This window comes from Rousettus aegyptiacus, unplaced genomic scaffold, assembly GCF_014176215.1.
Source record: "Rousettus aegyptiacus isolate mRouAeg1 unplaced genomic scaffold, mRouAeg1.p scaffold_m13_p_2, whole genome shotgun sequence".
NCBI lineage: Eukaryota > Metazoa > Chordata > Mammalia > Chiroptera > Pteropodidae > Rousettus > Rousettus aegyptiacus.
In genome coordinates, this window is record NW_023416295.1 from 37,475,001 (window position 1) to 37,619,179 (window position 144,179).

General features: G+C 33.0%; 1 protein-coding gene across 1 annotated transcript; it reads right to left on the bottom strand.

The window, feature by feature from the left end:
- Nucleotides 1-42,892: 42,892 nt before the first annotated feature.
- On the bottom strand, nt 42,893-119,980 carry FSIP2 (fibrous sheath interacting protein 2). Its single transcript, XM_036235845.1, has 20 exons — nt 119,882-119,980; nt 119,423-119,548; nt 115,931-116,092; nt 115,153-115,242; nt 113,918-114,057; nt 112,672-112,813; nt 111,828-111,938; nt 107,858-107,984; nt 97,466-97,575; nt 95,359-95,553; nt 92,941-93,004; nt 90,873-90,930; nt 87,259-87,295; nt 78,663-85,037; nt 76,142-78,602; nt 64,861-74,321; nt 61,872-62,354; nt 56,063-56,163; nt 54,804-54,963; nt 42,893-43,090 (listed from the first exon to the last, which is right to left on the bottom strand). The coding sequence occupies exons 1-20, from the start codon at nt 119,978-119,980 to the stop codon at nt 42,893-42,895; spliced, it is 20,700 nt and encodes a 6,899-aa protein (XP_036091738.1).
- Between the last annotated feature and the right edge of the window lie 24,199 nt (nt 119,981-144,179).

The window sequence follows — 144,179 nt, forward strand, 5'->3', positions numbered from 1 at the left end:
CTTTTGGATAACACTTCCTGTTGTTTTTATTTTATTCATTCTCTAAGGCTATGCTTTCTGATAAGGTAGCCACTTACACACATGTGGCCATTAAGAATGTGAAACATGGCAAGTCCAAACTGAGATGTGTTATAAGTTTAAATATGCACTAAATTTTGAAGTTCATACAAAATGAAATATCTAGGGATTTTTAAAACATTAAGATATAAAAAGTATGTTAAATAATAATCTGATAAGAAAATTACTATAAAATAACAATTTTATATATTTATTATATGTTGAAATGGTAATATTTTGTATACAATGGGTTAAATGAAATATGACATTTTACCTTTTGCTTTTCAGTTTTTTAAATGAGGCTACTAGAACATGTAAAATTATATGTGGCTCACATTCCTAGGTGACAGAGTTGCCCTAAGGCAGGAGTCAGCAAACCACAGCCTGCTGACCAAATGTAGCCCGGTTATTTAACAGTCACAAGGATGCCTTTCCACATTATCTCTGGCTCCATTCAGTCTCCAGTTGCAGAGTTAAGAAGTTGCTATAGACTTACCTGCGGCCTGTGAGGCCCAAAATATTTACTCTCTGACTCTACAAAAAAGACTTGCCAACCTCTGCTCTAGAGTATAAGGAGTAATAGGGCAGATTTACTTAACATTAACCTTCAGCTTTTTTTCCCATCCCACAAGAGGAATCTGTGGGTGCAAATAGAAGCCGGCAAGTGGAAAGGTAGCATATTCTAATAAAGGGAACTAACTACTCATCATTTAAGAAAATGAACACACTCCAGTGTCTGAAATTACAGTTACTTTACTTAAAGAAAAAGATAACAAAATAATAAAAATATCAACCAAAAAACTTTAGTAATCTATACTTGATTAATTCCTATTTCTAGGCTAGGATAATTATGTACCAACTTCCTGCTCTAACATGCTGTCTCTATATTTTCTTGCAGCTAAATTCATTGCCGCCACTTTTAAGATAGGTAGATTATAAACTTTTATTGGCTACAGGGTAAGCAAGTGAGCTAGTGCTTTCAGTGGTGGTTGTAGTTATTATATAGAGTAGAAAAATTTAAGACAGAAAGTAAAAGTAAGTTGAGAGTTTGGAGAGAAAGGAGTAAATTTGAGATGGAAGATAGCAATATGTTTCTGTTTTCCGAGTGGTCTCTTATTCAGTTATTTTTTGATTGTATACAATGTGTTACATTAACAGGGACCATTTTCTTGTAGATATCTTATCCCCAAAAAAGAAAAAAACTAATTTTAAAACCTTTAAAATGATAATGCTCTATTTCAGTCCATTTCATTGGCTCCTGCTTAATCTGCATTTCATGGGCTATGAACCTGAAGCCATGCTCAGTGAGGCTTTGGGGGTCTTTAGAGAAGGGGATGAGTTTACTTTCCATGTATTAGGGATGTGAATTACCGAGACCTGAGAGCAGAGTTTGGAGGATTGCTTTTTTTCTTTTCTATTTTGTTTTATTTTATTTTATTTTATTTAAAATAATTAATTAATTAGTTTTTATGGTGATATTGGTTAATGAAATCCAGTAAGTTTCAGCAGTACCTTTTTTCAAATTAATTTATTTTTTTACGGTGACATTGGTTAATGAAATCTGATAAGCCGCAGTTGTACATTTTAACAATCAGGTATTTACATTGTGTGTTCACCTCTCATTGTTAGATTTCTTTCTGTCACCACATATTTGACTCCCTTTACCCTGCCTACCTCCCCCCTCCTTCCCCACCCTCAGGTAACCACTAGTCTGTTGTCCATGTCCATGAGTCTCTGTTTGTTTGTTATGTTCATTTGTTGCTTTTAGGTTTATATCCCACATATAAGTGATATCATGTGATTTTCAACTTTTTCTGTCTGGCTTATTTCGCTTAGCATGATTATCTTGAGGTCCATCCATGTTGTCGCAAATGGCAGTATTTCATCAATTCTTATGGCTGAGTAATATTCCATTGTATATATGGACCACAGCTTCTTTAGCCAGTCATCTATGTCAGCTGTACATTTTAACAGTAAGGCATATATATTTACATTGTGTGTTCACCTCCCATAGTTAGATTTCTTTGGATTGTTTTAGAAAGTTGTGTGAAACAGTTCCTATTATTGTCCTCTGTATTGTGATTTTCTGCTCCTCCCATCAAGACTTGGAGTTTATTACCTCACTCTTTGAATACCAAGTTACTTTCTGACTTGCTTTCACCTATGGATGTGATCTAGTGATGTTATTTGGCTTCAGAGGCTATACCTAAGAGACCTTGTAGCTTCCACTTTTATTCCCTTGGATTGCTTCCTTGAGGCTACTCTGAGAAAAGCAATGTGTTAGTTATCTATTGCTGCAAAACAACATTACCACAAATTTGGCTTAAAACCATAAACATTTATTTTATCACAATTTCTTTTGTTCAGGAGTCTAGGCACAGCTTAGCTCAGTGTTCCAATGAGGGTCTCACAAAGCTGCATTCAAAGTGTTGGCTGGGGCCGCAGTCTCTTGTGAAGTTTGACTGAGTAAAGATGCACGTCTAGCTCATTAGGTTGTTGAAAGAATTTGGTCCTTTGCTTCTAGAGGCTTACTGTATTCCTTGCCATGTGGGGCTCCTTTGTATGACTGTTTGCTACCTTAAAGTGGAATGCAGTTCCTCATTTCCTAGTTCCTCATTTTCACTGAGACTTTATGAGAATGACCTTTACCATCCACATTTTTTATTCTGTTCTCAACCATTTAGGTATTCTCTAAGAAGGCAGAATGTCTGTGTAGGTCTCTTCTTCTGAGTCCTCACTCAGAGAATCCTCACCCAAATCACTTTTATGGTCTGTTCATACCAATAGAGGCTTTTCCTAACATGCACCACAAAACTTACCCAGCCTCTGTCCACTGCCCAGTTTTCAAAGCTGTTTTCACACTTTTAGGTATTTATTATAGCAGCACCCCCACTTCTAGCTACTAAGTTTTGTTTTAGTCTATTCAGGCTATTCTAACAAGATGTCACAGACTGGATAGCTTATAAATAGCCGAAATTTATCATTCACAGTTCTGGAGGCTGGAAGTCTGAGATCAGGCAGTGATGAACCTTGCTAGGTGTATGCCTAGGTTCCCTTGCAGTTAGCCATATGACAGTTCCTGCCAATTAGACTAAGCAGAAATGTTTGGCATTCGGGGAAATCTTCACTTTCCTCAGATAGGTTATACAAATGTTTTTATTGTTTTTACCTAAAATAGGAACCCAGGGCATAAAATTATCTCCTGATTTGTTATGAAAAAGAAATAAATCTCTAAATTCCTCATTTTTTAAAATTTAACTATACTGGGAATTCTATTATATGCTGTCAAATTCAAATCTCTAATATGCATACATTAAGAAAGAGATGTAGTGAAGTTCAACTGAAATACTTAAAGACCTGGAAAATAAAGAGAAAGTAATTTTCACCTCTTTTAATTTTGGAAAACTTTTTTAAAAAGCTAAAAATATTGATTGTTTATAGGCATATAAAAAAAAGCATTGTCATAAATCTCAAATATTTTAGTAAGTAATATAAATTGGCCAAAACAATTTAAAAACATTTAAGATGAAATAAATTAGATCCATAATTATAAGAATACTCAAGCAATATTTACATGGGTATGTTTATCTATTATATATTGGTAACAACACATGTCATGTAATAACAAAATTTTACAATAGAAATGGAAGAAAATATTTCATGTATATAAAATACAAAATATCATAAACTATTAATAAATAATACCAACAACACTGAAAGACAACTGAACATATTTAACATTCATCTGTAAGGTATTGTTCTAAGAGCTTTACATATATTATCTTGCTGAATATAATTAGCATCCTATGAGTCAGAAAACATTATCTGCATTTTATGTATTAGGAAATTGGGCTTTGAAAGATTTATATAATTTGATCCTAAATGACACAGTCAATATGTAGTAGAATTTGAATGGAGTGTTTATGATTACAAAGACTGTGCTATTGGATATGTTAACAAAATTTTAGATAGATTTAGTTATACAGATATTGTATATATATTTAATTAAAAAGTCATTTCATAGTTTCTAAAGCATAATCTAGTAATATAAACTGAGAGAGAGAGAGAAAGAGAGAGAGGGAGAGAGAAAGGCAGACAGGCATAGATACATAGAATGACATTTAGAGGAAAACCATGAACTGTTAACAACAACAGTTATCTTTTACAGGTGATTTTAAGGGGGACTTTCACTTAGAGCAATATAGTGAGTCGAAATTGTTGGAATTTGTAATTCTATTAGTTTATATACAAAGAAAATAGCCAATAATATTAAAATTCAGTGAAACAGAAGCATTACTGTAGGGATTAAGAAATAATACACATAATAATTTAGAACTTCAATACATTTACTCAATCATAGTCTCTTAGTATTTATATTATGATGTTATGTGGGAGATACAGGTTCCTACTTTGCTGCTGAGGGTGAAGTTGACATTCAAAGTGACAGGTGATTCCTAGCACACATATCTGGTGACACGAGAGATTTCTTTAAGCCTGATTGTACTTTAAAATCAACATGGCAAATACCAAGCTCATCTTTGTTCAGCAAATATTTTATTTCCTCAATCAGATTGTAAGTTCATTATAGGCATGCTGCTAAGCATAAAATAAATAACAACAAATAAAGATTAAGTTTTTATTTATTATTTAGAATACTTGTAGTTTCTTCCATTCACTATGTAATTAAAGTATTATTGGTGAAAATTTGGGAAATATCTTTATAAATTTTGAAAGTATCATCTTAAAAAATTTTAATTTTCTTACCCAGAGATAAAATTAACATTATGCTTTATTTGCCAGATTTAAAATTTTTAAAAATTTGGTTGCAGTCATACTATATCCTATTTTTTTGTCATTTAACATTATTTTGGTATGCCATTAGAAGTCTTTCATAAATGTAATTTTAATATTTGCATAATGTTCTCTTAAAATAGTGTGATATAATTGGAGTACTCGTTGCTTTTTCAGTTATTTACTCTTTTAAAGAAGACTAATTGTTTGTTTGTTTATTTCTTGGGTGTGCATGTCTGATTATTTTCCTAGATAAGCTCTTTTAAAGTTAAATTATATCTAAGGTTGTAATTGCTCTAAACTTAAGAAACTACTCATTTACCAGGATACTATTCAACACCATTTATTGTTATTTGAAAAGAAAAGAAAATACTTTGATAACCTGATAGGTTAAATTGTGCTTCATTATTGTTTTTATTTGAATAATTTCTCTTTTAATGATGAAGAACACATTTTTTCTTTGACTTTTCAAAATATTGTCTACCTCACAGCTAGATTCAAATCTTGGTAGCTTTGTGTTAAGGGAAATGATGACTTTAATGGTTGTTATGATTTTCATAACCATGGCCATCATCATCATCATCATCATCATCATCATCATCATCATCTTATCATCATCATGATATCAAAAGTCTGAGAACCCAATTCCTGAATGATAATATTTTACTTTTCTTTTTCATTCTATACTAATTTAATCACATTCTCTGCAGACCGTCTTTGACCATTATCGAACTAGTTCACGGCCTAATAAAATCAACACAGAAAATTAACCATGACAATATCTTTTTATTGAGTGATTACATTTTATAAATTGATTTTCTCAGGATCCCCCTGCCTTTTTTAAAAAACTACAGGTGGAAAAGTTGAAGAATACATCTTCATTCTCTAGCACACACAATTGGTCATTAAGCAATTTTGTCATAGCCTATTTAATACTTGTACTAGTCAGGGTTCTCCAGAGAAATAGAACTAATAGGATGTTTGTTCATTTGTTTGTTTGTTTATTATGAGGAATTGGCTCATGTAGTTATGGAGGCTGACGAGTCCCAAGATCTGCAGGGCGAGCTGGCAAGGTGGAGTCCTAGGATACCTGATGATGTAGGTTTAGTCTGAGGATCTGTAGCCTCAAGGCTTAGGAAATTCTAATTTTTTCAGTTTAATTTTAAAGTAAGAAAAAAGTCAATGTCACATTTTGAAGGTAGTCAGTCAGGAGGAATTCTCCATTACTAAAGGGAGCGTCAGCCTTTTTATTCTAGTCAAGCCTCATTGACTGGATGAGGCCCATCCATATGAGGGAGGGCAATTTGCCCTACCCAGTTTACCAATGCCAGTGTTAACATCATCCAAATAAGAAACATCCTGACCATGTTTGACCAGGTATCTGAGTAGGTCATGGCCTAGTCAAATTAACACAGAAAATTAACCATGACAATACTCTTTTATTGAGTGATTACTATGTAACGGTTACAGGCATATCTTGTTTTATTGTGCTTCGCTTTATTGTGCTTCATGGGTGTTGCATTTTTCACAAATTGAAGGCATGACTCTCCAGCGGCAAAAGGATTACGACTTGCTTTACTGTGATTCTCACTTTATTGTGGTGGTCTAGAACTGGACCAGCAATACACCTGTACTTTTCTCAGTATTTTACATGTATTTACTTATTGAATATTCATAACAACTTGTGAGTTCCTATTACTTTTTTTCCCCTCCAATTTTGGAGATGAGAGCAAGTAAAAAATTTGCTTGAGAGCAAAAAGCTGAAAAAGGGTGGAATTAAGATTTCAATTTTCTGGTGATAAAACTGGCACTCCTAATCACAATTCAATACTGCCTCCTTAGATTGGACAATTTGGATTATAAATGCAGTTGTCAAAAATTATCATTTATATCTGGACACTTTTGAGAGTGAAAGGATGTGCTAACAATTATGCTTCAACAATAGGAATAATTGAGACTAAAACCTGGCTGTACGATCTTTGCAAAATAAAATTTTAGTAAAAGAGCTATTGAATAACTATATAAGATTGTGGGCATATTTTTCCTCCCCTTTCCTGCTTCTTGTAATGAGAGTAGGAATAAAAACTCTCATTTGTCCCTGCATGCAGGCATGACACAGCTGACTAAAAAAATATGATTAGTCTGCAGAAGGACCTGCAGGGCAGAGCAAACAGATAACAGCCATTCCCAAGGTTAACAAGTATAGCAGATAGCTGGTATTTTGTAGAACACATTAGAAATAGACTCTGCTTTGAAAATGAACTGCTAAAGATCCAGTGCTTAAGATGTACTTGCAGCATTGAAGGCAGTCAGCCAAGAGGCTAAAACTTAATAGTTAAGGGCATTGAAACTAATAAGTGGAATTTTTAAATTCCACTGATGATATGGAGAAATTAAAAAAATATTAATTTCACAAGAGAAAACCAGTGAAAATGAGCAATGTATATCATAGAAACCAGAGCAGAAAAATATCCTCTCGAAAAGGCTGCTAGGTTTACTTTTCAGTTGCTTCGTGGAATACCTAAGATACTGGTAGCGGAACCATAGCCTATATGTCTTATAATTCTTTTATTCACTCTAGATGTACTATATTTGTTATACATTGTGCCACAAATTAGTCCAAAATTTAGCAGCTTAAAACTTCAAACATTATCTCACAATTCTTGTAGATCATGAGTTTAGGAGCAGCTTGAAGGGATAATTTTGATTCAAGGTCTCTCATGACTGTGATCAAACTTTGAGCGGGACCTGTATTCTCATCTGAAGGTTTGACTAGAGTAGAAATTTGCTTCCAAAGGCACGCACAGATTTTTGTCAAATCTCAGTGCCTTGTGGTCTATTGGACTGAGGGTCTGAATTCATCCCTGGATCTTGGCATCTCTGTGTGGATCTTGCTATAGGAAACTTTGCAACATGGCATCATGGCTTCACTCAGAGCAAGTGCTCTAAGAGGGAGTAAGAATGCAACTCAGATGTTTATAACCTAATCTCAGAAGCGATATATTATTACTTATATTGTATTTATTAGAAGTGAGTCACTAAATCCAGCTTGGGAGGAAGAGAGTATATTTTGTGTATGGGAGGGATGTGAATCATCAGGGGGCCAGTGGGCAGTCCGTGGAAGCCAGCATCCGATATGGCCTGCAATTTGCCCAAAAAGTCTCATTCCATTATTATATAAGCTCAAAATCCGTAATCTTGTCTTTTAAATCAGGTCCAGGCATGGGTGAGGTGCCTCAGGTGTAGTTTCTTAAGTATAGTTCTTTGAACACAGTTCATTTTGATCTGTGACACTGAGCAGATGAGTTGTGTGCTCCCCACACACCTAACATACAATGATGTACAGGATATCAGACAACCGCTATAGACACTTCTGTTGGAACTGTGGGAAATGGGAGGCTCAAGTGAATATCACTGGTTCATAGAACTTCTGAAATTCATACAGAATAATATTGGAAGTTTCTCAAATGGTCTGAAGGCTTGGGAATAATTCTCCAAGGCTCTGAGCTCTTCCTTCTGGGCTCTTTTTAGTCATATTTCCTTTTTCAGGAAGTTCGCAGCTGAGCGGGTCGGTCATCCTGCTTCGAGTTTTTCATATTCATTGGAATCTGTCCTCTAACCCTACTGTTAGACTCTCATTCCTTTGCCGTCAATGCCCTAACTTTAACAAGAGATCCACAAGTTTAGGAGTTCAATTTGTTTGTTTTGGTTTTCAGAAATATTGGCCCCGTGACTGAAGGAAGGAGATGTTCTTGCAGGGAAGTCACAGAGGCTTTCATCCCTCTTATTCAAAGAATTTAAAGCTCTGAATTCATAATTTTTTTTCCTTCAAGACTTCCAGTGCAGTTATAAGCAACCAACCAACCATCTGCATTATTCTATTTATGGTCACTAAAATATTCTATGGGAGCAAATATATGATCACCCAGAAACTTGCCTTTTATAGACACTCAATTACAAGCATCTTAGCATGATAATTTGAGTAACCGCTTTCCAGGGGATGTCATAGAGTATCAGCACCTTTTTTACTATTAGAAACAGAGTCATTAATGCTTTTATACCTAATTAGATTATAGCTCTCATTCAAGAAATCCTAGAACCAATTCAGAGAACTTATCCTTAGCAGTCTCTTTCTCTGGAGTCACTCTCAGTGCCAAATTCCATCAGAGTTCACTCAGAGAAGTGGAACCAATAGTAGATAACAGAGGACCCTCCTTGGACCACTATAATTTGCCAACACATCATTTTTCTTCAAGGTCTACACAAAATTTTTCCCAAGTCATTAAGCTGTGTGAAGAGCTTTATGTCCTTTTGGTAAAGCTGCATCATAATTCTGACTCTCTTCTCTCATGGTCAGTCAATTAATGTCAGTTATGATGGTAAATTATAGTAAATGATTCCTTGATCAAGGATACCCAAATCCATCTGGCAGATTTTGAGAACCATGAACCTTTGCAAGAGGGAGATTGTGTTCGATCAGCTTCCTTGCTCACTCTCACCACCAGGAAGACTTCTGATTTTCTTATATAAATAGGTCCATTCCCTTTCAATCTCTGAATTACGAGACATACTTCGGTCATGCTAAGTTGAGGATTTTTTCTTTTTGTTTTTGCAGAAAGTGTATATTTTATTTAAATTTGTGTAAATTTATAGCTTCTCAAAGGTCTCTAAATAATAAAGATCTGCCTCCCCCGCAACTGCCAACCTGGTTCTTATTCTTTTTCCTATTCTTTTCTACTCACGTTCCTCACCCACCCCCAATCCATGAAATCTGTCCAACATAGTAAATATTATTCTGTTTTCCTCTATACACATGCGACAAGCATATATATGTAAATATACCTAACCTTATACCTATATACACATATACATATGAAGGAGGTTTTTTATTAATTCATAGAAATGATTCTTACTCTACACACATTTCTTTATTTTATTTTTCTCACTATTAAATCACAAAAATACTCTTCAATCAGATAAATTATTCCTTTAGTGGTCGCATAGTAGTTCACTATACAAATGGACTATTTTTACATAAGCATTTTCCTAGTGATAGTTATTTATTTATTTTACTGTTTTGTCTCTAAGAACAAGACAAATAAAACAGTAACCTTTTGAAAATAATTTAATTGATAAGCTATGTTAATTAAGTTGCTTTAAAAAAAAAAAAAAGATCTGTTTCTAGGTGATTTTTTCTTTCTACTTATATAGGGAAGTTGCAAGAAGTTCCTCCAAATTGAGAAAGAGGAAAGGACTTCATTATGTTTAGTGCAGCAGAGGAGGAAAATATTCCTGCTTTCCTGGTCTTAATATTATTAAAACTTTGCCTAGTTTTTATAGTTCCTCCATAGTTTTTATACGATAGCTTTCCTGTCATTGTTAATACACTAGAAACTGATATTAGAACCACTATATCATTTATTATTCCAGATATTTATTCTAAAGCTTTTTATTATTAATAAACCCTGCCACATTCATAAAATTTGAGTAAAAGTCTACTTCAGATAATGCTATACAGAGAAATTTGAACCTGCCAAAACAATAGCGCCCAGAGTAGATAAAACCAATATGAAGGCCTGCTTAAGAAAGATTTCTCAATCTAGTTACTAGAAAAACCTACAGGATACATGGAGGGTTCTAATACTTGTTAATAATAAATATATTTTGATAATAAGGTATATAATTTTATAATTTACATATATGCATATATGTAATATATGTGTCTATATATAAATATGTGCATATGTGTGTGTATTCCCTTGAAAGAGTGAATTCATACTTTTATCACATTCTATAAAGCATCTGTGAGCCCAAAAATGATTAAAACCTACCGATGTAGAGAATTCTGTCTTGGCTGAGCTTATTTTACAACTTCAAATATATTTCATTATATATTGTATATAATATTGTATATAATATATAATATTGTATATTTCTGGCTATTAATTATATGACATGAAGTCTGAATTATAAATGGGTGATGGCAACAAATGACAGTATTTCAAAGAGACCTGGCAACAATAGAGTCTGAAATTGTGAAACACATTTGATGAATGATGTGAAGGAAACACAGGACCTATAGATATTTGGTGTGGTGCACACTCCTCTGGGAAGCAAGCTAGAGTTTTTCAACTTTTATTTGAATTGATTTCTGTCTTTCTCCCTAAAATATAAATACAATCTAAAATTTAAAAAAAAAAAACAGAAAAATATTAGATTAGATCAAAGAAGAATTATTGGTTTGTAAGCATGTTTTTAAAACTACAAAATAAAATGGAAAAGAGTAATCTTATAGAGACTTACCTAGTAATTTTTAAGTCATCATAAGTGAAAAAAAGTTTAAACAGATGATGCATTGACTTAAGCTCCAGTTTAGCCTTTAGTTATAGTTATGGGCAAAAATCATTCTCAAGCAGTAAAGTCATAGATGCAGACCACTGAGCTGCATGATTAGACCTTGATAGATGACAGTAAGTTGCCTTTTTGAAACTGACTTTAAAACATCAAGAAAATACTGTGCATTGATATTTTGTTTTATTTTAGTTTCAGTGAGATGGCAAACCAGCATATTCATTTAAGAAAGAGAAACATTTTTATCTTTTTATTATTTATGTATTGCTATCTAAGATCTCAAATCATACATGTTTTCTTTGAGTTTTTTCCTTTTAATCTCAATTTTAAATTTATTTTAGAGGACTTATATTTCATATTGAAATTTCAGTTACCAGAAATGTAGTTTGAACTTTTAATATTCTTATTGTATTTATTTATTAGGCATTTAATACTGTCTAAAATATCAAATATATTTAGAAAGTGAAATAATACCCAAAAGCCTAATTTTTCAGATATATGCCCATAGATGTATATGCTCTTATTAATTATTGAAGTATAATTTACATGTAAGAAAACCAACAAATGTAATTATATATTTGACAAGCTTTGTCAAATCAAGATATAAAGCATTCTAATCATCTCAGAAGTTTATGTTTTTTTCCTATTTCACCCCTGAAAACTACCCCAAAGCAGTCACTGTTTGAACTTTTAGCATCTTGCTGATTTTAGAAATGCGTGTAAATGCAGTTATATACAATGTGCTCCATTTTATCTAGATTCTTATGCAGAACACAATGTTTTCCAGATTTATCTATGCTGTTTCATGCATAGGTAATTTACTCAGTTTTATATCCAAGAAATATTCCATTATATGAATATACTTTAAATGTTTTATCCATTAACCTGTTGATGGACATTTGGGATTGTTCAGATGCTAAAAAATCAATTTTACTGAGATATAGTTTACATAAATTTTAAAAAATCAGATTTTAAGAATACAATTTAATGAGTTTTGACAAATTTATACACTGTGGAACCACAATCTCAATCAAGATAAACATTACTTCTACAATCATTGAAAACTTCTCTTGATCCTTTGCCTTCAACACCCTTCCATCTGGGTACCCACTAATCTGATTTTTATCACCATAGCTTTAATTTTCCTATTCTGGAATTGCATATAAATTGAATCATAAAATTTTTTTCATCTGGCTTCTTTTACAAAACAGTGTTTTGGTTTTTTGAAAAGTTCATCCATGTTAATTTTTAATATTCTATGGTGGTGTACAAATCAGTTATGTCATTTATTACTAGTTTCACAATATAAAGATATACCAAAATTTTCATATTCATTATCCTGTCAATGGGCGTTTGTGTTGTTTCCAATTTTTAGCTATTGTGAATAAAAATGCTATGAATATCATTTTATAAATCTTTTTATGCTCATATATATTCTGCACACTTGGGTATACACCTATTAGTTTCCATTGCTGGGTCATAGTATAAATGTATATTTAATCATATAATAGTTTCCCAAAGGAGTCATATCTTTTTACACTCTCACCTGAAGTAAAAGAATTATAGTTGTTCCAGGTCTGCCTGCACTGAGTATAGTCAGTCTTTTGTATTTCAGACATTTTAGTGTGTATGAAGTGCTATGTTAGTGCGGTTTTTATTTGTATTTCCTTTATAACTAACAATTGGTGAACACTTATAAAGTGCCAGGCATTTTAAACAGTGATTTGCTCGTATTTTATAATCAAAATAACCGATAATCATAGAGAGTTACTTCATTTTTAAGAATCTCCATAAGCTGTGTATCATCTTCAACTCTTCCCACAAAGGTAAATTTTGGGCGTTTTTCAGGGAATTTATTGAAGTACTTATGTATTTCTTAATCATTAACATGTAAAACTGTATTATTACTTTTACTAGGTTCCTATCTTGTTGTTTTTTAAATGTGTCGCTGACAATTTTTGAATATGTGCCTATAAGCCTACTTACCAATAATTCTTGTGAATGTTGTCATGTTGCACAGCACAATTATTTATAGTTACATCCATGTCTCATTATAGCAGAACTTACTATATCTTTTTACTTTGCTGATTTAAAAAAAAAATTATTTTCCAACAATTTTACTATGATAACATAAGTAGTTTTTATCATATTTTTTCAGTTTGGTGTTCACAGTTCTTATAGAATGCATAGATTGTGTTATTTCATTAGTATTATAAATTCTTAACCATAAATTCTTCAAATATTTCTTCTGCTTCACTCTCTCTCCTCTTTTTAACACTTCATTTATACTTTATGTTGCACTTTCCCACCATATCATGTGTACTTACATTTTTTTTTCTGTATTTCTCTTTCTTCTCTGTGCTTCCATTAGGATACTCATTTGTGACCTCTATGCTTGTTCAATAATTCTCTTTTTAGCTATGCCTATTTTACTTTTAAATCATGAATTTTTTTCTTGATATTTCTTAATTCTAGAATTTTTCTATGCAGTCAATCCTATGGCCTCCATCTCACATACAAATGTCCATCCCAAAGTATATATATCCAAGGATATATACCCCTGTCTTAGTATATTTTGAATATTGTTGTAGAAAAATTTGATATAAGCCGGATGTCTTTTTTCTGAAATACATGAGTTGATCTTTTGGCTTAATAACTAAAAATTATTATTTTACTTTTAAAATCCATATATTTCTCTATTTTGAGACATTGGGTAGGGAGAAGCAGCCATGGCTCTTGGAATACCTGTGAACTCTATATCTTATCCCCAGTGAAAGAATGGCTTCCCTAATACTGAGTATCGCATGCCCTTAAATGAAAGCAATAAATTTGTATATTCTCCCAAACTTCCACCCTCTACTGGGATGGAAACTTGAATGAGTAAAGACCTAAAGCCAGTAATATCTGACTTTTTCAAATCTGGTTGGACACTATTGGGCTTAAGCAGCATTACTACTAGCAGCCTTGCATCTCTTAGGTAACAAAGGCCAGGAGAAAGCCCCATCAATCCCTTCCTGTGTTGCTCTTAATTCTTCTTCAATATTTTTGAATCTTTAACTATGAAGGTAAGAAGTTGGCATGCTCATGGTCTCCTATTAATCCCATTCATTACTCATACAAAGCAGTGCAGTCCATGTGGCATATTTGGGACACAGCACTGCAGAAAATTGTGTGAGCAAAAAGGCAGTTTCTGAGCCTGGTCCTTCACTTGAATAATCCTCACATTTTTTCCTTCCTGGATTAGTTATGATGATCCCCTAAATAATTTATTTCCTTACTACTGTCTCCTTTTCTCCATGTGGCTCAATTACAGATGGAGATAGAACTTATGGCTCCTAACTCATGTCTTATTTACCTTTAAATGAACACAAAGTGCTTATAGCTTTTGAGTTTTTGTTTTATATTATTTCATTTTGTTTTTAAGTCGTTTTTATATTCAAGATATGTCAGAATGCAGAGAGTAAATCCCAAGACACAATGTTTCTCTTCAGATGTTTAAAAAAATAGTTTCAACTGTTTAATATGATTTATTCTCGCATCATACCTTACGCCCCTAGAATCTTTAATTCTTAGTCCCTCAAATTATTTTTAAGGATTTTAGTTTTATTTTTTGGTTAAGAATACAGATAATAAATAAATACATATATTAATGATGACAAATGTTAAATACTGTCTTCCCCAAAATACCATAGGAACAACTTTTTAATGAGACAAAAGCAAGATTATATATTTCTGTGATACGAGAGTAGTACATAGAGTCTTAGCAAGCCAGAGCAGAGAAGCCAGACTTGTGAAATTTATGAAGTTTTCAATATGATAGTTTGATTAAGATTGGGTAAAGGTCATGAGATAATAGTTCAGCCTGGTGGATACAGACAACAAAGTGAGAGTTTTGAGGAAAGATTTTAGAAGAGTCTAAGAGAGAAAACAATAATATGAAATCATTGATTGAAGAGCTTAATAGAGCTTCCTGAGGTTTTTTTAATGAAATTTTAAAATGAATAATAAAGTTATTTGTAACTTTACTTGGGCAAGAATTTCCTGGAAAACACAAGAAAAAACTCAAAAGCCATAACCACTTTAGGTCTACTTAGTTGTGTTGATGAAGATAGTGGCAAACTAAAAGTCATATTAATGTAGACTGTAAGCTGTGTGGGTTTATCGTAAATGGTTTCAATTTTCACATGTCTTATGAAGAAAAATAAGGAGAGAGTGCCAGAGGTGGGGCATGTGTGCTGCAGTTTTAAACAGGGAAATTCATGGAAGGCTTTGCTGAAAATACAAGTGAAACATGAAGGAGAGAAAGTGATTGCTTCTCTATGGTGAATTATCTTCACAAAACTGCTAAGACAATCTATTGATTGCTTTGGTGTTGTCAGATAACAATAAAGCCACAGATGCTTCAATCTGAGCAATATAAACTCTTTATCTTTGCTAGATAGTCTTTACGTTTTGAGACAGAAATTCAAAACCTGATATTTTCAATGTCAGGCAGTAAACAGCTGTCCATAAAATCTGATAAGTGTCTCCATTTACTCTTAGTTTGGCTATTATTTCAACATTACATTCTATTTTCTTTAAAAAGAAAAAAAGAAAGCATTTAATACTTTTGTGGAAAGCCCATTTCTTTTAAAGTGCAAATAAAATTGTGGTGTTATTAAGCTCACTTTTTGTCATTCCAATTTCTTTTCTCTTCATCAAGTTTGAAATACATTTTCTTCCTTCTGTTCTTGGACTAGTATAGGAATATGTTTTTCTTGTGTAGGAAAAATGTTTCTTACTTGGAAGTAGGAAAATGCTAAATGTTTGCTTTTAATTTTCTGATTCAATGGAAAGGAAACATGAAAGACCTTTTTTATAATAACTCATAGAAATTTTATGAATGAAAACTTGTAGAATATGTTTCTTTAACTCATTTTAATACAGTAAAATTTCTCTTATTTTTCATAGCTGATCTGTTGCACAGTCCAGAAATGTGACTCTCATATGCTCAGGGTCTAGGATTTAGGCTTGTGGGCTTGAGATTAATACACAAAGTTCAAGAAATTCAATTTTTTTTATACCCCAGTTTGAACTAGGGACTGATAATTCACCCTAATAACACACACACTAGTTAGAAATATATGAACCAGTAGGTTAACTTAATTTACATTAATAAATGGCATAGCAATTAGATTAACATCAAATGGGTTTGGTCAACATGTGTTCTTTATTAAAAATTATATATTTATAATATCTATAATAATAACTCGATTCTTATCTTAGGTTTTCAAATCTCCTGACAACTTTTGATATTTATCTTTCTAAAATAAAATTCTAAATATAAAATGATATAAAAATTTTAGAATATGTTTTGCACTGAAAATTATCTCTGAGATATTTCAGAGAGACTCTGGAAATTCACAAAAACTTGTTCTTACACTTTATAAAAAGAGAGGTGCTAGAAATAATTATGTTTACCTGCCATGTTACTATTGATGAATTGCGTGGTAAGAGTGTCAAATCAGAAAAGATGATTAGAGTTTCTCTAGGTTAAATTTGTAAGGGTAAAACATTATTAATGTAAATATTTTAGAAGTTATATGCTATATGGGAAGTTCCTAAAGATTTGTCAATGCCTAGCTTCCATAATATGTTTCTATTTGTCAGAATCCTGGTGGCTGCATTGCCTTATAGCAGACATCAACAACCTATTATCAGACATAATTTCAGCTATTTTAAAAATGTTAATTTGATTGCTACTTTATTTCTTTAGTATGAATTTTGCATTTTCTAGGCTGGTGGTTTACATTTTTAGATTCATATCATTTACTTACTGAGCTTTGTTAATATATATAAGATTATATGGACAAGGTTATAAAAGACATTAAGTAAGATAATGAATGTAGGCATTTTTTCCTATAGGCAGTGGAGAATTGATGACTCTTTAGATAAATCACATGAAGCTGCTTTTAAAAGAATAAGTAAGCAGCATTATGCTGGGATAATTCAAAGGAGAGAAGCCGGTGGTGGAGAGTATAGTTAGAGAATTATTACAATATTTCATAAATAACTACATGTTAATTTTGTTGTGAGAAAGGACAAAAAAATGGATATTTATGGAACATTTACAGTATGTAACATATTATGTTATGTCTTTTTTGGAAAATTGTGGTCATTTAACACACCGCTTGGCAGCTTATATTTGAATATAATGAGCAGAGGCACAGTGTTACCTGGTTAGACCTTTGTGTCACAGATAAGCTGTATTAAAAGCACCTAGAGGTTATTATGCAGAGTGAAATAAGTTAGAGAAAGATAAATACCATATGATTTCACTTATATGCAGAATCTAAGGAATAAAAAGAACAAACTAATCAAAAACAGACTCACAAATATAGAAGACAATCTGGTGATGGGTAGAGGGGACGGGTGTTAGAAGGCTGGGAGAAAGGGCCGAAGTATTAGAAAAGTACAAATTAGTAGTTCATAGATGGTCACGAGGATGGGGAGCACAATATAGGGAATGCAGTTAGCATTAATGTAATGGCTGGATATAGAGCCAGAGGAGAGAAAGAACAATCAGGGGTATCGTTTCATAAACTATATAAATGTCTAAACAATGTACACTTGAAACTAATAATAAAATAAAATTTTAAAAAAATTAAATAAAATAAATAAAATTAAATAAATAAATTAAATGAAAATAAAATAAATAAAAAGTAAAAGTTAACCTAAAAAAAATCTAATATTTCTGGATATAAAAATTATAAACCTAACTTTATCAACAATTCACTATTTTATTTATATAACTAGATATGTAAAAAGAGTGTATGTCTTTGCTAGGTTAAAAGGGTTTACAAAATGTTTAATTAAGCTTAAGCAATGCAGTTAATAATTTTGTGGTTAACTCAGAATGCAGTGGTTAACATGATTTAATTTGTTAAAGTCCTATTAAAGAGAGAAGTACAGCCTTTCGTAGTATACTAAATGAATTTTCTCCAGTATGGTCCTTATGGTATAAGGCTTATATAAAAATCTGCACAATACAGTTGGTGGGAGGGAAAGCCTATACATTTTTAGCAACAATAATCAAAACATACTGGTTTGTTGGCAAAAGAAAAAAAATTATTGTAAACATTTATGCATTTTCCTATTTAGGTTAATTTAAAGTTAAATGGAAATTAATAGATACTTTGAAGCAGCCTTGCAAACATATTAGTAAGTTTGACTGATTGGTAGGATCAAATGAAAATTCATGTAAAAATTATTGAATGTATCTTTGATGCTGAATTCTCTGGAATAGGAAGAAGAGAACATTTTTGTAGCAAATCGTGCTTTAAAATAATGAAATGGTGATATGAAAAAATATGTAACACTACATAAAGAATCATGTATGTCAGTATTTTCAACTGTACAGAATATAGATTCTTTGTGCAAGTAGCGGTAACTAAATTTAAATAGTCAAGAAAGTCGTAATGGTACAGATGGGGTCTGTTCTGGGACATTAAAGACTTTTAATAAGTGGAATCACCAGAAGATGTCATGTTATATACACGAGTTGAACAAAGATGCTAAAGTGGTACCTTAAATACATAGAAAGTACTCAATGATTAGTAATTTGAGTTATCTTTAAATATCTTTAATTATTAAAGCATATAATCTATTATTAAAGCACATGTCAACTTCTTAAGAATAAGAATTTTCTGTTTTACTTACCCTTTGTATTCCAGTAGTATTTTTTATACTTTAACTTATTAATTACTTAATAATTTTTTGATGAATTTATATTGGATGTGGAGATTGTTTCGATCAAAGTTATAGTAGCTAAATAAACTTGTGTTTATTGTATCTTTTAGTAAAATTCATTAAAATTTTACTTAAATATATTTCTTCAGGTTCTACTCTATGATTCCTTATCCAGCTAATGAAGTTGCAAGTGTCCAATGATACCTCTGTATTAAGTTTTTGTATTATAAATGTGGACCAAAAGAGATGACGAGTACATTTTGACTGTTTATAAATGCATTTACTTAAATCTAAAAAAAATTTAATATGTATTATAAAATTGAGATTCTAGAATTTAAAGAGTATGACTATTTATAAGAACTCTATGCTCTTTTGAATCTGTTACAGAGATAAACTATTAAAGGAAACTTTGCTTTTAGCCATGTAGAACTATATATTGCTCTCTCTTGAGAATTGTATCATCAAACACATTAAGTGGTGTATCTGAGAAGAATAAGAGTTCTAATTATGTTTATAATGAAAAATAATATATAAATAAAATGTGTTGCTATCATAGTAATGAATATTAAGAACATTAAGAATGATCTGTGCTATGCTTATTATAGCAAGTCTTATTAATTTGCATCAAAATTTTAATTTTCACCTGTAGTCTAGTGAGGAATACATTTTAATAATGTAAAATAGATACAGAAAGGAAGTTAGATGACATTGTATTTCTTATATTTAAGAATTATTGCTGAATTTTTGTCTTTTAATGAAAAAATTACTATCTGATAAAAAACCAATTGGCCAAGATATTTCTCCACATTACTAATTAATAATTTATATTTTCCTAGAGAAAGTAGTTTTGAAAGCTTATTTTCTTCTGCATACTACTAATCTTTAACAAACGACCGTACATAAAACATTGCAAATTCTAGATTCCATCAAAGCCCTATAGAGAGTTTTTCTCAGAAATTGGCAAGCTGATTCTAGAATTGATACAAAAATATGAAGGGTCTAGAGAAGCCAAAAGACTTTTAAAAATGAAGAGCAAAGTTGAAGGATTTTTTAAAATCTTTTAAAGTTGTAGGATTTAAACTGCCTGATTTCAAGATTTACCATAAAGCTATACTATTTAAGATAGTGTAGTATTACATTGGTATAGGCATATATATTGGTGGCATTAAATAGAGAGTTTAGAAATAAACCTACATAAATATGTTGATTCAGTTTTGGTAAAGGTACCAAAGAAATTTGGCAGGGGAAGTGATAGTCTTCTAAAGAAACGGTGATGGGAAAGTTGAATATCCACAGTGGAAAATATCAATCCTAAAAACTTAATTTATACTGTTTATAATACTTAATTCAGACCTGATCACTGACTTAAATGTAAAAAGTAAAACTGTAAAACTTCTAGAAGAAAACAAAGGAAAAAATCTTGACAAAAATCATAAATTATAAAATCCAAAAATGTTAAATGGGACTTCATCAAAATTAAAATTATGGTTATCTTCAATAGTCGCTGTAAGAAAATAAAAAAAAGAATATCATAGAATAGAAAGATTTTCAAAAAATATATCTGATAATGGACTTGTACACAGATATATAATGAACACTTAAAACTCAATAATAACATAATCTAATAAAAAATGAGAAAATGATTATTTCTTGTTAATATTGAATTTTAAAAATACTTTCTTCCAATCTATGGCTTGACTTATGATTTATCTACTGCTGAGCACAGAGTTACCTGAAGTTTAGCAACTAAAAACAAGAAACATTTATTACTTCACAGTGCCTGTAGGCCAAGATTCTGGGGGAAGTTAGCTAAATTTTTCTACTTCAGAGTCTCTCATAAGATTGCAGTCAACCTGATATTAGAATGACATTTCATTGCTTCTGTCTTATTCTATTCATTAAAAGTGAGTCAGTAAGTTCAGCACATATACAAGGTGAAGCTATTACACAAGAGTGTGATTACCAGGAGGCAAAAAAATGTTGAGGGCCTTCATAGAGTCACCAATGTTAGCACACCCTCTGGTCCCCTATGATTCATGTCCTTCCTGCATGCAAAATATCCAGAGTCTCCCAAAGTTGGGTTTTATTTATTTGTTTCTTTGGCAGACAGGTTTTTTTTTTTTAATTGAGGTTTAATTGACATATAAGATTAGTTTCAGATGTACAACATAATGATTCACTATATGTATGTATTGCAAATGATCACTGCAATAAGGCTAATAAACATTCATCACGATGCATAGTTACAAAAACGCTTTCCAGTCTATGGCCATGCTACCCTGAGCAAGCCCTATCTGCTCTGATCTCAGAACCTAAGCAGGGTCAGGCCTGGTTAGTACTTGGATGGGAGATCACCTAGGAAGATCCACTTCTGTAGGCATAAAAAATAAAAAATCATAAGCTGACAAGGTCCTTGCAGTCTGTGAGATCAACCAAGTATTGCCTCACCTAAAGAACCAAAAAACAAAAACAACAACTCTTTCTTTGTATCAGGAACTGTTAAGATCTATTACTCTCTTAGCAACTTTCAGATATAATAAAGTCTTATTAACTATAGTAGCAATGCTGTGCATTACACCCCTATGAGTTACTCATTTTATAACTGGAAGTTTGTATCTTTTGGCCCCCTTCATCCATTTTGCCCACATCAACCCCCCCACCTATGGAAAACATCAATAATTATCTGTATCTATGAACTTTTTTGTTTGTTTTTGATTTCACATATACGTAAGGTCATACTGTATTTGTCTTTCTCTGTGTGACTTATTTCACCTAGCATAATGCTCCTAAGTTCCATCTGCATTGTCACCGATGATAAGAATCATTCTTTATTATGGCTGAATAATATTCCAGTGTGAACATTTGTGTGTGTGTGTGTGTATCACATCTTCTTCATCTATTTATCTATTCATCAATGGACACATATGATATCTTTGCTATTGTAAATAATGTTGCAGTAAACATGGGGTATCTATATATTTGTTTAAGTGTTTTTGTTTTCTTCAGATAAATACCCAGAAGTGGAATTGTTGGATCATAGAGTAATTCTATTTTTAATTTTTGAAAATCCTCCATACTGTTTTCCATAGTGACTGTACCAATTTACAGTCCAACCAACATAGCACAAGGATTGCCTTTCCTCCATATCTTCACCAATGCTTATTGCTTGTCTTTTTTATAATAGCCATTATAACAGGTATGAAGCGATACCTAATTGTGGTTCTGATTTATATTTACCTGATATTGACAATCTTTTCATGTACCTGTTAGCCATCTGTATGTCTTCTTTGGAAAAATGTCTATTCAGATCCTCTGCCCATTTTTAACCAGATTGTGGTGTTTGTGGTGTTTTTGCTACTGAGTTGTGTGTTAACCCATTATTAGATATATCATTTGCAAATATTTTCTCCCATTCGGTAGGTTACCTTTCCATTCTGTTGGTATTTTCCTTGGCTATGCAGAAAGTTTTTTAGCTCAATGTACTCGCACTTGTTTATTTTGCTTTTGTTGTATTTGCTTTTGGTGTCATATGATGATTATATGATTTTTTCTTCATTTTGTTAATCAGTGTATCACACTGATTGTTTTTCAGATACAGAACCATCCTTATATCCCTAGATTAAATCTCACTTGATCGTGGAATATGATCCCTTTATGTATTGTTGAATTTGATTTACTAATATTTTGTTGAGAATTTTTGTGTCTATTTCATCAGGAATATTGGCCTACTGGTTTGTTCTTTTTTTTTTTTATTTAAATAAAGTGCATTATGATGGTGTGTTATATCTACTATAGTCCCATTTATAAATTTACTTTAAAGAAAGCTTCAAAGCTCAGTCAAAATTGGCTCGAATAGGAAGTTCTTTTTGTCTCTTTATTCTTAAAAATATCTCTATAATAACACATTATACAAACATATACTTTTAAGGAGAAATGCCCTTTCACTTTGCTATCTATCTTTTATTTCCCTTTTATTTCTAAATAAAACACTAAAGTTTTTTAATGTACGGTCATAATTTCTAAGTAACCCTTCTTTAAAATTGCTCCACATAATCTTTATTTAGATTTTCCATTAAATCTACTCTGAATCAGATTGCCACTTCTAACATTTGAGAAATTTGGAATTGATATCATTTTGCGGTATAACATTAAAACTACTATTTTTCAAACTTCGGAAGAAATTATGTTTAAGAATACCAGTGGACGTTCATTTATGTATCATTTGATTTTTTCTGACTTGAATTAAAAATGATCTTTTTTATATTTTAAAGAGTTATAAGAAATTTACATTTCTTTCCATATGCTTTTTGCAAACTTTTTTCCATCTCAAAACAATTTTATTCTCTGATATACATCATATCTCTTTTCTTAGCTCTTTATATCATTACTGAATCAGCTGAAAGTCTAGAATCTCATCATCTAAATCAAATCCCTATAGGGATGAAGCCCTTTAAATGTGTTTTTTAAGAACCACTTTTTAATTATAGTTCCTCTCAGACTGTAGAACCTGGTCACCAAAAAGACTTGCTATCTGAATAGAGTAACTGCCATAGACATTTTAGTTTAAAAAAACTGTGCATGAGACAGGAAGTCACTTATCCTTGAGAATTCTAAAATCTATCCAAATGTTGGAAGCTCCTTGATTATAGATCAAGGCCCAAGAATAATTTTCCGTGGCACTTACATCTGCTCTCTGGGCACTTGTTTCACCTTATTTATCATTTTCACCCTCAGTGTCATTTTTCCTTTTGCATGAAAGGCAGCAGTTTTTTTTGCAGCTAACTAGATATAGTAGTCTGCTTCCTGCAAATAGAATTCAGGAGGTCCAACGGCCTTTTCTCATTTGGTAGTTTCTTAATTTTAGCATTAGTTGCTGCATGGATAGGCTGAAGATTTTTTTAAAACATCAAGTTCTCACTCTTTTTAAGTCTTTTAATTTATCTATTTTCTCTTGCATTTCACTGTTGACAACAGGAAGAAACCAGGCCACAGTTTCAAAACTTTCCTTAGACATTTCTTTAGGGAGATAACCCAGTTAGTCAGGCACATTTTCTACTTTATGCAAAATCCAGTTTAGTGTTGTTAATCTTTTTGCCACTAAGTAACAAGGATTCCTTTTGTTCCAATTTTCAAAGAGATGTTCCTCACTTTCCTGAAAATCCTCACCCACAGCACACTCCAAGCCCAAATTTTTACAAACAGCATATTCAAGGCACTTTAAGTTTTAACCAACACTTGCTTCAAAGTCTAGTGCTCAATTTCAAATTATTCCCACAATTTTGTTTTTGTAATGGCAATCTCCATATTCAGGCACCAAAATCTGTGTCAGTAATCTTAATTTATTGCTGCTTAATAAATTAATCCAAGACTTAGTGGTTGAAAACAGCAAACATTTATTATTTCAATTTCTATTGGTTAGGAAGCCAGGCACAGAGTTTCAGGGTGTTTCTGCCTAAGGTCTCTCAAGAGACAGCAATTAAGGTGTCAGCTTGGACTACAGTTGTCTCGTATTTCAGGTAGTGTAGGATTCACTTCCAAGCTTACTCTTATGATTCTTGGTATGCTTCAGAAGCTCTGCTTCTAGGCATAGTGATGGACTCTCTAAAGGGCTGCCTTATGACATGTGAGCTGGTGTCCTTCTGAGTGGCCAGTCCGAGACAGAGGAAGAGAGAGTGCTCAAGACAAAGGCTACAATCTTTAATGGCCTAACATCAGAAGCAACATCTCTTCATGTCTGCTATATTCTATTCAACAGAAAATTCAAGGATAGGCTATTACACAAGGGCTTGAATACCAGCAAGCAGGGATTACTGGGGTTATGGACTATAGGGGATTGGGGTAGGGAGCATCTTCAAGTCTTCATACTGCAATAACTTTGTATAAATACATACCATTAGTGATTTGGAATTGTCCATAATATTGAGTTAAATATTGCCCCTAATCTCAAGATTTTAACAAAAAATCATGTACTTGATGTCTTGAGAGGAGAATCACAAACCTTGAATGGATGGAAAATGTCCTCAGTGTATCTTTTAAGTTATAATTTAGCAGACTCTCATTATATATAGGGAAATTACCTTTTTTTGTACTTCCTAGTTCTTGTTTTGTGTATATATGCACTGTGAAAAAGAGAACCATTACTTAACACATCATGACTTTGATAAACATGTTTTTTATTGCCTCCAATATAAAAATTTCAATAAAGCTTGACTTATGCTCTCACACTGCTACATCTTTCACATAATGTCTTCACAATGTTTATATTTATACATTAAAGGTTCTTGATGCATGAAAACTTAGACCACTCCACCCCTAGTTCAGAGACAACATCCTGTATCAGTCAGGGTCCAGCAAAACAAAAAAACCCCAAAGATTTAATACAGGCAGCTGTTTTGATAAGTGAAGTCTAAAAGAGGATAAAAGTGATGCTAATAGAAGCCAGAGAAACAAAGCTAAATAAAGCACCCACCAGCCTTTGAGCAAGGAAACTAAAGGAAAGAGGTGACATTACCTGAACCTAGGGGAGGAGACATCTGCAGCTGGTGCTCAGACCTCTGAGGAGGGGCTGTAGTTTGATGATACTCTGACTGTAGAGGAAAGGTGGATGCAACTTGGTGATTTTGAAACTCTAACTCTTGAGTGTGTGTTTCTAGGCTGTTTTATTCACATCCCAGAGAGCTGCTGCGTGTGTCAAAAAAGCCAGATTCTAAATTTAGCTGTCCTAACCAGAGAGAGATCAACCAGACCAGGAAGCTAGAAGCTCTTTTCCTCATTCCCGGCCTTCTGATCTTCCACCAGTGATTACCACCAGGAGTGATTAACTCTCAGCTGGTAAGGGAGTTGGCTAAATGTAGTTTGCAAATTTCCAACGCCAGCATCACTGAGAGGAATATAGATGGGTAAGCTTGAATCTAAGAGACTCAAGGTAAGTGCTCCCTAAGAGAATGTTGTAATGTTTTTAGGTTACTAAAGAGCTGATGATATATTAAGTTCTGTGAGTTCTTAAAAATGTCATCCATATGTATTTTCAGATTGATATTAAAAGCCTTGATTCACATAGTACTGGTTTAACCAAGTTGTCACAGGCCAGGTTCCCAATCAGCAAGTGCCGAGAAAGAATTGGGCAGCGAGATATTTATTGGAATTAAAATGGTTTCAGATGAGAAGGGAGAGGACGAAAAATTGAGGAGAGTGGTCTCAAATGTCAGCGTCCATCAGAATCACCCAGAAGTTACTGATACGCACTCCCAGAATATCTGATTCAGTAGTTATGAGATGGGCTGAGAGGTTTGCATTTATAAAAATATCCCAGTTGCTGCTGCTGTTTGTAGTATGGGCTTTCAGTAGAAGAATACTCAAACTGTAATGCAGGCTCAAGAAAAGCCTTGGTTAGCTTGGCAGAGAGCTGTCAACAGAGTGCTGCTCATTATATGATACCCTGCTGGGTCAAAAGAATCAGGCCCTTGTCCCCTCATCTCTCTCAGTCACTAGATAAGGTTGCCCTGGGATGGGCATGAAGCTGGGGGAGGTCAGCTCTCTGCCACTGAGGCAGACTCTGAAGAAGTTACAAGCTAGATGCTAGGCAGTAAGCCTTCCTGATAGGAGATTGGGTGGTATATCTCTACATCTTCCAAAAATTTTGAAATAAAGCTTCTTCACTTAGGGACTACTGTAAGTTATTTTTAAAAAAAAATCAAATAATTTAATGTAGTATCCACTATTCAAATAAAATACAAAATACAGAACTACAGTTAGTTCCCTACACAACCATGAAACACAATGAAAACAAAAATATGCTTATAAAATGAATATGATATCTGTGTCTTCATATTGTTTTGAAATAATTATGTAATACATCTATAAAACAAAGCTATTTTACAAAAATAATGCAGGATGCAATTAAGGATGTTAGAGCTCATCCGAAAGACATAAAGTCCAGGTATAATGGGTAAAATTTATGATTTAATTACGCAAAATACTCACTTTCTTGGTTGCAAACATAAACTATGTTCAAACTATGCTTGGTCTAATTATGAATTCATACTGAAACCAAAAATAAACTCGTTGATGAGTTATAACATATTTCAACATTAATATTAAAGAACATTTAAATACACTACCTTCAGATTAATTTCTGAAATCTCCATATATTTTAAAGCATTAAAGCTTTATGATTATATATATCCAGAACCACAAAAATGTATTTTTTATTTAGAAGGTAACTAGCAGGAGGTTTTTATTCTGAGAAATGACTCAACTATGTACTACATAAAATTGTGTCTTGTATTTTAAAATCTAATCTTAACAGAATGAGTTAGATTTTTGTTTGTTTCATTTTGCAAATCCCGTTGTTGCTCTCAGTTGCTATTTCATAATGGTCATTCAGAGCTATTTGTTTCCAACTCTATGACTTAGTAATAAGTTTGTTTAGACTTTACAACAAAATCTCTGATGGCCAGATTAAAACATGCAAAGTCTAAAATAATCATAAAAATGGCTGAAATAGGCAACGAGAGCTAAGGAAACGTATTATACAAAAATCTTCCATTCTCTATGACATTCACTTAAGGACTAAAGGTGACTCCTTAAAGATCTGGAGAAAACTTCACCCAAGAAATGATGTATTTTAAACAAAACAGAACAGATATGCTATATAGTTGCCAATCCCTCAAGAATTCATGTGAATATTTCATACTGTAACACTTAATGTAGCAATTCAATTGTTATGTTTCAATATTATTTATATATGTCACATATATATTTAAAGCATCAGAATACATTAATATGGCAAGATTATTTTAGAATATAACTGCTCTCCAGTTATATTTATATATGTATATGTAAATGTGAGTCTATGCACACTTTTGGATATATGAGTCTTTGTATGGGTATGTATGAATAGTTTAAATATAATATAAGAGTGACTGGATGTGAGATGAAAGAAAGTGGGAGGTGTCTATGAATGGCTCGGTAGTTGATATATTTATTTTTAATGCTATCTTCATACCTATAATTATTCATATTTATGCATGTGTATACAGGCAAGTGCTTAAATGGGTGCATTTTTTTAAACCAAAATATGTAACATTAATACTTTGGTTTAGATTCTATTTAACAGATTTAATGGCAAATTTTAAAATCACTGTGCTTATCTATCTGTTTGTCTGAAACACTTAAAGGGATTTTTAAAATTAGGGTGATTTGTTAGATGTAAAAGCGTTTTTTAAACATTAGAAAGCTGGCTACATTTGGACATAGCTGTTTCAAATGGTTGAGAAAACAGGTTAAATTTTTAGATGTAGTCTGAAATGTCTTGGGAGCTGATAAAATCATGTTCGCAAACACTGTTAAATGTTTGGGAAAATTTAGTCATCAAAATGAAAATTAATTGAGCATTAAATGTGATTCCACTTATATAAGGGATCTAAAATAATTAAACTCATAGAAACAAAATATAGACTATTGGATACCAGCAGCTGGGTGTGGGGAAAATAGGGAGTTGTTGTTCAGTGGATACAACATTCCAGGTATGCTAGGTGAATAAATTCTAGAGTGCTGCTGTATAACGTGGCATCTATGATTAACAATAAGGTATGGTACGCTTCAAAATTTGTTAAGAAGGCTGATCTCCTATAAGTGTTCTTACTAAATATTAAGAAACAATAACAAAGGAACACAAGGAGACTTGGGAAAGTATTGGATATGTCTGTTACCTTGGTTGAGATAATAGTGTCACGATGTTCAGGTTCATCAAATAATATACATTAAGTGTATGTAGTGCTTTGAATATAAACCATATCTCAATAAAGTTTTTAATAAATATTCCAAATAAAGGTATTTAATGATAACCCACATTACTATATTTATAATTGCATCTACCAGATTATGAACTGTTTCCGTGAATTTAAAAGCGATTACTAAATTTGTAAACTGAATAAATTGAACACTAAAGAAAATGCAAGCAGTCGTAAAGGTTCTTGCCAACCACAGAAGCTGTACTTTCCCCCATACCCAAATCTCCAGTAACAAACCTGTAGAGGTCCTAGAAAATTCTCAACCACATACATATGCAGATGGAAGGTGATTTTCTTTCTTTCTTTTTTTTTTTTTTGCCTATAAATGGTTTCTTTTTTCTCTTAGGCCCTCCTCACCCCTTATCCTGAAAAGAAAATGAAATCAACAGAAAAGCTAGATTTAATATAGAAAATAAACGACTTCAAGAATCTTTCAAGGAAATATTCAATCTCTAGGTAAAAACGCTTAGTCTCTTAGGCTTCTCAGATTTCATCTACAAATGGCAAGAGGTATTTGGAAATATAGCTTATGGGATCTCTTATTAAGGTGTGGAGGCAGGATGTTTCAGGCCCTCTGCCCATTCTTTGACCAGGTAGACTTTGTAGCCAAAGTCATTGCTCAGCTGAAAATACTTCGTGATTTTCATTCCATTACTATGTCTTTGTTTCTTGGAACAAATTAAGAATACATTGAAATGTACTTGACACTCCGGTTCCTTCTGTCAAATACATTTTTCTATTTCTCCATGTGGCTTTTCCCCTCTCTTCTTTCAGGTCTCTGCTGAATGGTTAGTCAAAGAGTTCTTCCTGGACTATTCTACATAGAACTTCTCTCTGCACTGTTATGTTTAGCTGTTACTTTGCCCTATTCTTATTGAGAGCAACTATAAGCCAGAGACTGTCTATTTTGTTTACTGCTGTATCCCCAGTGTTTAAAACAGTGACTGGAAAGTATTAGCCACTCAATACTTATTTTATGTGAATAATATATTTACAGCTAACTTTAAAGAGATATTAACCTAGGTAGTAGATGTTAATGTTAAACAGTTTAAATATATGACACATAATCATGACAAGAATCCTACGTTATAGAGAGAAGTGACCAGTTTAATAATGGCAGAGATAGGACTTAACCTTAGGCAGTTTGATATCAGAGACTATACTGTTAATCGTCATATCAAATTATCAGATTCCTTTAGTATGTAAAGTAAAACATTACTTTCTCTTTGAGGTTTTGATGTTTTTCATTCTCTTAAATAAATAGTGCAAATGCAATTAACATTTATTTTTACACTGGCCAAAAGACAAAGTTTTGTTTGTTCTTCAATCAGTAATTTTATTAATTCCTTGGAATATATGCCTTCTCTAATGTGCTGTTACAAGTTTGTGGGTTTTTTTTTTCCAGAAAAAAATATGGTGAATTAAACTTATAATTTGCCTTTAGGATTTCAGATCTGCTGATCTTGTATTATTTGTGATTTGTTTGCATTCACTGTCCTCTGGGAAACTCTAGGCTTTGATTTTTCCTCTTCAGTGTTTTATAGTACATTCATGCTTATTGCACTTAATTTTGTGCTTTGCGAACACTTTTCCTATTTTACGACATAATTTTTAGTTCTAATTATATATGACATGTTAGTGTTACTTTCAATTCTACATTTAAACTCTAGTTTTCAGAAAACGATGAAAAAGAATATATATCACTTGGGCTGTATTCAGAAACTGACAGTATAATTTGGTCATAAAATTCTGTGCTCATGTTTTATTGCTTTTTCACTGAGACTGAATATACAAATGGTTGGTAGCCAGACCATATATAAAATCGAATTGTGACCCTCAACCTGCAGCAAGCAGTCTAAGGAAACTGAACAGCAGTCTCAGTAGCTATTGGCCAAAACAGGCAGGACTTGATCAATAACTGACAGCTTCCCTAATTTTTTCCCATGCTTTCAATGTAGAACTAACCAGAGAAAGCCAAATATGCACCTCTAACCAATCATCGAGGATGCCCTGCTTCCAGTTAGCCCACTTTCAGCTTCTCCATGGCAACAGCCTCCAATCACAGGATACTTGAAGCCATTCCTTTTTTTTCCTATTAAGCTTTTCCATTCTTCTGCCTGCCTTTGAGTCTGTGCCAAATAAAAGAGCCGATGGTGACTCTCTTGCCAATGCTAGCTCTGAATAAATAGCCTTTGCTCATTCTCTTTTGGGTAGTCCGTGTATTTCCACAGTTCTCTTATCGGTACACTGATAATTTAAATTTATTCTAATTGCTTCTAGATTACATATTCATAATATATTAAAATGTAGACTTTCACTTATTAATTCATGAGCTCCAATTTTTAAGAGTTTAAGTATGGAAGAAGGGGTAGTCGAGGACACAGCCTCCCGCCCCAGTGCTAGCCATGCTTGTATCAGCATTCCTAGCCCAGGTACCTCCATTCAGAGACCACAACAGCTGAAACCTCTTTGCTAAGAAACTTTTCCCCACTTTGACTCAGCACTTTCTTACTCTTAACAATTCCCCTCCCCCTCCTCATGGCCACCTGAGTCAATAAAAGGCAGGACTTTTTCCCCCCAGGATCCTCAGCCATGAGATGATTCTCTCCACTGCGCTGTATATCAATCTGACTGACTCTGTCTCATTACCATTCCATGGGGATAAAGGAGCATTGGCAAGCCTGTAATTTCTTTTTCTTTGACTCTTACCTGTACTATCAGTTTGACGTGCTGAATTGTGACCCTGCACAATGCATATGTTGAAGTCCTAACCCCCAGTACTTCAGAATGTGACTGTATTTGGAAATACTTTAAAGAGGTAACTAAAGTTAAATGAAGTCATGGAATGGGCCCTAATCCAATATGATTGGTGTCCTTATAAGAAGAGGAATTTAGGATAGAGACACACAGAGGGAAGGAGGCCATGTGAGGATATAGGGAGAAGATGCCCATCTAAATCCCAGAAGAGGAGCCTCAGAAGAACAACCCCACTGACACCTGATCTCGGATGTCTAGCCCAGGAACTGTTGGTTTAAACCAGCCAGTATGTGGTACTTTTGTTATGGCAGTCTTCACAAACTAGTACATAAGGTAAGTAAAGACAGGCTTGATTGTTGTTTTTGCTTAGGCTCATTGTCCTAATTTATCACCTTAACGCTGTGTAGCTTAACAGCTTTTTTTTTTTTTTTTTTTTTTTTTGTATAAATGGTATTGTTTGAAGAAAAATTTTCATGGTCTCAATTTATATTTTTTTCTTTTATAGTTCATGTTTTGTTTAGCTTGTCTAAAATATCTTTGCAAGATCACAAACTGTTTTTTTGCAAAGAAATTTTATAGTTTCTAGTTGAACATTTAGGTATGTGTTTCATTTTGAGTTAATTTTTATGCATAGTGTAGGGGGAATGCTCAGTCTTTATGCATGCACATTAAATTTAATTGCTTCGGCACCTTTGTCAAACACGAACTGACACTGTATATGTGGGCCTACTTCTGAATATTCCATTTTGTTATATTGATCTATATGTCTACTTTTTCATTGATATCAAACAGTTTTGTTTTTTGTAGCTCTATTCTTGAAGTTAGGTAAAATAAATCTTCCAACTTTTTCTTTTTATTCAGTTATTTTTAGAATCAGCTTGTCAATTTAAATAATTGGAATTACATCAAATGAATAGTTCAAATGGTGGGGGGTTGTTTTAGTCCATGAATATTTTTTTTCTCTTTGTTTAGTTAGGTCTTTTTAAAATTTTCTCTCATTAATGATTTGCAGTTTACATTGTAGAGATATTATAGAGATATTTCCCTTGATATTTTATTTTTTGTACTGGGTAAATGGAAATTTGAATGTTTTATTTTATAATTGTTGCCGACCAGTTAATAAAAATAGAACTGATTTTGCTATTTTAACCTTTTATCCTTGAAATTTGCCATATTCATTTATAAATTTTAGTAATTTTTTGCAGATTCCATGGATTTTTTAATTTAAACTATTATACTCTCTGTAAAAGGTATACTTTTTACTTTCTTGTCTTTATGTCTTTTATTTATTTTTTGCCTTATTGCAAAGGCCAGGACCTTCAGAACAATGTTCAATAGGAGTGTTAAAAGTGGGAATCATTACCATTTTCGTGATTACACTGGGAAATTATTCATGTTTTCTTCATTAAAGATCTAGGCTGTAGATTTTTTCTTAGATTCATTTTATCAGATAGAAGAATGTCCCTATTATTTTTTAACAGCTTTATTGAGGTACATTTTATCTACAAAGAACTGAGCATATTTAATGTGTACAATTTGATGATTTTGGACATGCAAATACTTGTGATACCATCACCACAAAGTATTAATCGTATTTAACACTTCCCAGAGTTTTTGTGTTCCTTTTTTACTTTTTTATTTTGTGATAAAAACATTTAACATAAGATCTACTCTTTTAACCAAATCTGTGTGCACAGTACCATACTGTTAACTATAGGTACTATATTGTACAGCAGATATTCTAGAATTTATGCGTCAAGTATAATTAAAACCTTATACACACTGAATAGCAATTCTCCTTTTTCCCCACCTCACAGCCCTGGCAAACACTATTTAATTTTCTGCTTTTATGAATTAAACTATTTTAGAGATCTCATATAAGTTGAGTCATGTAATAGTTGTCCTTCTGTCACTGGTTTATTTTATTTATAATATCCTCCAGGTCCATTTTTGTTATTGCAAATGTCAGAATTTCTTCCTTTTTTAATTTCATTGTGTGTATATTCCATATTTTTCTTTATCCATTTATTCGTACATGGACACATGAGTTGATGAAATCCCATTTGTCTGTTTATGGCATTTGTTGCTTGTGCTTCTGGTGTTATATCAAGAAATTGTTTTAAAGACCAATGTTGAGAAGTTTTTTTTTTTTCTTTGAAGAGTTTTATAGTTTCAGGTCTTTGGACATATGCAAAAAAAAAAAAAGTCATGTTTAAGACTTTTATCCATTTTGAGTTTTGTGTATGTTTATCGGGGTTATTGGCCTGTAATTTTCTTTTCCTATAATGTCCTTGTCTGGTGAGAATATCAGGATAATGCTGACTTCTTAAAATGAATGTGGAAGTGTTTGAGAAGGATAAGTATTTTTTGGAAGAGTTTGATAAGGATAAGTATTAATTCTTCTGTAAGTTTTTGGTAAATTTCACCAGCGAAATCAACTGGTCTTGGACTTTTCTTTGTTGAAAAGTTTTTGAGTACTGATTCAATCTCCTGACTAATAATTGGTCTGTTCAGATTTTCTTTCTTCATTATTCAGTCTTGGTAGGTTGGTTGTTTCTAGGAGTTTATTCTTGATTTTCTGATTTGTTAGTGCGTAATGGTTCATAGTAGTCTCTTAATGATCCTTTGCATTTGTGTGATATCAGTGGTAATGTCTTTTCTTTCATTTCTAATTTTTATTTATTTGAGTTCTCTCCATTTTTCTTGTTAAGTTTGATTAAAGGTTCATCAATTTTGTGTATCTTTTCAAAAAAAAACAGTTCCCACTTTCATCTTTTCTACTGTCTTTATAATCTGTATTATATTTATTTCTGCACTGATCTTTATTTTCTTTCTTCTACTAACTTTAGGCTTAGTGTGTACTTTTTTTTAGTTCATTGAGATGTAAAGTTAGGTTATCTATTTGAAATATTTCTTGTTTTTTAATGTAGATGTTTATCATTATAAATTTTTCTCTTAGAACTGGTTTTGATACATCCCATAAATTTTGGTGAATTGTGGTTTAATATTTATCTCAATATAGTTACTGATTTCCCTTTTTAATTGTTCTTTGACTCATTGGTTGTTTATGAGTATGTTGTTTAATTTCCACATGTTTGTGAATTTTTCAATTTTGAACATTATCAGAAGTGTTTACATGTTTTTACTTCTACTTCAAAATATACTGTTCCTGATATAGATAACTTTCAGATACTCACTAATAATTATTATGACCCTAAAAAGAAAGTTCATTACTTATAATGATAAACTGTCAAATTAAATAACAAATTTTTGACCCACATCATTAATATTAACTTTTATTTCCCAGTAAATTGATAGTTTATCAATTTTTGAAAGATATTCAGTAGAAAATATCCTAAAACTCTTAATTAGTAGACTTGGTATATTAATGTTATAACAATGGCTTTATTTTGACAGTTATTTTGTGGACTTTACCCTTTTCACAGTCTAGCAAACACAGAAATTGCAAATGGTTAGGTTATTATTTACTTTTCTGTAATTACCAGTCTTTTCTCAAATGAGGCAATAATTCTTCCCATATCTATCTTACATAGTTATTAAATATATTAATATATACAAAAATATAATGTGAACAGTAAGGCGATACACAAATATAAGCAATAAATATTTCAATAAAATGTGAATACAATACTATTGCTTGGTTGTAGTGTGTAAATTCAAGACACGTACTTGGAGCCATGAATAGATGATGCCTTGATTGCTAATATCCAAATAGTGTGAGAATGATTACATATTGAAAATTGGGTAGTCGTTGGTTTCTCCAGTCACTAATGACACTAGAAAACTCAGTTTAACCATAGATCTTTATAGATTTAGTGGTTGCTAGAAAAAATAATTAATTCTGAAGTACTTTGGGAAACTTAAATTTTGTTATAGTAGTCTAACTTGTGATAGTTGATAACCAGGGGAAGTGTGTGTGTGTGAAATGATGAATTATCTGAGAACTTCGTATTGGAACATGCTCTATTTCCACAACCTCTAGCCATTCTAGAAACATAATCATCTTTGGAGATGTAACATAATTTTTATTTTTATTTTTTGCATTAATCTTATAGATTTAGTACATTTCTTCTCATTTATCATTAAAGAGCACTCTGTACTCTGCGTACAATGGGAAATGGAAGTTAATTGCTCTGCGATAACGGCAATGGACTGCATTATGTCACTTGAATGATATCAGTAACCAAGTGAAATGAGAGTTTCTTAGTAGGGAATTCAAAAGGAAAGCTCTTAAATGTTTTCCACAAGAATTTTAGTATGCCCTTGTCAGTATAATATAGCTGATATAGTGACAACCTAATTTCTCAGTAAGTATTTGCTTTAGCCATACCAGATGGTAGGCTCTACCAATAGCTACAGCTTTGATATTAAATAGATAGTCTTTTTTGTAAAGAAGTAAATTGCTTTATTTATTACTGATGTTGTCTCATTTATTGAAACACTTTGTCACAGCTGGAGAATGCAGCTGCTTTCTTTTTTCTTACAATAAAAAAAAAACATGAGAAATACATTAGAAAGTAAACCAGTTTATTCAGTGTTTAAAATAGGCTGTCAGCAAGTTAGAAATATATAATTTTCAGACAATGAATATATAATTTAAAACAAAACATATTGATAATGATCAATTTTTCTAATTGTGTTATAGTATTATTTTGAAACTTTTATTTCTTAGTTAAGACAAACAAAATACCCATATTTCAAACTTTTAAAGAAAATTGAAGCTTGTGAAATTTGGAATCCTTTGTGTAATCATCTACAAAAGATGATTAGATGTAAAATTTTCATAAATATATTTAATTACATCAGAGTAAGCTGACATATATTAGCAACTTGAAAACACAAAATATAATTGTTTCTGAATTATATGATGAACCAGTTTAGAACATCAAAAAATAATTTATTTAAACTGTACTTTTGAAGACAATAAAAAAAATTAAACTCATATACTCTTGTTTTCTAAGATTAGGTATATTTAGGCTTAGTGGTTCGAACTCAGAGAAAATTAGTGTGTACTACTGGTAGTGTATACAAAACTCTCTTGATTGTGACTGAACTTATAAAATCCAACTGAATAAATATTTGAACTAGAAAATCCTTAATACATAAAATAATTTAATATACCAGCTGATTAGAACCCGATAGAAAGTTTCCAGCTAAAATTACCTAAATGTATACTAGTAAAATAATTAAGAAGTAAGAAGAGCAAAATTAAATAGTAACTTCTCTTTCTATTCATTACAGAATAATGAACTAGATTTGTCCTCTATCCCTAAGTAAAAACAAAATCTAAAGGCAAACAAAAATATATGAAATAATTGTTTTCAGTTGGAAAAAATGCAGTGTAAGTCTGTGATAACTTTGAGAAAAAAAATAAAAACAGACAAACAAGATTTGTTTTGTGAATTTTCCCAAATTATTACCTGGAAACACTTTTCTCACTGCAGGGCAAGAAGGGTTTCTGGGTGTGGAGTGAGAATAGGTGAGGTTTTCATCTTCTTATGTTTTTATAGGATATCTACACAAGACTCAGTGGAGTGAACATTTCTGGCCTGTGAAGAAACATTAAGGGATTGTTCTAAATTATGGGACTGAGTATATTTGATCTGAATGAAAAATATTTATGAATTATACAAGTCTTTATTTATTTTAGAAAAAAATGGTATTATTTAAATTCGACTAAAGTCCATTGGCAAAATAACTGCTATTTAGAATAAATAGTTGTAAACCAGGCTTTAAATTTAACAATCAATGACCTTGGAGAAGTCCATTAACTTTTCTGGATCTCAGTTTTCTCATCTGTAAAATGAAATTGCTAAACATCTGTAGTTGAAAATAATTGAAAGTAATAAGAACAGTCATTGAGCATCATCTATGTGTCTTTAATTCTTCACATCTATTTGAAATAAGAATTCTTACTTTCCATTTTACAGTGAGAGTAAGTAACCTGTCCAAGGTAAAATAGCTAGTAGATGACAAAGTGAATATGTACCCTGGTATATTTGTTTCCCAAGTCTGTGTTATTATTCACATTATAATGCTTAGATATGAATTAACCAAAAAACATGTATTTGAATATGCACTTCATAATAGAAGGAATACACTATAGCAGGTGACTAATGTAAATGATAAAGGAAGATCAATATAGTTATACTAAATATTTACAAAGTCAAATTCTAAAAACAAAAAGACAGTCTGATCTTTGGGCCAAGATATTCTGACAGTCTAATAAACTTTAGTTATGATGATGCTACTTTGCCCAGTAAGAACAAGTTCATGTTTTAGTGGAACTGATTTAGGCAACTGGGTGATAATTTATTTAAACTTAGAGATTAGAAATTAACCATGTTTTAATCTTTTCTATTTAAAATTGTAGCATAATGCACATCCTGTACAAAAATCTTTTTATATATTTTATCAAATTTTTGTTATAATTCATACAAAATATTCCATTGAAAATATAAAATTCTATGAAGTTTGAGCAATAATATACTTGTGGAGTCATTACCACAATTAAGAAAAAGACCACATCTAACATGCCAAGAAAAGAGCCTTTATGCAGCTTTGCAGCCCAACCCTTTATCTGCCCCTGGCTGCAGACAATCCCTGATCTATTCCTTATGACTTATATACATTCCCGTTTTCTGGAATTTTACCTAAGTGGAATCATGTAGTATATAGTTGTTTTGTTTATTTTATTTTACAGAAGAAAATTATTTTTAGATTCATTCATGTCATTGCATGCATCAGCATTGTAGAGTGGTATACCATTGTATATACCATCATTTTTAACCTGCTTATCCGCTGAACATCTTTATGTGCTTATTAGCCATCTATAATTTTTTTTTGTAAAGTGTCTGTTAAAATATTTTGCCTTTTTCTAAAGAAATCTTTTCTTAACTAGATGGCAAATAATTTTTCAAATATTTTCTTTCAGAAATTTTACAGTATTAGTTTTTACATTGAGATCTATGATCCATTTAGAAGAGTAAATTTTTGTATACTGTGTCAGGTAAGAGTTTATGTTCATTCTTTTTTTTTTTTTTTTGGCATATGGATGTCCATAGAGAATAAATTTAAGTATAGATTTCGTGAAATCAATTCTTTTTATTTTTCTGTTGTCACACATGTCTGCCGGCTTCATCCAATTTCTAACTATTATAAACCGTGGTGGTGGCAAATGTAGCTCCAAATAAAGAAGTTCCCATTTTGTTATGTTCTTTTATACCTTTAACTCCTGAGTAATAATACAGTGGCTGGTCCCCACAAACAAGAAAATACTTTCCCAAAACTCATTTGGCCTTGTGTTTGGATTCTTTTTCCATCATTTTTGCTCTGTGTTTATAAAACTATGTGGTGGGTGGTAGAAAGTGGTTCTTTCTCACTCACAATTCTTTTCATCTCTGCTCAAGTTAGATGAGTTTTTGCAGCACTATTTCAAGCAGCATTATGATGCTATTTTAGAGGGAATTGGTAGTTGGCCATCATTTAATTCATTGCTTGTATTCATTTAAGGTCATCTTGGGAGGTTGTTGCCACTGTTTAGTTTCGGCATATGTTTAGGTTTTCTTTGAGTAAAATTTCTTTGGCTATTTTGTCAAGTGTCAGCAGGTAAGGGAGGAGGAAAAGTAGTTAGCACTTGGTCACTTGCTACCATCTTTCTAGATTTTGGGTATCTTTTCTTGCTAATAAAATTATTCAGAAAAACCTTCAAAGCTTTCTTAATGTCTTTCCTAGTGTTTAATATTTAGCATTATAAAAAGTCTTTATAAATATTCTTCATAAAAATTTTACTTGCACTGCTGTTTTTGAGATCTATTTTTCTATATATTTCACTTTTTCCCCCCTTGTCCAAGTCATAATGGAATAATATCGTCGTTTCGGTTAATTAGCTTTTCAACTTGATAAGGTCACTTAAATTTTTAACAGTTATCATATGCTAACATTATGAAAGGGTCCAGAAGAGGTATTTAGCAATGTCATTTGAATGAATTAATAGATTCTCAGTCATCAGATAAACAATTATTGCATAACAGGTCTTATTCCTTAATCATATGGTGCTTAATTCATATAATATTTGACTAAATTGAATGAGACCATGTTGCTTACACTTCTCACATTTGATTGTTACAAGGTTTTGAGAATGTGTTGCCTTTGCTTATTTATTAAGAATTCATTAGAAAAGGGTTTTGAAACATTATCTGCACTTGTAAAATGATTGAAATTGAGGATAGACAATGTCTTTTTGTTCTTATGTGAAAATTTCATTTCGTTTAAATATTGACCTCACTTTCAGTAAAATGCAATAATTTGTTTTGTATAAATGAGCTAAAAATATTGACTAGTGTGCTATAGTAATCATGAGAACAATGTACTTATTACCTAATATTGTTATTAATAATTAAACATGGACTCCCAGCTTATTCAAAACATAACATAGAAGCATAATGTTCAGCAATTCCCAAATATGTTTGAAATGTGACTACTTGAGGAAGCATACCTAAAATACTCAGTGGATACTTGTGAGCAAATTAAAAATTATTTTGTTTTCTTTTCTTGTTTATTCTATTGAGAAAATGAATCAATAAAATCCTGACCGTAAAGCTGGAAATGTGTAAGAGAATCTGATCATTATTTCATATCATGTGATTATATAATCTACTATAGTGAGGAGATATGCAACTGAGAAACTAAGCACTTCTGTGGAAGCCAGAAAATTAAAGTGAAATTCATATTCAGAACTTTCCTACTCAAATGCGTTTGATATAGTAAGAGAAAGAAGGCTTGTAAGTATGCATTGTTATATAATTCCTTCTCTAACATTGCTAAATTAATAATTATTTCAAGCATTTGGTGGTTAAAAGTGCTTGAAAAAATGTGATGTCAAAATATAAAAGAAGTGATTTTTAATGTTAAAATTGATATTAAACAAATAATGAATATTTGAATTCTACAATGTATTTAATTTTACATATTAATTTTAACCTCAAGAATATTTTTTATTTAAAGAAAAATAGAATGCTACTCAGAGCTAATACCACTGTTTCAATTTTCCATATCACCTTATAGACTTCTACTGATATGCATACATATTCATGTCTCTTAATGCGTTTTTATATCTGACTTCCAGATTCTTTTCTATGTTGCTATAACAGCATTCTTTATTGTTATTTCCATTAGTTGCATGTTCATTTTTTTTATTACAAAAGATATTTGTATTTTCATTTTTAGCAAATTGATTTATAATTCCTACAGAATGGAAAGTTCAGTAACTTAAAAATTATGTGATTTGGTACATTTAGATTTGTTTTTCATCTTTCTTTTATGTTCTGCTTACATTAGCCATAGCACTTATTATATAGTATTTTGGTTACTATCAATTAATATTTATTCCTTGTATAATATATTGAGCCACAATCTCCAGCTGTTTTTCTTATTCTTGTATTCCTCAGTGCCTGAGACATAGTAGAAGCTTAGTAAATATTTAATGCAATCCCCTTCACGGTATTCAACAGCATCAGATTTAAATCTAAAATCTGTTCTGCTTGCAGGCAGTGTTGCGGGGATAGCTCAACAAAGGAACAATGGTGCCTGCCAGCACTTTATTCTCAAGAGAGAGCTGACCCCTTTAGTCCTTAATCTAAAACCAGACAATTCAGTTTCTCCCTGTATGTCCATGGCACTTTTCATTGGTCTCTAGCAATCCTCCATCTCAGTGGACACAATTCCTACTGATTGTCATAGCCAGATGTTATGATTACTCTTTCCTGCACTGAAAAGTACTTTCCTGAAAGTACTTTCCTAGAGTACTTTCCAGCACTCTAGGCTGGGGAGCTGGATATGGGGCTGGGACCCCTCACACCTCAGGAGGGACTTCCACAGCTGAGCTATTCTTCCCAATTTTTAACTGCAACGAATGGGTGTGAGACCCACCTATTTTGCATCTCTGCCCCTCCCACCAGTCTTACCTTGGCTTCTTTATATCCTTAGTTATAGGAGTTCTATTCAGCTAGTCTTCAGATGGTTCTCAAAGATGATTGTTCTATAATTTAGTTGTAATTTTGATTTGGTCATGGGATGTGAGCACCGTGTTTACCTATTATTCCATCTTTACTGTAAGTATTCCTGAAAATAGTTTTGTACTGGACTGCCAGTCAATTCTCCTCAATTGTCATTGTTGTAAAGGCCTCCATCTATAAGTTGTATGATTTTGTATGGTCTTTGAGATCAAATAATTTATGAGATTATTATGAAAAGACTAACTTACTAATTGAATAATGTAATTATCATTGGAATGTAAACATTCTATATAATCATCTTTTTCTCTGGAGCTCCCTGTCATAACCTCACTAAATTTACAAAAGGAAATTCAATTATATAAAACAAAATTTTCTCAGGTGCTCCTGCTCTAGCACTGGCTTTTGTCAAGAAAATTTTGGATAAAACAGAATATATTATATTTTTCAAGATTCATGAGTCAGTATTAGGGTAAATAGTGACGATAACTGACATTCTTTGGTGTTTGGTCCACCCTTTTGGACCTTTGAAGGAAGATCCTTATTAAATTCCAGAGGCAAACATGCTGAAGTTGGATTCATATCACAAAGTAGCAAGTAAACAGATTTTGAAAAGTTTATCACTGAACTTACTATCTTGTTAAAATTCTCTTCTTTACTTTTTGTTTTTACAAAAAGTCTTGATATCTTTTGTCTCATTAAAATATTTATATAAAGGTTTGAATAACTTTAACCAATGCCTTACTTATTGATGGTATTTTACACAGAAAGGTACATTGTCTGGAAAGGGTTTTTTTAGTCATGAGGGTCATTTCATGCATATCTAGTATTTTATGGACAATAATTATTTACTTCTATATGGTGATTTAGGCATAGTTAGAGCTATGCTTGGATGGATGATTATTATAAAATTTTATCTGCCGGTGAGAAAAACTGATTTATTATATCTTTTATAAATACTTTTATTTGAACATACAAATATACCTTTAACAGTGAACCAATTCGTTTCATACTGTATCATAGACTCTAGCTTGAGTTTAATCTGAATTGCTAACTATTTTGGTAAAAATATCCTCTAAAAATTTAACAGAAAAAAATACGAGTTCATTTTCTAGTGGTGTGAGGGCTGACTGGTTTACTAGGTATGCTTTTTGTCTCTTCATCCTCATGGCACACTGCTAGCATGCAGCATCTTCACACCAAATGCCTATCAAAAGCAATCAAACCCTTCTCTTATCCAGGCCTCTATTTTACTTTCTTTTGTTCTTAATTTCTTGCTCAATATTATATGAATCATTTTATAGAACACCATGTTGTTATGCTTTAAAAACCATTTTATTTTCCATGGAAAATAACATAGTTATATCAGGTATAAAAGCTTCAGTACTTGTCCTTGTAAGATGGTGATGAAGATTTGGAAATGCTTGTGTTACTTCGAGAAAACACTTTTGAGAGAGCTGAAGATACCTTTGCCAGCATTTTAGATCCTTGTTTGGAAATGGTGGGGTTGGAAGTTTCTGTGGATATAGCAAAAAAGTAATATAGATGTTTATTAGACATGTTAATATTACAATCATACTATAGCATTGATGACTTAGAATTTAGAAATTGACATTTATAAACTACTTTATGGGTTTAAAAAACATTCACAAAGATTCTTTTGATTTGATCCAACACTCCTCTAAAGAGAACAAACAAATGATGGCTCTCCATTTTTAGACACTGAATCTTGGTGAGGTCAAATCCCTTGCCTAATAACACATGAGTAGCAAGAGGCCAAGTAGGGAATACGGTCTAGCTTTCTGATTCTTTTGGCATCAATATACCTATTGCACACTGATGCTCTTCTAGTTAGGTGTGCAAAGAATGCCTTTCTTTTTGTAGCAGAAACCTCTGTGAAAAAGCCTGATGAGCTACAAACTCACATGGTAAAGTAACTTTCAACTCTCTAAAGTGAGGATGTTTACTTCAGAGTGCTCAGGTGAAAATAGAAGTGCATTAAAACGGCTAAGATTTCTCACCTACTTGGGGTACATTTTTAGTTGATTAACTTCAAGTGATTTTTTTTGGTTATGAGAGATGAGTCCCTGAATTCATTTTTCTGTACCACTTATTCAACATGTGGGCTCTTAGAGAATATATTTTAATTTAACAAAATTATTTTATATGGAAAGACAGAAGTGAACATTTATGTGCTTTTCTGAAACTTTGATAGGATGTGAAAGGACATGAAAATACACAGTAAAAGCCCATATTTTCTTAAGTGTAGTACATGCCCAAAATCATGACTGTACCTCTTTCAGTTGCCTAGATTTATCTTTTCTAGCAAGATAATCTAAAGTTAAAGCTAAAATAGCTGACAGCAAATTTAACCATAAATAAAGAACAAAAAAGTCTGTGTAAGTTTTTTGTTTAACCTGTGCTATTATTTTTTCAAATGACATAAGAATTAAAAAGGAATAGGTCACAACCTACAACAAATAAGACAAAAGCATGGCTGAAAGAGAAGATGGACAGTGTTAAAAAGTAAGATATGTTTTACTAGCACGAGTCTTGCAAGGCATTGTTGCAAGACTTCTGAAATTCTCATTGGAGAAGTAAAGAGTGTCTGTTCTTGAAATATGGCTGTCTGTTTAAAATGCAGATTTCTGGGCATTCTTGCTCAGAGTTGCTAGCTTATGCAGTATAGAGAAGGTCCTGAAATCTGCATCGTTAAATGTATCCTGGGTAGCTCTCATGCAAAGAAATTCCTGGAAACACACTGAGACACTGCTCCAAATCTGCATTCACTATTAGATTCCTGCATCTTATTCAAAACTGGTGGGTGGCCAATGTTCCAGGATAATGGCATACATGAAGCCCATCCCCAGAGAGAACAGCAAATCTTTATGTTCATCAATTAATAGCTCTTTTCACAGCAAAACTGTAGGCTATCATTGTCATTACCCAAGTGTACTTTATCCTGGGAAGCAATGATAGCTATATGGAACCACCATATGGAAGGAAGAAATAATGTAAAATCAAAATCAGAAGATCTGTTTTTGAGCCCTAAAAGCTGTATATATTTGGACCGTGTAACCTCAGGCAGTTGTAAACCTTTAGTTTCTCTTTTGTAAATTAAGACTTTAAGATTTGCGAAAGGGGAATAATAGGGTGTAGGAGATATGTACAAGGTTTTTTTTTTTTTTTTTTTTTTTTTTTTTCCTCTTTTGGTCCATGAAATGTTTCACAAAAGCTTTGAAATATTTGATGTTAGGAATTTTCACATAAAACTTCTATCTCTGGCTTCTTTTGAAAAATGCTAAAACCTGCATTGGAAGACCTTGCAGATCTAAGCATAAAGAAATTGTGAATAGAGGAATGTTTCTTGATGCCTCTGAGATTGCTCTACCCAGTCTCTGATTTGGCCTTGGAAACTGGTTTATGTTCGCCTAGACTCCATATATACCAGTTAGAGTCTATTGAAAAAATATTTAACTTAATACTGTTTGAATACTCTGGGTTTTGTTCCTGAGAACTTCCTGTGACAGCGGGGAAAGGAAAAATAGTATTTTTTTTTTTTCCTAAGGCATAAACAGCATTGACTCAAACCTGATTTTATTTTCACCAAAAAGTCAGAGAATTTGGGCAGATAGAAGAAATTAGTTTTAATGTATAAACAAAGGGAACAAAACTGAAATAGGTGAGATTCCTAGAATTTTGGAGCATGTCTTAGCCGTTCATTTAGGAATTATGAAAGATGAAGTGCAATGTGGGAGAAGCAGACCCTGTAGCTTAGTAGTTATGCACCTGTGCACAAGCACACAATTGCTGTGGGCCTATTTGTTTACGTGTAAATGAGAAGTTACCCCAGGCCCTGTCCAGCTCTAACACTCTGATTCTACATAGCTAATTAAAAGTGGATAATTCAAACAGAAGAAGGTACTAGTTATATGAAATACTTTGAAAACCTGGAGAATTTTGAGGGAATACCAAGAGAAAGTCTGGTGGAGTTCTACAGAACTAGAAGTCGTCTTAGTTCCAAGGGAGGATAATATGCCAGTAAAAAAAAGAAAATCAGGCCAAGGAGGTAGAAATGATACAGTGAGAAAAAAGTTTCACAAAGACCCACAACTAGAGAGGAAGTTAATATGTTAGGGAGTCAGAAACCCGAGTTTGAGTCTTAGCTTCACTACATAGAGCTGTGTGAATATTAGCAAATTAACTCTAACTTCTCTTTCAGTTTCCTCATATGTAGAATGTGAATGAAACTATCTTCCCTGCTTGCCTCGCAAGAGAACTCAGTGAGGTGTCTTATATGTAAAAACTATGTATTTTGTAGTCAGGTCATCAAGAGCCAACACAAGCGCTCACTCTCTAAATTAGCCTTTGGGCCAATGTAGATTCTAGGAAAAAAAAAAAGTGGTAGTAAAACCTCAGTTAACTCATATATGAGAGCGACTGGTTATTTGACCTGACAAAATTGATAAAATTTCATTGTTGATAATCTTTCTAAAGTGTCTGACTCTATACACATGTAATTGAACTGATTCAGACATCCTATTGATTGTGCAACACATCAACTTGAATATCTAATGGATACCTCAATCTCAATATAACCCAAACAGAATTTTTATGTCCTCTTTCCCTGCTAGTTACTCCCATGGTCTCTCCTAGTTTATTAAATGCCTTGTTCTATTATATGCTCATTTAGGCTCTTGGAAATACAACTGTGATCTTCGTGGAGAGAGAAAGTGAAAAAACAATTAACAGTCAGATAATCATAAGTGCCAGGGTGAAAAACAAACAGAGAAGTGGATTAGTTAGTAACATGGTGGGAATGAAGACCTCATTGAGAAGGAGACATTAAAGATCCGAAGGTGAGGAATGAGCAGCGCAGATATAGAAGGAAAAGCACTGCAGGAGGATCAGCAAGTTCTAGAGCCCTGGATGCCTGGAATGTCTAAGGAGCAGCAAGGAGGTCAGTGACGCTGGAGCAGAGTGAGCCAGGAGGGGAAATAAAGGAGGTGCTTAGAGATACTAGGGGTTTGGGGTAATGTCCAGGTGATGTAGGGTTTTGCAAGCCATTGTAATTTCTTTCGTTTTTGGCACAGGTAACAAGGGAAACACTTATTATCTGAAATTGTCTTGTTTATGTCCTTACCCGTTGACTCCCTGCCCTAAGTTACAATGTAAATGCTATGAAATCAAGGACTTTGTCAGACTTGTTCTCTCACATGGGATGTGACACAAAGGAGATGATCAGTAAATCTTTGAATGAATAAATAAATGATTTAATTGGACGACTGCAATATTATCGAAGGATATAAGAATTAAGCATGATCTTTGCAACAAAGTTGGAAAAAACAAAACAAATAATAGCCTGTGATTTCATAATATAGGTATTATATGATTATTGTGACACCTTCTGGTTATGGTATGTTCATAGAATTCTGGCATATTTATTGCTATATTATGAATTATCTTAATGAAAATGATTTCCACTTCCATTTTCCATAAGAGAATATGTTTCTCAACTCACTCCTGGAGTAGATTAACAGTAAACACAGCACTCTATCTCTTGTACTTACTATTATTGTAACCACATTGATCTGCTTTGGATTCAACAGAGAACCAAAAAGTCCTCACAAATGTTTGAAGGAGTCCGTACTAAAAGATTAAACAGTGAAGTCCACACTAGTCAGAATTTAATGTGAACAAATAAATTTAGCTTTAAAAGCCGTGTGCGTGTGCGTGTGTGTGTGTGTGTGTGTGCGTGTGCGCGCACATGCGCTCGCACGCGTGCGTATTTGTATGTGTGGGTGTATTTAGGTAGGGCTAAGCGCTAAGGAGACTAACCTCTCAAAAAATTATTAAATCCTAATATCACTTGTTCTGGCTTAGAAACTATCATATGATACATCTTTATTTTGTCGTATTTCTCACAGGAGCACGGTACATGTAAATTTATATCATACCACATTTTTGAACATTTTAATGGCAATTCAGATAAGTCAAACTAGTTGACTCATTTTAACACTTTAGTGATGTAGGACTGGATCATTTCCTAAAGTAGATAAGCTAACAGGGGGGGAAAGAACAGTATTAATTTTAGGTTTGATAACTTAAAAAATTATTGAAGCAGTAAACAGTCTTCTTTTGAATATTTTCTAATTAAAATTAAAAGTAATAAATCCAACCTTGTGATATACTAGCATGTGTGCCTGGGGTACAATCTGCAGTCTCACTAAAACAAAAGAAAAGAGTATTTAATTTTCTGTGTATTCGATGAATAAAGGAATTACCAGTTAAGCAAAAAACAACCTGTCAGTCATTCTCCACATAGAAGTAAACTTGGAATAGTATATCCTTGAATTTCCAAATTAAATAAAAATTGACTTTTTTATCCACTTTAAAAATTTTGGTTAAATATATAACATAAAATTTACCATTTTAAACTAGTTTAAGTGTACAGTTTTGTGCTTTGAGTACATTCACATTGTTGTGCAACCATTACCACCATCCATCTCCAGAACCTTTTCATCTCCCCCAACTGCAGCTCAATACCCATCAGTTACTAACACACCATTTCCCTTTCTCTTTATCCCCTGGAACCAGTATTCTGCTGTCTGCTTCTGATTTGGCTACTCTAGGTGTCTCATATAAATGAAATCTATAATATTTGTATTTAATGTTTTGAGAAACTGTTATACTATTTTCCACAGAAACTGAACCATTTTAAATTTCCAACAGCAACATAAACGAGTTTCAATAATAAGTGATAACACTTGTTATTTTCTGGTATTTTAAAAATAATTATCCTAATGAGTGTGAATAGCATCTCACTGTGGTTTTGATTTGCATTTCCCTAATGAATAGTGATATTGAAATCTTTTTTATGTACTTATTCCCATTCGTGTATCTTCTCTGGAGAAATATCTATTCAAAGTTCTTTGCCCAGGTCTTAATTTTTTTTTCTTCTTTTTTTTTTGGGGGGGGGGGGGGTGGTGTTGGTGAGTTATAGGAGTACTTCGTACATTCTAGATATATCAGATATATGATTTTCAAATCTTTTCTCCCATTTACTGGTTTGACTTTTCACCCTATCCTTTGAAGCACAAAATATTTTAATTTTGGTTAAGTCCAATCAATTTATATTTTATTTTGTTGCTTGTGCTTTTAGTGTCATATCCAAGAACTTATTGCCAAATCCAATTGTGTGTCATTATACAGTTTTCCCAACACCATTTGTTACAAAAGACCGTTCTTTTCCCATTAAATGGTCTTGGCATGCTTATAAAAAATATTTTAATCATATATGGTCTACATGTCTGTCTTTAAGTCAGTACACCCCTGTGGTTTTTTTGTTCAATTTATTGGGCTGATGTTGGTTAATAAAATCATAGAGCTTTTAAATGTGCAATTCAATAATACATTATCTATATATTGCGTTGTGTGTTCACCATCCAATGTCAAATCTCCCGTCACCATATATTTGATCCTCTTTACCTTTATCTACCTTACCCCACCCTCATTTCCTTCTGGTAACCAATAAACTATTGTCTGTGTCTATAGTATATCTGTGAATTTTTGTTTGTCTTATTCATTTGTTACTTTCAATTTTATATCCCACATATGACTGAAATCATATGGTTCTAAACTTTTTTGTTTGACTTATTTCACTTAGAATGATTATCTCAAGATCCATCCATGTTGTCACAAATGGCAGTATTTCACCTTTTCTTATGGCTGAGCACTAGTTCATTGTATACATGTACCATATCCTCTTTATCCAGTCATCTATAAAAATACATTTTGATTGTTTCTATGTCTTGGCCACCATGAATAGTGCTGCAGTGAACATCAGACTGCATGTATCTTTATGGATAAGTGTTTTCAAATTTTGGGGGTAGATATCCAGACTAGGATGGCTAGGTCATATGGTAACTCTATTTTTAATTCTTTGAGAAACCTCTATACTGTTTTCCAGAGTGGCTGTAGCAATTTACATTACCACCAGCAGTGTATGAGGGTTCCTTCACTCCTCCAACCCCTCCAACACTTGTTATTACTTGTCTTGTTGATAATAACTATTCTAACAGGTGTAAGGTATCTCATTGTGATTTTAATTTATATTTCACTAATAGCTGATGAAGTTGAGAATCTTTTCATATATCTCTTAGTCTTCTTGGGAGAAGTGTTCAAGTGTCCTGCTCAGTTTTTAATTGGATTTTTTTTTGTTGTTGAGTTGTATGAGCTCTTTATATATTTTGGCTATTAGCCTGTTATCACATTGTTTGCAAATATCTTCTCCCATTCAGTTGGTTATCTCTTTGTTTTGCTGATGCTTTCTTTTGTTGTGCAGAAGCTTTTTAGTTGGATATACTCTCATTCATTTATTTTGCCTTTATCTTTCTTATTTGCTTTGAGGTCAAAATCTTCTCTAAAACCAAGTTGCATGAGTTTAGGAACTATGTTTTTTTCTATGAAATTTATGGTTGCACGTCTAATATTTAGATCTTTGATCCATTTTGAGTTAATTTTGCTGTATGACAGCAGTCTAGTTTCATTCTGTTGCATGTAACTTTCCAATTTTCCAAGCACCATTTATTGAAGAGTCTTTCCCTTCTCCATTGTATTTTTGGGCTCCTTTGTCAAAAATTATTTGCCCATACACAGGGGCATTTATTTCCGGGCTCTCAGTTCTGTCCCATTGGTCTATGTGTCTGTTTTTCTGCTAATGCCATGCTGTTTTGATTATTGTCACTTTATAGTATAATTTGAAGTTAGGCAGTGTGATGCCTCTGGACTTGTTCTTTTTTCTCAGGATCGCTTTGGCTATTCAGGGTCTTTCGTGATTCTATACAAATAGTACCACCTTGTTTTAATCACCGTGCCTTTGCAGTAAATTTTGAAAGCAGGAAATCTGACTTGTTCTTCCTTTTCAAGATTGTTTTGGCTACTAGGAGTCGCTTGAGATACCTATAGATTTTAGAATGATTTTTTTCCTATTTCTGCAAAATATGTCAGCATTTTTATAAGGATTGCATTTGTTATGTCAAATACTTTGCATAATATTGATTTTCAAACAATTTAAGTCTTCTACTCTATGAACATGAATGTTTTTCCATTAGTTTGTGTCTCCTTTAATTTCCTTCAGGAATATTTTGTAGATTTTAGTATACAAGTCTTTAGCCTCCTGGTTAAGTTTATTCCTAAGTATTTTATTTTGTTTAATAGTAGTGTAAATCACATTTTTTAAAAAAAATATAGTTTCCTTTTTATATTGTTCATTGTTAGTGTATATAAATGCAAGTGATTTTTCTGTGTTGATTTTGTATCCAGCAACTTTGGTGAATTCATTTATTAGTTCTAAAAGGTCTTTTGTTTGTTTGTTTCTCTTTGTGTTGAATCTTTAGAGTTCTCTACATTAAAGATGTCATCTGTGAACAGAGATCACTTTACTTCCTCTCTTCCAATTTAGGTGCCTTTTGTTTTCTGCTTAATTGCTCTGGCTAGTACTTCCAGTACTATGTTTAATAAAAGTGGTAAGAGTGGCACCCTTGACATGTTCCTGAGTACAATGCCAGTTGCAGGGATTTTCTATATATGAGTTTTATTATATTGAGGTAATCTTCTTCCTAGTTTGTTAAGTGTTATCTTGAAAATTTTGTCAAATGGTTTCTCTGCATTAATTTAGATGAGTATGTGTGTGTATATGTTTTTCCTTCTTCTTGTTAATGCGTTGTACTACATTGATCCATTTTTATACATTGAATTTCTCTTGTAATCTTGGTATAAACCATACTTAGTCATAATGCATAATCCATGTAATGTGCTGTTAAATTCTGTTTGCTGGTATTTTGTTAAAAGACTTTTTCATCTATATTCGTTAGGGATATTTGTCTATAGTTTTCTTTTAGTGTCTTACAACTGTAAGTTTCCCTCTTAGCACTAATTTCACTGTATCTCATAAGTTTTAGTGTATTGTGTTTTTGTTTTCATTTGTCTTAAATATTTTCTAATTTCCCTTATGATTTCTTGTTTGACTCATTGGTTGTTTAAGAATGTGTTATTTAATTTCTACATATTTGTGAATTTTCCAGTTTTCCTTCAGCTATTTAATTTTAATTTCATTTCATAGTTGAGTAGAAGAGATAGCTTATATTATTTCAATCTTTTAAAGTTTATCAAGGCTTTTTTAGTGGTCTACATATATGGTCTATCCTGGAGACTGTGTCATGTACATTTGAGAAAAACATATATTCTGCTTTGTTGAGTGGAGTGTTATGTATATATCTGTTAGTTCTTTTGGTATATAGTGTTGTTTAAGTTCACCACATCTGTCTGATTATTCTATCCACTATTGAAAGTTGTTTATTTGTAATTGTTATATCTTTGGTGAATTGACCCTTTTATCATTATATAATAATGTTCTCCATCTCTTATAATAGCTTGCTGTTTAAAGTGCATTTTGTTTGTTATTTGTCTAGCTGCCCTTTCTCTCTTTTGGTTTATATTTTCATGAGATATCTTTTCCAATCCTTTCACTTTTGACTTGTGTGTATCCTTATATCTGAAGTGAGTCTCTTACAGACAATATGTAGTTGGAACCTGTTTTTAAAGCCAAGTCAATCTTTTTCTTTTATATACATACACACACACTCATCTAAATTACATATATACACATACTCTCGTCTAAATCAATGCAGAGAAACCATTTGGCAAACCATTGGAGTGTTAATCAATTTACACTTAACATAATTATTAATAGGAAAGCAATTACTTTTGCCATTTTGTTATTTTTCTGTAAGACTTTTACTTTTTTTCATCCCTCATTTCCTCCACTACTGCCTTCTTTTACAGAGACATTTTTATTCCCTTTTCACTTTTTATGCATATTCTATAGATATTTTCTTTGTTATTGCATGGATTACATATAATATCCTAAAGTTTTGACAATCTATCTTAAATTGACAGCAACTTAACTTTAATACAGAAATTCTACTCCTTTATGGATTAACCTCCATCTCCTTTATGTTATTAATGTCCCAAATTATGACTTTATGTATTCTGTACCCATCAACAGATTTATAATTATTTTTATGTATTTGTATTTTTATATCCTATAGAAAAAAAAGTAGAGTTATGAACCAAAATTATAACTGTTTTTTTTTTCAGCTTTATTAAAATGTAATAGATAATTAGTTGTTCGTTTTTACATTTTACAATTCAATGAGTTTTTTCATTTATAGTTGGCATACAGTAATATATTGGTTTCAGATGCATAATATAGTGATTAGAGATCTATATAACTCACAAAGTGATCACTAAATCTAGTACCTCTCTTCCCCCTTACATATTTAGTACAATGTTTTTAACTATTTTCCTTATGCTGCATTTATATGTCCATGTCTATTTTGTAACTTTCCATTTGTACTTCTTAATCCCTTTGTCCTTTTTCACCAACCCCCAACAACCCTCCCCTCTAGTAGCCCTCAAAATATTCTCTGTATCTATAAGTTTATCTCCATTTTTGTTTACTTTGTTCTTTAGATTCAACACATATGTGAAATCATGTGATATTTGTCTTTCTCTATCTGACTTATTTCATTCAGCACAATATCCACTAGGTCTATCAAGGCGATGTCTTTTTCCATCCCCTTCCTTTTTGTCTGTGTGTGTCTTTTAATCTGAAGTGAGTCTCTCATAGGCAGCATATGTAGGGGTCTTATTTTCTTATCCATTGAGCCACCCTACCTTTTGGTTGGCACACTTAATTCTTTTCCATTTGAGGTACTTGATAGGAATATGATTATTACCATTCTTTATTCATGTTTTAATACATGTTTTTTTTTTTTTTCTTCTTAAAGAAGTCATTCCAACATTTCCTGTAGTACTGGTTTGATGACAATAAATTCCTTTAGCTTATTTTTGTCTGAGGAGCTCTTTATCTTCCTTCGACTCTAAATGATAGCTTTTCTGGATAAAGTATTCTTGATTGTAGATCTTGGGTTTTCATCACATTGAATAGTTTGTGCCAAGACCTTCTGCACGGTTTCTTTTGAGAAATCAGCTGCCAGTTTTATAGATGCTCCCTTGTAACTAACTAACTGCTCTTCTCTTGCTGTTTTAAGATTCTCTCTTTGTATTTAACCTTTGGCATTTTAATTATGATGTTTTGGTGTGGTCCTCTTTAGGTTCCTGGTTTTTGGGATTCTCTGAGCTTGCTGGGGTTTTATGTCTATTTCCTTTATGAGGTGAGGGAAGTTTTCAATCATTATTTCTTCAAACAGCTCTTCAATATCTTGCTTTCCTTCAGGTACCCACATGACACAGATATTTTTACATTTAATTGTGTCCCATAGGCTCCTTATTTTATTATTATAGTCTTGCTTTTTTTCTTGCCATTCTGATTGAGTGTTCTCGGGTTCTCCATCCTCTGTATTGGTGGTTCAATCCTTTTCTTTATCCACTCTGTTTATTCCACCTAATATACTCTTTATCTCAGATAATATGTTCTTCATTTCTGACCGGTTCCCTTTTTTAATTTCCATTTTCATTTTTATGTTTTTTACCTATTTTTTAGAGTTCTCACTGAATTCATCTACTCTTTCCCTAAGTTCATTGAGCATCTTTATAACCAATGTTTTGAACTCAGCATCTGTTAGATTGCTTGACTCCATTATCCCTGGATCTCTGTTCTGTTCTGTCATATGATTTCTGCTTCTTTGTCTTTCCATTTTGGCTGTCTTTCTGTGTCTGTTTCTATGTACTAAGAGAAGTTCCTAAGTCTCTTGGTCCTTTTAGTGTGACTTTGTATAGTAGATGTTTAGCAGCACAGTCTTGAGAGGGGTTCAGCTGCAGGCCAAGTTTAGCCCCAGCCAATTCCCCTCTGGGGCCACCTGTTAAGATTCAGCAAGCAATTTACAGATGCTGTGCTTTTAGTTGTTTCAAGCAGCCATGCCAGAAACTGCAGTCAGATGCCACCAGTGTGAGTTTTGGAGCTGGGTCAGCAAGGAGCCCCGGACTTGCAGAGAACACAACTGGATATGGCTTGGGTGTGTCCGTGAATTGGGGGACGTGGAGTTTCAGGGAATCTTCTGGGCAGAGGGACCTCTGTTACCCAACTCGATGAGGTTTCAGCTATGGCAGTGGCTGAGTTCACACTGAGAGTGAGGAGAGCTCAACAGAGGAACAATGGATACTGCTGGCTCATCTGCCCAGGAGAAAGCCTCACCTCCGGCTCTCACTCTGACAACTCAGCATCCTCCTGCAAGTCCCTGGTGTCCCCCTACCCCTAGCAGCTGACTCGGCTCTGGTGCTCAGAGCAAGGAGGTCTGTTGCCGAGGAAGGCCACATGGAGATATGGCTCCTCTAAGAGGCTTCTACAGCTGCCGGCTGCTACTGTAGCCACTGGCCCACTCAGCTGCTCGGGATCAGGCAGCCTTGTGTCTTTGCCCCACTTCCACCTTTTATTGTTGCAGGGTGATTTCTTATTTATCTCCCTGGTTGTAGTGCTTCTGGTTCATCTAGATCCCAGGTGACTTAGCCTGCTGTTTGCTCCATGTTTCTGTCACAACTTTGATTTGGTTGCAAAGCTTCTATCATCTATGCCATTTTTTCCCCTTCTTGGTAATACTGGTTTTTATATTTGCCCATGTTTTTATCTTCTAGAGAACTTTATATGTTCATATGATTTGAGTTACTGTTTAACATCCTTTCATTTCAACTTGAAGGACTCTTTCTCGTATTTCTTGTAAGCTATGTTTAGTGGTAATGAATGTCTTCAACTTCGTGTGTGTGTGTGTGTGTGTGTGTGTGTGTGTGTGTGTACAATAGCTTAACTTCTCATACCCATTGCTTTTCTCATAATAGAAAATGCTACTTCTCCCAGGTTATACAAATTCTTATAAACCTAAGGACAATTTTGATAAGTTTTAACTATTCTACATATAGTTATTGATTAGATTCCAAGTCTATGGCATACTTTGGTCTCTCTGTCCTCTATAAATGCCACACAGTCCAGACTCTGCTTCTATACTCATTCAAACTTGTACTGTCTTCTCTTCATGTTAGTACTGTCCATACTTACAGTCCCACATAAAACTACATTGTTTTCTAGAATTAATCTCTGAATGCACCAACTTGCACTGCTCCCTCTCTCCTTTGGATTCTTTCTACAGGCAGTTATACCACTAGAACAATTAGCTACTTCAGAGATTTGAACAGGAACTCTTAGGGAGGGTGGTACAGATACCTATTGTCACATAGTGCTTATCTCCTGGGTTGAAAACAAATTAAAACATGCTAGTAAATTCTTGATCCAAGACACTGCTATACTAGAAAGGATGTAAAGGGTAGAAAAATAAAAATGGGAGACCAAGTAGAAAGGAGCGGCCTTAGGAAGTATCCACAGTGGGGAGCTAAAAAGGAAAGGAAAAGAAGGAATGAGGGAAGGTTTAGAACTGAGTACTTGCCTACTCGTAGTTTTACCTGGGACCCCATTTTTCCCATAAGCATCACTTCTACCTCAGATTTCTACTAGTATATTGCTTTAATTTTATGTACCCGGCAGATGAACTCAGATCTTCTTGGTTGTATGAAGATGAACTCATAACTCTGTGTATGAAGTAATGTGTTGGTTCAGTAATAAGATTTTCTTCTTCTTTCTGGAAAAGCAAAAACCAAGTATTATGTAGAGTTTGATATGTACTTTCTCACTTTATTGGAATAGTATACATTCTAAAATATAATGAGGAAAACATTTTAAAATTATTTGAAAGATGGATGAACTCAATAATTCTAATTAAAATGTCCCTTTTCTATATAATTCTTTGGAAATGACTTAGTGAAGATGATATTTATTATATTAATCTATTGTAAAGATAAACCTAGCACAATGTTTGAAGAATACAGTTATCCATTTCTGCACTTTACTGATATTTTTAATCATACTTTACTGAGTTCAAAAGTAAAAAGAACAGATATAACTCTAGCCAATTCAGAAGTTTTTCAGGTCAGTCATCATAACCTGAACTCTAATCCCTTTGTCAGGAAGTCATATATAATTTCATCGTCATATCTTTTATGAGAATACCATTATTTCGATGTCAGCTAGAATCTCAAAGTCTTCTATTATCATGGTTCACATAATCCATTAGACTTTCCTTAATATTATATTATAACATTTCCTTTTTCTTAATTATTATTATGTAAAGTTCAAGTACGACATTATAATTCAATATTTGTATACACTAAAAAGTGATCACCTTCTAAAGTCTAGTTACTATCCATCACCATCTAATTAACCTCTTTTCCCCCTTTCATATCGCCCAACCCTTACCCTCTGCTAACCACTGATCTATTCTCTGTATCTTTGAGTTTGTTTTTCTGTCTACTTTTGATTTCCACAAATGAGTAAAATCATATGGTATTTTTCTTTTACTTTTTGACTTATTTCATTTAGCATTACACCCTTAAGGTCGATTTATTTAGTCACAAATTGTAACATTTCATTCTTTGATATGGCTGAGGAGATTCCATTATATATATATATATATATATATATATATATATATATATATATATATATTACCACAATTTCTTTATCCATTCTTTCATTGATGGACATTTAGATTGTTTCTATATCTTGGCTATTTTAAATAATGCTGCATAAATATTGGAGTGCATTTATCTTTTTGAATTTGAGTTTTCATATTCTTCACATAAATACCAAAAAGTGGAATAGATCATGTGGTAGTTCTCTTCTTAATTTTATGAGGAAATTCCACTGTTTTCCATAATATAGAGCCAAGAACTGCATCAATTTAGGGTTTCAGCAACAGTATACGAAAGTTCCTTTTTTTCCCACATCCTCACCAACACTTATTTCTCGTCTTTTTGAGAATAGCCTTCTAACAGATGTGTAGTTTTGATTTGAAACTCCCTAATAATGATTCAAACATCTTTTTATGTATCTATTGGTCATCTGTATATCTTCTTTGGAAAAATGTCTACTCTGATCTTCTGCCCAATTTTTAATCAGGTTCTTCTTGCTGTTGAGTTGTATGAGTTATATAGATAGATGATAGATGATAGATGATAGATAGATAGATAGATAGATATAGATATATTTAGATATTAACCCTTTATTGGATGTGTGATTTGCAAATATCTTCTTCCATTCAATAGGTTGTCTTTTTATTTTAATGATAGTTTTATTCATCGTGCAGAAACTTTTAGTTTGATGTAGTCCTATTTGTTTAATTTTGCTTTTATTTTTGTTTTGTTTCCCTTGCGTTTGTAGTCAGATCCACAAAAACATCAAGACCTGTGTCAAGGAACTTGCTGCTTATGTTTTCTAGGAATTTTATTATTTCAGGTCTTACATTCAAGTTTTTAATCCATTTTGTGTTAATTTTGTGCATGATGCAAGATACTAGTCTAATTTCATTCTTTTAAATGTGGCTGCCCAGTTTTCCCAGCACCATTTATTGAAGAGACTGTCCTTTCTCCATTATGTGTTCTTGACTCCTTTGTCATAAATTAATTGCCCGACATATGTGTGTTTATTTCTGGCCTCTCAATTACATTCATTGGTCTGTGTGTCTGTTTATGTGCCAATACCATACCATTTCAATTACTATAGCTTTGTAGTATAGCTTAAAATCAGGGAACATAACCTCAGCTTTGATTTTTTCTCAAGATTGCTTTGGACATTTGGAATCATTTGTGGTTTCATTCAAATTTTAGAATGATTTGTTAGTTTTGTAAAATTTTGTTAAAGATAGCATGGAATCCATAGGTTGTTTTGCATAGTATCAACATTTTTAACAACACAAATTTTTCCAATTTATGACCAGGGAGTATCTTTCCATTTTTTGTGTCTTCAATTTCTTTCAGTAGTGTCTTATAGTTTTCAGTGTGTAGATCTTTCACCCCCTTGGTTAATTTATTCCTTATTTCTTCATTTCTTTCATAGTTATTAGAATATAGAAATTACACAGATTTCCATATATCGATTTTTTTATCTACAACTTTATTTATTTGAACAGTTTTTCTGGTGAAGTCTTCAGGGTTTTCTATCTATAGTATCATATCAACTGCAAATAGTGATAGTTTTATGTTTTCCTTTCTGATTTAGATGCATTTTATTTCTTTTCATTGCCTAATTGCTGTGGATAGGACTATGCTGAATGAATATGATGACAGTAGGCATCCTTGTCTTAGTTTTGATCTTAGAGGAAAAGCTTTCAGCTTTATACTATTGAGCATGGTGTTTGCTGTGGGCTTGCTATATATGGCTTTTATTATATTTCCTCTATACCCATTTCGTTGAGATTGTTTATCATAAATGTTTAATTTTATCAAATACTTTTTCTGTGTCTATTGAAAGGATCATATTAGCTTTAGATTATCCTTCATTATGTTAATGTGGTGTGTCATGATTAATTTGCAGATGTTGAAACTTCCTTGCATCCCTGAATAAATCCTACTTGTGGTGTATAACCCTTTTGTTGTATTGTTAAATTCAGTTTGCTAATATTTTGTTGAGAATTTTCACATCCTCATTCATCCAAGATATTGGCCTATAACTTTCTTTTTATGGTGTATCATCCGGCCTTGTAAAATGTGTTTGCAAGCATTTCTTCCTCTTCAATATTTGGGAAGCTTTTGAGAAGGATAAGATTTAAATTGTCTTTGAATATTTAGAAGCATTCACTAGTGAAACCATCTGATCCTGGACTTTCATTTGTTAGGAGGTTTTGATTACTTATTCAATCTTTTTACTAATTGATCTATTCAGGTTTTCTATTTTTTCATGGTTCAGTCTTAGAAGGTGGTATGTGTCTAGTGAATTATCTATTCAAGGTTGTCCAATTTGTTGGTGTATTAATTCTTTGTAGCTTCTTGTGGCGTGTTACATATTTGTTGTATCAGTTGTAACTTCTCTTTTATTTTTGATTTTATTTGAGTCCTCTCTCTTTTTTTCTTGGACAGTCAAGGTTTGTTGATTTTATCTCTTTAAAGAAAAAGTTCTTAGTTTCATTGGTGTTTTCTATTGTCTTTTAAGGCTCTTTTTCATTTATTACTGCTTTGGTATTTATTATTTCCTTTCTTGTACCAACTTTTGGCTTCATTTTTCTAGTTAATGTAGATATAAAGTTAGATTTTTCTTATTTCTTGAGGTAGGCCTGTTTTGCTATGAACTTTCCTCTTAGTACTGCTTTTAATGCATCCCATACATTTTGGTATGTTTATTTCTGTTCATTTCGAGGCATTTTCTTTGACTTTTTTTTTATGACTCATTGATTGTTCGGTAACATGATTAATCACCATGTTTTTGTGGTTTTTCCAGTTTTTTTCTTGTAATTGATTTCTAGTTTTATATCATTGTAGTCAGAAAAGATGCTTGATATAATTTCAGTCTTGAATTTATTGACCTCTGTTTTCTAGCATCACATGTGATTTATCCTGGACAGTGCTCATTGTGCACTGTCCTTGTATATTTTGTTGCTTTTGGATGAAATGTGTCTGTCTGTATGTCCATCTAGTTCATCTGGTCTAATGTGTCATTTAAAGCTGATGTTTCCTTATTGATTTTGTCTCTATGACCTATCCATTGATGTAAGTGGATGTTAAAGTCCCGTTATTATTGTACTGCTGTTAGTTTCTCCCTTTAGGTCCATTAATATTGCTTTTACATATTTTGTTGCTTCTATGTTGAGTGCATATATTTTTATATGTTATAATATCTTGCTTGGTTGACCCTATTTATCATTATGGTCCTTGTTTTAATGTCTATTTTGTCTGATCTGAGTATAGCTATACAGCTTTTAGTTTCCGTTTTCATGGAATATTTTTTTCCATCCTTTACATTCAACCTGTGTGTGTGTAGAAGGTAGCACATAGATGGGTCTTGTTTTTTTATTCATTCAGCCATTCTGTATCTTTCGATTGGTGGATTTAGTCCACTTCCGTTTCAAGTGGTTATTAACATTACTTGTTATCTGGATGTTAACATTCTGTTCCTTTCTTCTCTCTGCTCCTTTCTTCTCTCTTTCTTCCCTGTGGTTTGATAGCTTTGTTTAGTGTTATGTTTAGGTTCCTTTCTCACTTTCTTTTGTGTGTTTTCTATAGATTTTTCCTTTGTGGTTACTGTGAAGTTCACATATAACATCCTAAATATATAACAGTTTATTTAAGTTGATAGCAACTTAAATTTGAACGCATTCCAATCATTTACATTTTTACTCCCCTTTTGTTTTATATTTTCGATGACACATTTTACATTTACATTTATTTTATGCTTCCCTTAACTAATTATTGTGATTTTAGTCCATTTTACTTCTTTTGTTTTTAACCTTTGTACTTGCTTTATAAATGATCCACTATCTTTGCTATATATTTATGTTTTCCAGTGAGATTTTACTTTCATATGTTTTCTTATTAATGAGCACATTTTCTTTCAAGCTTAGAAAAGTCCCTTTAATGTTTTTTTTTTTTTTGTAAGACCAGTTTAGTAATGATGAATTTTAGCTTTTGATTACTTGGAAAATTTGATAACTCCTTCAATTCTGAATAACTTACCAGGTAGAAAACTCTTGGCTGGAATTTTTTTTTTCTTCAGCATTTGGAATCTGACATGACACTCCCTTCTCATCTGTAAAGTTTTTGCAAAAACTTCTGATATACTTATGGAGTTTCCCTTGTATGTAACAAATTGTTTTTTTCCTGCTGCTTTTAAGATTCTCTTTATCATTATTATTATTATTATTATTATTATTGTTTATTTTTAAAAACTATTTCAGTTATAATGTATATTGATGTGGTTCTCTCTGGAGTCTTCTTATTTGGAACTCTCTGGACTGGATGTGTACTTACTTTCCCAGATTAGGGAAATTTTCAGCCATTATTTCTTCAAATAATTTTCAATTCAAACCTGGACAATTTGAATTTGTGTGGACTTTTTTACTTCTTTCTACCTTGGCCCAACTTCTGATCATAGTCTACCTGCATAAGGCTTCTCTACACAGAATGTTCAATGGATATTTACTAGCCAAAATACAAAAAGGATGGAATATTTTAACTAATAGATATAATTAGCTTTCATTTCTCTCATATGGTTTCCTTTTCTTATTTTCCTTGGGGTTCTAAAGAATCTAGGTCTCTTTCCATTATCTGCTTTCCCTCAACTGAGTTTTATGGCTTTATCTGTTATTTCTCTTATTTTATAAATATTACCAGGCTTAGGAGAAGACCAGAACCATTTTAGTATGCCTTTCTTCCTAATTAAGGTATATTTTCAACAGAATTTCTGAAGATCTCTACTCTTTCCATAGATATATGGTCACCGACAGTCATGTTTTTCACTCACCTTATACTGTGGCTTTTTCTCCCAAGAGTCTGTTACAGCCTTGGTTGTTGAGCGGGTAGTCATGTGAAGCTCAGCAACAGCTCTTTCAACTTGTCTCTCCTTACGTTCTATTGTGTGATTTGAGGTTGCTTCAATACTTTCAATATTTGCACTGGATGTGGGCTGACAACATTTACTTATTGATAAAAATTTTTTTAGGCTGTTTGTGCTTACTGTTGGCTTGGGAGAAACAACTTTGCTTTTTATTGGCTTTGTGGCTACTTTCACTTGATCTTCATGTTGTTCTTCTAAACATTCTTCTTGGATAACCTCTCTTATAACTAATTCATTTTCATCAGACATTAGTCCCTCTTGTGAGTCACTTTCAATATCATGAGCTACTAATCTGACGATGAGATCATTTTTGTTCTCAACATCTTTTAAAAGCTCCACCTTGGTGATATCAGGCTTTCTTATATTCTGAAATGAATTTCTGCAAACAGCCTGGAATTGAAGATACAATGAATATATTAAAAACAAATGCCTCGATCACTTTTCCTATGGTTATGTTGTAATATAGCTATGTTAAAATGATTTCTAATTTCAGTTTATGTAGTCTTACCTTCACACACTACTTACTTGTATTTTAGCAATATTTTAAGAAGAAGAAACAAATGAAAATTGTATGACATATTTGGCATCTATCATTTCTTTTACATTCAGAGATCATATAAATCTACCACAACTTATTGCAAAGTATAGAAGATCTAACATAGATCCTTTTCCCTTAAACTTTGTATTTTGTCACATCATAATTTACTTTTTTTCTCATTTACTTCTAAAGTTTTAGGACAAAAATACACAGGATAATCTATTTTTCTAAAATCCTAGTAAGGGATCATAGAGAAACCCAGTATTTTTAATTAAAAAAAAAATTAAGTTATAATCTAATCTTGATTTTTGAAAGATGAATAACCAAAATTGTAAAGGTCTTTGACACTATAATCCCCATCCTTCCATTCCTGATCCTTTGGACATATTTTTCAAAAGAATCTTCATAGCACAAATCTTGTTTCTCCCATCCCTAATCAAATCTCAGTTTGCATTTTCAGTATCTAAAGACAGATCAAAGAAAACTGTAATTAAATAACAGAATTCTTCCACTTTTGTGGCCTTTGACAATGCCATGGAACCTCCAAATAGACTTAAGAATTGTAGATCTCAACATGACTGTACCATTGTAAGCCAGTTTTCAGAGAATAGTGCCCTAAAAGAATGTCTTCTGTGTAAACAAAATATATCAACTGCCTCCTTGAGAAATTAAAAAACAATCAATTTTAACTTTCTGTGTTAGTGGAAGGAATTAATGGTTTAGAAAATCCAAAATTATTCTATAGGGCTTTGGAATTTATTACTATATATGTTTTAATAATATATATTCCTAGTATATTGGGAATTTATGCTACCTCAGAACAGAAAATAAAGTTCTAAGGTGGAGCCAACAAGTGTCTGGGTTCTCTGATCTAATCTACTGTTTTGCATCTTCTCTGTGTCTAGGCTGGAGACAGAAAGCATTCGTACCCAGGTTGGTACTAATCACATGTCTTAACAGAGTTCTCTGTCTGCTTCATATATATATATATGAAAAAAAAATATATATAAATATATATATGAAAAATATATATATATAAATATATATATATATATTTTTTTGTAGGAGGGCTTTTTTTCCCCTTAAGATGACAGGGGTAATTATTTGGTTTAAATATTCTCTTCCTGCTTTCGGTGGTCTACAAATGACTTAAGCAAAGAAAGATGGTAACAAAGAGTAAGATCTGTGACAGACATTTTCACTGATATTAAAAATTGATTGTTGAGTAATGTTTTACTATAGTCTGTTCACACAAATTTTACTCCCAAGGGATTACTTCTATGGAAATGGAGACTACCAGGTAATATGCTAATGCAATAATGAGAACTCATATGGAAGAGGAAAGTTTTTAGCTAAAAAGACCTTTATCTGATTCAAAAAATTTAGGACAAAAGAGATGAAATGAGTGCCTCAGCCCATGATAATCTCAGTTTTGGGGGATGGAAACATAAAGCACTTATTAACATATTTACCAGCCCTGAGACTTAGTTCATTGGGCTGCAGGACACTGCTAGAGAAAATTCAAGTTTATGCTCAATGGTTGAATGGTTCTATAAAATTTTTCTCATTGTCTAGGCCTCAGATTATGTCCCTAAACACACTTAGTTTTGTTATGAGTGAACATCATCAGTACCAGGGGCTTTGATGAAAATCAAAATGTATACTGGATCAGTGTCCAGATAATCCCTTTGTTTTCAGTGGTATAGTTTCCTTGTAACAAGAACATCATTTTGATATTTTAAAATCCCAATTTGTTTAATATATTTGGGCCCTCAGCATGAAGCTGCAGAACAGAGTTAGGTCTATAGTAAGAGGAAATGGGTTCATAAAAATGGTAGTATTAGGGCTGCTGGATCTAGAAAAAGGATAGAAGAGGAAAACATCTTGAGAGTATAGAATAAATTGAGAAAGGCTAATATAAAGTGGAGTAGTAAGAAACAAGTATAATCTAAGAGTTTTTAGTCTAATGTCTATTGATAAATGTTGCTAAAAGTAAAAAAAAGTACCACTACTGTGGAGCCTGAATTTTCAGAAATTAAAACTGTTATAGACAGTTTTGAAACTTCATATATCCTGACATTCTAACTGGCTCTTTTAGACACCTGTAGATATTCACGGTAAAGCCAGTTTAAACTGATTGTCTTGGGAACACTAGCCTGAGACCTTTAGAGCGAGCCACAGATCTGATATGACAAGTCCCAGTCGATCATATGACTATATGGATGAACTGGTATAACTAATTCTCCCATTGGGCTGGGCAATAGCAATAGAAAAATTCATTCCTATTTGGGGAAGGGAATCACAGAACCACCATATCTCATTATTCATCTGTTTTTCTGCTGTTGTTTTTGCACTTACCTCTAAGGGTTTTATATCCAGTCGTCCTGTCCTACTCAATGAAGTACGTCTTTCTTTCTTTGCCTGTCTTACAGTAGATGTGTCTAATGAGGAATAACTTCTCCCATCTATTGATGCTCTTCTCACTTCTGCTATGCTATGTCCAGTTTTTTTTAAACACTCCATCTTAAGTTTCTCAAGAGATTGAGTTTTTATAGAAATTACTGCTAAGTGTTCTGAAATAATGCCTGGGTCTATTTTGATTGGTTTATTCCCAACATGTGGAACTATTTTAATTGGCATTTCCTCTCCAATTGAATCTTTATCTGACTCTTCTTTCTCTGTTTCAGGGATCATGCTAACAGCATGCTCTTGTGCCTTTTGAACAATTCTATTAATGTCTAGATCTCTAAAGAGATCAGCATTTGAAATCTTTGAGCCATCTGTACCTAATGAAAAATTTGAAACTCCACTAATAATTAAACTAGCCACTTTTGTAGGGAAGACTCTGTTTGTACCTTTTATATCATAATAAAGGTCTTTATCAGTTCCAGATTGTTGCAATACATTACTGTAAACAGAGTCAATAACCCGAGAAACCATTTCTATACTTTCTGGATTTAAAAAGTGTTCTTCAGGAGCAGCAGCAACAAGATTAATATTACTTTTAGATATTTCAGCTGTCACAGACTTTGTCAATTGAGATGCAATTTTCTTTAATTCAGGCTTTGATAAATTTTTTGCATCTTTGCTTGATGCATGTGGCAACCTTACTAGTTTAGCCAAGAACAAAGCCAATGCTTCCTCTAAAAATGTGGCATCTAACATAGAAACTTTTTTGGATGAAGACTTTTCCTGGGATTTAAATTCTTCAACAATTTTGACCACTTTTTCCATAATTTTGACAGCTTCCAGAACTAATTCTGAACTTGATACATCTTCCTCTACTTGAGGTTGAAATTCAGAATTGGAAATTTCCTTCACCATTAAAAAACCTATTATATCAGAGAGTACGTTGCTCTTACCCATTAAATCTTTGAATATAGATGTATGTGAGCCAGACTGCTTTAAAACACTACTGTAAACAGAATTGACTACTTTTTCAATAGTTTCATTGTCAGCTAAAGGTACAGTAGGCAACTCCTTGGCTGGTGGTGTAAGTTTAATCTTACTTTTGGAGATAAATTCTTGTATTGAATTTAATATTTTTGATATTATATTTTGCATTTTGGTTTCTTGAGATTTTGTTTTTTCTTTATCCACTTTTGGAAATGGAAATAAAAGCTTTGATAAAAATTTTACAGCAATTTCTTCTAATATGTTATAAGGCAGCATATGAGCATGTGATGGTTGAGGCAAGGGAGCATCGGTAGTTTGGATAACATCTTTAAGAATATTTTCAACAACACTGTCAACTTCTGCACACTGATGTGGAGTTAGCTCTCCAGAAAAGTAGTTCTGCAACTGATTGCCACTGACTTCTCGTAGAACTAAATCAACTATGGTTTCTGAAAGGATTCTGCATCCACTGGCTACACAATTTTGTATAATCTCTTGTGATCCAAACTGTAACAAGAGATTATTATAAATAGAATGAACCACTAATTGAATAATTTCATCATCATTGGGATGCAAGGATTCCACATACTGAATAATCATATCTTCATCTTTAGAGATCTCTGAGGTGACTGTACTTAGTAATTTCATTTGAAGGAAATCCAGTTCTGTAAGCCAATTGCTCTCAGATATTTCTGCTTTGGTTTTGGTTACTGTTGAGAAAATTTTAGATAACAGAGCAGAAATCACATTCTCTAAAAATTCATGAGGCAGCATAATGTTATATGGCGATGACGTTTGACATTCTTTACTGGATGTCTGAGCTACCTTTTGGATCTTTTTAACAACATCCTTAGATTCCAGAGGCAAACATGCAGAAGCTGGAACCTCTTCACAATATATCAAATTAAGTTGATGTTGAAAAATTTCATTTATCACTGCACTAGTTAGTCTTCTTGCTAAATTTTCCCCATTACTCTCTATATTCTTACAAATGGAGTCTTGAGATCTGTATTCCTTCAAAATACTGCATACAGAGGAGTGGACAACTTTGTTAACTAATGTTTTATCAATCGCTGGTATTTTATCTAAGAAAGGTGTCTTATTTAGAGAGAGTTTTTTAGTCACTTTGTGTATATGTGTCATTTTATCCACAGTTATTTTCTTAATGCTAGATGATGCTTCATCTGTAGTCAATTCTTTATGGCTGAGAGATACTTTAGAAACTGATGACACCTTATCTACAGGTGGAAAAAACTGATTTTCCTTATCTGGCCTAAAAACCTTAATTTGAGCCTCTGAAAACTCCTTTAACAGTGAATCAATAAGTTTCATAGCTGTGTCATAGAGTTCAGTGTGATTTTCATTATCACTTACATTTTGACATTTATCACACGTTTGTGTTTCTGGTCTGGTAGAAAAGATCAACTTGTTAACCATTTCAGTTATAACATCTTCTAAAAATTTAGCAGGAAAAATTCCAGGTTTACTTTTTGATGGATAATGAGGACCGTCTTGTTTACTAAGTTCATTTTTAATCTCCTTAACTTTCGCTTTTTCTTTCTCTATTTTTTTCTCACTTTCTTCATCTTTCTGTTTCTCTTGCTCTCTCTCTCTTCCTTTCTCTTTCTCTTTTTCTTCTTTCTTCTCTTCGGCAGGGAGATTTTTGTTAATCGAATGAGATAAATCCTGTGTTGAAAGAGACTGTGTAAAATCCTTACCAACCTCTTGAATTACATGAAATGTATCACTTGGAGGATGTGGGAAATTTGAATAAAGTGATGATTCTCGAGAAATACCTGTTTCTAAAATATCATAAATATTATCAATGACATTTTGAACACTTTCATAGTCTGAGAATTGTCGCTGATTCTTGTTTATTAGAGGTGGAACATCTTTTCTTTCCTTAACGTTTGGCTTTTGGGTTATTATTTCCTCAATTTTATTTGTTGTGGTCCCAGTATTTCTTTCTTTGGATGTTAAAGAAGATAACTGAGTAAGCTTGTCTTCTTTTTTAAATGAATTCTCTCTTGGTTTGTCAATCTTCTTTTCATTGTTTGTTTCAAAATCTAGTCCAGGTATTTCCTCCTCATAATCTGTATCATCAGGAGGTACTTCTGAAGCTGATTTGCTTTTCTTCTCAACTTCATTATTTTTAAGTGTTTTCCTCAAATCTGGCTTCTGAGTATCTTTACTTTGCACACTAGTTGTTGGATAAGTAACTTTTGGTACATTCCCCTTATACATTTGAATTGAAATTCCCATTTTATTTTCATTCTCTTTCTTTTCATTTGCTGTGCCCGTAGCTGACCCTGCTAACAGTTTAATTCTAGTTACAGAGGTAACTTCCAGATCTTGGACATCACCATTTTTAATTGGTGTCTCCCCAGTTTGGAAACTTTCCTTTCTGCTAATTTTATCTCCTTCTGTTTCTAAAGTGTTTAACAAATTTTTCTGTTCTGAGGTTAGAGACGTGTGTTTATGTGATTGTTCTGGTGAAGTAAGTTGGTTTTCTTTTAAGCATCTATTTATCTCTGTAGAGGTTTTCTGTGGTAGGTGTTGAACCCTTTGGGTGATGTGATCTGGATTTAAAAATGAAAAGAAGGCCGAAGACCAGTCCCCTGAAAAAAGTGGTTGAATCTTGAAAGCAGAAATTGCCTGCTGGGCTAAACCAGCAATCATTTCTATCACAATGTTACTTTTATCACCCTTCTGAATTTCAGTAGACTCATACTTTCGTATGAACTGATCATACACAAAATTAGATATCTTATCAACTGTTTCTTTATCAACCGGTGGAAATGAAAACATCTCTTCAGCATTTGGTAGAACTTTAATTTCACTTTTCCTAAATTCTCCAATCAGAGAGTCTGCAAACTTCATAGCCAAACCCATAATATCCGTCTCTGTCATTTCTTTTTTCTTAGAATCTTTAGTAATACTTGGAAGAGAATAAAATTTGCAAACAAGGTCAACGATTACATCTTCCAAAAATGTGGCTGAGTATAGAGACGACTGTATCTTTTCTTTATCAGGTGTAGTAAGTACAGATGAGTGATCGTAATCATGGGAAGGTGATCCTTCACCACGTAAAAATGGCTGCAGATGATGGTCCATGATTTCCTTCATAATGAAACCAGCTATTTTACTGAGGAATGAGCCTCCTTTTTTGTCTGCGTGTTTTTGCACTTCAGCTTGAAATTCAGATCTTTTCATAATATTATTACATATAGTGTCAACCAAATTCTCAATTGCTTCTAATTGTACACTTTCTGCATTCTCCTCTGCCGTGGCAAGACGGATTTCATGTTCATAAATTTCTTTGATAATTTCATCGGTCAGTTTTGAAGCTGCATCCACAAATTCATAATCTGGTGTGACCTCTTCCTTTTTTTGTTCACTTTTAGCGTCAGTTGAAGGGAAGATATGCACTATAAGCTTGTAAATCATATCTTCTAAAAGAGACCGATGCAGCACAGTAATACATGATGGCAAGGTGTGACTATCCTTCATGATGACACTGAGCACATTTCTGATGATATTATCAGCTTGAAGGGAAGAATAAGATGATGATGCTAATTCTCCAGAAACTAACGATTGTACCTGATAATCATAAATTTCTTCCAAAAGCAAATGATATATTTTCCTTCCAAAACAAACTGGGTCACTTTGTATAGCCCTATAAACTTGAATCAGAGATTTATATTCGTCTAATATTTTTTCATAAATTAAGTTGACTGTTTTTTGAACCATTTCTTTATATTCTTCTGAAAAACACATATCATCATCAATGTAATCTGCAACTAAAATCTCTGATGTGGTGAACTCCAGAACAATTGATTTTACTAATGTTGTAAGTATGTCAGTAATTTTGGCTTTTACTATATCTGGGTTTTCAGCAGCCAAGGCATTATTTGAAAATGCATAAAGGAGTTTGCATAAAAGCTTAGAAATTACTTCCTCCAAAAAGACAGCTGAGTTTACAATGAAAGACAGCTCTCTTTGTTTAGTATCTGTTGCTTTCTGTTTATAATTTTGATCAACCACAGCTGAAGGGAAAGTTTTATCTCCAGATAAAAATGACTGAAGGTGATGGTTAAATATTTCTTTTATTATAAAACTTGCTATTTTTGATACAGGTATGTTACTGATTCCTTTTTCATCTTTTGTAAGAGACTGGTATACATTTGAATATGAAAGATCAGCATAAATGGAATCAACCATAGACTGGATATCTTTTTCTGAAATCATACTTTGTTTTTCATTGCCATGTTTAATAATACATATCGCATGTTTTGAAATTATCGACATGATTTCATTTATCAGTTTTATAACTGTATTACTTAAGTCTGATTGAGAAGTAGGTGGGTGTTCTGCTCTGGAGGCCAGTGGATTCATCTGAGATATAAGCTGAGTGACAATCTTTTCCAAATGGGTATGTGATAACATAGTAGTATATATTGTCGATGCCTGTCTTCGGAGTCTTGATTTAGTAATGTCACATTGAACCCTCTTTACCAAAACGTTAGTATTTAGTTTGGAGTGTGACTTAAAAGGAAGCTTTTCTATAAGATTTGGATGAATTTGGAAATCGAAAATTTGGATCAGGATAATTTTAGTTATCCTTGCAGCCAATGTCTTCGTATCATTTAGAAAATCAATATCGGGCATTATCACCATTTCATATTCTTGCAAAAAATTGCTGTACACCATGTCAATAATGTTTTCCACTACATCTCTCTCCACTGGAGGCAAACGCAGTTGCTCCTCAGCGTTCTCTAGAATGGTAACTTGGGCTTTTGAGAATTCTTCCACAATGAGATGTATGAGTTTTTCAGCTTTATCAGACAGTTCGTCTTCTGAATCTGTTACTGATTTTGTTTGTACAATGCCTAACACTCTGTGGAATATTTTGCTTAAAATCCCAGAGACCACATCTTCCAAAAAAGTTGAGGAATAAACACTGGCATAAAAACACTGCCTTCTCTCACTGTCGAGATATGTGTTTGATGAAGAAGGCAGTGATTTTCCATTCAAGAATGGCTTAAGATGTTGTTTACAGATATGTTTAATGATAAATCCTGCTATTCTATCAATAAGAACATCATTACCGCTTGTGATATTTTGCTCAACTGATTCTTGAGACTCAGAGTTTTGTGAAATATTTTCGAATACTGAGTCAACAAGATGCTGAACATCATCTTCTGAATAAACCAACTTGGTTTCTTCTTCATATTTTGAAAATAGAATTTCATGTTGAGAAATTTTCCTCCTAATGTCAGTGATTATATTTGAAGCAATTTCATTGAAATTCACTCTTGATCTATCTTTTGGAGTTTCTCTGTCTGCAACACTGTTAGATGCAGAAGGAAAGATTCTAGACAATAGTACTCTAATCATGTCTTCTAAAAACGCATATGGCAACAAGGTGTTATAAGGCAGTAAGCTCTGACTTGTCTTGCCAGATTTACTGATATTACTAATGATGTCCTGAACAATATTCTTGGCCGTGGAAATAGAATAGGAAGATGATGACAAGTCTCCAGAAAACAGTGGATGAAGAAGGTAATCTGAAATAGCCGCTACAATTAAATTGGTAATATTTTCCACAAAAATTTCACTGTCTTCAGACTCTTTATCAACCTCAGGGTCTAACTCATGCTGTTTTAAAACATTTCTATAAACTGAGGTGACGAGTTCATCCACCATGTCTGTATCTAAAGAGGGGTAAGACTGCTCTTTGTCCTCACATGGAATGTGAATTTTAGCTTTGTCAAAATGGTTACTTATTGAGTTTACTATTTTTTGTGTCATGTTTTCCAGCTCAGCTTCAGTGTTATGCTTTGGACTGAAAATCTTCGATAAAAGTCTGGAAACAACTTCCCCTACTAATTTATCAGGGTAAATACCTAAGGGTGATGGTGTTCCGGATCTGTTTGACTCTATGACTTCACTGAGAACCTGTTTTACCATGTCTGATATTTCATCCAATGGAGTATTTGGACGAGGCAAACCTTCACACAAAAATGGTTGAAGATGATTTTCAATAATCTCTTCAATAATAAAACTGGCTATTCGGTCAACCATAATTGGGTTTCGGCTGGCTATACTTCTCTGTATTGAAACAAGAGAGCCAGACGTTTGCACAATATTACTGTAAACAGAATCTACCATTTTCTGTAGGTTTTTTCCTGTACATAGATGTTGATTATCATATATAGTGAACCATATTTTATGTTTTGAAATGGCTGATATAACCTTATTTATTATACAGGTAGACACTTCATTAAAATCTGAACTCATACAATATTTTTTTCCCAAAGAGGAAGCCTTACTTGATGGAGAAATGAGTTGAGATAAAAGTCTTTTGATGATATCTTCTAAAAATGAATGTGAAAACATGGTGCTATACCCTGTTAGAGACCTGGGTTTGGAAGTAAATTCTCTCAGGTTATTTTGAAGTTTCTGCAGTATATTTTCAGCTTTGAGAGGGTAATATGAATTAGGTATGAGCTTTTCCCTGAAGCCAGGTGGGAGCTGATAGTCTAAAATTTCTAACAATATGCCGTTAGTTATTTGTTCTGTTATTGAGGTATTGTCGCATGCCAGATTAGCTCCGCCAGTCACTTTTAATTTATATTTCTGAAAAACATCATAATAAACAGAGTCAGCAATCCTACTAACAGTCTCTCTATGGACTGGTGGAAAACATAGCCTTTCTTCAGCATTCCGTAAAACAGTGATTTGCGCGTTATTAAACTCATTCACTACATTGTTGACAAATAATATATTCTTCTCATTAAGTTGGCCCTCGGTAATGTTTTCATTTTTTCCCAACAGTGAAACAGAGAGATTAAAAAACAGTTCTGAAATTATTTCCTCCAGAAATGTGGCTGAATAAACACCTGTATTTATATCCCCTGTATAAGGCTTATTGTGGATGGTGATTATATCCATATCTTTTGTACCTTGTCTTTTAAGAGGTGACACAGAAGAGGAATTTGCTGAACACTTCTTGCCAAATGGTGCTTGTATTTTGGAGTTAACCACACTGGGATTATTCAGGGATCTTGTCGAAACATTACTGTCATAATTCATGAATCCTAAAGAATGTTTACCTTGTCCTAATTCTGCTAATTCTGGCTTTTTTGCTTTTATGAAACTAGATAATATGTCTCTTGTTCTATACTTTAAACATTTGTTTACAAAAGGTGGACTTTGCGGGACTTGCATACTGTGACATAGTTTGTCCATCAATGATTTAACCAAGCTGTGGGAAATAACATTAAGCATGGTGTCAGATGACAATAAATCTTGATCCATTTCTGCCAGATTTTCCAAAAGATCTGACATATAATCTCCTTGAAATTGTTCACAGTCCATTGCTCCCTTACAATAATCAAATTCTTCATCTTCTACACTTTGAAGTATTTTTAGAAGTTGACATTCTTCTGCTGATATTTCATCAGAAAGAGGGCCATTATCAAGGAAGACAGTCTTTGTGCATTTTTCCAAAAGTGTTCTAATAAGTTTCTCACACACAACATTGAGAAGAAAAACTGACTTTGGGGTGAGCCCTAAATTATTTCCAATTATGCTATTAATTTGCTGATCATTCGAGGATGAGAAAAATGTTCTTGCTTTTTTGTCAGAATGCGTAGCCTCACCTGGGTGCTCATCTGGTAAAAATAAATCTAAAACAATATTAAAAACTTTATTAACTACTTCTTTTGATTCACGAGTTTTTAGGTTATCAACCAGATGGTCTAACTTCTGTGCCAGATAATTTAATTTATTTTTTTGAATGAGATGATCAATTTGATGAGTAGATGACTTCAAATCTCTGCCATCTATCTGTCTTTCCATTATATTTGTTTTGTTGCAGATGGACACACTATTGCTTTTAAGCATGGAAAATGATTTATTTCTTCCATTGCTTTCAAGATGATGAGTTATCCCTATTTCATTTGACAATACATGAATTACTCCTATTAAGAGATCCTGAAAGAGATTATCAAAGTCAGCAGCAGCTACTTCTGGGCAGTAAATGTACTTTGTTTTTAAAGAAAACATTTGCTGTGTGATGTCAGTCTCTATAATGTTACTATTAAAAAGGATCTCAGTAATGATTTCAGAAATACTTAAAGCAAGTCCTCCAATTGAAATTGACCTGTTCTCAAACACTTGAGAATCAATTGAAATAATTTTGTCAAATGCTGCATTTTGGCTTTCCCATGCTTTCTCCTTTTCTCTACCATCTTTGGTGCTATCAGAAATGCTTCTAGTTAAATGGCAAATGACAGACTCAGTGAGATGTTCACAAAATTGATAAAGTGAAGAATCATTGTATATGCTTCTTAGAGGCTGTTTTAATTCATATTTTTTCTTTGACAGTGTTGAACTGATAGACACCTTCTCACTGGGAACTTAAAAAAAAAATTACCATTACTATTTTTAGCATGCATTAAGGAAATATGGAAAATTCAACATATTGTTAACTATTTACATATGAATTTCATATTTGGAACACTTCACTAAAGTAAAAGAAAAACCTAGTCAAGAAAGAAATTAAGTTTTCTCATATTATTTCCCACATTGTGGAATCTTAATTTTAGCCAGAATGTTGAGAAACTAACCCTGACGAATTCAAATTTCTAAAGTCAAGCACTGATAATCTGTCCTGTTTAGATGGTTAAGGGCTCTAAGAACTTAGAAATCCTGGAGCAAAAAAAAAAAAAAAAATGATTGTTACATCTTAGCATGTCTGGAGTAGTCTATAGCAGCTTCATATACTTATTTAAAAATAGTCAAAATATTTAATGTTGTGCTATGTATTATTTTTAGGAAGCTAAGGAGTTGTCAACTTGACTGAAATAAAAGTGTGCTAACTCCACAAAGGTCAGGGATAAATGACAATGTCCATAGTACTTTAACTCCTAGATGACAGTTTGTCACAAAATTTGTCCCCAAACCAGCCACACTTAGGAATCTATTCTATTCAACATAATATTTACTGCATACATCATATACCTGCTTGGGATGGCCAACTTCTGTGCATGGTAGCCATAGAAATAGACTCTTTTTTTCAAAACTTCTTCCGAACCTAATCATTTATTATTTCTGTACATGTGGAATCAGACAAGTCTTTGTGGAGATGGGAGGCATTTATCTGAGCTTTGACTGCTTAATGGGATTTGGCCATATTGAGATGAAGGGAATGAGGAAAGAATGTTCTGCGTGGAAGAAGGAAATGAGTGAAATCACTGAAAGGCTTTGGAGATATCTGAGAATAGAATTGATTTGATAAGAGAGCCAAGTACCAATGGGATGGAATCATGGATATTCTCTTGCTTGTTTTTCTTTATTGATTCTTTAAGTTCAATTAGGCTATCTTCAGAGAAATTCTATTTATGAGCTTGCAATTGCAGACATATACTTGTCCTCCTTGAAAAAATACCAGTTTTAAAAATGGGAAATGACATCCTCCTGAACATGTCAGAACTGGTAGTATGTGATCTGCTATTTGAATGTTGGGCCAGTGATACATCTGGACTGGTAATGTAGCAACTATTCACTGGTAACTAGAATTATTGATCCAGTTCAGGGCTATTATAGTATTATTAGATTCAATGTTATGAAGTAGCCAATAATTAAAAGACTTGGGCATAAAAAAATGGCTATTACATATGGTTCGACCTAACACATACAGATAAGCCTTCTTAGAAAGAGAGTGAAAACGTCTTTGTAGAAATAAGTTTAGGGTATTACATCTAAAAGGAATTTAATACTGCAATGCAAACAAAACAAGATGTTTCATACCACTGTTCTTAAAAACTGTGACTACTAATGGCAAAGACTTCAACCATACACCTTGAAAAGATAAATCACCAACCTTCAGTCAATTAACTGTGTATTTGGCAATGATTATAAAGTCATACACAAGAATTTTAAAAACTCCTTGGAACTCATACCTCATGCTCAGTCAATCCCTTGCTTTAATGTCCCATTTTCTCTTATATACAGATGTGGGAAATTAAGCAACAGACCCCTTTAAGATTCAAATAATGTTAATGTTTAACATTTTTTTCTAGTATCCTGATATATTAAGTAGTACTAAATACCTCACCCTCCAAGGCTATTTTTAGAAAAACAGTAAATGTAGCTTCTTGGACAGGAGATATTTAAACATATCTGAATTTGTTTTCTAAATTATGCCAACTTTTAAAGTAACTTATCTTTTGCTTACCTCTAGTTTTGAAGTTCTTGAGGTATGTGACCACAGATGTGGTTACATGTCTTGCTACCAAGTTAATTTCATTTGGACCCAGTTCATGATCAGCAAAAGCAATGACTTCAAATTCCTTCAGAGTCGTTATCTTTGGGTACCTCCTGTTTTCCCATTTTTGCAATAAAGAAAAATCTCCCTTGCTGGCTTCAAGATTTTTTTCTTCTTCAGGTATACAGCTGATTCTTTTATTCCACATTCTAAGCAAACTTATCTCCTCATCCTGTTGTCCTTCAGGGTTTTGCTTTGATATGAAAAATGGTTTCATTGTTTCTATGCTTTCATTATTATGTGTTTGACTTGGAAAACCATAACTTGACAACACAGTATTGACAATATTTTCTGCAGCTAAACATATTTTGAGTGGAGAAACGGTCGTGTGAGTTTGGTTTGGCTCAACAACTGGTTTTGGGATCTCATAATGAAGCACTCTTGGATTTTCACCTTTTTCCATTTCTATGAATGACATGACTTGCTTTAAAGCTACTTCTGAAGATTCATTTGCTTTCTTAAACAGTTTTTGTAAGACACTGCCTTCAGGAAGGGAGCTATTTCCTTTCATGGTTTGATCAAAATGGCCAGAATCAGATTCCCTTAGGCTGTAGTCTTGTACTTTGTTTATAGAACATGATGATATATTTTCTGAATCAGGCCTTTCCATTGGCTCTGTGCTTTTAATTGTGTTTTCTACAGAGGGTGTAGCATATGGGGATAAATTTGATGAAGCCTTGTACTTATTTTTCATATCCTCCTCAGAATAAAACACCAAACCAGGTACACTGATTTGTGGAAGATTATTCTCAAGACTAACTTCCTTTAACTTTGACGTGTGCATTTTCATATTAGTTGCGATTTCAACCTGATTAACGATGCACGTATTTTCAATTCCTTGGAACAAACTCTCCGATGGAAGGTTTTTGATCAGAGACTCATTGAAATAAGTACACTGGTTTATCAGTGTGCCAATGATCTCACTTGCTACAATGTTCTCATTTGATATGCTAATTGAAGATGTTTCTACTTGGCTTATTTCTTTGTCTAGCTTGTTCTTAATTATTCCAAGCATGTCACTGATGATATTAACAGCATATGTAAATAATTCTGAATGGAATAAATGGACCTGTAGAAGAGTATTTTGTGCATTTTCCTTGGAAATAATAGTACGTGACTTGGATTCATCAGAAAACTTTTTCAGCGGTTGTAATTTTGGCAACATCTTTTTACTTAATAGTCTCTGTTGAATAGGAAAAAGATTTTCTATAGGCATTTTCACTATTTCGGAAAACTCATATTTAGAGATATGTTTAAACTGCAAGTCTACAAATGACTCTAACATGTTTAAAACCCTTTCTATAATTTCTCGAACAATTTGCTTGCTGGAGCTCAAAGAAATTTGGTCTTTTGTCTTCATGTTATAGGTTGGCATACTGCTGAGGATGTCCTTCATTGGAAAACCATATTTACCTTTAGTAGAAATATGTTCTTTCCTACTTGCTAGAGTTTCTTTACTTTCTGGAGGGGGCATCTGAGACAGAAAGCACAGCTGTAATTTTTCAAATAGCATTTCAACAATTTCTGTTCCAAACATATTAATTTGTGTTTTGGTATCTTCAGCTCTAGAAGTTCCTTTAACACGACTATGGAACTTGTTTTCACAATCCTTAAGATGTGGCAAATTTAAAAGTGAAAGAGAATATTCTAATTGTTTTGCTTTTATTGAAATTTCAGTCAAAACATTTTCAGCTATCATCAGCAGCTTAGATTTTTCACTTTCCATGTCATTTGATTCTGTTTGCCATTTGTCAAACATTTTTTTAAATATACTGTCTTTAGGAAAAATCTGTTCTAGCTGTGAAGAAACATTTTCCAAATAAAAACATGCTTGTGTTTTCGCAAGAGAACCTGTACCTGTATTCCCCTGTGAAAGTTTGAGATCATCCAAATGTGAGAATTTGATTGGATTAACCAAATTGTGCTTGTTTGTAGCATATAAGCCTCGCAGAACTGTTAGAACTATATTATTTGCTATCATAACTTGATTGGATGGTAAAGCTTTCACATTTACCATTTCTCTAGTTTGCTTCACCTTTTCAAATTCTTTCACAATTGTTTCCAGGATATTGATTATTATATCCTTGGCATACATATTCATTTCTGAAGTGGGAAATTTCATTTCCAGTAGGCTTTTGGCATCTCCTGTTGACAGGATTTGTGGCAGCCCAATGGCAGTCTTAGACTGCCTGTCTTTAAGAGTCTTTTCTCCAGCACCTAACTTGGTCTTGCTTTTGGCCTTAGCACCACTAGATCCGAGGTGTAGTTTTGTTCTAAATTTAGGCAAAGGAGTTACTTTCGATCTTGCTTTTAAACTCGTTTTTAAGCCTGGCTGAGGGCTGCCCTTAGGGCTCACTTTAAAACTATGTAGCTTTAGAGGTCGTAACTCATCAGAACCACCTTCAGGGGCTGAGGTCTCGTCTAGATAAACCGAGGCAAAATTTGCGATATTATTGAGAACTATTTGGACTAACTCCTCCCCTACTTGCAGTGGTGAATATTGCATAAAACTATTTTCCAATAGAGAGTCATCTTGCTTGCCTGCATAAGAATAAACGTGTGGCATCACAAATCTAGGGGATTCACTTCCTTTTCTTGCTTGATTAGTTTCTCTGGCACATGATGGCTTCTTCGGTAAGGTATTGTTGTCAGATGCTTCTTTTTTATTGCTTTTGCATAATGATGTCACAACGACAGAGTATATTTTCTCCAAAACTCTTTCAACTATGTCATTTGCTACACTGTTAATATGTGATTGTGTCACATCTGATGTTTTGATTTTAGAATTAGATATAAAGGAAGGGATTTCATTAAATGAAGGCAAATGGCCTCTGGTTTCCATTATTCTTTGATACACTTTATTTAAAACTTCTTCTACTGCACCAAGCAATGCAGTTTTTTCTTTTTGTTTTGATTCTCCATTTCTCAAAAATATTTCTTCCAAAACAATTCTCTGGCTTTCCTTTTTTGCTGCCATTTGATTTTGTTCTAACGGATACTTTGAAAACGGAGATAGTTTGGTATTTTCTTCCTCCTCTGTTTGTCCCGGCAATATTTCATTTGATACAGTTAGTTGTGCAAATAAGTTAGGATTGTCTTTTGCGTAAAAACTGATTTTCTTTACAGGTATTTTATCATATAAAATCTTTAAGATACTGTTAACAATTTCACTCACAATGATGTTTTCTTGGAATAAAATGTTGTTTGGATACAGACACATCTTTTGGATTTCTAGGTCTAAGTCATTTTTAATAAGTTTCAAAATGACACTGGCAATGATGTCAGCATATTCCTTAAGACTAGTTTGTGGTAGATGAATTGTGGGTCCAAATTTTTCTCTGTAACTGGAAAAAGTGGAATCTGTGAACTCTTGGCTGGGAATATTTTCAGTTGATACTTTCAGGACATCCATGTTTGATTCCATTTGGCTTGATTCATGAAAGATGCTGTCATCTTGTTTAGGATTTTTCAGTTCTGGGCAAACAAATGACTTTTCTTTAGGCTGGAAATCTAGAGTAATTAATGAATCTATTCTTTCTGTGGCAAAAGATTCTAACCGGTTAAAAATACTATTAGTAATAAAGTTAGCATTTTCCTCAAAAGGATCAGAAACAGGTTTCTTGGTGTCTTCTTTCTCTACTACAGTTATATGACTATCATCAGCATAAACTGATTTCAGATTTGAAGATGAAAAACACTCTGTTCTTCTTTCACTTTTTGACCCCATAAAAGGAGACTGTTGACCCTCTGTTTGTGGCAACGTATCACAAAAGGTAAGGGGCAATCGTGCTGAAGTAGGATCTTCTGCATTTATGCCAAGCATAACAGCAGAACTGAGATTATGAAGAACAATATCCACTAAATCACTGGATATCAAAATGACATCTGATTTAGGAACCGAAGGTTTTGGAATAATCTTATGTGCACCGTTAGCATACATTTCAGAATTTGCTCCAGAATGTTTACTAGCTACATTGCATTTTAGAGTGGGTGTAGCAAATGAAAGATTATTTTGATACAGTATTTTTTCATAAATATCACATAAAATATCTTCAATGGTATCTTGTACTTGAAACTGAAGTACTTTTCGGTATTCATTCTTATTAAACATCTTTTCAATAATACTTTCTTGCTGATCTGAATTAATCTCTTTGTCAGAATTATTTTTGTCATATTTGCCTTTAGATGATACAATATCTAACACTGTGTTAACAATTTGGCTTGCAATACCTTCAGAAACCACAATGTTATGAGTTATGAAAGGACTTTCCCTTTCTTTGTCTAACTCGTGTTTGATTCTTTGTAAAATTTTTCTAGCCACTTCTGTTGCATATGTATTTAATTTATTTAAAGGGAGTTGAGATGAGCTGGACTTTTCTGATGCAATACGATCCACTGAGCAGCTAGAAAATTGATTATCAAAATACAAATCATTGGCTAAAGTCCCTGGAACTGTGAAATTGATTTGGGGACAAAAAAGGGATTTTACTTTGTAGGTAGCAAAAGTTTCTAGATTTGTTAATATTGCCTGTACAATATCTTCAATTACATTTACTTTGACCTGTTGATTAACATCGAATCTGGACTGAACAGTAGTACATGGATTCTTGTCCAGCACAGTAACAGAGGACTTTTCTCCATAGGTGTGTTCATGAAACGAAACATTTGCTGAAAAGGTGATGGTTTTATACCTGTTTTTACCCTCTGTCATGGCAGCTGAATAAAGTTTATGAAATACAGTTCTAATAACATCATTTGCCACTGTGTTTACATCTGCTTCAGACACCAAAGGACCCATCATTTTATCTATAAATTGAATAGATGTTTGAGCAATTGGATCATCAACATTGTGAGGGATGCCACTTAAATGAGAATGGGAGAGAGAAAGCACATTTAATTGATTGACCAAAGCATCTTGAAAAATTTCATTTAAAATATTTCTTATAATAGGAACAATTGGAGATTTCTGTGGTTCTTTGAGTTTCACTTCGATTTTGTTTAAGGTTCTTTCTAGAACCCATTGTTTAAGAGAATCTGATTTAGCTTCTTCTCTTAGTGATGCTCTCTCTCCAGTGAATTCTTTCTCTGTATGGGCGGCATCTTCTAGAAATGAATCTGATTCAGCTCCTCCAGGAAGAAAATTTCCATAGGTTGGCCTGTATCGATAAGTTTCAATACCTCTCTCTTCAGATTCAGTTTCATTAAACATATCTAAGGATACTGCATCTAAAATTAAATTGACTATATTCTTAAGCATTCGTTTCTCAGATGGTGGGGGTTTTATATTTGTACACATATCTAATGAGTTCATATTTAATTCTGTTTGAATAGCTTTCAAAATAGTATTTGCTACCTTCTTTGCATGCATGTATAAAGTAGACTGTAATAGTTCTTCATGTGTGTCTGTAAAAACACTGGGACTTTCACATTTTACATCCATCTTATTGCTTTTTTTATTTCCATCATTAATAGAATCCAGAGTTTCTAAATTTCCATTGGCAAATCCTTCCAATTTAGCAAAAACCACATTAAGAATGTCTGAAGCCACTGATTTCAGCTTATCTAAATGTATTTCTTTTGTGTTCCCTGTGTTTGCAGACACCGGAGCAGCAGTATTTGCCTTGCTTTTACTTGCCGCTTTATTACCATCCTGAACCACCATCCTGGAAACTATGCTGGAGATTATGTCAGCGCATTTGGCCATTTCCTCAATAATCGAAGCAAATGACAGGTTGTCAATATTAAGAGACTCTGAGACACCTTTATTTCCAGAACTTGTAAAACTGGTATCCATGTCAATACTACATAATTTTGCAAGTATATATTCCAAAATTGTTTTGGAAACGAGCTGAATATTAGAATGTAATTCAGTAGCTCTTTGCTTCTTCTCATTCGTCTTCTCTCTGTTTAGCTTACTACAAGATGGATTACAGTCAGAATGAGCTCCTATGAGCTTACATAACATGTCATACAGTGTTTCTCCAATACTATCTAGTGCTTGCAATCTGATATTCTCTTTGAGATCTTTTCCATTAAAGACACTATGGATAGCACATGGAGTAGACAAATCATCATGAAAAGATTTTTTATCCTGCCGACTTAGCAAAGTATTTTGTTTTTCAATATTGTCAGATCGATAAGAAGATGTAGGCCTTGATTTATCTGAAGGGAGTAAAATACTGCTTTGATTTGAATGTCCACTTGACAATATTTCACAAATATAAGTTAATAATGGAGATGTCATAATGTCATCATTGAGACTTGAGACAAGTGACTCCAACTTACCAGTGTCAGCAAAAAATCCTTTACCTTTGAGGGATTTAGTGTGGTCTTCTTCCCAGAAGTTTAGGTCTTTCTTATTGAGATCCAATTCATTCTGGATAGCACTCAAAACAATGTTTACTACTTTTGTTGTATAAGCACTAAGTTGAGATTGTAGTGAAGATTGCTCTGCAGATGAAGGTTTGAAGCCCATTTGGAATTTTGGATAAATGAGTAATTTCAGCCTTTTAAAAACCGTATTAATGATCTTATCAGTAATGTCATCTACAGGTTTAGGTTTACTTTCTTCAGATTTTAGCAGGGAAGGTTTTGCAGGTTCTAAGTTGAGTGAAGATAAATATTTCACTTTCCTTTCACTATCAAACCATATTTTTAATGGCTCTTTAATTGATGCTTCTTTGACCATGTGGGGAGTATCAGAACTATCGAGAGAAGTTTGATAAACTGATGATGAAGTGGAACTTTTGCTGGTATTGGGAATGCAGCTTGATGCCTTATGAAGTATATTTAACACGGCATCCATTATTTCTTGAGCCACTGTATTAATTTCTGAGACAGAGAACATCTGGTCCATCCATTCTTGAGGTGACAGTCCTTGAGATTTTTCTGAAACAAGAACTGAAGCTTTTTTACCAGTTTTATGACCTAAATGACCAGGAGGAACAGAAGTTAGGTCCTTGAGCATTTCTGTTAAAATACTTTTAACTATGTTTTCTGAAGCCTTTTGTATTTTATGCTTTTGATCTTGGCTGAAAATCAAAATGTCTTCATCCAAACAGGGGTTTTTCTTTAAAATTTCTTTATTATTTAAACATGGTAACTCAGTCTTTAATTCCTGATCACAAAATGCAACTTTGCTTCTTTGAGAAGGAGGCTTTATAGGTGGTTTGCTGTTTCTTTTGTATTCAAAACAAGCCTTTCCTTTTGTAAACCAATGCTCAGGATTCTGTTCTTGTGATTTTACCTTTTCATCTTGAAAAGATGAATCGAGCACATTTTTCACAATTTTATCTATTTCTTCATTATCATCTTCAGAATAAAGGACCATGCCAGGAACATTAATAGGTGAAAATGGTTTTCTAGACCTCGGACCACTAGATAATCTAGTACCAGTTAGTCTGTACTTTTCTTCAGTGTCAGAAAGATTTCTCAGTTTAGAGTGTCTACATTTTTTAACATCTGCTTTTATTGGCTCTTGATGTAGCTGAGTGAAGATATCATCAAGTAGCTTAAGGAATGCTACTGTTTCTTCAGATGCAATAAGTCTCTCATTATTAAGTTCAGTTTGTACATATCCTAGAATAGTGCTGATTGCTTCCTCTATATAGCCAACCAAAGTAGACTGGGAAAAAATATTTGATATTAGTTTTTGTATCTCTTCTTTAGCAGCTAAATTAGCTTCATCAGGTTCAAGGTTACATTTCTTTTTGTCAGCTTCTTTAAGGAATGTATATGTTGGGTCTGTCATACGGTGCTGATGGGAATGTTTAGTTGCCTCTTCGAGATGAGGAAGTTCATCTTGCTTACAAGATGCAAGAGTCATCAGCTTTTGTAAAATGGCATGCACCATATCCTCTGCAATACCACACATAGGTTCCACAGTATAAGGCTTTGAAGCTTTTAAAGTTTTTCCATTTGATGGAGTGGGATATTCTTCCTTGGGTGTTAAACTTGGTTTTATATTGACTAACAAATCTTCTTGTGAAAATATTTCAACACATTTTTTTTCAACTGCAGAATGTAGCTTCTCAAGCATATTTTCCACTATCTCTGAAGCTGCTGAGGAGATATCAACATTGGAGAGCAAGTCTCTTTTTTCAGGCTCATTTTGGTCAAGAAAAACCTCAGCAGTAACAGAAGAGATAGAGGGAATGGCCTGTGTTAAATCAGACATTATTTCTTGAAAAATTCTTTCTAAAATCAATTCAGTTTCTCCTTTTAAGTGACATTTAAAGTTAACAAAAATCTTCTTTAAATTCTTCATTTCACTCCTGGCTTTTTCTTTTTGATCAGAAAACTGTGGACTCTCTAAGCTTTCTGTTTCAGTGGTAGCATCCTTAGATTTTCTTGTGCTTGTTTCAAGTGATGCTAAAAGGTGACTATCAGATTTACAACTTCTGAGCTTAGGATATGCATATATCATTTTATCATATTTGAGTTCAGATGTTGTAATTTGTTCTTTCCTGTGACGTGGTTTATCGACTGCTCTTTTCACATGGGTCAAAGGTGATTTTAAATGTGTGGGTGGTTGCCTTACTGATATGTCAACTGCAAATGCACAGGGCTCTCCCTGAAATGTTTTAGTTGTTGCAGATGTGTAACTTCCATATGTAAACTCTTCACTGCAAGTGCTACAGAAACTTGAACTATCTGAAGAGAGGACAGAGTCATCAGACACTGGGTGTGCATTATTTTGCAACCTTTCTTCATACTTTGTGATGGCTGGGTATAATATACTGGTTACTGTAGCCACAACCCAGGTCATTATATTCTGAATTATATTATTCAGTTCTTCAGAAGTTACCTGGAAAGAAGGCAAGCAGGAACAAAAAGAAAATCATGTAACAACTTACTCTATTCTAGGACAGAAGGTAATATTTATTTTTTCACATCAAACAATGCATAGCTGGATGCCATCTATGTAGAATTTCAGATTAATTTCAAGTCAGTTTATTCTGTAATACAGTAAAGGATTTTTATATAAGTTGCCATTGATTCACATTCCTTTAGAAGTTTTTTTTCTGCCCCTCAACTTTTATTGCTAAGATATAAAGCTTCGATAAAAAAGAAAAAAAAAATCATCAAATTGATGTCTAGAATCATGTGTTTCGGCAAGAAGGAACAGTGTCTATGACCAAGCAAAATTATTTAAAAAATACAGCAGATTATTTCTAACAAAGTATTTCTCAAAATAGATAATGGTTAAAACATTTGGGTACTTTGAGAGGCATCTGTCCTGCTAAAATATAAACATGGAAAATAAGCCATTTCTCCTCCCTATTCCCAGATGTAGAGATGAGCCTGTGATCTATATGTATGGAAATGACTACAGCTAATTGACAACAGTCAAAAATTATTTGATAGGCAACAAAGAAGTTAATGCTTTGTGGAGATGGAATAGCTGTGTATCCTTAGAGCATTGGGATAAAATGTCTTAGATAGGAAGGCTGAGAAAAGATAGTGCAGTGTAGGAACCAATTGGTTAGATGGAAAATAAGGACCAATCTAGAACTCTATCTTAAAGAGTCAGGAGGGCTGAGCAAGAGTATGGAAGCTAGAAAATTCTTTAATTGGAGCTGAAAAAGAAAACCGAGGGACCAAATTTGCTTAGTGGTCAATAGTATTGTCACAGATTAAACTGGACCAAGAGTAAACACCGAATGCATCTGTAGAATTGTACATACTTCTGCTTACTGAAAATCTGTTTTGGGCTTACAAAAATTCTGTTGCCTACAATAAACTAGGTAGTTTGTTTTAAAATTGTTATTACTCTTCAGACAGACATTAAGGCAGTAAACAGTAATTGACAGCAAAGCCTATAAGGTTTGTTTGTAGGTACCAGGGTAAACAATAGGATTCTTGTAATGGGACTGTTCACATCTTGAATACTGTTTTAAGTTAACATGGCATTATTCATGTTTCAGGCCAATGTTCACAAAAAGTTAATACCTATGTAGTATACTTTCTTCTGACACATTTGATAGTATTTGGGAGAAGCCTAGGGAAAGCTTTAATCACCAAATCTCTTAAAGATAAATATTTTTTTTACTTACTGTATAGACAATTATACAACATATTTTGGATGACAGCATATATTGTATAATACTTGTCTTATATAATCACATCCTAAATCAAAAAATTTAAGAATAAAACCTCAATTTTAACAAAGTTTTTGTTCTAATCTGATACTATACATATAAACTACAGCATTCAAAATATATTATTTTTCTTATAATCAGAGATAATAAACAACAGACAATTATTCCTAGGTTAGGTGAGAGAAAGTGTTTCCAATCTTGATATGTGAAAAAAGAGATATTTCTAAAGTTTTCTATGTTGTGAAATATGGTATATAGAACCTAGTTTTCAGTTGCTTTCCATTATAATATTAAACTGAGAAATATTCCCTTACATCAATGCTTTTACATTTGTGACATTCTATGAGTTGAGTAGGTGTCCATGTAAAAATGTATATTAGAATATGTGTTGTGTTCCAACCACTTTCTCTTCCCTGGCTGGTATGACTAGATCCAGAGTTGGGACTTACAAATATAACCTCTTATCTGTCTCTTTCAAGTCTCAGCTCATAGGTGACCAGGTACCTTTTTACATGACCTTCATTTCATGGGTGACCAGGTACCTTACTATGAAAATGGCTAGGGACGAACCCAGGCATCCCAGCTTACTAGCCAAGTCTGCAAAGCCATGTCACTTAATGGCTTCCTAGATTAGGATGGGTTTGTGGCATCTTATGCTTTTCTTATGGTGGCTGGGTCCCTTAATGCCCCCTCCACCTTCTATTCTCATGAATACCCCTTCCTGAAAGGCCAACATTATCTTTTGATAAGAACTTTATACCACTGCTAAATCTAAGAAATAATTAAAAGTAAAAGTTAAAGAAGAAAACGGCAAATATCAATAGATGACTACTCATTCATTATCTGATTCACAAATTTTTTTCTATTATGACACATTAGAAAAAAATCATTAATACGTTGCTTTATCAATGGATTTTAGATACATACTTTTTCTTGAAAGCAATTTTGTAGAAGATTCTGTTGTCTGTAAAGTCAGGAAAAGTTGATATATAGTTATTATATAGGGCCAAGATATTAGTTATTACTTAGGGTCAAGAATTTAACTTTTTTCCAAAATTTCTAATCATTAAATCAGTTTCTTCTTTTTATATCTGAGAATTTTTCTACAGAAGTTCAAAAGGAAGAATAAACTTTATTTTGGTTCAACTCCCCCACCCACCCATTCTTTACTGACTCACATGCTTTATTGCCAGAGGAGCAGAATTGTAGCTATTGCAAAAAAACAGATATCTATTTGAAAATTCTATTTCTGACCAACCTTATCCATGCTTGCTTTGTGGGGCCCTGAGGAAGGCGTAGAATTGGAGGGAGAGGGTAGGTTAGTCCTTTCTGTCTTCTGAAAGACATGAGGTAGCAAGGCATCTGACCAGAGCTTTCTGATAATCCTTTACTTAACTCAAATCCCATAGTCCCACCCACATTTTCGTCATATAGTAGGAAGGGAATATGGATAGTTATTCAGTAACTATGGTTAAAATCAGCTTTCTAGCCATTTTCAATACCAATCGATGTGTAGTTCTTTTCTATGTGTGATAAAAATCTCTGGTGTGTTCTAGTTCATATCACTAATTTGTATTTGTCATCACAAATTAATGATGTGAAAAACATAGTTTTCGGAATTGTAACAAATAAAAGAACAACTCATTAATGAAAAATTATAGAATAACAGAACAAATAGTTAATAAGACCCAAGACTGTATTTCTGATTTATTTTTATACATGTCAAATGTAAAGTATTTATTTTTATATGTTTTAACATGGGCCCTTATCTTCTTCCCACTTAAAAGAAAATTGACACTCCTTTTTCATGGTTTTTAGGACTGTACTTTACATTATAAAATTTGATTTTCTCAAAGCCTAAAATTCAATTATGAGAAATATTAAGGCTGAAAATTGTTTCCTAAATTTTGGTAGAAAAAGAAAACCTCACTGATTTCAGCTCAGAAGTTGGGCTTGATAGCAACAGTCCATACTTAGATGAGTGTTTTTACAATATGGAAGCCGATGTCAGTTATGTGTGCACTATCTTTGGCCTCACTTATTTTTTCAGAATCTAGTTTCTTAGGTTAACCTTCTTTTAGATAGCCTGTGACCTAACTCTCCCATATTCATTTTTCTGTTCTCTTTACATTACAGTATAGACATCAAATGAAACTCAAGGAGTTTAATGTATTGATGGATACTTTTCTCCAACAGGCTCTTTGCCTTAAAGTTATACATATAGATCCAAACAAAGAGCAAAGACCTAAGAATAAAATTAACCAAATAACTAAGAAAGCTTCAGTGAAGACCACTGAAAAACAACCATAATAACCAGATTTTAAAAATCAGTAAAACCAGCAGGGTAAGAAACTTCTCCATAAAAGTAATGGGTAAACTGGAAAAGAAATAGCTATTTTCCTTATAATTTTATAAGAAATATTTTTCTTAGTAAATTTTTTTGTGATTTGCAAAACCATGAAAGTTAATGAAAGGCTTTTGGCATTCTAGAAAATGTTTATTCAAGACAAATGACTGAACGATGAGATTCATGTTATTTAAATAGCTCTATTTCCAACCCATTTCTCTAGCTGCATGATGTCCTTGAAAAAAAATCTTACCATCACAGGTGCATATTTGTTCCTCATGGTATCTGCCTAATCTCTAGCATTATTCTTTAAATATAGTAGGTTCTCATTAAATGTTTGATAAATAAGTTTTCGTTTATAAAGTTTTTTGGACTGGGCCTACTCTCTATTCCAAAATGAAGTCTTTTTACAGGCCACCGGACCTCTAGAACTGGTTCCTAGCTTCTTGCATTTGATTTTTTCTTATATATTGCTGCCAGAGTTATCCATCACGTATGCTAATTCGACCATAATAACTCCCCTCCAAACTATGTCAATAAATGACAATTTATTAATGTCACCCAAAAAATAAACTTTGAATTTCTGACTATGTTCTATGGCACAACTCTGTTACTCTTTACACTTTCCATTCCTATAATACAAACTTACTTGTTATTGAAGTGCATTGACTAACTTTTGCAACTCTTGTTTATTCCCACTGCTGTCATATTTGCTTTGTCTTCGTTCTTTTGGTCTTGAATTTCCATGTTTATTTTATAAAGCTTTCTGTATATGTCTTTTTTATTAACATTAGAAAAATTAGAATTAAGCAACAGAGGAGTAGGATATGGATGGTAGAACAGATGTGATGATTCTACCGTAAAGTCTTATGAAATCTGGAGTTGAATTAGAAGAATAATTTGGTATACGTATGATGGATAGTTAGACCAGAAAGTATTGTTAGTTGTGTTTTGTTTGTAGTCTGGCCTGATGTTAGGATGCCTGAGTTTAGCTAAAAGTAATGTCAATTTGGGAAAGAATAATGAAGAAGCTCCAGGTCATGCATAGTAATTTATCTTAGCTAAGATTTTTAATGAAAGAGTATCCAAAGTATTTGCTATGACATATTCATGTGACTCTGTAGTTCTGTAATATTGGGCGGGGGAGAATAAAGAGGCAGGATTTAAGACATTATTATGAGCCTCCTCTAATTTTTTTTTAAAAGAAGAAGGTATTTATCTTTTCACTAAATAAAAAATTATGTTCAGTAAATTTTTAAAAAGGTCATTTTGCGCACATGCTCACCATTCTCCCACCTTGTTCTATTACTTTAAACTGGACCAGTCAGTTTCCTCCCTTCTGCATCTATTATAATGCAATGTATCCAACAAACTCTCAATCAGTCAGTCAAATTGATATCCATCAATCCTCAAGTCAAAATCTTTCCTCCAAGGAATCTTGGTCTGAATATGTCAACACATTTTTATCATCCTACACCACTTAACTTTACCCAACCATTTTCATAAGACTTTGGGGCTTGTAAAGTCTGTCCTAAACTTTTTTTTTTTTTTTTTTTGGTATATTGATTTTGTTTTTAAGGTGATGGTATTAGGTCTAAAATAATAGTCTCTTTCATGTAAAGTTGAGAAGACCATACACCAATAGAATAGGTAACCACCAAGGTTTGAGGAATGATAGATCCTCAGGCCCCCCAAAATTTATTTTCCAAAGACTAGTAATTTCCATTATTTTAGATTATACTACAAATACCGTTTAGAAGAGGAATAACTGATTAAGTCATCAATACTTACAGTAACCTCACTGACCATCCTTAGGAAGCCACTAATCTCAAAAAACCTAAGGACTAGTATATGTCAAAGGAATGAAAGGCAAAAAGACAAGTCTAGATCCTGAAAAGTCATCTAAAAAGGAGAGGTCTTGGTAGAACATACTTGAACGTGACATGAAGACTGAATATAGGGGAAATGTAGAACCAGAATGAAGATAAGAAAATAGAGAAGAACAACATTCACTTTATTGTCTACCTTACAATTTAGGCTTAGTGCTGAGAGTTTTCAAAAGATATAATTTTCACTGAATCCAAGTAGAACTACAAGATGGGGGATCCCAGATAACCATTCACTGTTGAGTAGAACTCATGTAATTATTAAAATATTAATTTATAATTACCAATTAATTTTCTCATATACTTACGGATTTGAGAAAACACGAGCAGGAAAAGTACCCTGGGCTGTGGCAGGAGCCTGATGTGCTATTTATCAGAAAAAGAAAATTATAATTAGTCTGTATCCTTTCCCAGCAGTTGTAAAATTGTAATTAAGATCCTCTAGTAGGTTTATTCTCTGTTTTCACTGCTGTGTTTAAAAGTATCTAGAAACTCTAACATAAAGTCCAAATTTCTAAGCAAGACATAAGATACACATATAGTTGATGTTCTCCCCTACCTGTCCAGTGACTTCTCTGGCTAGTCTTTCATATGTATTCTATGATCCAGACACACAGAATAACTTATAATTTCTTAAATATACCATGTTTTCCATAACTCTGGACCCTTGCTGTTTCCTTTGTCTAGAACTCCCCATTCCTTTTTTAAACTTAAAAAAAAAAAAAAAAAAAGATCAACTCATAGAGACAGAGAGTAGACAGGTGGTTGCCAGGGACTGGGGGCATGTAAAAATACAGAGAAATTGGTAGACGGTCAACCTTTTAGTTATAAGATGAATAAAGTCTGAGGATCTAATGTATAAGATAGTAACTATAGTTGATAATATTATATTGCATAACTAGAATTTGCTGATAGGTTATAACTTGTTTCCCACAAAAGAAATAGAAGAAAAAAGAAATATCTTTATTAACATAGGCTAGGAAAACATTCTTCCACAGGACACATAGATCATTAATCAGAAATCAAACATAATTTGAATGATAACTGATTCTTCAAAATCTTCAATTAAAGAGACAAAAAGAAAGGCATATAGTGAGAATATAATCACATCCTATACCCAACAAAGGATTCATTATTTAGAATACAACAAAACTTGCTAAAAAATCAATAAAAAACAGAGACACAATATGATAGAAAAGTGCATAAGAGACTTAAAACCTTCAAAAAACGTCCAAAGAGCCAATAATTATGTGCAACTTCACTACTAATAAGAGAAAATGTTAATTTAAACCTCGATGAGATACCAACTTGCCAGAATGGCAGAAATTAAAGACTAGAATACCAAAGTGTTCAAAAGGATATGAAATCACAAGAACTCTCACTAACTTTAGCTGATAAAAGTTTATGATGAGACCCCTTTGGAAAATTCTCGAGCATTATCCACTAACATTAAACACGTACATACATACCTAATGGCTCATGTCCATAGACCGATCTCCCACCCTTGCACCCTTTCCTGCTCCAGCTCTCTCACATACACGTGTACTAGAAAGTTCATAAAGAATTTCTCATATATGGAAAAATCCAAATATTCATGATCAGTGGAATAAATTACTGTATAATTCATAAACTATACAACAACAGTGAAAATGAATTACGACTACACACAAAGATAGTGATGAATCTCAGAAATATAGTATTGAGAGAAGCAGCAGAAACATAACACAATGATTCCATTAAACAGGCAATACTAATCTATTATAGTAGAAATCAAGAGAATGATTACCTTGAGAAGGAGGCAGGATATTTTGATTTCCAAGGGAAAGAATTGGGACTTTTGCACTGTGGATTATTTTATATTTGGTGTTCATATCTGAGGTTACATAGATTTGTATGCTTTGTGATTATCTATTCAGTACAAAACTGCATTTTTCTGAATTTTTTAATTTTAACTAAAATGTTAAAATATTAGTATAGGAAAGGTGTTCAGTGTTCAAAGAAAGAGAACAAATAATATTTTAAAATGTCAATTTTCTCAAATTAAAACAGGAAATTCCTTCTTATTCTTTAAGTCTTAAGCATGTCTATTCTCCAAAGGCTTCCCTGACTACCTTAGGTAGACCTAAGCGCCATCTTCTCTATACTTGCTCTGATTTGTAAGCACACCTTTTGTCTTTGTTGCACTTATATTGGGTTGTGGTTATTGGCATGACTATCTCTTCACTTTGCTATAACATCCCTGGGTAAGAACCATGGATTTTCTTTGTTCAATATTAATCACTATACCTGGCATGAAGCAGGAGCTCAATAAATGTTAGTTGAAAGAATAAATTAAAAGATTGTATTATTTATTCAGCAGCTCTTCCTGATGTTTACCTGATTGATAGTGGTAGTTTGATTTCTTATTTTGTCTTTCACCACAGTCATTATGTATCTCCTTCTGTATAATTCAAACAAAACAAACATATTCAAAATATTTTTTCCCAGAATTTGAACATCAACTATTATATATATTATATATAATATGTATATATGTATATATTTATGTGTATGTATGTATAAAATATAGAAATTTAAGATTTTGAGAACTTTCTTAAATGAAATTTTTGAGTAGTACATACTTTTTGTGATATTTATATTACATCTATTATTTATAGAATTCAAAACTTCATAGTTGTGTCCTAGGAGGTCCACAAGACTATTCACACATTTGGTGATTCATTGACTTATGGGACTCAGAATACATTTGTACTCACATCTAAGATTCATTACAATAAAAAGATACACTCTAGGATAAGTAAGGGGAAAGATGCAGGCTGAGTCTGGAAAAATCACAGTCTTCCTTATGCTCTCTCCCTCCTGTGAGAAGATGTGCTTGAGCATGCTCTTTTCTCTAGCAATTTGAAATGCAGGAAGACGTGGGCAATGTGTTTGCCAGGGGAAATCTATTAGAATCTTACCACTCAAAGTTTTTATTAAAGGCTGGTCATGAAGATATTCCATACCTTAGTGTATACCAAAATTCCAGCCTCCCCAAAGGAAATCAGATGTTTAGCAAAAATTACATCATTTGCAAAGTCTAGGTATATTGCCCCACTCATTTAGTTAGAAAAATTACATATCCATTAGGGAATGTTAGAAAAGCCAAGTTCCCAAACACTGGCCAAAAGCCAACTTTGCAAGCAGGACCTTCTAAAGACAGCAGTCTCAAGCCTGCTTTGTTAACTCTTTTGTGCACAATTGTATGTACCAGTATTCTAAAATTAACTATTTGTGGAGTACACTCATTAGTAAGGAAGTTAATCAACTCAATGGGACAAAAGAATAGTTTTTTTTTTTAAATCAAAGCAAACAAAATAGAAAAGTTTAAGTAGAGCTGGAAGACAGAGAATGGGTTTTCTGAATACATAGGGATATAGCTCTCTAGACTTGTCCAAGGACTCAACCTGTTCAGGGAGGTAAATCCAGTGCAATAGACTTCTCTTTTCTTCCCAGATCTGAGAGGTGATCATAGGCCACCAGAAATACATTTTCTGACAATGGTAGCCTGTATACAACATGTTAGAAACAGGATGAATACTTATCATAATAAAATGGTGTTTCTCTTAATGAATTAGATATTTGCAGACATTTGATACTCATTTGAGATCAATGTGGATGGAAAATTTTATAAGACACAAATTACCCAAAAAAAGGTCAATAATAAAATTTAGACACTGTTTTTAAAGTTTTCTTTTGTTTTTATTTGTTTGTTTTTAGTAAAGGACATAGCCTTTGAGATCTGTTTGGAAATATGAGAACTTTAAATGTGGAAGCTGTTAAATTCTTTTTCTGACCCAGCATACTTAATGCAGATATTGACAAGAACACTGAAATGTAAAATGTTTGTAATGAAACTCTACTACAGAGAGGCATATTATGGTAAACATACTACATTTTAGGAGTTATGCATAATGCAGTCTGCCATATATTATGCATTAAAGCAGGGGTCCCCAACCCCTGGACCACAGACTGGTACCCATCCATGGCTTGTTAGGAACTGCACCACACAGCAGGAGGTGAGCAGCAGGCTAGACAGCCTGTTTCATCTCTATTTACAGCCACTCCCAGCACTAGCATCACCAAAGCAGCTCCACCTCAGATCTTCAGGCATTAGATTCTCATAAGAGCACTGGTCCCTGGTGGTAAAAAGGTTGGGGACCACTGCAGTAGAGGACACTTTCTACTCTAATTAAGTAAAATTCATTTGGAAAGAAATTAGTAAATTTCCAGTTTATTGAAATCTATTTAAAACCATGTTAACTTTTTAGGCACAGTTGAATCAATTAATACTGTGCTACTAATAGAATGGAAGATGCGATTTTGACTTTTATAATAACAAGTTGGCAAGCCATAGAGAAAGAAAATATGTTATATCCAGAAACTGTACTCTGAATCCTTGCTGGCAACTTTCCAATAGCAAGTAACTGATCACAGGTCAAAAGGGAATGGGGAGAGATAGTCTGGCTCTCTCTGAACAATCTATGAGTACTAGTCAAAGCCCAATCAAAGAAACCCAATTTGATACTTCCTCTTAGGGCTGCAGGTACATACAGTGAACTACCATGTCATAGCCTATATTTAGGAAGACTATCCTAGGGCTATTAAAATACTATTAGGCATGATTAATTTCAAGGAATAAAGCTGTTGTGTATGGTCACTTTATAAATGAAATTTTTTTATATATCAGTGATGATCATAAGATGGTACTTCATTTATTCTGTTTGCATTTGGGCCAAAATAAATATTATATACCTCATCTTTTGTATGACATATAGAAGAATGTGAACATCTAGGAAAATTTCTTGTGGGTGAAATTGAAGGTGAAATAACTGAATCTTGAGCTGAGGTGTTCATAGCTCCTAGAGAAAAAAGAAATTCTTTTAAATGTGAGATGATAATATTGTTGGAACAAGAGTGAATATTAATGAATAGAATTGATCCCATATTCTACCTGCTGAGCTGCCACAATCACTGGATTACCATCATAAAGGATTTATTTGAGCTAAGGAAGTATCTAAAAGAACAGCATGACCTTTTTTGATGTCCATTCCTACAAATTTCCAGTGGTTCACCTCTCAAGAAGTCTGAAACCCTTAACCTCTGATCCTAATTTATTTAATATTATGCCAGCTTAATCCTTGTAACTGACCACAGACCATGGCCACAATTAACTGACTACATTTTGTTCAGTCTACAGTGGAAAACCTCTAACAACTTGAATCGAGGAATAACCAAAGCTGTGTTTTAGGGAGATTGCTTTTGCAGCAAATGTGCGGTGGATTAAAAAAAGAAAATGGGATCGGAGGAGGGGTACTGAAATAGTAAAGGATGGAGGAAACAAAGGCAGAAGCTGTGGGCATGGAGAAGAGGAGAGAGCAAGATAAATTAAGAAGGTAGATTAGACAGTTGTAGCAGCTTTTGAATGCTGACAGAAGAGAGGAAGAGTCAAAAATAACTCATTTTTTGTTCCTGGATAAAAATAAAAGGATCAGGAAGATGATGAATTTGATTTTATATTAAATTTGTGGTGGTCATTGACCACAACAGTCTGGTATTTTTCATGTGCTTATGTAGGGTACACATGAGAGTTTTTTAGTGACTTCCAACAAGGCTCATAAAACTTAAGTCAGTGAACATTCCATTCAAAGGTATATGAGAAACAGGAAGTATTGTCTATGGGGAACTGATGGCAGTATTTCCCATAGGGACATTCTTGGGGACAGATCTCTTTACTGTAATGTACTGAACTATAATGTCAGTAATTTACTCTACTTATCACTATACACAGCCACAGCATGTACCTTAACTTTTCCACAGTTTGCAAATTTCAGAAGCCATACTCATCAAGTAATCACTCAAATATTTGGGCTAATTATAATATCTGTATTCATAAACAGTTTTATACCACATTTTATTTTCTAAAATAACTATGATTTTTATAATTAGGTAAAACAAATAGCTTGAAAAACTATGATGAAACCATAATTATGTACTTAATAACAAAATAATTATGAATATCTTTCATTTCCTTACCTCTATCATTGTAAGTACTTGATTTTTTAGTCATCACTCCATCCTTCTACATAGCAATACATTAAAGGAAAAAACAATCATTGGTAGCTGTACTTCTGAAAAAGATTTTGCCTTCTATCAACCAAATACAGATTTATTTTTCCCTTTTCCTCCTAACTCTCTCCTGAAGATGGTCTCCTAAGATACCTTTCATGGGTACCTCAAATTTAACTAGTCTAAAATTAAGTTCAATATATAGCAATGTACAAACTCGTTCCTCTTCCACTATTCCATATTTGTCTAAAGCATGAAATCCATTCAATGGTTTGTCCTAAAAGTTTAATGTCATTCAATTTGTCTCAGGGAAATATAATCCAATCCAATCCAATCCAATCTAATGCTTAATGAATGCATTGTTTAGAATCAAAATAAAATTTATCACCCCATACTCTCATTTTATTGTAACATGTTACTACGCCTGTCTGGCACATTATACAAGTCCTCAAGTGATTTTGTCTTATTCATCTTTGTACACTATATGATCCAATTTCCTCCATTTTCCTTCCTTCTGGCATAGCACAGGGCTTGGCCAATAGTAGATGATCAATAAATACAGCTCTTATTATAATTTCTAAATGTTCGTTTGGATTAGTTTCTGCTAAATTACATAGTGAGTTTAGCACAAAAGTAACAACTCTTTCAGAGAAAGGGATCGGTTCTCATGAATAGACCCTAATATCCCTACCCAATTACTACCACGCTAGCAGTGAAAGCGATAGTTGACAAAAGGGAAAATTAACTAGATAAATTAATAATCACCACACAAAAGTTTGAGACAATTTTATACCTTTTGTTCAGTACCATTATCATGTACATCTGATTGAAAAACAGGAGCTGCTGATTTTTTGACATTCTTTGAACCACCTAGAGACAGATGAACAGCATTTGCTGCAGGGTCTAGAAGTAAATGAAAGAGAAACATTATAGTTTTTATAAACAAACAACTTATTGAAGTACAATTGAAGTACAATGAACTGTACTTATTAAATTGAAAGGTTTTATCAATTTTAAATATCTACAACTGTGAAACCATCACTGCAATCCAAATAACATTTTCAATACACTCAAAGTTTTCTCATCCACTTTTGTAATTCATCTATTCCTCACCTCCCATCCCTTAATAACACTGCTCTGTACCTCTCACACAACATTAACTTGAATTCTATCTCTCTCTCTCTCTCTCTCTCTCTTTTATTTTTATTTTTTATTTTTTGGCCTGGCTTCTTCCATTCAACATAATGTCACATGTATTAATAATTTGTTTCTTTTAATTCCTGAGAAGTATTTATTGTATGGATATGTCACAATTTGTTATCCACTCACCTGTTTGGGTTGCTTCCGTTTTTGGCCTCTTGCAATTAAACCTTTATGAATGTTCATGCATAACTGTTTGCATGGACATATTTTCTCATTTCTATTGGGTAAATACCTAGTAGTGAAATGACCGGATCATATAGTAGGTATGTATTTAACTTTTGGGAAATGCCATACTGTTTCCCAAAGTGGTTTTACCATTTTATATACCATTCAGCATTGCATCAGCATTTCATTTCTTCTACATCTTGTTAATACTTAGTAACCAAAACAAAGGAAAAGATAAAACAGTAAAAATCAAAGAAATAGAAAAACCAGAGAGAATGAAACTAACAGCTGGATCTTTGAAGAGTTCAAAAAGAGATAAGCCAGATCGATTAGGAAAAAGAGAAGAAACAAATTTCTATGTAACAGTACAACTGAGTTTTTAGATACTAAACTATAATAATATTAAATATACTAAAAATAATAAGAAAGGAATAGTATGAAAAATGTATGGTAATAATTTTTTTTAAATTACATGCAAGGGACAAATTCCTAGAGTAACACAAACTACCAAATTTCATTCATGGGTAGAAAGATAATATGAAGATCCTCATAATTATTAAAGAAATTAAAAATGTAGTTAAAAAAAGTTCCACAAAGCAAACTCCAGTCTCAGTGACTTCACTTCTGAAGTATATCAAATATCTAAAACAAAATTACACTGATTCTACACAAACTCTTCCGAAAAATTGAAGAGGAGCGAAAGCCTCTCTCAAATCATATTTTAAGACTAAGATCACTCTAATACCAAAATCATTACAAGTTATTATAAGAAAAGAAAATCTCAATATTTTCTGTGTATAAAGGTATAAAAATTATTGAAAAATAAGCTGAAACTAATAATTTATATTAAAGATAATTAATAATGAATAAGTGAGGTTTATCCTAAGAATGCAGGGTTGGTTTAACATTTAAAAATAAATCAAAGTAGTTCGCCACAAAAAGAGGGGAAAAAAGGAGAAAATTTAGATTATCTCAAAGATACAGGAAAAAATACAATAAAATTCAATACCCATTCATGATAGAACCTCTTAGTAAACTATGGATATGAGGGTGTGTCCTTTCTTTGATGAAAGCCATCTTCAAATGTCTAGAGCCAATATTATATGAATCCCTTTCCGTTAAGTTTTGGAACAAGATTAGGATGTACTCAATCACCATTTTGCACAGCACCATCCTGGAGTTCCTAGCCAGCAAAGAAATGAAATGAAAGGTGAATCCAAATAAAATCCCAGCAGACTTGTGTTGTAGAAATTGCTGCTTTGAAAATTTCTATGGAAATGCAAAGGCCTTCATATAATTAAGTCAACCTAGAAGAATAACATATGTTGGAGAACTCAAACTGCCAAATTTCAAGACTAATTATAAACCTACAGTAATCAAGATAATACGGTATTTACATAAGGACAAACAGATCAATAAAACAGAATTTCCAGAATTAGGTCCATCAATATATGGTCACTTTATCTTTTCAAAGATGCCAGTAAAACTCAATAGTGTTAAAACAACTGCAAGTGCACAAGATAAGCTTGGATAATCCTGCCTTCCCAGATAGCAAGGAAACCATCAAAAATCACTAGGGTTACATCACAACAACTCAGAGTTATCTGGAAGGGATTCCCACTGGCCAAAGCTGTCACAATTTCAGCATTAAGAAACACAATAGCAGAAATATATCAAAACGCATCATATTTATTTAAATCCATGAATCTATAATAACACAAATCTAATTGCTCACTGTTGGAAGATGCTCCTGAACCTATTTATTATATTAAAAACTGATAAATGATGCTAAAATGTTAAGCGTCAGTCTGCTTTTCCTAAGTATACTATATCATATTGTAACAAAATAGTAGTTGGGGGGAAGTTTCTCTTTATAGAGGCATTCCAGCTCATCTATGATGAATGATAGAATTAAAATATCCCAATTTTGCAACCCCTAATTAATTCATAGATCTAGGCCTTGCACATAAATGGCTGCTACGATCACAAAGAGAAAAATGAGATATTATATCCCTCCTGATGGAAAGACATACCACCATCTATGAATCCATTTTGTTAAAATATTTAAACTTAAAAGTGTATCAATCTAACCAATATTTTATAAGAAATACAGAAGAAATAACATATATGACTATAGTATATAGATGCAATCAGCAAAAGTTTACTCTGTGAAGAACTCAATGGATAAGCAACTCAGTTTCTTCAACAAATAAACTGTAATTTAAAAAAGGAGAGAGACAAGGTGGGAGGTAGATGGATATATAGAAAGAGAATCTATAGATTAAAAGAGTTTGAAAAGACAAACTATTGCAATGTGCATTATTGTGAGTTCAAATGAACATCAAAATGTTTTTGTGACATTCATGATACTGAAAAGTTAAATGGTGATCAAATATTTTATTACATTAAAGAATTACTAATTGGTGCAATGTGATAATGATGTGGTTATATATTAAAAAATAACTTCTCTTTTAGATACATACTGATATATTGATGGATGAAATGATATTATGTGTGGGATGTGATTTAAAACAATGTGGCAGCAGGAAGAGATCAAGGGCATAGACAAAACAATTTTCCATGAGTTATTGTTGAAGTCGAATGATAGACACACAAGGGTTCTGTTGGTTTTGTTTATGTTTGAAATGTTTAATACGCTAAAAAATGTCATTCACAAAACCATGGAAATATTTGCCTCATAAATAAGACAAAATATTAATGCCTTTGCCTTATCAAAGAGAACTCATACAAACTGACCTCAAATAAAAAGTAACAAAATATGCAAACCATGAATAAAATATGTATAATTTATTTCAAAGAACTTCTGTACATCCAATGATAAAAATAAAGAATAAAAACAAATCACAAGTTGGAAGAAATTTGCTATACAATATATATTTATATAATAATGAATGTTTAATATGATTAGAAAAATCTTTCAAATCAATAATAAAAACAACCCAGTAGGAAAATGAACAAACAATTTGAAAATATAATTTCTCAGAAGAGGAAACATGACTTAGAAATCCTATATTTAGGGATATAACCCCTAGAGAATCTCTTTTCCACAAGTGCATATATATATGTACAAGAGTTATATATGTACAAAAATGTTCAGTGAAAGATTATTTAAATAATAGACACTTCCATCAACAGAAAAACAGATGTATAAATTGTGGTATATTCAAATAATGGGGTAGGATCAGTAATGGAATGAAGTGTCAAGCAGCACATAGATAAAACTTCTGAAACAAAGCTAAGTGTATAAAACAAGTCACATAAGACTGGATACAATAGCATATCAGTTACATTAAGATATCTTAATAATGGCATGTATATATATGTATATATGTAGTTTAAAAATATACACTCATGTAGTAAATATATTTTTAAAATAATGGTTATGACAATCATCAGATTTGAATAGTAGTTCTCTCTGTGGAGGAAGGAGATCTGCTTAAGGGAAATTTGACAAAAGATAAAACAGTTAAAGAAACCCAGTGGATGTTAAAGGGAGGTAAAACAAAAACAAAGAAATATACCCCAAGATACATATCATAGTCAAACTGCTGAAAACTGTCTCCTCACACACACAAAAATCTTAACCACCAGAGAAAAATGTCACATTATTAATAAAGCCTCAACAATTCAAATACTGCAGATATCTCATCAAAACACAATGACATGGAGCAAAATTTTTAAAGATCGGGGAGGGAGGAATCCCTGTCAACTTACAATTCTATATTTTACTTTCAGGAATAAAGACAGTCTTAGATGAAAGAAAATTAAGATAATTCAGTGCCAGAAAATCTGTTCTAAAAGAGATGTTACGGGAAGTTCCGAAGACTGAAGAAAGAAAGGAACAGAAAGAAATCTGGGACATCAAGAATTAAAGAGCAACCAATGTGATAACTATTCGAATAGATATAAAGACTATTCTTCCTATGTTTAGTTATTTAAAATAAAATTTATTATATTCTCTAAGCAGTTGTTTGAGATAGATAGATAGATAGATAGATAGATAGATAGATAGATAGATAGATAGATATAATACTTAACACAACTATAACAAAGGTGAGAGGGATTAAGGAGACATATAGTAGTAAGGTTTCCACATTCCACTGAAAGACATAAAATATTAATTCATGATTGTGAAGAGCTAACTAAGTACATTGTTATGTAGAACAATTCACTAAATCTGTACAAAGAGACATAAAAGCAATAGACATGGACAATTAGAAACCAAGTTTTAAAAATACCATGTATGACATTACTAAAAATGAAGTAGTTATATATAAATATAACAGACCGTATATAAGATCTTTGCTGAAATCTACAAAAGATGTATGAAAGAAATCAAGGACGACCAAAATAAATAGAGATAACCTGTTTATGGATTAGAAGATCCTGTATAGTAAAGATTTCTTTTTCTCCTAAAATTGATCTATAGATTGATTTGATGTACTCCATTCAAAAATCCCAGCATAATTTTTATAAACAAGCTGATTATAAAATTTATATAAAAAAGGCAAATGAATTAAAATAGCCATACATTTTTAAAGAAGAAAAATAAAGTTAGTGGAATTATACTTGGTTTAAAGACAATAAAAATCTATAATAATCAAGACAGTGCAGAGGATAAACACATAGATTGATCAATGAAACAGAAAATGAAAAGGCAAGTCACAGACTGACATAAAATGTTTGCAAATCACATATCTGAAAAAGACTTGTATACAAAATATATAAATAACTCCCCAAACTCAACAGTAGGAAAGCTATCTAATTAAAAATAAGCAAAAATCTTCAACAGATACTTCATCAAGCAGTATTTAGGAAAGGCAAACAGCATATTCATATTAATAGATATTCATCATCATTAGTCATCAAGGAAATGCAAATGAAAGCCACAATGAGATACCACTACATCTACTAGAATGGCTAAAACAAAAGTTGCTGATAATACCAATGGTTGCAAGAATGGATAGCAAATGGATTACAGATGGGAATGCAAAATGTTATAGCCACTCTGGAAAACAGTTGGGCAGTTCTTTATAAACTTTAGCATACACTTCTCATATGACCCAACAATCCCTTGTTCACACAGAATACCTAATACAAATACTGCTCATATTTCTATTCATAATCACCAAAACCTGGAAATGACCCAAACTTCTTCTAGCTGGTGACTGAATAAACAAACCTGGTGCATACATACAATGGAATACTACTCAGCAATAAAAAGAAGTACACTACTGACACATACAATAACCTGAATAAATTTCAAAAGTATTATGCTTAGTAAAATAAACTATTATCTAAAGGTCAAACACCATATAATTTCATTTATAAGACATTTTCTAAAGGGGTGGGGGGAACTATAATGATGGAGAATATGTCAGTGGTACCTGGGGTTATTAGTGGGAGGGAGGGAGATATGGTTGCAAAAGGAATTTATAATATGTTGGAACAGTTCTTATGTAATTATGGTAAAGGTAACACAAATCCATACATATGTTAAAATTCATGCAATTGTACAAAAAAAAATTATTTACTTTTAGTGTAATTTAAAAAACAAAATAAATACTTCAGGATATTTTTTTGAGAATGAAAAAGTACAGAGAAAAAATTAGAAGCAGATATTATAGGAAATTTAGGGCCTTGAACATGGCTTGAGAGTTACTAACTACAAAATGTAGAGCAAACTGCCCATAAAAGAGTAAAAGCTGTGACACTGTATAGAGCTCATACTCAAGGTAAATGGAAACTAGGAAGTTTTGATGACAATGAATGAGAAAGAGGAGAACTTATAATACATAACGTGATGCCACTACTGAACATTTCTAAAATTCACAAAAAAGAAATGACTTACACACTACTCTCTTAGAGTGGAGGGTAGATATAGATATAATCCTCCTTCCCTCTACATATCAATATAGTTTCAGAATTCATCTTTTAACAGAATATGTTTTCCAACTATGCTTAAATGTAAAGGTCTGATCTCTGGATAATTGTCACAGATAGACTGCTAACCTGGTGAGGCTGAAAACAATATTTTACATCTACCCTCCTTTCTACCCATACCACTGAGGTTTTTTGACATCAATAAGACCAGTCTGTGCTGCATTAAACATTAGAGTTTTAGAAGATTATTCTGTGATCTTCTGTGATAACTGATTTAGAAACTAGGAATTTAGTTTTATTGTCTACATTTTAGTAGATGTGGGGCTGGTGTTGTCATGATTTGTGTGTCGTAAGAACCCTTTAGTGTGTTATACAAAAATCTTTGGACTTTAAAAATAGGATCCATAAAGTTTATAGTTGAATGAACTCAACCTCACTGGTCCTGAGAGTGAAAGACAGCTTCAGCTAAGTCAACCCTGTCCCTCCCCAGGTTTCTGTTCTTTGATAAGACTGACTGACTAAATTACACATTCATGTAGGAGGGATTTTGGACTTTCTCTCTTTAGATTTTAACTGATAAGGACAAAGGGATTTAATATACATACTTTAATTTTTCCCTGAACATTTAATAAGAGGAGGAGTTTCATATTGTTCAACTTTAAATAGGCTTACACTTTTGCTAGTATAATATTTGGAGGATTTTTATGCTATCATTTGAGTTTCTTGTTTAATCCAGTGAGCTCTAATAGATAATATGAAGTAACACAGTATGAGATAATATGTGATAAAGAATAAAGTGATAATTTCAATAGGGCTCATGGTGATTTTAGAGTTAACATACTTTCTGACCTACTTGAGTTTTCTAAAACCATTATGAACATTATAAAATTATTTTGCAATTTGTAAGTTTTCATGTACTACTCATTTAATAAAAATAGACCCTTCATTTAATTTTTCTAAAATGATGATACAATGTTAAGTTTAAAGTGCTATATCAATAACTAGAGATCAAATTCTGAAAGCAATAGAAGTTGCATTACTGTTGTTAAGCATCACTCTTAATCGATCATTTATTAACAGAAATAAAAGAGACTGTCTAAACTCAGTTTTTTCCTAAATTTTATTTAGCATTCCTTATTACAATATTCAATTACCGTGTACTCCTTTATTTGCTTTCTGGTCACCAACAGGATAAATTAATTTTATATCATCATAAATCTTCTTTTTCTTCTTTAGAGAAGTATCTTAAAGAAATGTAATAAAACATTTTTTTTAATAATGGTGATGACAGAACTACCCAATATAGACTATCTTTTCATGCCTGAGAAGAATTATGCCATATGTTAATTTGTATGTGGGACTGCGGGAAGTATTAGAGAAGATGGAGAGATGTGAAATAGAAAGAAAGATACTTCCTCTTGAAATATTATCCCTTTAAGTTAAACAATATTCTTGAAGGGACAGAATTTTCTTCTGGCAGAGAGAAAAAGCTACATCCAGCTCTACTGTAAAATGTCATTTTCTGTCTGTGGGGATGCATACCAACATAGCTACTGGCTTGGTGTACCAGCCAACAGTGACTATTACAATTCTTGGATGTGTCCTACAGCCTAGCATAATCAATCAAATTCATATCCCTCCTTTGTGATAGAGGTGATTGTATAGTTCATATTTCTAACCATTTAGGAGGTAAAATATCCTCACGCATGTGTGCTGAATGATTTTTCATTAGAGATGTAAAATGTGAGAAAGTGGTCTATCTCCCCACTGGAACAGATTCACTTGATAGTCCCTTCCTCTCATTCTCTCTGTGTTCTCTTGGAAGCCATGTGCTCCATGGAAGATGACAACATTACTATGGAAGTATAATTCAATTTCATTTATGAAATAGATGTCTGTATTCTTCCGTTAATTGACAATGCAAATTAAATTCATTTACATTCTATTTCTTCAAAGTAGAGTGATTTCAGGTAACAAATATTCAAAATATCTACTTGTAATTCTTTTCCTAGTAAATGAGAAAGTTAACAGTTGAAGATATATATAGTTACTGAAGTGATTTCTGAAGCATGAGATTGCTGTCATTATCTCAGCGAGCTGAATAGATTGAATTAGCTCTCTCAGCAAGCATATATTTAGTCTGTACATACATACATACATGCACGCATGCATACATACGTACATATATACAGTACTAGGTGCTCTGTGAAACATGAAAGTGGTAGTTAAAAATATTATGGGTGGAAGTATGTAATAAATGTATTAAGAATGGCACAAAGTACTATAGGGATTCAAAGGAGAGAATTAGGGTTACTAAGAAAGACTTGGTGGAGTTCCATTTACAGAAGAGCTTAAAGAATTGTCAGATTTTATTTTATATTTTTTTAGGCGAGGCAACCTGTGGTTGACCTCACAGATTGCAAGGACCCTGTCAGTTTATAATCCCTAATTTTTAAATTTGTTATGCTTACGGCACCTGGTCTTCCTAGGTGGTCCCCCATCCAAGTACTAACCAGGCTCAATCCTGCTTAACTTCTGAGATTAGATAGGATTGGACTTGTTCAGGGTGGCATAGCCATAGAGCAAGAATTGTCAGATTTAGATAGATGGACAGTGAACATGTCGTTCCAGGGTAAGAAAATTAAATAAAGGGAGGCATAAAAGTACGAAAGGTAATTTTTGTGTTAAGAATGGTCAGTAGTCTCATTTAATTGGACAATGAATAAATTGAGTACTTACTATGGGCTAGAATTTTAGGCTCTTTATGGGAATTATTTAGGAATATTATCTTTGTTTTCCGATGATGAAACTGTGACTCAGGGAGGTTACATATTTTGCCTAAGCTGTTTACATGGCTAGAAAATGGTAAAGCGGGACTTGGGCTTTAGCAATTTGGAGCAAGAGTGTGTGCACATCACCCCTAGATTATAGCTGTTTTTATTCAAGGAGGTAGTATGAAATAAAGTCAAAAAGGTAGGTCTGGGTTGAACTCTAGATGGAATGAATCATCGCCTAAGAAGTCTGAGCTTCAGATATTATTTAAATTTTTGGTCTAGGAGAAAAAACCATCAGAACAGTTTTAAGCGTAATTAGGTAGCAGTTTAAAAAATATATTTGTGGTAAGTAAAAATAAGAGCCCGTGGAGATGAGCTGATAATCTCTTGGAGTGAAATGTGTAGGTTCTTTCCTAGAAGCAGGATTAATGGGACAGGGATAGGACCGATGGGATCCTGTGATAATAACTGCATGGAAAATGATCATGTTTTTTCTTGATAGTACATAGTCACAGATAATTAACACAAGTCTATATTTTTGTATTCCAGCCATGAACTTTTACTTACTATCATTAATTTAATTTAATAAAGCCCACTATAATCTTATAATGTTATAAAGAAAAAGAAACTGGTAGACATTGAGCAGCAAATTCATGACTTGATATTCCTCTTTTAAACTGTCTTCATTTCCTTCATTTCTTTCTTTTTTCCTTCTTCCTTACTTTTCCTCCTATAACTCCTCTCTTTCTTCTTCATTTTGTTTTTCTCTGGTACCAACTATTCTTTCTGGCTGTCTACATAGCAGAATACTGTGTTGGTATATAATAGCAATTATATTCCACACAACTTTTTAAAGAGTTAGTAGCTAAAAATCCATTTTTTTAAATATAGGGAAGTTGGTTAAAATTGCAGTATAGGTAAGCTTGTCTACTGAACAACTCAATAGAATTATTTTAGCTTGTTTTAATTTTTACATAGATGTTTATTTTTCAACTTGAACTATAATAAGGAAATACCTAGAACTGTGCCTGATACAAAGCTGGTAGTAAGTGTAAACAAAGTTTCATAAGAGAATTTTTTTTTATAAATACATAGATAAGCACTTTCAACATTGCTATATCAGCTTCTAATGTTCTTACATTCACTATGTGTTCTGTCTTGTTCTCTGTAATCAAATGTATTTTTTTCCATCTCTTCTTTTTTAAAGCCATTTTCCTGCATTTTTTGTAAATGATAAGCCATTCTTTTCTCTAGAAAGGCTTGTTTCTGAAATATTAAAGAAAATATATTGGTTAACATCAACTTGCTATTTAGAAATGCATTCAAATATTTATAATATGATACTATATTGGAAATGAACAGTCATTCCTGCCTTGTGACTTTGTAAGGTTATACTGGGCAGAAATTTCCATTTGTGGTCAAACATGAAGACTATATTTAATACATAATGCAATTTACTTCACTGCACACATTTGGAGAATGTCTAGTTTCAGATCAGAAAGGGTCTCTACATTCATAGCTATCCTGGTGAGTTTAGAGAATTTCTAAATCATCTTCAGTTGGAGGATTCCTGAGTGACTGAACCATAAGTCACTCGGGCCTACTATACGCAAACATAGTACAATACATGAAATGTGACTTCCCTTTGTGAATCCCTGGGCTCACATTGTTCTTGGATGTACCAGAATGCATTTGTTTGCATAGAGAAAGAACCCCAGAAATTCTCAGATGTTTCCCTACAGTATTCAGCAACAGAATTGATCAGTACATGCACGCTACCCAAGGTCACAGAACAGACCATCTTAAAGGATTAGAGAGAATAGTGCTCAGCACTGACCTATCTTGTCTATTCTCACCAGCCACTCTGGAAAAATTTCATAAGTCACAGGGCATTGGATAGAATACTAAAGTGGGTATTGTTTCAGTAGTAAAGAATAATTAGTCCAAGATTAAACATAGCTCTGGCCCCATCTAACAAATCTTAAAAAGCAAGACCTTCTTTAACTAAATTCAGTAAGTTTTAGGTATACGATTCAACAGTAAGGAGCACATTTATTGCAACTATATATGGTGATAGATGGTTTCTAGACTTATCATGGTGATCACGTCATAAGATATTTAATATCTAATTATTACATGATATACCAGAAATTGATATAATATTGTATGTCAGCTATCATTAAAAAATAAAATTTACAAAAAAGAAAAACAAAAATTATATATCAATTAAAAAAAAGGCAAGACCGTCTATGGCCATGCTACCTTGAATAAGCCCAATCTCATCTGATCTCAGAAGCTAAGCAGGGTCGGGCCTGGTTAGTACTTGGATGGGAGACTACCTAGTAAGACTAAATGCTGTAGGTGTAAAAAATAAAAAATAAGGGACTGTAAATGGACAAGGCCCTTGCAATCTGTGAGGTCAACCATAGGTTGCCTTGCTGAAAAAATAAAATTAATTAATTAATTTAAAAAAGCAGGACCTATAACAATCAAACTGTTTCCAAACAAATTATCTACATCAAGAAAAAAACAAAAATATTTATAAGAATATAAAAATATTCAGTACTCAAAAATTAAAATTCATGATATCTGGCATCCAATGAAAAAACACAAAGCATATAAAGAAGCAGAGGAATATGATTCATACAATGAAAAAATTAATCAATGTAAACTGACTCAGAAATGACACAAATGATAGAATTAAAGAACATTAAAAGAGATAATATAATTGCATTCTACATATTTACAAGGTAAAGAAGAGACATTAAAGATATAAAGAAGACCAAAATCAATTTCTTAAATGTGTTAATTGAGTAATACGATGGATACATTAATGGTAGAGTAGACATTGCAAAGAAATTAATGTCTATTCAGGAACAGAAACCATCCAAAAGGAAAACACTGAGAGAAAAAAAATTACAAAACGAAAAGAGTATCTGTGAGTGTAGGAAAATATTAAGCAGCCTAATATGTTTGCAGAGAGGAGAGAGGGGACAAATGAAATATTTGATAATAATGTTCACTATCACTGCTTCTACTCTACATTATACCAGAGGTTCTAGTCAGTGCAGTCAGGCAAAGAAGGAACTAAAAGGAGAAGAAAGAGAAGAGATTTTGAAGAGAAGAAATCAAACTACCTTTATTTACAGACAATATGATCATTTGTGTAGAATATCAATTGGTATCTGGAAAAAAAACTAGAACTATTAAGTGGTTTTAACAATGCAGGATACAAGATAAGTATAAAAATTACTTTTCTATATACTAATATCAAATAATCAGAATTCAAAATAAAAAATATATAAATTATAATAGAATAAAAGTTATGAAAAATTTAGGGATGAATTTATCAAAAAGACATATAAGAACCTGTAATTGCAAACAATGTGACATTGATCAGGAAAGTTAAGGAAACCTAAATAAATGGAGAGACATATTTGGTTCATGAATTAGAAAACAATATTATCAAGACAATAATTGTGCTTAAACTGATCTATAAACACAATTCTAATAAAAATTTCAGCACAATTTCTTGGTAGAAATTAATAAGCTGATTCTGAAATTTATATGGAAATGTTAAAAGGCTTAGATTAGCAAAACGACTTCGAAAATAAAGACCAAACTGAGAAGACTAGTATTACTGATTTAAAGAATTATTAAAGATACTTTAATCAATACAGTAAGGTAGACGAATAGTTCAAAGAACACAAAAAGAGTCCAAAATAGAATGATAGAACTGAGTTTTGACAGAAAAGCAAAGGTAAAATCTTTTAAAGATTTTTATAACAGTAACTTAAGCTAACGATTTAAGTAAAAATACATAAAATGTCAAATCTGAAAAAAAAAAGATAAAAACAATTAAGAAACACACACAAAGGCATTGAAAACCTCTTGTATTAAAACATGATTTTAAGAAGGATAATTTAGAATGACTCCATTGGAAATATCAGTACTTCAAATAGCTCTGCCATTAACATGGTTTAGGCAGCTTCTGGTGCTACCATGCCTCCCATCCGTTGTCATGTCTAACGGGCACTTCCAGTGCCCAAATTTAATCCATTGTACTAGTTGCCACTAAAATTGCCAGTATTCATTGAATAGTTATTGGCATCAGGCAAAAATTAAGAAGAAACCTGGGCTACTTTGTTGCTCTCCAGAAACAAAGATATTTTCAGAGATGTCTGCAAGCAAAAAAGGCCAACTTGTAGAGAACCCCGAGTGAAGAACAGTGGTGAAAAATTAAATATTAGAAAATAATAATTACAGAAAATTAGAATAAGCTGAGCTTACCATATAAGCAGTGAGTACCTGACATTATTAAAAGGCACATGTAACAAAAGTCGAATAAAAAATTAACATACATATTTCAATATCTAATATTTTAAAAACTTGCTATATAGCAGCACATATAAATATAATCGAATTATGTAAATCTTAACACATACATCTAGGTTTGTCAGAAATAAACTAACTAGGATGATTATTTCGAATTTTAGACCAATATATATTGATATATAAAGTTGTCAATGTTATTTTATTAAATGAAAAAGCAATCCACAAAATAGTATATGAAATATAATAACGTGACTTTACTTAGTTCTCGGAATAATAAACATTCATAGGAATATTATGCAAGTGTATGTATGTGTGCATATGTGTACCAATAAGTTAATAGGGTGATGCTGGGGTTATAAATGATTTTCTCTTTATACCGATTTAGACATATATCATAAAATATTATATATTACATAAAATTAAAAGCAGTAAATTTAAAAAATTAACTGGTGGGGAAAAATTGAGAACTTTTTCAAAGAAATTCTGATTGTAAGGAAAAAATAAGTTATGTCATCTTTTTCTATAGGAATTATAAGTATAGTTTATGGTGTAAGATAAAATCAAAAGTAGTTATAAAATAGGGCACTACTTTTTATAGCCAGAGTATAATATGGTCAAAATATAGTAAAAAATTTAATAACTTTTAGTTTTGGATAAAGTATATCATTTGAGATAACTGGTCCATCATCATCTTATATAGTATACTTTCAAAAATCCAAACTATCAGAAGCTTTAGCACTAACATCCTAAATTAGAGGTTAATGTTAAACCTACCTTCTTGTCACTCTCTTCTCTGCTTCTACGTCGTTGTTCCTCTACCCTAGCTTCTCTTTTAACATCTTCTCCAATCTTTGTCAAAAGTAACAACTCTTTTGTCTTCCATTCCTAGAGAGCAAGATATTACTATACTTAGTGTTTACAATAAACTTTTGTATTTTGTCCACCACCATCAAACAAATTAGAAGTGGAGGGCCTAACAGAAATAAGGTCAAGCATAATGACAGTCATACATTGGCTTTTGAATGGGCTTTCCTTGCTACACTCCTATTAGGAATGTAGGCATGGTTATTTTTTACTAAGGCTAAGTTTAAAATAATTGACCTTTTCACACTGAGGGCTATAGGGGAGTTAGTGTCTGGTAACTTTCATAATCTTCTCTTTAAGAGTAAATTTTAACTTCTATATATGATCTGTGGTGTCAGCTTCATTATTTTACGTAACTTATGTAGTATAGCTGTGAAGTAAGATTAATGTGGGTAAATTATGTAGATCTGGAATGACTTCAAGAAATACGATGGACACAAACATGACAAACAAACAAGACTCATAGACATGGACTGTGGATTAGTGGTTACTAGAGAGAAGTGGGGGAAGGAGGAGGTAGATAGGGGTAAAAGGAGTTAAAATTTGATGACAGAAGGAAATATAACTTTGGGAGGTGAACACACAATGCAATATATATATGACATATGGTTCAACTGTGCATTTGAACCTTATTTTATTAAGTAATGTCACCTCAATAATTTTTAATAAGAAAGCATGGCAGACAGCAAAAATTATTTACAAATGAAACAACTGCACACAATTTTTCTCTGAATGTTTTATGTTTATCTCTCACCTCTTCGATTTTTCTACGAAGGTTTAGTTTTCTTCTTGTGTCTTCCCGCTGTCGTCTTTCTTCTCTGTCCATCTGGAGTAGATGTTGCTCTTCTGCGTTGCGCTCACGTTGTTCTAATTCCCTACTTATCATATCCAAATATCTAATTAAAAGTGCAAATGCAAGTGAAGGTGAATTGGGTGTTTCCCTTATAATGACATTACCTGCTTTGATATGCTCCAACCACCTCCTTGCTTGCTTTTTATTTCTTGAATTACGGGAAGTTTATCATTTCTATCAGCTCTGTTTATGGACCTGTAAGCTAACTCTCACCATGTTTTACTTGTTATATGTTTTACTTGTTATACAGATCTCCCTACCATGTAAGTACAATGGTAATAATGTGGAGCAGACTCATTAAAAACATTTTGCACTATAAGTATTAATACATCAGTAGGTTTAGAAATATGAGTTTGCAAAGAAAATTGAAATAACTAAAACATTGACTTCAAATGTAGAAAAAAAAGATTTGAATTTCTAAGAAAAAGTTGTATACTGAGTCCTGTGTAATTTACGAAGTCTTGAACAAATCTACCTGTAGTCTGGGTCTCTGGTGTGTAAATGTACATTATGGAGCTACCGGACAATGAAACCATGGAATATAAAAGTCAGCCTTGTGCAGCCTGATCCCTCACCTTAATGAATGAAAAAGAACTATAATATATCACTTCGCCGCCTAAGAAATGGCCTTGACCACAGAATGATAATGATTGAACATAAGTAGGTAATATCTGAAGAGCTTACACATTTTCTTTTAGGGACAATGCATATTTATATTGGCATTAGATAAAGTTATGCCAAACCTTCATTTTTTACTTTGCACTAAGTTCCTCAAACAATGCTGTTAGCCCTTAAGAAGAATCATGAAAAGCTACTGCTAGAGGCTTGTGCTAAAAGATATTTTCCCTTCATCTCCAACTATAAGAAAGATGTTGGATCTGATTCACTCTTCAGTTATCAGTTTGGAGTACCTTCTGGTCTACCAGCAACCCTGTATGTTCTAGTAGAAATTGCTCTTTTTAGCCTTGGCACCAAAATTCCCTATTCCTATACCTGTTGGTCTCCCTTTCTGTCTATACTGAGGGCAATAGTGGAGTTAAATAGTGTCTAGGACTTAAAAAAAATCCTAACTTCAATTCTTTTTAGTTTTTTTCAACATATTTGGGTCCACATATATACATAAAATATGCATTAATTTTAAGCTTACCTGTGCCTTATTAATCGTTCCTGGTCCTTAACAGATTGAGTGCCCTCCTGTAACAACCAGTTTTGGAACTGTGCAACATCAGAATGTCCAGGTATTTGTTTGTTTTCATGTAGTTTATTTACTTGTTTTGCAAGCATTTTCTATTTAAAAAAAGAAAGCGGGCATCATATATATGCATATAAATATATGTATATGTGCATATATACATATACTGTTTTTACATTTCCCAGAAATGAAACTGTCCTTTGATATGACTTTTAATTTAGTGTTTAGAAAAGTCTCTTATTTTGTAAATAGCTAATTCTGTTTAACTGAATTTAAATCTATTTTGAATCCGTTACAGACATGGATGACTGAACTAAAATAAAGATTTCTCTCTCTGAAAATAAAAAATAAAATTTTATCATACACTCCTACTCATTCAGAAAAAAAAATAAATGAAAATATGGAAGAAGGGGAGGGGAAACTAGGCACAGATAAAAAAAAATGGAAAATATAGAACACTTAAAGGTATTGGGAAGTCAGTCTCATTTCCATATAACTCTCTCAACCTTAGAACATAAATTTGTGAAAATACACATACACATATCTTTCTCACTTTTGTTCAACTTTCTGGACCCTAAAACCTGAATTTACTCAGGCACCTGTGTGTGTGTGACACACATATATTCTTTCATACAACCTTTGAGCCAAAAATTGAAAAGTACTTAAAATTTACTATTTATACCCACTTATGCTACACTCAATCATTCCATTTCACCTTTAGAATATTATATTTTACTGGATGAACACAGCTGCATGTGTGTGGATACAAACATATAGTGTACATTTTCTTTGAGTGACCACGGGACATTATAAGTATTCATACTATTCCTCCTGTTACTCAAGCAGGAATCCTGTTTTGGGTTCCATCTTAAGAATCTTGCTGCCACAATAGACTCTTTCTATTGGCCCCGGTTCAGGTAGAAGGTACATATTGTAGTAGCAATTTAATTACTAAATTATGCCAGCTACCACTAGCCTATTAACAGATGACCTGGTCTCTTTCCCTCTCTTGGCCCAATATTACAGCCTCAAAATATTATTTATTCTTGCTTTAAATTTTCATTTGGAAAAAAAATATTTAATTATTTTGTCAAAATTAAAGTTAAAAATTTATAAGAAAATACTTTGCATACAAATAAAACTTTCTTCTAAACCTTATGTAAGAAACCAAATTTAAGTATTTAACTTACTTGTTCTCTTATATAGTTTCTTTCAAAGTCTAATTTTAAACTGGTAAGATATTCTCTGTACTTATTCAATTCCCTCAAGTTACATACAATCTAAAAAAAACAAAACAACAATAGCAAAAATATATATATAAATGCAAAATTTAAACATCATAGCAATCACTTTCAAGAAGAAAAATAGTGAATAATATGCAATTTGATAACATTTTTGTATTCAGGGTAATAATTTGCTAACAATTTTGTAAGCAGAATATCTCTACAATTGTTAAAATACAGGAATTTCTATTTAAATCTTATTACCTTATTAATATGACATGCTATAATAAGGAATTTAGTACACAATAAATTTAATGACACAATTATAGTTATTAGAATACCAATATAATAATTATGTTAATACAAATTAGAATATAAGACTATTCTTATGTTCTATGAGGATTCTATCAGGCTGATTGTTCTAGGTTCCAATTTTGCCCCAAGTTTTTAAAAAGTGTATGGTATATAATCCTTGGCAAGGATACAGTGCCATTAGAAACAGAAAAATAGGACTATAATACAGTTGGGAAATTATCTTTACGTCCTCAAATTATTTGATAATCATCTTTTGATATTACAAGGAAAAAGATATAAGAGGTGGTATCATTTATAAATAACTGTTGTCCAATTTCCATTGATTCAAATACTTATAATTTATGAAATTTTTCATTATCTCTCATGACCCAGTTAAAGGTGATACTCTACTCACACCACAGTGATTGGAAAGAAGTAATCTTTAACCCACTTTATTATTGCCGGTGATGTAGCCACCTTTCTTTAATCTCCTCAGGATATCCTTGCGCTTATAGTATGCTCTTAAATGTGGATCATGGAGACTTTTATATTGGTTTTCCAAAAGTCGACAATAAGGATCAGTCAGGTTAAAACCATAAGAAGGTCGAAAAAGCTGCAAACACAGATTTAAAAATATGACAAATGTAAAATTAATGAATTTCGCTTTTGAGTTTTAGCCTATTAAAATCACTAGAATGTTCATTTAAAATAAATCATGCAAGAATAATTCGAAGTGAGTAAAAACAAGTGACAAAAAGATTTGGATTGAGCAGCATTAATTGCTTATTCCTAGCTTTTTTCTCCACTGACCTGAATTATTTTTATAACCCACCCTCACTCAATTAATTCCTCCCCTGATTTCCATCAGTCATTGGCCCTGAGCCAGAGTAGAAAGGAAGAGAGGAAAAGAAAGAGAATAGGATAAAATTTGTTTTAATATATAAAACTAATACTAAGATTCTCCATTTCCTTCTCTCCCTGGTCAAAGTACTACATTCAAAGGATAAAGGGATAATATTAATTATGACTATCATATGCTAATAATCTGAAAATGAAAATAGAAAACCTTTCACCAAGATTCATGGAAATAACTTTATAAACAAAAATAGTATGATTCAGATGTTAAAGATGATGGATTAAAGAGTTATTGTATCTTGGGGTCTTATCTAATACAAGAAACCCAACAATTTCTGAGTGCTAGTCAGGATAAAATTGAAGAAGTATATTATAAAGTTCAGTATATTGAAGAACCAGTTATAAAGGATATTGATAGGAATTGAAATTTCTCCATATGTGTAAAGACCAAATACAACCTTATACAATAGCCATTAATGTATACAAGAGGGAAAGTATCAGCTAATAGTCATGTTTCTATATCTGTTACTTTAGAGTAAACAGCTCAGTTATTTAATTTTATTTGTAAATTAAAACATTACCAAAGTGAGGGCTTTTTTTTTTTTTTTTTTTTTTAACGGGAGTTTTTAGTCCATTTTTCCATAGCAGGATGGTATTAATGCATTATGGGAGAACCTCAGAAAGAGAAAAAGTGGAGGACAGAAGTAGGTGTAGAAGTTGTCCTAATGTCTTTATAGTCTTTTTAAAATTATTATTATTATTTATTATTATTATTATTATTATTATTATTATTATTTTATTATTATTCTTGGCCAGAACAACAGAGTTTTAGTCTAAAATAATGTCAAACAGGAACTGGCTTAAGCGAAGGGCAACCGAAATGCGCGGGAGATGCAGCAAACCTGAGAGTACATGCCCTGTTTGCAGGCACCTGATTCAGTTTAGGAGACTCCACAATCCTGACTTGTCTGCAGGTACCAACTTGTGACCTCTATGTTGTTCTGTCTGGCAGCAGCCATTTCAGGCAGATTTTAAACCCTAAGGAGCTTGGCTGGGTGGAATCCTAAAATAACTCCCTCAAGGTGTGTGGGAGGAGCAGATTGGTGGAACCTGATAGGGTGCTAGCTTTCCTTTCCATTTAAAGCATCCTTGGTAAATTTCTGTTCTTACTTAATACCAGACTTTAATCTCAGGGGGACTAAATCATAAAGTGTAATTTCTTAATTATCAATTTTTCCCTGAAAGGACAAAGAGTGAAATTCTATGAGAATTCAGTGAGACCAGATATGAAGCCCATATCTTCCCTGTAAAGAAAACAACCAGCATTCATGAGTCAAGGATTGGACTGATAGTTTCTTTTGGATGTTGACATATAGCTGTCAACTTCTTTTATATATTGACTTTTAGCTGTGATCAGATGTTTCTCAAGACCAAACCTGGGCTACTGACTTATGAACAACATCTTTTAAACAAATCCGTTTAGGAGCCAGGGTAACCCTTCTGTCATCAATAAAAATAATTATTTTCCTTTAAAAAAATTTTCAAAAAACTGAAAGTGTACAACTGAGGTGCTTGTACTGAAAGAAAAAGTAAGCTCTTAATTAATTCAGTCTTCGAGGAAATAGTGTGGTACCTAATTATAATTAAACGAAGACAGTTTGGGAAAAATTAATGTAATATAGATAGAACATTTTTTTAAAAAGTAGTAGACAAGTGAATTAATATTTGACAGAGGAAACAGTAATACAGCAAACACTATATATGAGGACACAGACAAAAGAAAGACAAGGCTAAGTTTATATACAAAAGAAGAATGATATAAGTTTCAAGCATGCTTAGGAAAGACCCAGTTACATTATGTAAAGTTGACATAGTTTTAGTTAGTTCCCTCTATTCTAGTAAAACAGATTTGTTTTTTAAAATAATTTTCCAGAAACAAACTTTAAGAAATCATATTTATTAGGCAAGTATCAAATTCCAAGGGGCCCTACTCATTTCTGATGATATCATAGACAGTAGAAGGGTAAGGGAGTCACTCAGAATTCTTCCTTGTAGAATTTTTTGTAATGTTAATTATAGCAACCACTCAAAAAGAATGTAGTGAACGTCCTTCAGTGTCACTGAGTTAAGGACTGGAGAGGTTCGAGGGTGGGGGTAGTAGCACTGGGAACTAAAAACATGAAAGGGATTGAGGGGAGTATACACTGTTACCCAGTATGATTTAAGTTATAAAATTATAATTATAGAATTACAGTGTTGAGTAAAATTATACAAACCAAGGGCAATGAAAATTCTAAGGAAATACAAGCTAATAGGGGGTATGATAGTTAAGAAAATATCTTGAAAGAAAACACCTTGAAATTCATAGACCGAAGAGGAGAGGAGAGGGGATAGGTTTGGGAGGCAAGATGAACAAAGGCACAGAAGCGTTAAGGTAGTATGTGTGAGCAAGTATAAAAGATCCTAACTGGAGGAAATTGAGGCTCTGGGTTGGGAAAAAAAGACTGAGAAGGAAGGTTGGGGGCAAATTATGAAGTCTCTTCAGGGAGGGAGAGCCTTCTTCCATTAAAGTGAGGTTAAAGTACTAAACATGTTAACTCATTTCAACTCTACCTTTTTCTCACTTTTGTGTGTGAAATAAAATTAGGCTCAAAACAAAATCATTGAGAAGTGTTCTGTAATGAGAGTTCTGTCCAAGTTATTATTGGTTAAAGTCATAATATATAATTAAATGTCAGCTGACACCGATAACCTTATACCTTTCACACATATTTCTAAGTAAATAAAATATTACTAAATAGGTATATACCAAGTGTTATTTAAAGAAAAATTAATGCGCTTTCATAAATTACAAATTAAGACAGAACTAAGAATCTAAACTATCTAGCCCTTGATTCTGTCCAGACCATACTAGATAAAATTGCTTGGTATGCATTCTAAACAATACCTTTGTTCAGATGTAAGTTTAATTTTTTTTCCCGTGAATGTTAGTGAAAATTAATAGACTTTGTATAATGCAGCACCAGATTTTAACAGCAAGTAGAAAAATGGAAAGACAACCAACGTTAATACAAAAAAATTGCTTTACCTTTTCACTTAACTTTGTAGTGTAGTATAAAGCACTGCTTCCTGGGATCATAGGCAGCTTAACCCCAAGAGGCAGATCCAGTAGTTGAGCCGCTCCAATCCCTGGAAAGTGGGTTTTGTGCGCACCCTGTCAGACACAATTGGTGAGTTTTGTCTTTCCTTTTAGGCGTTATTCATTTAGGCTAATCTACTCTTAACTTTAACCTAAGGAACCGAAGGGTATTACAGTCAGAATCGAAGGGGCTCGCCCTGCTAGACAGCCCTGAAGACCTCCCGGTTCCAAATCACTAGCCAGTTGCAGCCACCGCCACCCGCTGTGCCGCACGAGGGCACCAGAAGAGCAACGGTTACGTGGAGCGATGGTTAGGGAGCGCGCGACTTGTCTGTGGCTCTCTCTGCCTCGCCCCACCAGGCTGGTGGCCCGGCGGAGGACAGTGATACTAGCCCTCTAGCCACTCACATCTCCACACTGCTGGGTGTCAGTTGCCAGGCTGCTGGTGGCTGTCCTGGTGGCAGCAACATTGGCAGCCTTGGAACAGGCGCTGAGGTACAACTCCATAGTCTGCCTGGGTCCCTGTATCCCCTGCCGCCCGTCCCTCTCGACTTTGTTTGCACCCCTTCCCCTTTGTGGTCCCTCGATCCCAACCGGACTGGAATGGCCAGTATGCTGCGTTCTCAAGGCTCCACCCTCACAACGTTCCAGGCCCGATCATAGGGGCCCAGAAGGGCGGAGCCCTCACAGGGCTGACCCCTTGTGCTTGAGGCTTGGGCTCCCAGAGATGGAGAAATCAGTCCTAGGGGCCTGGCCTAAGACAGCCGCAGTCGAAATATCATTTCTCTCTGAAACCAACACCCCTCAGTCAAACCAAACCCAGATCACAATATATGAAGCTTTGCTGACACATGGCTGGCTAATTTCTCCTGGAATCCAAGGAGCTATGGTTAAAAATAAATTCCAGGAGTGATTCTACAGCTCATTCTAGGACCAGAGACATGGACCCTTCATAGACACTATGACCACACCCTGTCCCAGGCTCCCAAAACCGCTTCCCGCTCCACATCTCACATAACATTCATAGGCTTCCTTATGGGCTCTCTGCCTTCCTCCTGTCCATCTCCCTATAGTCTTCCTCTTCTCTAGCTCACTTCTTCTCTCTTCCACTCTCTTCTCTTCCTCCCTTGGTTTCTCCTATATCCCTCTTTCTCCTTCTCTCTACTATCCAGCCCAAATTTATAAAATACCCGGCTCTTTTGGGCCATTCATTGAGTTGGGCACTGGGGATTCAGCAGGGAGTAAACTATGATTCCTTTCTTCAAGGAGCTAAGTAGACTGTGAGTATATTAAGGGTGGAGACTATACTTGATTTCAGGAATTTGGACTTAGCCTTCAGATTCCTTGACCCACTATCGTTCTCTGTTATTTCTGGGCATTTAGTAATAATGCATAACATTTATTGAGAATTTACTAATTCCGGATACTGTACTAAATACTCACTAAATTTAATTTTTATAACAACCTTGCCAATAATTAGTCTTTAAAAAAAAATAAAATATTAAGGAATGATAATCATTATTAAATAGTGTCCCCAGGGGCAGTTTCTTAATCAATACACGCTACTTTTACATCTGCTTTATTTGTTGTGATGCTGCTCATATGCTTAGGACTCCTAAATCTGAAACCTAACCATGGGATATATTCCACTGCCAGCTCTCCGTGTGGATGTCCCACAATCATCTCAAATTCAATGTACTCAAATTTCAACCCATCCCCTTCACCAAAACAGGACAAACCAAAGGTCCTATTCTTCTTTCTGTATTTCCCATCTCAGTGGCAATACCACTATTTACCCAAGCTGGAAATGAGAAATACTCCTAGATACTTCCCTTTCCACTTATTCCCCACATTCATTTGTTCCCTACTGATTTTATTAGTGAAATTTTTGGTTCTCTCCTATTTATCTATCTCTGCAGTACACTCAATCCTCCCAGTTAAACCACTCTTTTTGGGGGGCGGGGGGAGTCTATGTGATTACAATACTTTATAACATCTCCCTGCCACCATTCATCCCAACAATTTTTCTTTTAGCTAATTTATCTTTGATGCCATTTCCCTACCCTACATTAAACCCCTCATTGCCCCCAGGAAGACGTAGCACAAAGTATATAACAGCCTCTGTGACCTGGTTCCCATATTCATTTCTTATTGCTGCTATGTCATTACCATAATCTTAGCGGCTTAAAACAATACAAATGTATTATCATCACAATAATTGAGGTCAGTAGTCTGAACTGAATCTTATTGTGCTGAAATCAAGGTGTTGGCAAGACTGAATTTTTCTGGAGGCTATAGGGTACAATCTATGTCCTTTCCCTTTCTGACTACTAGAAGCTTCCCTTTTCTCCCACTGCAAATCCAGTCTGTAGCATCTTCAAATCTCTCTCTGACTCAGACCTCTCCCTCCCTCTTTCATAATTAAAAACCTTTGATTACCCTGGGCCCATCTCGATGACCTAGGATAGATAGTTTTTTATTTCAAGGTCAGTTGATTAGCCAGCCACCTTAATTCCATCAGATATCTTAATTCTCCGTAGCTATGAAGCATAACATTCACAGCTCTTAGAAATTAAGATAGAGACGTCTACCTTTGGGGAATAGCGTAAAACTGACCACAGCCTTTTTCTCCCTTTCTAAGACTTTCCTATACCACCTCTCAAAAGTAAACCTGGAATGATGCAGAACTGATTGCAGTTAGTTCCCTACATGGAGTCTGCTGATTTGAGTCTCTGTGTCTTTGCTGTGCTGTTCTTCCTGCCTGGCAGCCCTTAGCACATCATTGCTTAGCTAATTTTAATCAACTAAAGAAAGGCTTTCTGATATTCTAAGCTTTTGCCAAATTCTCTTCCTCTGTGCTTTCCTCCATATAGGACTTTTCACGTTACGTCAAAAATATATCTTTACCTGTCAGTCTTTCTTTAACAGAATGGAAATTCTTTGAGAGCAGGTATTGGTTCATTCAACTTCATATGCACAACAGTTAACATAGTGCTTAGGAAGCATTTAATGAATCTTAAGTATATTTTTGTTGTCCTTAGCTAAGTAGACCTGAATGAGAACCCGTTGAAAGATTTTAATTTTGGAAGATAACTCTGGTGACAATATGGAGGATGGATTTTTAGGGGAGAAACTGAAGGCCTAGAAGACTTCATAATATGTAGCTGCATAAGCAAGAAACAATCAATCACTGAAATAATGAGTCAAAGGCAATTGGAATGAAGAAGAAAAAATGTATTTGAGGCCATGTTGTCATAACTTTGGGTTCTTCCTCATTTCACCTACTTTAAAAACAATGGAGTTGGAGGAAATGATTGCTATTGTGAAGCTGACAAGGTTAGGTGACAAGCTTGGATTTTGGACAGAACAGTTAAGCCAGAAAAAGAAATGATTTTCCTATAACATGCACACACGCATGTGCATGCACACACATGCATGCACGTGCGCGCGCGCGCGCACACACACACACACACACACACTCACCCCCAGCCCCCCAAATAAGTGAGTTCTTTTTATAAGGGAAGCAGTTGGAAAATGGGACTAGAAAGGCAGGAATCTGTGATATTTATGTGTAAAGAAGTGCTTGCTGCATTCTTGGAAATGTTAAAAGAGTATATGTTTAAAGTTTTATGAAGTTTGAGATTTTTTAGAGACTATATTTATTGGTATTTGCTTCATAACAAACCATTCATAAAGTTTAATGGCTTTAAACAATTCTTATTTCTCACAACTCTCTGTGATGGCTGGCATTTCTTTTGGCCGGGCTGACTCAGCAAGGGTTGGATTATATAGGATGGCTTCTGCTGGGATGGCTGGACTGGTTGGACTGGCTAGACTACTCTCTACTGATGTTCTTTTATTTTCCAGGTGGTTAGAGCATGCTTTATTACATGGAAGTCTCAGGGTTCCCAGAATCAAGAGACAGTAAACATTAATGTGCTTTTGTGCTTTTGAAATCTTTTCTAGCATCACATTTTCTGTTATCTGATTGGCCAAAGCAAGTTACACAGTTAAGCTCAGAGTCAGAAATGGGGGGAACTACCCAAGGGTTTGGATACTGTATGGTTTGCTTCCTTGGGGGAGCCATTGCTACAAAAATCATTACAGTTCATTTTCTGGCCTCTGTGATTCATTTCCTACCACATTAAAAACTAAACAAAACAAAACAAAGCCTACCTCTCTTAAGACTAACAACAGTTTTATTAATCTATGTTATCAGCTTCTGATCTATAGTCATGTATCGGAGCAGCTCCTTAAACACTGCCTTTGTTTAGTACATTGTCTGTGTACTAAAAACTAAGTATTAATTATAGCTGGGTAACACATTTTCCAAAAACTTTATGCTTAAAACAACAATAAACACATACGTAGTGGTTTCTGTTGTTTAGGGGTTCAGAAAAGGCACAGAGGGATCAGCTTGTCTCTACTCTGTGACTGTCAGAAAGGACAAGAATAGTCCAAGGTTAATTTTCTCCTCAATCCTGAGGTAAGATCTTCCTGTGTATTCTGTGCAGTGCCTGGTGGGAACAGGCACTACTATTTCAAGCTCCATTGTGAGTGCCTAGCACTAAAATCCTTTTGAGTGGTTCCTTTGGTAGCTCCCTCACACATGTATGCTGACCAATAGGCAAGAAATACTCAAAGAAGACCTTTTGCACATCTTGGGATTTTTGTTCTCTGCATCTTTTGTCTCCCTAATTCTATGTCTCACATACCTTAGCTATTTGGTCTCCCTGGGTTTGGGAGATATTGTGGTTTGGAAACTCTCTTAAGTCAATGAGTGGGGCCATAGGATCCCTCATTTCCTTTGTTTATTGTATCTGAGATCATTGTCCTGCATTTCCTAATGATGGTAGAATGAAAAACTGTTGCTTCATATATTTTGTCTGCTAATAGAGATGCTCAATCAATGATATTTTTATTATTTGCATTATTTGAGTGACAATAATAGGGACATGATTCGTTTAAATAGTGAGTAGTGTGCTTCACTTCTGGCCACTGTACCATAACTTCTAGCTTTTAATTATGGAGACATTAAAGAACTGGACTTTTTGGTTATTACAGATTTATTTATTTTTCTTTTAATTGTTGGAATTCGTCACCCCCACAGTCCCAATCACCGTTATTAATGGGAGGATGCTGTGTTCATTTGGTATGTTTGAAAAAAAAATTTGCGGATATCCAGCAAAATTAGTATTTTTGCTGTAGGTATTAATAAGTAACTACAATTTGTCTTTAAAATATCAGCCCTGGCCAATAGCTTGATTGCAACCTTGAGAGACCTTGAGCCTTGATATACGCTGCTAAGTTGTGCCCAGATTCCTGAGGTACAGGAACTGTGTTATATTAAATATTTGTCACTTTAAGCTGTTAAATTTTGGGATAATTCATTACATAGTGGTAGATAACTAATGCTTACTATGTACCATTCATTGTATTAGGCAGCTAGCAGGGTGTATATCATTAAATCTTTTCAGTAACACTATGAGACAGCTATTACAGTTTCCATTTTACAAACAGGAAATATGGGTTAGAGAAATTAACTTGCCTGTCCCTATAAAGCTCAAAATTGGCTTAGTTCTAAGGGATCCTTTATAAGCAATTATCCTTTTTCCTCATCGTTTTTCAAATAAATATATTGCATCTTCATTCGTTTTTCCAATTTTATTGATATATAATTGATATAAAGTACTGTACAAATTTAAGGTCTGCAGCATAATGGTTTTACTTACATATATTGAGAAATGATTACTGCATTAAATTTAATTTCATCCATTATCTCATATAGATTCATTAAGAAGAAAAAGCATAAAAAGGAAAAAAAAATTCCTTGCAATGAGAACTGTTAGGATTTGCTCTCTTAATGACTTTTATATACATCATATGGCAGTGTTAACTCTAGTCGCCATGCTGCACATCGCATCCCTAGTACAAATTTATCTTATAACTGGTAGTTTATACCTTTTGACAATCTTGCTCCCATACCCTCTCTCCTAAGTGTTAACAAACTGTGTATAGCTGTGCTTTGTATGTTGGATTCACTGGTATTAAATTAGGGAAAATAATAGAAAATCAGCAATAAAACCACCACGTGGGTATAGTTTCATCATCAATGCTGTGCACTGTTATATGATCCTGACAGAGACTGAAAGAAGCATGAGAGGCAAGTCATAAAAGGATTGATGTACTGATTACTCTCCTTGATTCTGTCTCAGATTTCAAAGATGCAATCTCTCCATTATTTGACATACTTCGACAATTCACTATGATCCCATTCATCTATTTACCAAAATCTATTTTTTGTATTTTCATTCAACATAATAATTTTTCATGCTTAAAACAACAGAACAAAAATTCACTACATTGTGAATTAAATATTAAATTTTTCTGGTCCTTTATAGTTAACTACTTCTCTCCTTTTTCTAATGTAAGTATATTTGATCAACATGGCCATAGTAGCACATCTTCGTCATCTAAAATGGAATAAGTTAAGTTGCAGGTCTTCAATACAATCTCTTTCTTAACTGGGGATGCTTCAGTAAAAGAAATAATACAACTGACCCTAGCTAATCCCCTTATAAACATACTAGCAACAATAACAACAACAAAGGTTTTTGCTAGCAAAAAGAACATTTTTCTATGGAATGCTTTTAGCAGGATGTGCCTAAGTCTCTATAATGTCTTATGGTAAATAAACTGGAATATATGGATTTATGGATAATGGCTGGTTGGAAAATGTCACAAAATCTATGTAACCCTCTCGGTATGAAATATAAATGTCCTAACCAGCTCCTTCTGTGAAAGTGAGGTAATTGCATACCTTAGAGAAAGAAGAGAAGGCCATCTACAAGTGAAGGGGACTTGCAAAACTACACTAGAGATCCTGGACCTCTCTTTATTTTACCTGTGTCTCGTGATTCCATGTACCCTTGAAATTATTAGTAAAACTTGATACTGGGTAAGGGCTCTGAGTCATGTGAGTCTGAATCATCAATTTGACTCAATATTATATTAAATTCCAAGATCTGTTGATTTCTCTGATAGTCCTTCTCAAACATTATTCTATTAATAAGTTTAGTGTCCCTCAGAGGCACAGAATTGTCTATTGGTTAAGTAATAACATATGTAGGTAAAAATCTAAACAATAAAATGTAAAATAATTCATACTTATTTCCAGATCATAAGATGCTCAGTCAGAAGCAAAGAACAGTAGTCCATGTATCATTATATATACATAAACATACCTTATGACATATTTAGTGTTGAGTTCCATGTGTTAACATTTTTCATTGAGCAATATATTTTGAAGATCATTCCATATGAGCTTACTATAATTTAATTTAGTTTTAAACTACACATTATGATATTTAATGCTGTAATTACCATAATTTTTAACTAGTATTCTATCTATGAGCCTTTAGATTTCTTTCTGTTACAAAAATTGTATAATAAATAATCTTTTACATCGATTATGGGATTAAAGGGTATATTTATTTTAATGATTTTTTTTCTTACCAGTTATCTTTACACAAATGGAGGGAGACTTAATAAGGTACATGCCTGCCGTTAGCATCTTCTTTCTACATTGGATAGATATTTCTCATAGGTTGAAGTTTCAAGTAATGGCTAAACTAGTTTTTCTAACTTTTTTTGTTTGTTTATTTTGGAGACAAAAGAGATTCTTTTCCTTAAATTTTCACTCTTTGTATTTTTTTTATTTTGAAAACTTTGCTCTGCTAACTTTAAGCAAAATAACTGGATAGTTTTCTGTTATTTTAAAAATAGTATAAGTTTAGGGAATGAGTAAAAAGAAACAGTGGCTAAGTTACTTATTATGAAATAACCTGCACAATATTATAATTTTTGTATCCTTTAAAAATCAAAGCAATATTTAATAATCAAAATAAGTATGTATGTGTACACACACACACACACACACATATTTCTCTTAAAATGTATCACAAATAAAAAATCTTGAACTTGTCTACCTGAATGCCCTAAAGAGTTAAAACAGTAGGCCTGAGACTATCTTTCAAAAAAGCTTGCTTGCAAGGTTCTCTTCTAGGCTGTCATCTAGGAACTTAGCAGTTGAGCCATTCACAAATGGATAATACTGGCTAATTGTACCTAGACTGTAAAAACAATGTGGTTTATGCTGAACATATGCTTTCTATTTGGGAGTTTGGAATTGTTATGGGCTAGATTGTGTCCACCTAAAAATCACATATTGAAATCCTAACCTACAGTATCTCAGAATGTGACAATATTTGGAGAGAGGGTCCTTAAAGAGATACTTACTTTAAAATTAGGTCATTAAGGTGGCCCCTAATCTAATGTGACTGGTATACTTATGAGGAGATTAAAACAGACAGGCAATGGAAAGAGCATGTGAAGACATGAAGAGAAGGCCATCTACAAGTGAAGGGGAAAGTCCTCAGAATAAACTAACCCTGCCGATAACTGATCCCTAACTTCTGGCCTACAGAATTATGAAGATGTAAATTTCTGCTGTAAAGCCACCCAGTCTGTGGTACTTTGTTATGGCAGTCCTAGAAAACTAAATCTAACTAAACTAATGCTCTGAGTCTTTAATGGGCACCTTGGCAGAAATGTTGCATACATTTTACTGCTGAGGAAAAGAGCATGTTTGGTGTATATTCTTCTGCGAGGCAGACAGCATACGACTGACGTCTGTACGTGAATTTCTCCAGGTTCTACTTGAGTCTTTATTGCTTGCAGATACTGTTGTGTGTCCTTTCACTGTAATAAACCTTAGAAGTGAGCACAACTATAAGGTCCAGGTGATCTTACAGGTCCCAGAGACACTCACCCAGCCAGCATGTTCTAATGAATCAGTTTTGAAATCTGAGTAGTGTTTTTACATTTTTTTGGCTAATAATCACTCTTTTTTATTTTTGGCAGAAATCCTGCATGTCTAGATCTTGGTTGTTCAGCCTTACTTTTAATTGAAACCAAAGTTGGGACTCTGCATAGAGTTGTATTAGTCAGTCTCAACTTGTCGCATCACAGTAAAATGAAAGTTCTTTAGGGAAGATTTTTGTCTGTCTTGTTCAATGTACTACCCTCCAATAACTAGAACAGTGCCCAGTAATTATTATTAAATATAAAGGACTCAATAGTAAGCATTCAGTAAATACCACTTCAGTAAAGGAAAGAATCAATTATTTATTTATTTATTTATTTATTTAACCATTTATCTTTTAACTTTGATCCTATTAATTGACACTGGCTTTTTTTAGATAGTATCTCACATTTTTAACCCCTAAGTTATTGTTTTCCTACCAAATGTTAAGAACATGAGCTATGGAATCGTAAAAAATTTATGGCTTCTCATTCCTTTCTCTCATCTATTTATTTGCTTAATGAATATATACATCACTAAATCTGTAGTATTCATTTTTTTGACTGCAACAGAATATTTAAATTGTGACTGTTCAGCTTTTATACACACCAAATATTGTAAAATCTATTAGTATCTGCAGATTAAACCTGGTACAGGACTTACTGATCTACATAAAGATGTAGTTATTTTGTTAAATGGAGGATCAAGTAAATGTTAGTAACTTGTGAAATTAACTCAGTGGATCGACAGCAGTGTTTTTAAAGGTAAAGCAAAAGAGAAAGGAGAGAAAATAATGTCTTTCACATTTAGCAAGAATATTGCTTTATACAAATTTGTTTTAGTTATAGCTGTATAATTTACATATTTTGATTTTTTAAATATATGATATATTTAGATATATTATAAGATATATAATGTGTATTATAAGTTTAAGGAAGGAAGGATTGAAAGTGACACAGGATAATGGATTATGAGTGTTTATATTTTAATAAAAGTTTCATAATAATAAAGACCTTTCAACATTGTAGAACAAAAAATATTATTGAACTTCATTTTAAAGAACACATTTATATTACAAATAAGGATATAAAGAATCAGTAAAATAAAATTATCTTCTGGAATTTCACATTAGATCAGTGGGGGATTTAAGGTTACAATTTAAGTCTTCTGTCAATTTTCCATCAAATCATAGAGCTTACGAGAATATAATACTTTATGTTGTCCAAGCGTGTAACTTTGGATCTATTCTACTCATTACACTGAGATTGACATCGAGTTAGGAGTATTTTTCAATAAACACATTTGTTATAGTAAGTACAATCACTATAGAAATGTATTCTTTCAATTTTTTTTAAAGAATGGCCATTCATTTAAGTGATTGATAAACCTTAAGTAAATATTTATTAAATTTATCAATAAACATTAAATAAAGTGCCTCTAATTGTATATATGCTATATAATCACTTTTTTCTCCTAATATTGAAGTAAGGGAAATTTGTTTTTGCTACCATGGAATAATTGTCACCTTTTCATGTGGTTGCTATTATTACTATTTTAATATAAGTGTTCAAAATAAGCACCAATGGGAAATATTACTATATCATTATCATCTTCTGCCAGATGGTCATTTATATTAATGTTGCAGGTAATCGCAGAGTTACTTCAGGAAGCAGCTTATTAGTTAGGGTTTTTTTAATTTGGTTAGTTGGTTAATTTTTCACCTAATTATTACACAGTCTGAGAAAAATTTCAAAAGTAATGAAGGTGAAAATAAAAAAAAAAAAAGACTTAGAAGACATTCTACAGACATTTCTCCCTTATTGGAGGCTTTTCTGTCTGAATTCCACCTTGTCTGATACCAGGATCTCAGTCCTGTTGTACCAATGTTTGCATGTATTTGTCATATCATTGCCTATCTCTTTATTTTCAATCCTTTTGAATCACTCTTTTTCAATCCTTTTGAATCAGCTCCTACATACAGAAAACAATTGGGTTTCATTTTGTGGGGCAATTTGAAATCTTTCTAAAATTTAATAGATTAACCCATATAATCCATTGACATTTAAAGTGATTATTGATAAGTACATAAGTACTGCCATTTTATTATTTGTATTTGTTATTTCTCTTTTACCACTTCTCTTCTTACAGAACTCCCTTTAATATTTCTTGTAATACTGGCTTGTTGATGATGAATTCCTTAAACTTTTTCCTGTCTGGGAAGCTCTTTATCTCACTTTCCATTTTAATCAGAAGCCTTGCTGGGCAGAGTATTCATGGTTGTAGATTCTTGTTTTTCATAACTTTTAATATTTCTTGTCATTCTTTTCTGGCCTGCAAAGTTTTCATTGAAAATTAGCAGACATTCTTATGGGGGTACCCTTGTAAGTAACTAGTTGCCTTTCTCTCTTTGTCTTTGAGCTTTGGTATTTTAATTATGATGTGTCTTGGTATAGGTCTGTTTGAATTCCTCTTGTTTGGGACTTTTTGTGCTTCCTGAACTTCTATGTCTAATTCCTTTGCCAGGTTAGGAAAATTTTCTGTCATTATTTCTTCAAATAGATTCTCAATCTCTTGCTCTCTCCTCCTTTGGGCACTCCTATGATTCAGATATTGTTACGCTTCATGTTGTCTCAGAGATCTTTTAAACTACCCTCATATTTTAAAACTCTTTTTTCTTTTTATTGCTCTGATTGGGTGTATTCTATTACCTTGTCTTGTAGTTCATCAATTTGATCTTCTTCAAATCAGGTTTGTCCAATCTACTGTCAAATCCTTCTAGTGTATTCTTCATTTCAATTATTGTAGTCTTCATTTCTGTCTAGTTCTTTTTTATGGTTTCTATGTCTTTTTTACTATCTCTCTGTTGAAGTTCTCATTGTGCTCATTCATTCTCCCACTAACTCTGTCGAGCATCCTTATAACCATTATTTTGAACTCTAGTAGGTTACTTGCCTCCATTTCATTTAGCTTATTTTCTGTGGTTTTCTCCTGTTGTTTCATTTGTGGCATATTTTTTTTTTGTTTTCTTATTTTATTAGCCTCTCTGTGTTTCATCTATCAGCCTTGGGCAGATGGCTTTATGTGGAAGATGTCCTGTGTGGCCCAATGGCACACTTTTCCTGATCCCCTGTGCCAGGGCCTCTGGATGTGATCTTTGTGTGGGTTGTGTGTGATTTTATTTTGTTGCTAAGCCTTTATTGGTGTTAGTAGATCAGTGGATGGGATTAATGTTCAGGCTAATTGTGGGAATTGGCTGAGCCCACAAGGTAAGAATTGCTACTGTGTGGGGGCTGACCCCACTTAGTGGGATTTGCCCTAGCAGGCTTGTATACTTGTTTCGACTACCCTTTGTGTGTACTGCTTATGGGGCTAGTCAGGAGTAGTTCTGTTGTAGTCTAGTGCCAGCCTCTAGGTGCTTTGGTTTCATAGCCCCTTGCAAATGGCTCCCCAGTAGGCCAAATTCAGCTGCTGCCTTTGATTGCTCAGAGCTACCTAGTGAGAGCTACAAAGTGATCTGCAAATGGTTGTTACCAATGCCGTATCCATTGGTAAGTGGAAGAGACAACACTGTAGGTAGAGATCCAGTTATCCACCATCACTGACCTAGGGCAGTTTAGCAAAGGGACCAGTGTTTCTCAGGGCCTGACACTACTTATCAGTTGCCCACGAATCTCTGAGTTTGGAGGAGCCTCTGAGTGATATGCATGTTGGGTGGTTCAGGGACCCCAGGAGTCTCCTGGATCTACAGAGTAAATCCCCTCCTGCCACTGCCATGTCAGTTTACATGCCAGTGGTGTCTCTGTCATAGCAAGTGCTTCTTAAATAATCCTTGAAATTATTAAGAAGGTTTTATACTGGATTAGATCTCTGAATCATGTAATTCTGATTTAAAAATGGAATCCCTTGTGTCATCTCAGCATTAATATCTTGTTCAAGCTTACAGAATTAGAAGTAATTCCTGTCTCACTCCAGAGTTATTATATATTAGTGTGTTTGTAAAATAATTTACTTGTTCACACAGAAAAAAGAAATCCCAACAGGCTTTTTATACAAGATAATCCTAAATTTACCTTTCCTCTATCTGCTCTTAGCTGAATGAGTTGTGAACCTCATTTTCTTAATTCATAAAGTGGTAATAATAACAATAATGTTTATTTTAAATCATAATAGTAAGAAGATAAAATAGCATATGTGAAGGAGCTGTGCAATGATTTATAGATAACCCAAAATAAGTGTTATTTTCCTCCTCCTTTATGTATTTTTTCTTTTTTTCTCTATGGAAGCAAGAATTTTTATTAGGTCTTAAATATACAATGCCTACGTGTGACCAAAAGATTCAAATACATATTCAATTTCTTTGGATGTCTTTCACTTTTCCATTAATGTTTTACTCAAATAATATAATTTTTGAGTTTTATAAAATTTTATTAAAAATTACTTGATAGATAATATTTTCATCACATCTACCAGACTATTTTACTACTAAGTAGGAAACTCTTACCACTTAATATTTGGCTGTCCAAAGATGTTTAGATAATACATTTAAATTTCTACCTTATTTGCAGCTAATTATAAACGAGAACAATTTTTTTAACTCTGATGATAGACATCATTCTAACATTACAAAATGCTAACTTTGCACACTTTTAATATCTATAACTATTATGCTTCATAATATTTTTTGAAATTATTAACAATGACTATTCTGTTACCTTTGTAAAGTACAAGAATTACAAAACATTTATTATAGCAAATATTTCAAATTTGTTCATTACCCGGTGAAGTTTGTGCAAGCTTTTAGAGTAATAAAGGGAGCAACCTCACCTTTAAAATTAAGAAGTTTGTTTCATTATTAATTGCTTCTATTGATGGAATCTAAGTTGTCATAAAGAATATAGAAAATATTCTTTCTGTGCTAATATATGTGCATTGTGCTTATTATAAGTTAGATCTCTTTAAATTACTTTGAAGTATTTAAATCATCTGTCAAGTTATCTTGTTTTTTTTTTAAATTAGTTTCAAGTATATAGTACATTGGTTAGACATTTATATAGTTTATGAAACAGTCCCCCTGAATACTCTGTCTTCCCTCTGGCTCTCCATCTAGCCATTACCTTACTGCTGTCTGCATTACTTATGCTGTGTTCCCTATCCTGGTGCCCTCTATCAACTACATATTTGTACTTTATTAACCCTTCACCCCTTTATTCTAGCTTCCTAACTTCCTCCCCTCTGGCTGTCACCTGATTGTCCTCTATATTTGTAGGTCTGTTTTAGATTCTTTTGTTATCTCTATTCCTTAGATTCTACATGTCAGTGAAGTCATGTGGTATTTATTTTTCTCTGTTTGACTTATTTTGCTCAGCTCAATCACTTCTCGGTTCATCCACATTGTTGCAAATGATAGGATTTCAATTTTTTTTAAGGCTGATAATAAAGAAGTTTGTGAGTGTGGCAACAAAGTTAGAAAACTTCAGTTTGTGAAATAACTGCTCCTCAGTTGACAAAAATGAGCCATTAAAATTTTAGAGGAGTGAGGGGTTTCAAAAAAAGAATTAGAGCTTCCACAAAAGCAAGAAGAACTAGTATGAACATCTGGAATGCCACAGCTAGATGATCAGTAAAACAATAACAACTTCAACCTAAAGCACTGGAGAGAGGAGAAAAGGTGATTTTCAAAGGAAAGTCTGATAATGGGATGTGTTTAGCCATAAAGTGGGAACATGAAGAGGGAGCTAATAGAGTTCTGCAAAGTCTACGACAGTGGGAAGGTGTGAGGTTGTAAAGTCATCTGCAGTCACTCTGATTAAGGCACTGTGACCAATCTGCAAAAATAACAACTTTTGCTTCACTTCTGCCTTCTATATCACACACAAATTACTTTCATTGGCAAATTTTAACCTGGAGTCATACCAGGAAGAAAATGGCAGAAATAATAATTCTTATCCTTATCAAGATTTATGGTAATGACAAATACACAAGAGATAATCTAGCACTGTTATATTTTCTTTATATTTGAAAAAATAAGCATTTATAATCTTATTTTAAGAACAAATTGTTATATGTATTCATATTATAATGTAATGAAATGTAGACAAACAATAAATGATCAGAACTTTAACATGACACTATGTTAGAAATTCCTTTCCGACTTTTTCCCCTGGATTTTATCTTGGTTATAAAAAGTCAGTCCAGCTTATAATATCTCTTTGAGTACAAATATGCTGATTTTAAAACTAAGACATAAAAATTTTTTAAATATTTTCTTAGTTTAAGTGTTGGGCATCACACATTGCCATCAATATGCATTTCACATTTTAATATTTGTTTTTAAAAGTATTATAGCAGTTTCTTTAACTTATTAAAATAAGTAGAAGATTTCTACAGGCTTAGTGCTGTCAATGTTCCCTGAGTCACAAATTGTAATGAAGCTGACCAAACTGTATATGAGTTGGGGCTTGATTTCTTATAGCTCATTTAATCTTTTTTATTGAACCATAATCTACATCCACTAAAATGCACAAATATTAAGCATCTATCTCTGCGAATTTCACAAAATGAATTCACCTGTTCATCAATTATCTAAATCAAGATCTGAAACATTATCAGTATGTCAGAAGTCTATAAATGATGTCTACGTGGATGAACCTTAAGGGTATTAGCTAAGTGAAGTAAATCAGACAGGTAAAGACAAATACGGTGTGATCTCACTCATACATAGAATCTAATACAGTTCAACTAATAGAAACAGAGTTAGATTGATGGTTGTCAGTGGCTGAGGGGTAGAGAAATGGGAGATGTTGGTCAAACAGTATAAACTTTCAGTTATAAGATAAATAAATTCTGGGGATTTAATATACAGCATTGTGACTATGGTTAACAATACTGTATTGTATATTTAAAATATGCTGAGAGTATATCTTAAATGTTCTTACCACATATAGCAAATGGTAACTAGATGAGGTGATGTTTGTGTTAACTGACCTTATTATGGTAAATACTTTGCTGTATATGTATGCATACGAAATCATCTTATTGTGCTTCTTAAAGTTACACATGTCAATGTGTCGAAGATGGTGGCAGGGGAAAGAAATTGATGAATAGAGTCAATGATATTTAGTAGTTTCTTGTAGAAGTCTTGTACATATTTTCTTAGAATTATTTCTAGATGTTGGAATGTTTTTTATTGTATTGTCAATAGTGACTATACAAAATTTATATATTATGCAGGAAAGGTTCAACTCAGCATCCCAAGGCTGCTCAAGCCGAGCATATTCCCAAGGGAGAAAACAATTTTCAAGATTGACCCTTGTCTAATTCTTGGGAACTGAGCTTTTGGAAGGTTTTTCCTAAGAATGTTTTTGCATGCCTGGGTCCTTGAGACATGCTGTACTAGTTCGTTTAGATAGTTTATGATATCAATATGATTTGTGGTGAATACCAGCTTTTCCTCTGGAAATTTAGAGCTTGAGCATGAGCCCTAGACACCTAAGCCCTGGTTATCTTCCTTGTTTAGCAACACTTTGCATATATTATCATATACTGTTGTTAGATGAATTGATCATATCTTATGTGACTCCACTGGGAGGAGACAAAAGAAAATATATGCCTGTTTTCCTCTAGACCTCAATCCATGCTTTAGCTTTTGCTGATTTTATCCTGTATCCTTTTGCTGTAATAAGCTATAAGCATGAGTATAAAGACTTCTAAGTCTTATGTGTTTTTCTAGAAAATCACTGAGTCTGAGGATGGTTATCGGGACCACCACCACAGCTGGTGTCAGAAATGGAATTTGCTAGAATGACCCTGACTCCTGAACTATGTTGAAAGCATTTTGGGGGAGGAAAAGGCAGGTTGAACAGTTAAGGGATAACAAACTTTTGATGACTGGATGGCTACTGAATTATATAAGACCCATTCACCCTTGAAAGGAGTGTCCTGAGGTCACACCTTTTATCACAACTGTAAGAAAGAAAATTGTGAGGAGAGTCCCAGCATCCTTGAACAGTTCTGTGGTCACTCTTCTCTTTAGGTCAAAAATTATAGTGGCAACTTCTACAATCAAACTGTGATCCCTAAATGCAATGGAAATAATAGGATCCTGAGTGTCAGGGTTCATATAGGGGAACTTAATTGCCAAATACAAGGCTGGTATGATTACCGTAATATTAAACTGGTATAATTTAGAATAGTAATCAAAATAGTGTGGCTCATAAAAATCTATGACATTGGCTATTTGATCAATTGTGATGTCCCTAGAAAAATTAGACATGAGCAGCTATTAAATTTTTACTTGATCTGTATAAGTAGAAGAGTGCTAGGTCTTGTTAGTAGAAGTCTAACTTAAATCACCAAAATAGAGCCATGGCCCCTTTGTCAACTTTTACACGTGAACAGTTTACATACTAAGAATCTCTTGAATGAAGGGGGGACTGCCAAAATTTGGACTGTTAATTTTCTTTCACTGTTCCCCAAAGGAATTCTGTGGACAATTCTCTATGAAAAGACAAAACATCTGAAACTATTTGTGTCCCATCTGAATGCTTGCCAAAGGATGACCTGAACTGTGGATACCAGTCAAGCTTTTTCTTTAGTCATTTCTTTCATTGCCCAATGGACTCAAGATCAAAATGGCCATGGTGGCAAGGAAGGATGTTTTGCATGGCCTCAGTATCTTGGGCTTCCATTTAGCAAGACCAACATAGAAATAGCCACTGTTGTATGCTCTACCCAGTAAAATCAGAGATCTACACTGTGTCTCTAGAGTGGCACCATTCTTGGGGGTTATCAGCCAGCTATAATCTGGTAGCAGATTAATTACATTGAAACATTTTCATCATGGAAGAAGCAGCACTTTATTCTTACTATAATATATACTAATGTTGGATATGGATATGCCTTCCCTGCGTACTATGCTTATGTTAAAACTACCATCCATAGATTTGCAGAACTCATTATCCACTATCACGATATCCGTACGGCATTGTTTCTGATCAAGGAAGTAACTTCAAAATGGATGATGTGGCAATGATCCCATATTCGCTGGATTCACAGATCTCACTATGTTTCCCAACATCCTGACATAGCTGGCTTGATAGAATGGTGAAATGGTCTTTTGGAGACTCAGTTCCAGTGACAGTTAGGGGACAATACCTTACAGACTAGGGAAATGCCCTCTAGCATATGGTATATGTCCTAACTCAGTGTCCAATATATGGTGCTCTTTCTTCCATAACAAGGATCTATGAGTCTAGTAATCAATGGGTAGAAATGAAAGTAGTTTCATTTAATGTTACTACTAATGATCATCAGTAGCAAAATTGTTTCTTCCTTTCTCTGCAATCTTAGGCTGTATAGGTCTAACAGTCTTATTTCCAAAGAGAGGAATGCATTTTCACTAGGGCACATAACAATGATTTCATTGAACTGTAAGTTGAGATGGCATGGAGGAATGGGTCTTTCACACAGTGGTCCTCCCACAAATAAGGTATTAACAACTTTGGGGGAAAACAAAACAAAACACTACCTGAGGCTCTGTAGCTTAAAAAGTGTAGGCTTTTTTTTTTTGGTGGAGAGACAAAATAGAAGAATCGATGACATGGAATGATTCTCACCAAAGCTGCAAAAGTAGCAGCTCTGTATTAGGACTTGAATTTCCCCGCATCCTCTTCAATACTTATTTTTTGTTTTTATTTTTTCATAATAGCTGTGCTAGTGAGCATGGAGTGCTATCTCATTGTGGTTTTACAGTGTCCCTAAATGACTAATTATGAGCATTATTTATGTGCTTGTTGGCCCTTAGTTTATCTTTGAAGAAATGTCTATTTAATTCCCTTGCCCATTTTTTTTTATTTTGTAAAACATTTCTTAGAGTTTTTCTTTAAATGTCAAGTTTCTTTATGAAATTTTAATAATTGGATAACTTTTGTAAGAGATCAATTATTTTATGAATCAAGATAGCAATGTATGTTATCAAAATAAATACAATTAAATCGACAAGATAAAATACAGTTTTTTAAAAAGAAATAAATGAGAACTTTGTAACTAGATGAGCAGAACTATTTTTTAAAAAAAGCATTCTATGCACTGAAAAAATAATATATAGGTATGGGGATCTGAAACCAACATAAAAATTCTCAGTGTGGAATTTGGTAGGAAACTCTTGCCCATTTTTAAAAAATTAATAGATTTTATTTTTTTATAGCAAATATAGGCATACAGAACAGAAAAAAGTTGAGTGGAAAGTACAGAGAGTTCTCAGAAACATTCTAACTTGCTCCATTGCCCTTATTATAAACATCTTGCATTACTGTGATACATTCGTTCATATAGATAACCCAATATTGATACATTATTATTAACTAAAGTTCATAATTCACAATAGGCCTCACTCTGTTAGGCTTTAAATGGGTTTTGACAAATGTATCTACCATTACAGTCTCACACAGAATAGATTCAATAACCTAAAAATAACCTGTGTTCCACTTGTTTCTCTTCTCCACTCTCTAAACCCCTGGAACCACTGATATTTTTCATGGAATCAATAGTTTTGCCTTTTCCCTAATGTCATATAATTGGAAACATGTAGCCTTTTCAGACTGGCTTGTTTCACTTAGCAATATGCATTTACGATTCCTCCATGCCTTTTCATTTCTTTTTATGAAGAAAAATATTACATTTTCTGAATATACTGTAGTTTGGTTATCCATTCATCTACTGAAGTTCCCAAGTTTTGGCAAATCATGAATAAACCTTCTGTAAATATTTGTATGCAGGCTTTTATGAAGACATAAATTTTTAGTTTATTTAAGTCAAATAAATAACAAGCAACAAAATTGCTGGATTATATAACAGTTTGTTTGGTTTTGTAAGAAACTGTCAAAGTGTCCTCCACTGCAGGGAATGAAAGTTTCTGTTGCTCCACATTCTCACCATGATCTAATGTCAGTGTTTTGGATTTTAGCCACTCTAATACCTGTGTAATGGTATCTCATTATTTTAATTTGCCATTCCCTAATGATATGCTTTGTTGATGTAGATCTATTCATATGCTTATTTACCATCCATATATCTTCTTGAGTGAAATATTTGTTCAGATCTTTTGCCCATTTTGTTTGGCTGTTTTCTTATTGTTGAGGTGTTTTACGCGCGCGCGCTTGTGTGTGTGTATGTATATTTTGTATACTATTGAATTTTTCACCTATTTTGGATACCAGTACTATATCAGATATGCATTTTCACCCGGTTTGTGGCTTGATTTTTTAAACAATGTTTTCTGCAGTAGAGAAGTGTTTAATTTTATTAAATTTCAACATATCTTTTTTTTCTTTCACGGATCATGCTTGGTGTTGTACCTAAGAAATCAGCACAAACCCGATGTTAGCTCGATTTTTAGCTATGTTATGTCTGAGGAATTTTATAGCTTCGTATTTTACATTTATGTCTGTGATTCATTTTGAGTTAGTTTTGTGAAGGTTGTATTCACAAATTTTTAAAAATGAAATGAATTCTACTTTAATAGTTTTGAAAATGTTTAGTAAATGCATACACAAGCACATTTACCATATATTAACACTTGATTCTATTGCACAAAATACCTCAACTTTAATAAAAACAGTTACTAGCATAAATAGACACATACCTAAAAGTTGCAATTGTGCAGGAGTAAAAAAGACATATAATAAAATCCATAAATACAAACATGATAAACTCACTTCATTGATCAAGTCTGTATGGATATATGCTCAGAAAAATATTTTTATTTATGGTTAATACATTTTAATTATAGATTAAAATAACCTAGAAAGAAAAATAAATGTCTATAGCTGCAGTGTTTAACATTATTTAAGTAGGAGTAATATAAGAAACCTCTGAGAGGCTCCTAAAATAAGAAAAATGATATAAACTTAAAGAATAGCAATGTAAAGCTGAAAAGTGGATGGATTTGAGTGATGCAGAAGTCTCATTGATTAGTTATTTAAATGTTGAGAGTTAGGAAAAAGAAGTCAAGAATAATTTCCACATTTCTGTCTTCTACAACTGATTAGAAGGTGGGATCATAAAAAATAACAGAGGAGCTAAAGTTTCCACAAGAAAACTACTAAAAACAATAAACGAATATAGTGATATAAAATCACTATATTATATCTCTGGATATAAAATCAACATTCAAAAATCCATACCTTTCCTATGCTCTAATAATGAATGAAGTGTCAGAAAAAGAAGTGGAAAAAATAATTCCTTTTGCAATTGCAACAAAAGGATTAAAATACCTAGAAATAAATTTAATGAAACAAGTGAAGGACCTATATAATGAAAACTATAAGACCCTATTTAAAAAAATTGAAGAAGATACAAAAAAAAGAAATGGAAAGCTATTTCATCTTCTTAGATTGGAAGAATCAACATAGTTAAAATGACCATGTTATCTAAAGCATTATACAGATTTAATGCAATCCCCATCAAAATCTCATTAGCATTTTTTAAAGAAATAGAACAAAAAATCATCAGATTTGTATGGAAGCACAAAAGACTTCGAATTTCCAAAGCCATCCTGAGAAAAAAGAATGAGGCTGGAGGCATCACTCTGCCCTACTTCAAATTATACTACAAAGTGACAGTAACCAAACAGCATTGTATTGGCAGCAAAACAGACACACCGACCAGTGGAACAGAATCGAGAGTCCAGAAGTAAACCCATATTTATACAGGCAAATAATTTTCAACAAAAAAAAAAAGCCAAAAACATACAGTGGAGAAAGGAAAGCCTCCTCAATAAATGGTGCTGGGAAAACTGGAAAGCCACCTGCAGAAGAATAAAACGAAAACACAGAAAGACAAAAAGACAGAAGAACCTAAATTGGAAAGAATGAGGCAAGATATCAGAAGTAAGTCTGAGTAAACCACTTATTACATATGCTCAGCGGAGATAACCTATGTGGAGATAGAGTGAGGTGAGGGTGGAGGGGAAGATAAGGATTCTTAGATGGATTTTTAAAAAAATAACTATGTGTGAGGACAGAAGGCATATGGGAAGTCTCTGTACCTTCCCCTCAATTTTTCAGTGAACATTAAACTACTCTAAAATACAGTCTCACTTAAAAAACACTAACTATAACATGCAATTTTTTATGTGCCACACAAAAACCAAATTAAACTAAACATTTATGGTTTAAAGAAGACTTGTCAAAAGGAGAAACTAAAGAAGTCACAATATTGGACAATGAAAAAGTCATGACATAAATATATAAATAGAACATAGTCATTATATTTCCACAGAGAGTTTAACAGAACTCAGAATTCCAGAATCAGAATGTAAGGGGAAAATCTTGTATGGTCAATATAGTGACTCGTCCTTTGGATATATTTGATCTATTTTGGTAATAGCTGGGAATAAGAAGATTAAACAAATTGGCAAGATGCTAATAACCCAAACTAGATCATATGTGAAGTCAGAGAGTGGGCCTCATCATTTCCTAGTTCTGGTTTCCTTCCTAGAAGCAATGCCAAGATAGAAGATGTCAATGTACAGATTTCTTAATATTCAGCTTATTTACACTGTCAGTTGAGAGAACTATGGGTTTGTGATGTTCCAAACATGCTTTAATGCATTCTCATCATTGTATAATCTACTTAAAACCCAAGTCCACACCATCTTAGTCCTATCCCTTTGTTTATGAAATGATACCCTCTAGAACTTTATCTTAATTTCTCCTTTAAATGGAGCTAGGTAAATTATATGCTGATGCCCATAATTATTGTTTATTTTTTGCCCATTATGTTTCTCATCTTCATATAAAAGAGAAAAAATGATAAAGCTTTAAAATAATTAAAATTAATAATAAGAAACAACTATATATTATTAGAGAGGGCAAAATCTTCCTAACAAAGACTGCAAAGACAGAAATTAAAAATAAACAAACAAACAAATAAATAAAAAATGATAACCTCTAGGTCCATCCATGTTGTTGCAAATGGTAGAATTTCATTTTTTTTTTAATGGCTGACTTATATGTTGAGTGAAATAAGTTAGACAGAGAAAGGTAAATACCATATGATTTTTCTTACATGCAGAATCTAAGGAACAAAAAGAACAAACTAATTGAAAACATACAAATATAGAGGACAATCTGGTGACGGCCAGAGGGGAAGGAAGTTAGAAAGAGGTGAAGGGTTAAAGAAGTACAAATTAGTGGTCAAAGGGTTGGGGAGCACATAGGGAATGCAGTTGGCAGTAATGGAATAGCTGGTGTAGAGCCAGAAGAGAGAAAGAGCAATTGGGGGTGGGGGAGACTGTTTCATAAACTATATAAATGTGTAACCAATGTACTATGTACTTGAAACTAATAATAAAATATAAAAAATTATAAATGGAAATTTATTTGAATTTTTAAAAATGTGTGGTCAAAACAAACAATGAAAAATAAAGGTAAAAAGCAAATGAGCATCTAATTCAAGATGCAGAGCACATAATTTACTGTTTCTCCTTCATAAAACCTAACTGAAGTGCAAGCTGGTATATACAAAATAGTAATAACAAAAGCTATGGATTTATACTCGTATCAAAATAAGAAATAGAATCATCAGTAGAAGGGAAATGTTGACAAATTTCTGGAGAGAGAGAACACAATTTATTGACAGATATCTGAGGAGAAAAATGTATAACTCTAATTTTAAGTAGAAAATATAGTAGAGAATCTGAATGCAATGATGGGCTATTGGAGAAGAAATCATGGTAATGAATTGAAGAGCTGTTTTTGAAAATGTATACATTCTGTCTACAAGGAGCAACTGACTGTAGCAATTGTCCTTACCTAAACTTGAGAAATACTTTCTAACCACTCCACAGAAGGGAACTAGTGTGGAAATTGGAGAGCAGAGTTTAAGACAATATTCAGTCCTCAAATTAAACAAGGTTAAACAAACAAACAAGCAAAGGAATTCAGTGCCACTCAGTTTTGAAATAAATATTAAATATACCAACCCCAGAGCACCATCCTTATTATTATAGTGAGCTGGAGGGCCGTAAGCATCTCTCTAGCCATATACTTTAAATGGAGGACTGCCTCTTCTTAGAACCTGCTCATTTTTTTCAGAGCTTAGGTTTATCCCTTACATAATGCACAACAAACTACATTCTTTGCAGATTTCCACCATTGTAAAATAAAGAAATGCCGATACCAATATAAATCAACATTCTTCATTTATAATATTAAATACTAATCAGGATTAACAGATATTTGAAGAAAGAAAGCAGAAGAAAAAGAAAGATCAGGATATAAAAACCTAATCAGAGATTATGTAACAAAAAGGCAAAGTGAAGAATGGAAGAGACTAATTAATATTCCTTTAAAGGATTAAAAGTACAATATATCTAGTTTTTTAAGGAACTAAAAAAATAAAACCAAAAAAAAAAAACCCAAAAGGGTTAAATAACAGAAATATTATCATAGGAAAAATTATCATATGCCTTACATTACTTAAAATATTTGGAAACTACTATTATAATTTGTTGAATAAAGTGAGAAATTTAACAGAAGTCGTACATGTTCATTTCATACAGTATCAAAACATCAAGCAATAAATTAAGTTTGAATTTATTAAGCAGTAATATTTGAGAAAATAATCAAATAACATATTGAATTAGAACATAATGTAGTCATGTGATATTGGTGTTATAAAAAGTTATGTTATGATGATGGTAAAGAGGCAGCATGCTTCAGTGGAAAGAGGATTAGACTGGACATTATGGGCCTTGGGTTTTAATTTTGGTCCTGCTTTACATTTGTAGTGTGGCTTGGTATACCATTTTCATCACCGATGACAGTTTTGCTCCTCTATAAA

Bases quoted from the DNA above. Each gene is read 5' to 3' on its own strand.
- FSIP2 (XM_036235845.1), bottom strand. From the start codon at position 119,980: ATGGAGTTGTACCTCAGCGCCTGTTCCAAGGCTGCCAATGTTGCTGCC. The intron at 93,005-95,358 runs GTATATAATATT...TGAATTATACAG, and splicing joins TATGTCATACAAAAGATGAG to AAGGAGATACATAATGACTG. The intron at 62,355-64,860 runs GTAAGTGCAAAA...CTTCAATTCCAG, and splicing joins TGGATATAAAACCCTTAGAG to GCTGTTTGCAGAAATTCATT.